The sequence below is a fragment of the Pseudopodoces humilis genome, chromosome 4, assembly GCF_049639895.1.
Source record: "Pseudopodoces humilis isolate 2021_Gansu_Grassland_sample_001 chromosome 4, ASM4963989v1, whole genome shotgun sequence".
Lineage (NCBI taxonomy): Eukaryota > Metazoa > Chordata > Aves > Passeriformes > Paridae > Pseudopodoces > Pseudopodoces humilis.
Genome location: NC_142203.1, coordinates 63,235,190 through 63,372,985, shown reverse-complemented (window position 1 = coordinate 63,372,985; position 137,796 = coordinate 63,235,190). Strand labels below are relative to the sequence as shown.

Here is a 137,796-nt window from a genome sequence, read left to right as displayed (position 1 = left end):
ACCATTGATGACACCACTGATGGCACAGCTCTGAGGACCTGAGATGCCATCATAAACCCATGTAGAAATCTGACAGAAGCAAGAAGGTTCAAAATCTGAAATGCAGAGCAGAACATGAGGAAGAAAATGGAACTGCCAGAAAGAGTAATATAATATGTTGATGCCGTATTGTAAAGTGCTTCAGCAATTTTGCATTCCTGGTGCTCTGTTGACCTGGGCCCACGGGGATTGGATTCTGTGTGATACTCATTAGCTAATTATCCATGTGGTGTCCAGGCAATGCAAATGAAGTGGTGGAAAGCATGTGCCATTTCAGCATGCATTGGCCAGGGTCACATAATCTGCATCAGCAGTGTGCCAAGCACAGCCTTGGGAGGAAGAACCTCTGTGCAGGCTCAGAGTCAGAAAGGGCAGCTCCAGCTCCTGCTCCCAGCAGCAGACTTCCTGCATGCTATTCCAGCAGGCAGAAGATGGAGCCATGCCAGTGTACATGCTGTACAAATTATTCCCTAGGATCTGGAAGAAGAATTATATCAGTTGCCTCAATCCTGTCAGAAAGCTACTACTCATAAGAGCAGTAATTGTTTCTCTTATCTCTTTTGGAGGGAGTCAGGTTTCTTTCCCCAGATTTGCATCTGTAGGAGTATGCTGTTTATCGCTAGTGACCTTGCTGCAGTTGTTCATCAGCTTTCTTATACAGGGGAACTCCCGGCAGCTGCTTCTATCCCCTATCATCAGCCTTGCTTTCTGCCATGCTTGCAGGTTGTAGTTTTACATAAAAATTTCAAAGGAAACACTAGAGGCAAGTCAAAGGAGCTCATTTAAGTGCAATGCAGTGATTGAAAAAAACAGTAATTGCTGGGAGGAGAAAGAGTGGAATTATGCTGCTATATGAAGTTTTTTGGCTCATGAGATGTTGCATTCTATGGCACTTACTCTTTTAAAGATATTTCTCTTCTTCCCTTTTAGCTGCTTACTCTATAGGTGTCTGTGAGAAGTGCTGTTGATGAAATACGTTTGTGGAAATACTAAATTAGCTTGAAGTTTTCAAGGAATGAGGGAGGGAATCAGGACTGTGCCACACAGGAGAAGGCAGTGCTGAACAGAAGAAGAGAGGCTATGGACTGGGTAGCCAAACTGTCATCCTCAGTTCTAATTATGAGAAATTCTTCAGAGAGTGTATTGAAGGATCTGAGTATTTGAATAAACAAAATTGAATGAACAAAAGCAATAGAGATGATCTTTATTGCATAGCTCTGAGTGCCACACTTTGAATCCTATGAAGAGGATCAGATATTACCACTGCAATTATATTTCATGGTATTAACAGCTGGGAGTAGAGACTGCTTAGAACAGGTAAAAGACATGGTGTTGACAAACAAGCTGGAACTATCTGAAAAAGTGTTTGTGAAACTATGTAAGATGAAGAAAAAAGATTAATGACTGGAAGAATGTAAACAAAACAGGCAACAGCAGAAAGATGATTGCTGGCAGGGAAGAATAAGGAAAAGGATAGGACTGGGTAAAAATGGAGGAATGAGAAGGAACAGTATGTTAAAATAGAAATCACAGGGGAGGTTGCCATAAAAGCAGGGAGAGAGAGAGGAAGATTTAAGTCTGCCAAAAGATCCAGGAGGTATGGCAAGTACTTGTTACAAGGCATTACCAGGAACAACTTGTCATTTGTCTGATAATCTGATCAGCATTGTTCTGAGTACAGGTGATGTTTTCTGCCTCTGCTTTCTCTAGCACAAAGAGATTTGAAAAGTCATTTTAATCCTACAATCATCCATCACTGGTGAAATCTGGTATCCTTGCCCACAGTGCTGTATGCCACAGTATCTTCATCATGGTCTTGCTTCATTTTGCTGCTGCTTCTGTTCTTTCTGTTTGGTAATTCTGGTTCTTCTCTGCTTTCTGATATGAGATTTGCTCCTATGAATCTTGTGCTTCATCTTCTTCATCCTTTTCTTGATTTTTCTGTTCCATGGATTCACACAGAACTTTTTGCCTTTCATGTGAAGACTAAAAGAAAAAAAATGGTTGTTGGTTTCAAAGAAAAAAAGTAAAAATCCCAGCTTTTAAAAATCATCATAATTGTCATTCAACTATGAAGACCACCAAGTTAGACTTGGTTAACTTTAAATTATATTTTATGCTGTGTTTATTAATTTTTTTGCTGGTTTCAAATATATTAGGATCTATGTTTACATGACTAAACTTATATTCCAAAGTCTGAAAAAATGCTTTATTACTTCAGTACAAAAAGAGCCACGGTGCAAAGCAAAACATTTCTATAAACAATAACTAAGCAGATTACTGTGTAGATATTCTGACTATGATTATCATGCAAAAGTCTAGAAAATGTACCAGTTTAATCCAAATGGTATGATATTGTACCAGGAAAAAATTAGATATAGTTTATGCACAAAAGTAAAGCTAATTTAATGAGTTTAGGCAAGGGTTTTAGGAGATAAATAATTTGAAAAAGCAGAGAAGTCTTTAAGGTGTATGAGTAATTTTTCAGTTCTGAAAATATAATATTCAGTATATTTACTGAAAAAATAAATTTTAACAATCGAGTTTAAATATCACAAGGAAGGACATTTCTTAAATTGCACACAATGTTGTTTTTTGAAATTGTGTTAGCTTTCTAAAATGCTACTTATTTAAATGCTGCCTAATAGGTTTTAACTTGCAGTATCCCTTTCACAGTGAAAGACACAAAATATCTCTTACATAACAGCCTCTAGGTGACACAGGCCATCAGCTTTCTGGATTTCAAATCTCTCCACTCTTCTGAGAAATCCTTTGGGAATTTCATCTGAAATTTTCATGCAACAGTTAAAGGCCCCAGGAAACAAAGCTAAAAAGAGGAGCAGCAATGTTAGAAACAATACAGATATAAGAGGGATAAGTCATAGTTTGACTGTACAGAATCACAGAGGGGTTGAGATTGGAAGGCACCTCTGGAAGTAATCTGGTCCAACCCCCTGCTCAGGCAGGGCCATCTGGTTCCCGGGTCCTGCTTGAGCTCTGCTCTCAGCCCCTGATAATGTGCTTAGCTTAATTAACTCCATTTTATGGGACAAGCAGCCATTCTGTGATCAAGCAAGTCATGTGTTCATGCCCCTTCCCTCATTATCAGCAAAACCATGTGATGCACCTGGAAGTCCTGGAAAACAAGAGACAAACCAATCAGATTTTTATTTCTGTTCCTACTAACCTCCAGCCTGCCATGATTCCTCTGCAGATGCAGGACTCAGCATTTCCCCTTGTTGAACTTTGTAAGTTTCCTCTCTGCCCATTTCTATATCAGCAAAACCATGTGGTACACCAGCTACTGCTTCCAGTTTGTTATTGTCTCCAAACATGTCACAGGCACATTCTGTTCCATCATCCAGGTCTTTAATGAAGGTATCAAACTCTATTGTAGCCCATGGTGACCCCTGGTTTGTGGCACCAATTAAAACCCTCTGGACCTAGTCCTTCATTCAGTTCTCTGTCTGTGTCAATCTTCACTTGTCTCTCCTACATTTTTCAGCTTGTCTATGATGATATTGCAAGAGACAGTGATCAAAGCCTTTCCTGAAGTCAAGGTACACAAACCCCATCTCTCTCCTCTAGACCAATAAGTTAGTCACGTTATTTGGAGATGGCTACCAGGTCAGTCAAGCATGATGTCTTCATAAATCCATGCTGACCACTCCTGATGGTTATCTTGTCTTTCAGATCTTGGGAAATGCTTTCTCAGATAATTTTCTTCATCACCTTCCCAGTGACTGAGATGAGGTTGGCCTGGGGAGTTTTCTGGATCTTCCTTCTTGCCCTACTTGAAGATAGGGGTAATACTTGCTCTCTTTCAGTCTTCAAGAACCTCTTCCACTTGCCATGACTATTCCAAGGTAACTGACAGTGGCCTCACCATGACATCAAACTGCTTCCTCAGCACTGGTTGTAGTCCATCCTATTTGTTCTGTGGTCTTATATACATACAGTTTTTAAAAGTGCTCTCAAGTTTAGTCTTTCTCCACTGACAATAAATCACCCTTGCTGCAAACATTCCATCTGGTCCCAGGAACCTGGGATTCTTGTTAGTCTACTTAGTTTGCATAGTAAAGAGTAAGAAAAAGAAAGTGTTTAGTATCTCAGCCTGTTCTATGTAATTTGGCACCAGTCGCTTTGATCAGCTTAGCAGTGGGTTTTCATATTCAATCCTCTTTCTTTTGTTATTTATAGACTTGTGGGACATTTTGTTACACATCACATCTCTTGACTGATTCAACTCTAGCTCGGCTTTGATTTTGTCCTTTCTAACTTCATTCCTGCATGATCAGAAAACCCTATACTCCACTTGGGTCAGTGGCCCTGCTTCCACCCCTGTGTTATACTGTTTTTAGGTTCTGGTGCAGTTAAAAGCTCTAAGCGCATCCAGCCAGGCCTCCTGACACATTCCTTGGGTTTCTATGTGTCAGAACAGACCTTTCTAATGCTTGGAAGGGGTGACCCTTGAACACTAGCCAGCTCTATTTGACCCCACTTCTATCCAGGATCACATTCCATGGGACTCTTCCAAATTTCTGAAGAGGTTATAAATCAGCTCTTATTAAATCCAGGTCCATGATCCTGCTTTTTGCCCTGCTCCCTTCTCCTAGAATCCCAAACTCCGCTACTTTATGGACACTGTAGCCAATGCTGCCTCTGATTTCATGCCCCTGACCAGGACTGCCCTGTTTGCAAGTATCTGGTCCACCTGAGTGCTTTCCTGTGCCACATCCTTGATCACTTGTTGTGGATGATGTCATCAATGTACATCAAAGCTTGTGGATTGCTTCAGCACTGTTGTATTGCCCTTCCAGCAGATATCAGCATGGGTAAAGTCCCCCATGAAGACTAAGACATGTGAATTTGAGGATTTTTCCATCTATTTGAAGAAGGCCTCAGCTTCTTCTCTCTGGTTGGGAGGTCTATGGCAGACCCCCACACTACCACATCACCCCTGTTGGTCTGCCAACTAATTCTGACCTGTAAGCTCTCAGCCAGCTCATCTTCCATCCTCAGGCAGAATCCATGCACTCCTGCTGCTCTCTTGCATAAAGACCAACTCCCTCTCCTTGCCTTCCAGCCTGCTATTCCTAAAAGCCCATTTCCCTCAGCTGCAGCACAGCACTGACATGATCCACCCCTGAGCACGTGTCCCTGAGCCCAGTGAGGTCCAAGCCCCTGCACCTGCAGCCACATTTCACACTCTTGTTTGTTCCCCATGCTGCACGCCTGAGTGCAAGGGAAATTCGGAGTGCTGTCAAGGGCTAGTTATCTTCACAGCTTGTGCAGTGAGATACTGTCCTCTCAGCTTCTCCCACTAGAGAGATTGGTGCTTTAAATAAGTTTCCTTTACCCCTCCCTGTGCATGTATATGTAAAGGCTTGTTACAGTAATATAAAAGTAATTTTAAAATATTTATTTTTACTTGTGGAAGATCACCAACATTAATGACACAGGAAGTGTCAGGAGTATAATTTAGAAGCTCTGGTTTTTAGGTCAAATCAGGCCCATTATCTTTTGTTGTCTCCTTGAAATGATTAATGTTCTTGCTGGGCTTTGTGTTTTCTTTAACCCCAAGGGCTCCCATGGTTGAATGTCTCTCCCCTATGGGATTATCTTCTGCAGATTTTTTTCCTGTTTGCTATTACCATCTCAAAAATAAAAAGTCACTGAACTTTAAAAAGAAGATCATCAATCTAGGTGGACTTTTGTTTTTTAAGACAAATACTAACATTTGGGGCTTGATTTTCTTCTGTGTTAGCAGAGAAATAGATCTTCTAAAAGGGATTTCCTCCACTTGCTCAAGGATAAGCAAAGCTGTATTGCTCAGGGATTTATCTAGGATGAAGGTCTCAGGATTAAACTCATGCTTCAAAATGAGCCCAGCAAGGACCCCTGAGTCCCCTGGGTCCCCGACTCTGAACTAATCTGGGAGAAGTGCAGAGGGAGTTTCCTTCCTATTTGTTTTTGTTTTTCTTTCTATACATGCTTTCCCTAAGTAATCATTTAACCTTGAATGCAAGAGTCATGAGCTAGAAAAAAAAAAAGAGAATCAATTTCAGCTTCTGTAAGCTGACATAAGTCTGTTTAAAATTTTTCCTGTAAGCAAGACAATTCTGTGTGCTTCTTCTTACCAAAGTGCTTGCTTAGTGCTGGAATAACAGATGCTGGCACAGCTGTAGCAGTGAGCTTGAGCAGCCAGCAATGGAGCTGGAGTCATTGGAGAGCACTCACACTGCCTGCTGCTGCTTAAAGGGGGATTTTATACCTGTAGGATTGAAGACAGGGCCCTGGGATTTCATAGTCAGAAGGGAGGTGGAAAGACAGGAGCTGGCTCAGCAGTCGCCTCCTCAGCAACCCAGAGAGGAGTGCTATAGATAATCATATGGTTCAGAAGGACCAATTAAGTGTTGATTGCTACCTGTGTTATTTCCCAGTTGTCCTTTGTTTTTCACTCTTCAGCAGCATACTTCTTGTGAGGCAAGTTAATTGATGTTCACAAATGGAAACTCAGTTCATTGAGCATCACTAATTGTAATTTTTTTTCTAGGTCCTCAAGATAGAGTTGATAAAACTAAAGTATAAACTTCTGTTGTTGCCAGTCAGCTCCTGACAGAAGGATTCTGTCAGATAAAAACTTAAGGAAGGATAACTGCATTTTAAACTGTCTGATGTTGCCTGCTGTGCTTTTTGGAGAGGTCTATTCCACTATTGCTTTGGGGTCCAGTAAACTAAAATATTTGGCAGGATCAGTACTGCCAGTTTCTGTGGAATGGCTGAATATTACAAAAGCTTCCCCTGAGCTATTCCTCAACTGGTTTTGCTGATGCTTTTGCTTGTTTATTACCTCTTGCTCACATCCTACTTTATGTACTTAAAACTATCCCTTGCTTTGATATTCAGATCTGAACTATCAGTATTGCACTTTTCAGCACACTATATAGCACCATGCTACCCATTTGTACACTTTATAACTGAAAATTATTAAATTAATATTGATGTACTTTTATAGCTTATAGAAAAAGCATACTCAGGCTCAACCAAGGAAAATAAAGTAAAGCTCCTGATGCATCCAGGTGGGCTTGTGTGTGTCTCACTGGCCACTTCTGACTGACTGCCCTTTAGCAAAAAACTTAACCAACTGGAACTGCAACCTTTAACAACTTGTTTATAACTGCACATTTAGACACCACTTACTTGGTCAGAGTTGCCATTTTAGAGCAAATTCAATCATTCACTGCTCAGTCAGTCTTTGACCTGGAGCATTGGATGCCACTGACATCCAACCCACGCAGTTGTACAAAACTGTGCCCCGCAGTGGAAGGCAGCAAGCTCCATGTGAACCTGGGGAATGCCCCAACAGAAACCAGACTGAAAATAAAATGTAAATGGGTGCTGATAAAAAGGCAAGAGCATTTCTTATGGACATTGAGAGCCTCCTAGTACATTTTTATTAGAGGTATGTGCCTGGGGACGCTTTCTTGCTTTCCTATGTATGTATTCTTTGAGGAATTCTGATATGCACTGGGTTTTTGATGAAAAAGAAGCAGTCACAATTCATTTTCTTTTTTTTTTTTCCTACATTTTTGTTAAGTGTATGAAAGTACAGATACAATATGGAAAATAGAATTTGATAATCTGTGAATCACAGATGAATGCATGGCATGAGGGTCTTTCTGTCAGAGAACATGAAAGTTTTACCAGCAATTGTCAGTTGACAGAGGCACTTCTGAGAACTGGTACCTTTTTTCATGGAAGTCAGTTTTAAAAGTGGGCTTTTTTCCTGTGTATGAAATACAAAAGCAGTGAGCCAAGGAAATCCTGTAATTCCCCAGAGCCCAGGAGAACTGAAGCTGCACTCATGGAGCACTGAGCCATTCTGCAGCTCCATTGTTACTGTAACTTCATTCTAATCTACTAAATTACTATAACTTAATTTTAATCTAAGTGGGAAGAAATTAGGAGGTAAACCTAAGCAAAGCTAATAATTTCAGCCCAACCCAGGGCCATATTTTTTATGTGGTTTCAGCAATTAGCTCAGGGTTATTAGTAATTGTTGATTTAACAGTAGTTAAAAGGAAAGAACTGTGGTTTTGTACATGGTTATTGGCATGGCCTGTTTTGTGCCATTTATCAGTCAAGAGGATTTTTGCAGTGCTGCTGATTTCATTTGTCTCAATGCTCAGTGACACAGTAAGAAATACACAGCAGCTTACCCAAAAATTATTTTGACCTGTTGTCTGACACTGAGACTCTTAAAGCTAAAGGAGCTGCTGAAAGGACTAAGCTTAGTGATGGATCTTGAGACAGAAGGGATTCCTCTGTTGTTATTTTAGCAAGTGATATTATCTATTTTGGTGTTTCTTCTCTGGGAACTCTCTCCAGGGAAGGACCTGTTGTCTTCAAAGTTATTTAGCACATTCAGAAAAAGGAAAAAAAGAAAAAAAGAAAAGAAAAGAAAAAAAGGAAAAAAGGGGAAAAAAAAGTTAAAGTTGTCAAACTTTTCCCTGCACAGGACAGAAGGGGTTGGAACTGAATTATCTTTAAGGTGCCTTCCAAATCAAGCCATGCTGTGATTGAAATGGAGTACTTGGGAATAGAGCACAGTGAAAACAAAGCTTCTCATGGAACAAGACCTCCATGAGTACTATCCATTATATCTGTCTTTACATTTTAGTTGATTAATATCAAATCTCTTTGACTTCCTAAACTTTCTTTTTCCATTTCCTCTCGCTATCTGGCCAAACTTAGTCTATAGAAACTTGTCTTACCCTTCTGCTCTACTTTTTTCATTGTCATTCTCGAACTTGAGAGCCACATGTTAATCAGCCAGAGAAGGCTGGTTGTCTAGAGTTCAGGCAAAAAATACTAAAAAGAGTTATTGGTACATACTCGATTTCTGGGGCCACAAAGAACTTTTCTGTCCTTCTTCAGTTTCAAGCTGATATCCCTAGATTCACCAAATCTCTTAGGAAAACTGTCATGCCTGATGAAGAACCTTCCAGTGGCACACAGTGGGAGCATGCCAGGCTCTTGTACTGCTTTCCTTTGCAGTTTCAGGCAGGTGGGGCTGGGCAGGGGGTAGGGTAGAGCACTGGCAAGGAGAGAAATGGCAGTCAGTGGTTCTGCTAGCCTCCTCCACACAGAATTTAACATTGCAGGGTGTTGGAGATCCAGGCACAGAAAAAGTCCCTTTATCTATGCTGCCAGGCTCAGGCACCTGAGAGAACACTGTGCTTAATTTAAGACCATGGAGAAGGCTTCTAAAACTAAGTTGAGAAACTGGAAATGTGAATGTGTGAGTTAGATAGAATTATGTTAAGTTACTGGGTGAAAAATATAGAGTTTAGAGATATAGTAGTGAATAAGAGACAAGATGGAGGTTCTTGGGCATTGGTTTGTCTTTGCCTTTCTTCCTTCTTCTTCATGGATTTTGGTAATTTTTTGTGATTTTTGGGGGTGAAAAAGTTTGCAGTGCAGAACACAGGTGTTTGGTTTTTGGGTTAAATGTAAAAATAAGTTAGTTGGCATTTGATAATTGGATAGTTTTTGCTTAAAAGGCCTTGTGGACAGAGCCCAAGGTCACCATTTGTAGCTTGCTAGGTTAGTGTTTAGAAGTACTTACTATATGTAAAAATGTAATATAGATAAGGTAAAATAAACATTCTAAGTCTGAATGTGAAAACTGTCTCTCTGCTTGTTAATCCTGATCCTGGGGAAAAGAAGTGAACACTTTTACATTTGGTGCCCTAGAGACTTCTACAGCAGGGCAGGTCTTTGCCTCATGAAGGAGGGCCAGACGGAGGAAGAAAGAGGAGATGATGCCCCGTGGAAATAGATGGTGAGTGATGGAGCCACTGTGCCCCCAACCCCTGTGCTTGCTCTTAACTATTGGTTTCATTTTGGTCTCTTTTGACTAAACATGATAAAGAAAAGTTGTGCTTTAAGTGAGAACAGTAGGGAAGGCATTTTACCTTCCTTTCTCCATTTCCCTCCACTCCAGACCCAGCCCAGCTGCCCAGAACTTGTGCAGCTCTTTTCTTCACAGGTTTTACTCCAGCAGTCAGTTTTGACCATGCCTTTGGTGGTCCCTCCTGAATCCTACTGGCAGTGCACAAGAGCCTGTCAGTACTGCTGGCAGAGCACCTGGTTCACCTTTGTGAACTGGACTGCTTGAGTGAGAGGCCACACTGTACTTGTTTTTTATGTAACCAAGAAAACCAGGACAGTTCTTGAATTTTCACAAACTAAGGGACCCCAACAAACATGGGTAACATTATTTAACAAGATGGGTTCCCTCAACACTTTGTGTGGTCTGAGGGAATGCTTCTCTTGCATGGTGAGGTCCATAAATTTGAGTCACTTTCTGCTTCTGTGCTGAAATGTGAGCAGCTGAAATGCTGCTAATTGTGCCTCAAGTTCACCCTGAATGGTTGCAGGTCTGCACACATTGCACAAGTTTGGCACACCTGTGCTATTAGCAGCAGGCATTAGTATTTCCTAATGGAATTCTTTTGTGGTTACAAAGTAGGCTTTGTACATCTGGAAAGAAAACCCAAACAACTTTGCATTGATTAATTGTATTAACATCTTGCTTAGTCAGGACATGGTATATATTGATACAAACATAGAATCCAGGCTCTTCCCTTGGATGGAAATTTACTATCACATCACCTGCACTTAATATTAACTACTGTAAGGTAGCTTATTTAGCACTCATAGTGCATATTTAGCACTTTATTTCATAAAGCCACAAATGATTTCTCCCATTTAATTTGAGGTTATTTTAAGAGTTCAACACCTCAAGGCATGTCTTTTCCTCTTAACCTATAGCAAGCAAATAACTATTTCATTATGCAGAAGGCTCTGATCCTGGCTGACAGGTGAACAAAGCAGGATGTTAGAATTCTTGGGAAATACAGCATAGACATAAACTGTAAAAACAAGGTTAATTTTAACCTTGCTTAATTGCTGGACTTGAGAGGGGAGCTCAAATACTGCAAAATGTTCCAATGCATCCTACTATTTTGACATGGCAATATGTACAGTTAAAGCACAATTCTGAGAGTTGAAAAAAAAAGATAGAAGGGATTCTAAGCTAAAACCATATAACCATAAACAATAAGACATAAATAAAAATAGCATACTATATAAAGAATAAATATAAATGAAGTTATGAAGTGATCCTTTTCCTGTTCTGTTGTTAATACGGACATGTTCAAAGCTGGAAGGCTGACTGGAGATGGATAGATGGGTATTTCCTACAGGTCAGGATTTTAGGATAGGTTTTTGTCCATCAACTCATGATCCGTTTGCAAGCTGTCTGTCTCCATACAACATCCTTGGTGCTTGGGTTACAGAGCATCAAAGAAATGCAGGCTGAAAATTGGCAAAACAGAGTGTAATATTGATGTGGTAAAAAAACCAGTAATATCTACTGCCTTACCAGAATGGGAAATTTCTGCTATTCCTAGAAAAAAACAAACATCACAATGTATTGAATATTAAGATGCAAAAAGCAGCTGTCAAGTGAACATAAATCTGGTTTTTTTCTATAAAGAAACACATTTTGAGAAGAGGGAACCCATCTCCCACACTGTACAGACCAGACTAACATTAGTGGAATACCTTCAGTAGGGTAAGTCCAGATAACTCCTTTGGGAAGTCTCAATCTTATTTAGTTGTTATTCCTATGCTGTAGCATTGAACATTTGATTTGGATGCTATTACTGTATGTGAATTACCAGTTTTCTCCCTTCATGTCTTCAAGATGAAATTCATGTAGGAGCTTCCAGAACAGAATTTTTGTCTTTTCAAACTGAAATTCAAACCAGCCATCTCTGGAATAAGATCCATTGTCCAGCCTACTTCATACTTCTTGCAGTGCTGCCTCCTTCACTGAGGAAATCCCTGTAAATCCCTGGCTGAAATGTGATCATGGAAGATGACCAGGATTTTAAAATCAAAATTGAAAAATTTATTTTGAATTATATTATGGGGAATGGGGGTAAAGGGATAGAGTTTGTGGAGGAGAAATCCCCATCACACCCTACAGAATACCTTGATTTTTTTTCTGGCCTTGCCTGGCTGGGTCATGTTTAAGCCTGTAGCTAGGTGTGATTTTGAACAACAGATGGCTTTCCTGACCTCCATCAACAGCTGCCAATTCACATCCACAAGCAAAGGAAACTACCACAAGTTTATGTTCACCAGTCCAGATCTTACTTGTATGTTTGCTGTCACCCTGAAATAAATGGGTGCATAATGGTGAGTCAAAGAAGTGTAAGCATAGGTAGGGTTAAGTACAAATCTGGTTCAGCTCAGGTAGGGTGTGCCTGAAACCCAACCAGCCATTTGAAATTCTGCTCATTTTTATTGTGGGTCTGCCATTTGAGTATTGTAGTCAAGTATGGAGCATGTCTGGATGAGGACAGTTGGGTGATAAAGGCATTCAGGAGGTTCAGTGTAAAAGAACACATTCTAAGAGAACCTTTACTTTGACCTGTGCATGTATGTGTCAGTTCTATTGTGCAAGACCTTGCTGACTGGCCAGAACAAAAGCACTTGCAGAGCCTTCCATGCCAGCCGGTGCAGTGGCCATTTTAACAGGATACAATTCTAAGGCAGATTTTGTCTATGTGTTGTGTAAATCTTCAAGGAATTCCACAATTCCTACTCCTACTGAAGCCAGTAGAGCCTGAAAAAGAATCATCCTGAAGAAACTCCAGAATTTTAGTTACCTTCTCTTTGAACACAGTCTATTTTACAGTAAAAAATTACAAAGAAAAAGTAAGAATTCAAGCACAGCCTTGCCTAGTTGGTTTTGAAAGCTTTTAAAGTTAATTTTTAAAATTTCTTTTTAAATTTTGAGTTTAAAGTTAAGTTTAATTTTTAAATGTTATTGGATCTCCTGAATCCTTGAGACATGCTGCACTGAACACAGAGCAAAGTTGCATGCAAAACTGCTTTTCTGCTGGGAGAAATCTGTTGCAGTTTTTAATAAAAAATTTTCTGAAACCTCTGTCACCCAGGGCAATTTCACTTTAAAGGAAAAAGACCAAGTGATTTTCTAAACACATTTCCTCTGGGAAGATTGTAAAGGAGGAATTTACACCTGAACTTGTGAGATCCGTTTAAACAATTACATTTTACTAGGTGTTCCCTCAGGGAATCACTGCTTTAAAGGTCTTACACCCTCAGCAGGTAAACCCTTCTTGATAATGTTTCCTATGACAAAGAGCTCATATGACTTTTCCTTGCTTAAGCCACTTCACAGAGTTATAACTTGCTCACATCTGTCGTGGAAACATCAGGTTTGCAGAGGAAATTCTCAGGTGAATCCCTGACTGCTGAAAATGCCAACTGCTATTCAGTTAAGACACCCAAGTTCGACTTTTTGAAGAAAAGCAGCGCAGACCTTTAAGCTATCACCTCTGGTCCTGTGCAGAGCTGCAAAGGCTCAAGCAGACGTGGTTCCAGGCAGGCACACTTCAGGTCTTTTTTTCTTTAAGAGATCAAAGTATAGAAAAAGATAAAATACAGCTCTACTTACTCTCAGACGTCTGACTAACCATGAGTGGTAGAACAACCAAAACAATGACAAATTTCACATCCATTCCTCCTTGGAGCTGCGGGAGCGCAGCCACAGAGCAGGTGGCGAGCTGCAGGACTAACACCTGATCCTACCTGCTGGCTGCCGGGGATGAACGTGCCTTAAAGCCACACCCTGAGCAGCAGCTTGGCGTCAGTTCTGTCCTGTGTGGCACTATGGACTTCAGCAGGATCCCTCCTCTCACCTGAAGACGTGTGTTTTGCCAGATGGGAAGACAGGCTGTATTCCACGCAGATCCCCAAGATGGTACTGCCTTACAGCCAGATCCTTGCAGCCCTCCTCACTGATGAGGCTCTTCAGAAACAGACTTGCCAAGCGTAGGAATAGCTTAGAAACAAGTACTTGCAGGACTGAGGATTAAGAAAAAACCCTCTGCTATTAAGTATTATCTGCATGGAAGCTACACATGCAATGCTGTGGGCCGAACTTGCTGTGCTGCAAACAGGTACAACCTTAAGGAGACCCCACCATTGCCCTCAGTTTATGTTTGACCTAGGCATTTTCAGTCTGTAAGGACCATGTTATTCCTGTCACAGTTGGCTTTCAGGAGGTTTCACAGCTTCCAAACCCCTAAAAGATTACTGTGTCGTTTCAGTCTGAACTGAGCACTGTGGCTGTAAGAGTAGCAGGCAGCTGCTGTACTCCACCACAGCCAGGGCAGTGCAGGCTGCCTGCTTTGACCAGGGCTGAGCTAGAAAAAGCAGTCTGGAAATTTCCTACACCAAGCTCATCTTTGCTCTGGCTCATTACACCATTCTTAGAATTCTTAATTTTCCAGACACTGGAAAGTGGAAGAAATTGCTAGCTTCAGGGACTTTAGTCTATACTTACACTGTCCCAACACTGGTTTTGCAATTTCATCTAATAATAAATTAATAAAGTGCAATCAACCTTTCTGGCTATCAGTGTTTTACTTCATAGCTGTTTGTTTCTGCTATTCACTGTTATCTACCAGGATTAGAGACCAGGGCAAATCCAGACTACCACACTTTGAAATAAAAGTCTACTGTTAAAATGAAAAAGAATAGAACATAATCTTGTGTGGTGTTTAAAGTATGATTTTGGGGAAGTAATTTATGTTGAGATCAGCAAGTTGACCCATTGTCACCATTCAGTTTTTAAAAGCTAAACCACCCTGGCCAAAGCTAAGACAGGTCACAACATCACAGCCTGAACCTAAGGACAAGAATATTAGCAACACTATTGTTCTTCAAAGTAGCATTAGGAGGAACAAACTAGATTAAAAGAAATACAGTGAGACAGATGCTACTGGAGTAACATGTTAAAGAAAGAGCTTCAGTCAGTATTAGATTTTGTATTCCAGTATCTGGTTGATGCTGCTAATCAGGATGCTTTGTTTTCTTGCAGATAATTAATTAGTTTGTTCTGGCAAATGCTTCACATGGGATGGTACAGTTTTAAAGACCTGATCCAGATTACAAGGGTCTTTCCACAGTGAGCATATGGACTACAGGGAGCTGTAGCAGTGATGGGGATGGAGGAAGAACCAAAACATTTTGTGTTTCTTAAGACTTGTTCCTGTATGACAAGTTCTAAGAAGTCCCCAGAGGTAACTGAGACACACACACCTCCTATGTTCTAAAACCAGGGAGTGAATGCTGGTATCTGAGTATTATTTTCTCTGCTGCTGGTAACAAACAACAGCACACTGAATAAAACTTCTTTCAGCTTGAGCTCAAGTTTTATATCTTATATTCCTCTATCTTATGTTCATATTGTCATTTATAGGTACAGAATAAAGTAAATGGCCATTTACTTCAACATGAAAGTGCAGCAAGGAAGCTGGGATTGTGTCAGACCCGGAACATGCTTCCCACTTTATGGAGGCTATATAATGTGTCAACAATTTAAAATGCTAAACCTATTGGAAAAGGACAAAATGTAAACTGAGGAAATAAGCTAATTTATGAGTCTGAGAAATTAAAAATAAAAACAAAGTCAGAGAACAATAGCAAATATTGTGCTATGGCTCCACCTGAATGAGCAGGCAGCCATCCAATTTTCAAAAGAAGGAGTTAGCCAGAAAATCTTTTCCAAGAAATTGGCTGACAAGAGTTGATAGTGGCATTAGTTACAAGTATAGCTGAAGGAAGGCAAAGAGTTTTATTGACATATTGACTTGGAGTGCATTCAAAACTCAAATCAAAGCACTAACCTGCAGGCAGTAATTGTTGCAAACGAGAAGCTAGTCATTCTTTTATCCTGAGAAACAAAGTAAACGGTTTTTAAAATCCTTTTTGAAGTTCTACCTTTTACTTGTGAAAGCAGAACAACTAGCAAGGCTAGAACTGACAGACCTTTTAATCTGAGCCTTCAGTTTTTAACCAGAGGTTAATGATTGCAACTTCTTCTACTGCATTGTGCACTGTAACATAATGCCCTCAGTTATATTTACTGTTCTTCAGTTTCTCAAGCTGAGGCAAGAGCAAATGCTCCTTCCTTCACCCCTTCCTTGCAGTCAAATAATGATCTTTTGCCACAGGAGTGGCATGCTGAGGAAGATTAAGCCCAGTTTGCTAACACAGGGTAATTCATGTTAAAATATTGTTACTGTTTCCAGCAAAACTTAATTTGATGAAGGCTTCTAGCACATTGATAGATGCAATAGGCTTATCACAGTACTTATTACTCTGTTAATGATGATAATAATCAACTCACAGTAATAATTTTTTTTTTCCCTAGTTTGGCTTGAAATCATGAATGGACATATTTCACAATGATTTACAAATACACTTTGGACTTCCTAGCAATGTCTCAATTGTTTATGTGGGTATCAAAACCCGAAACTGTGGCCTCCTCAAATGTCCTCTATTCTAGACTGCATTGCCTGGCCATGTGCCTGCAATAAACCTCTGACTTTAAAATGGTTTGCACAATTCTCATTCAGCCTTCTCCATACCAGAAATTTTGTCTGTGGCTACTTTATTTTGGGAAAAAAATAGAAGAGTCCCCAAGAAAACTTTGAGCTGTGAAAATTATTAGTGCTTAATATGCAAGTTCCAATATACAAGCCAGATTCAGTCCTCTGCCCAAGAGGGAGGGTATGGATACACCCACATATCAGATCAGCTCCCCAGCAGCCAGCTAGGGCCTCAGTGGGATGGATCCATCTTACACGCAGCACTACATCTTACGGGTACATAAAACAGGGAAGGAACTTGAGGAGGGACTGGAGCACCCATTCTTCTTGCACCAGATGAATGTCCCCACAGATGATGTTCACGTGCTCCCGCTGTGCTCAGCCTCCCCAGGACTCTCTGGTGCACAAAGGTGCACCGCTTTCAGGAGTTACTGAAAGGCTTGTCTGTTTCTGTGCTGTTGCCTGGCTCTCAGGGCATAGATTTCCCATTCCCTGACTACTAAATTTTGACAGAATAGGTTGAAAGCTGAGTTCTTTGGGATAAGATGAAGGTTTCTGTCCTGAAATGACATTTTGGGCTTCACAGACCAAGAAGCCAAAGGTCTGGCTGCAGCGCTAAAATTTCAGAGAAATACCTAGAATTTCCCATTGTCCATTTCAGTAAACTGTTTATTATGGGTATTTTGAATTTCATCTGGAGCAGCTGACACACAAAGTCATGGACAGACAGACAGACAATACATATACACATCCAGGCATTTTACCGGGAGGTGGCTGTACGCATTTAAGCTCTTCCTGTGGCAGCAATAATCATCACCAATGGAAACAGCCACAGAGGAAGCCCCTACCACTGGAGGAGCAGAGAATTCCATGGCACAGGTGCTAATAGAGAAGAGAGGATGACTGGCATTCAAAAGAGGAGTGAAAATCTCTCTGAAGTGAGAACTGTGAGAAAACTGATGCTGATACAAGATCTGTGATTCTGTCCCTCTCTGCAGGAATGAAACTAAAGAGAAAATGGCCATGAAAACATTGCAGACAAGAGAGGCAGACACCCAGAAAACAATTACTGAAGAAACAAGGGGTATCATGTGATAGAATGGTCTATTAGCATCATGTTGCAGATGGTGAACCATTCTGGGAAGTCAGTGCTGAGCAGAGCTCCAGGATTCACCTCAAAAACTTACTTCAAGACTGCCAAAGAATACATTATTACTGGCAAATTAAAAATCTTGGCTCCTAATAGCATGTTCCCATCATTTGAGATAGCCAAATTATAACCCTATCTAAGGCTGACACACTATCAGGCAGCATTGGAGGAAGGACCTAATTTATTGAGGCAGTAAGCAAAAGGACACACTGAAGACCCTTCCCTTCTCATTCTCTACTAAAACAAACCAAACCAAACCAAACCAAACAAACGAAAAACCTCATAATTTAGAGGACCACAAGGTAGGTGCTGAAGAGAAAGAATGGCAGATGTTTTCCACAGCTGATTGACTTAGGAGAAAACCTGATGCTGAAATGCACAAGCAGGAAATAAATACATTGAGAATTGTGGTTTTGAATAGAACAAAGACCAGTAATTCTGCATGCTTCCTTATTGTTTTAAATGTATCTTCTTGACTGCATAGCTGAGTTGTTCTTCAAACCAAATAAAAAATATGACATTTACGTCAGTCCACACAGCCTCTTTCCAATTCTACCTGCCAAGAGACTTTGCCTTTTGTCATGACAAAGCTGAGTTCCAAAGACCAGGTACTTCTAAATTTTGGATGCTTTTTTTTTTGTCCTAGGCCTTAACTGACTTTTTGAATGAGGAACTGAGTCTGTGCTTTTGATTCCAAAAGGCAAAAACCAAAACTGGGGATGGACAGAAGGTCCACGTGTTTCACAAACATGTGAGAGCTCATGCCCTACAGAGGCAGTACCTGACCAGGTCAGTGGTCTGGATCAGCAGGATGTTCTGTTTCTAACCTGCTTCTCCTGAGTCCTAGGAAACTTGAAGTTGTCTTTCTGTTCAAGATGTACCCTGAACATCTATTCTGATCTCCCTATCTTTTAAAACCCAACATTGTATGCAGAGGATGATAACAAAAAGTGACAAATGGAAATGCATAAAGTCAAGTTTTTAAAAAAGTTTGGTGCTGTTTTCTACCAACATAAACAAACACAGAAATGTTCTGGTCTTACAGTTTGTCTGAACACATTTACAGTCAGAGAGGCTTACGCAGGACGAGCGCAAACATGACCGCAGACAAGGTTATACCAACACGAGTGTGTGCGGGGCACGTGCAGTGCATTGCAGCAACGCGTGGGGAACAGCAGCCTTGCACCAGCTTTGCAGGGAACAAATGTGATCCTAACTCTTTTCCTGACCCGAATTCACTGACTGTGGCAGTACCTTGTGAAGTCATTACCAACCCTGAACTATGATCTCTTGCAGCCCTTGTTTATACCAGGAAATTAAATTTTGTCTTATAAACCATCATGTCCTCATATTACATGTTTGTTATTTAGTTAGCACTGAGGCTTTTATACAACTTCACATGACCTCAGGTCTGCCAGGTAACAGGCAGTCGTCTCCTCACAGCTCTGAGGCCTCTGAGGCTATGCTGCACTTGTCAGTCTCACACAGCCTATTTGGTTTTTTGTTTAGAGCTGAATTCACGGTTCATTTAAGACCATTGTGAGCCAAGACTTCTTTTATGCTTTCTACACCCAAGGCTAAGAAATGTGATGGTGACAATAATGAAGGATCTTTCCTTTCTGAACAGGCCTTGTGGCTCACTGTAAAAGTGTTTTCACTCTGTGTCTTTGCATAAATGTCTATCAATGCCCATTCTGTCTCTGGGGCTGTCAGGTAACTTGGGCCAAGTGGGGAAACTCACCATGCAAGGAGCAGTCATCCCAAACAGTTTCCTCCCCATGCTACTTCAATTTTTTTTTGTTCATTTTTTTTCCACAGAATGGAACAAAATAATTTCAGCGTACAATTCCATCATGTGCTATGATGAAACACAGTAGACAGGACTGCAGTTGGGTTAATCTCTACTGTCTCACTTAGAAAAAATCAGATTTGGCATGCTTTTAAAGGAGGCCAGACTCTACCAACAACAGGACACAGAAAGAGTAAATTTTTGAACAGTAAAATGATGCATAAATTGGATATAGCTCCTCCCCATCATTCTACATTAAGTCATTGTCTCAGGAAAACATACTTAAGAATTTTCTTTAAACACTCATTTAAAGAAAAAGCACAAAAAATGTGGGAGTATTCCTGGCCACTCTCTTTTTGGAATACCAGAAACATGAATTTCACAAGTGCCTGGGATGCAGGGAATGCCAACAGTTTGAGAAAAAAACTACTCATTTGCATTCATTAGTTTTAGTTTACATTTATAAAGTCTGTTACTTGAACTTAAACAAGATTACAATCACTTCTTCCATTTCTATATTTTTATTTTTATTTTTCATATTTTTATTTTTACAGTTAAGTATTACCTACATGATATAAACCAAACTATTTACATTGTAAGACTACTAGAGCACAGATTGTCTTACTGTTAAACAATGTCTAACACGAGTAACTGAAACCTCCCTGCACTAACCCAGACAAATAAATTATTAATAAGGATGTTATTAATAATATGTGATAATACACTTTACAGTTCTTGCTCATTAATACCAGAAGGCCTTTGGTTGCTGGATTTGGTCTGCTTTTCTTTTGAATTCTACTTAAAAAATGTGGTCACCAAATATTCTTCTTTTACAGTAAAGGTTACATCATGAAACTACCACAGCAAAACGAGCTCATCTCAAAGCCAGCAGATAGAGACTACACAGATATAGCAGAGTTAATTTGATTCATGAACATACACAGGTATAAATCTGCATTTTTAGGTAATGTTAGCCACTTGAAGTTGGGCAAGTAAATTTTTTGTTTAATCTCATTTACACTCTAATACCACTTACCTTTGAACACACATATTGGCTCAGCTACCCCATTTCTTCATATTAGACAATAAGCATTTTTACCCCCTGTAAACTAATTAGGGATCTAGTGAGATTGGGTAATTCTTACAAAGCACATTGGAGACAAACATGAAATACTACCACCAGGAAACTCATGGAGATGGAGCAAAGAAAGGACTAACTATGGACTGGAGGAAAGCAGACAAGTGGCAGTGAAGTTTTATTTTGATAAAGTATGAAGGAATAAAACATTCAATAGCATTGAAATGTATTTTCTGTATGCTCCGTAACACCTCTGCTCAACTGTTTTGACTTTGAAAGCCTAGTGAAAAGCCTTCATAACATTGGTAAACCAAATTTTCTTCTGTATGTAACTCTACATGTTCTGTCCTTTTATGTGAAGCAGCTAAAGGCTGGTAAATATGGTTTGGGATATATATATATATGTTTTGGGAAATATAACTTTGGGAGAGAAAGGAAGAAAAAACAGCAAACACCCTTTGTAAACATGGCAGGATGTGAGTGTTTTCAAACAACATCTCCAATGCAAAGTATTCCATTGCCTTTTTTCCCTTTTTTTTTTTTTTTTTTTTTTGCAAGTCTAGATGTAGCACAAACTTGGAAAGTTTTAGTAGAAGCTGTTCTCATTACACTGAGAACGTCAGTGTTTATTGCCTCTGTAGATGTAATTATGTGAGTACATAATCTCAGCTGAAACGTAAAGCTTCTCTCTCCTGCAGTAAAGCAACTTCTGCCAGGTTCCCTGAAATATCACCAGAGCCAGGGAAATAATGTGTTCTCTACCTTCAATCAATACCAATCCTTTTGAGTGGTGCTTCCCCCACCCACTCTTGGGGGTGGTCTAGCACCAAATGAGGAACAGAGTATTCTGCTACCATCAGGTAACTCACCTTCACCTAGGCATTTGAAACCCTTCCCCTCTCAAATAAGCTTAGTGTATGCACACAGTGTGTGACAATGAGAACAAACTCACTCAAAAGCCAGTCCTGCAAGGCAGGGAGGTAGAACAACTGGGTGAAATAAAAAGCCTGAGCAAAACAATTCTGTCTTCAACATTTTGTTTCCCAATAGACTTTTCACACTGTCATTTATTTTCTTGCAGAGGAGATTCATCTAGAGTATGTTATGTAAGCAGTTTGGACACATCCTGATTAAGTATTCAGTGTATGCCTGGTCCGAAGCATTCTCAATCTTCTGTTGAGTACCCTTCATAACTGTGACAGGTGAATGCTTGTGAATATGTGCCAAAGGGAAAAAATGTTGTCCTCAACACTTCTAAAGCCTTCTATCTGTTCACTAAAAAAAGGGGAAATGCTCACACTTGGTGACTAAGAAAACATGTCCTTCACTTGCAAAGCTAATCCAGGCAACAGAGAGCTACAGAAATGTGCCAACATTCCTCACTTTGCAACAGACAGCAGGAACATACTTGTAAATCAAGTCACTGACAAACTGGTTTTCTTATCTGAAATGAGTTTTCAAGAAATTTGATCATTCAGTGGCTGAAATTCATTGGGGAAAATCCCTCTCTTTTTGAAACTCATGATTTGCTTTGTAACAGAAGCAGGTTTCAACACTCACGGAAACCACTGAAGCATGGAGCCCCATAGAGCACATACTCAAGCCATGGTTTCCCTTAACTAACACTGCAGCACTCATTCTTTGCACCAAGTCTGCAGACAGCAGCAGCAAACACAGCTCACACCTCCCTGGTAGTGCTGCAGAGCAGCAGCAGGGGCTTCTAGCTGCAATAAACATTTATCATGACAGTATCAGGTGGTCAACTTTTCTATATTACTACAGAGACTAGCAAGCTAGACTACCTAATACAAGCTCTACTTTAGGAAACTTAAACAGAGCCTCTTCTGTGTCAAGTTTCAAGGGAGAAAGCGGTAGAAACTCTAAACAGATTTCGTGCTCTTAAGTCCCCATATACTGAATTTAGAACATATAGTAAACTGAAGCAAATATTTAGCACAGAAAACTTCTGCCATGATAAATATTCTCACTGAAATTGTGAAATCTTTCAGAGAAACTCCTGTGTTTGGACAGATTTTGACAAAATTGTCTAATTTTACAATAAATGCCTAATCTGCATTTTAAAAGTTAAAATAATTTTAAAAACCTCGTCATCCCTTTACTGAAATATGCCAATCTAGAAGCAGCTATAGCATCAGTGCCTCTTGAGAAATGCCTCTAGTTGTTTCACTTTTTTATGTTTACATTATTATGTTACACATCAAAGAACCCCTGGATAAAATAGTCCTTGAAGAGATAGTTTCCTTCTCCAGCAAGGGGAAATCATGTGAAGGGTAGGAAGACAAACCCAATCTACAATCCCAATTATAGTTGTGTACCATCTAGTTAGAACAATCTGTGATGATTGGAATGCAATTCAGTACACCAGAAGCATACATCTCTCTCAGGAAGAGATGAATCACATTTTAAACACCACTGAATGGACTGAGCAATCACACACTGAATAGAAAGGGTCTCTATGGTTGTTTACTACCAGACAGATATCTACCACTTACATTTGCTACACCCAGGTGAGAAATCTGGAACACTGAGGCAGCAGGATCATGCTTATCATCCAAACTGAGTTAAGTCAAGCACCAGGAGAGCACATGAAATACTAAGAGTATCTGCAGCCATATAAAATTGCTAGAAATACCATTTAGTCAACATTTATATAGATATTTAAATGCAAGATGCATGATGCTAAAACGTGGAATTATTTCTTACCATGGCAAAAAATTAAAATTAAATTAAATTACAAAAAAAATTAAAAATAAATTAATAAATTACAAATAAATCATGTGCACATATTTTTGTAGTATGAAGTTCTGTGTGCCTCTGCTTTGCTAATTTATGTTGCACAAGCATACAGAACACTCACACAAAAGATGCTGGCAAAGCACTCAAACTTCCACCTTAAGAAAATGTATCAAATAGAAGGGGTGATCTATCTCTATGTGGACTAATGAAACAAAAATTACTTGTGTTAAAAGGCTATGCTAGCTAGAGCATTTTGTACCAAAACTCCCCAAGTCACAAGCATGTTCCCCAAAATAAGACCAGGAAATGAGTGTGTGTATCTACATATTGCGTACAGCTAAATGAACAAGATGACACCGATGCTTTTGTTGGAAATACGTTCATAAAGCCTTACTACTCGAATCCTACAGTATTCACTTGGCCCAGAAGCACCTCAGGTTTTTAGAGCAGTCACCACTTTGCTTCTGAATTACTGACAGTAATACATAAAAAGGAGGTAGTTTTGATCATCAGCAGTTTGAATGGTAATGTGAAACTAGAAGCATTCTACCTACTAAATTCCTCATGTCAATATTATGTCCACTTGGACATAAATTGACTTAATTTCTTTTGCACAGTTACTGTACTGAGCTTCTTTGGCTCATCTGTAAAAACTGCTGTGAATAATTGGACAGCAGTTTAAGGAAATTACCCCACCTCAGGCAAGGAGCCCTTGCTCAATGTACCTTCTAAAGGGAAAAATGAGATCAAAGACTGAATTCCCTTGGCAACATGAGGAAAGCTCCAGAGATATTACTAACATTCCTAGACCAAAGGAGTTGTTTCTGTGGTGAATATAGCAACAGCAACTTGGCTGATTATCCCGGCAACAGTTTAATTACACAAATCCAATTTCATGCAGATTGTTCACTCATATTTGCTAACACAAATGTTTTCAGTTTTTATTAGTTTTGGTTAAACAAATCTGTTTTTAAAAACTGCCTAGGAACCTAATGAATGCTTCCATAAAAGGACAGTGTAATCTCTTTTGTTGTTTTCAATATGCTGAAGATTTCCTTGCACTAAAGTGTTTCTGCTAAGTTGCAGCATGCCTGTTTTTCTCCAGTCACTGAGAAAAACACTTCTCCTCACTCCAGGAAAAATCAATACAAAATTAGCTAAACAAATGCAAAATTATTATATGAACATACAAGGAAAGATCAGGGTGTGATACACACACACACACACACACATATATGTATATATAAACAATAAAAGTACCATTTAACTTCAATAGGGGGCTTAAAAAAAAGGAAACAGTTCTACAATACAGCATTCAAATATAAAATTTGAAAATATAAATTCAAAAATTCATTGTAGAGGGTGTAAAATTTGGGAAATTTTAAGAAAGAACTGAAGGCACCAACTTATAATTTTGAAGAAAAGCATTACTACTGTTTTTTTTGTGATGAATACAAACTTCAACTTGACAGCTCTTCCTTTTCTACAATGCAAGGTCTGCCTGTAGCAGGGAAACAAAGCCTAGTTTTTGGGCTCAAAATTACCAGCTGATGAAAGCTCATGGTGTATCTCACGCTGAGAATACAAAATTTCTTCTGCCCTGAATAAATTTGCATAATTGACAGAATTTAGATTAGCTCAATTACTCAAACAGACATGTACTCTTCTGATGCATTTCATCACTCAGCTTCATACTGACACTGATGGAATAAAAACGAATGTGTCCAAAATTAACTATGTACTAACATTTCCATCAGACTGAATTTTAATCTCTTCTCTCTCTTTCTGGAACTTTATTTCCATTAGCAAAGGAAATGTTCTTCTCATAATAAGTGGACTGCTGTAAAAATTATTTCAGTTTAATTCAAACTTAGCATCATTTTCCTTGAGACATGGGATCAATTATGAACAATTCACTGTCCAATTATTAAGGGCACATGGTATAATATATACTGCACTGTAGTAAAAAGTGATACCAGCATCCAGGTGAAAATACAGATTAGATTTTAAAGTAGAATACAAAGTTACAGGAAACAAATTTATGCATTCTGTTAAGGATACTAGGCAATTGGGAGAAATTTTATATGATTTCTCCAGGACTGGGGAGAAGAAACAGCCTAACATTTTTCTTTTAACTTGGGCTATTAGTACCTACTTTTTGCAGCAACAATCTGTCAAAGCAAGAAAAAAAAGCAGCACAGTTCTAACAAAGTTAGTCAGAAAAACCCTACACTTTCTTCAAGTTTTTAAGTTCAACTTGAAAATACATGGAAAATGTTTAGCATCAAAAGAATCACTGAAATACCAAATATTTTAGTGATATGTATCATACATTGTGCACATCATTAGCTTCGACTTTGCAAGCCATGTTCTGTGTAATTCAGATGACTTTTGTATTTTACACTTACCTTTTATAATGACGCATGCAGTAAAGCATAAAGTCATTATATTTTTAGTATCTTGGCTTATTTTTGTTATGGTTTTGCTACACATGGCAGGTATTGATGCATAGTTGGAAACATCAGTGAATTTGAAATGCATGTGATATACTGGTAAGGAGTTGGGCAATTCACTTGTAGCAGGCAGGTGTTAGGTGAGGACATGTAGCAGGATGCTCTGCCTGGATGGGGGTATGACACTGCCCGCTCTCCGGCCACTGGTGTTCCGGCTAGCTCTTGGCCGATGGCAGTGCCAAGAGTGGGGAACCACGTGGGGACTATGTTTCCCAGCGTGGAACCTCCAGAGCTCTACGTACACCGGGCTCTGTAGATCTCAGGGTGTCAGCGGTCGTGGCAAAAGGATCTGAGAGGACTCAGTTTCTTCAATTTCCCAGGAACAAGTTTATTTATAGGAACAGGGAGCTGGACAGGGGTGAGGGCTGGGACCACGGGAAGAAGTCTGAGCCGAGACTCCCCGAGCACCTCTGTGCGTTGGGTTATAAGGACAATGGGCGGTCAGAACATCAACCAATGGGAAGTTCGCGAGGGAGGAGTTGGGGGAATGGAATACAATATCGAGGACCAATGGTATGGACGCAGGGGAGGGGCGGCAGATGTACAAGCAATGGGGCATCGAGGAAAGGGTGATGAGCAGGGAAGAGACTAGAACAAAAGGTGGGGTTTACAGTGACTGATAGGGCTCGGGGGCAGGATAAAGGTGATGGGTGGAGAACACTCTGAAAAAAGGGAAAGGGCTTACAATGATTGAGAACCGGGGACAAACCATTCAGGGATAACAGGGGAGCAACTGGGGCAAATCAACTTAAACTTAACAACATCAAACAAACATTAAACGAACAGGCGGCAACAGGGGTAAAACAACCCAAATAATTCCCTGTTTGCAAAGCTACCAGTGATGAATGGAGGAGGTGGTCCTGGTGCTTTTGGTGCTGAATAACGCTGAAACCAGCCTGACTCATCAATCCCAGAGTTAAACTTATTTGTTAGAGAGGTGAAGCTGTGGCAGACCTGGTAAAGTACCAGAAAGAACTACTAACTTATCTAAAGATGCTGAGCTGACACAGCTGGCCTGGAAACATAGGCCCCACTCCCACTTTTTAATGAGTGGGGAGATACAGTCTTCCAGCAATCCCCTTTCTGGAGCTTGTGTGGAGATTCCTTCCTCGAGTTGGGATTTGCATCAAGGTTACCCCTTGAAGCTGGGAGAAAGAGATTTGCCCACAGTTGTTGGTATGGGTTAGTAAAATCAATCTCTGCTTCATAATTTCTTTTGCTACCTTTGATAAAATTCAGTATTACTTCAAAAATAGTGGACTGAACTAGAGTAGTAGTTACAGCTACTTATACTACATAGTAAATAATTCTGATTAAGATCTTTTAGTCTCATCATTATCATAATAAGTAATTTATATAAATATCTCTAGTTTGTCATCCTTAATCCTGTGGGACAAAGCTGTGAAAAGCTTCAATAACGACTATTTAATCCATTAACATAAACCATTAACAGAGTGAGGGGCTAAGGATGGGTCCAGCTCCACCCAGAGGCCTCTGTTAGAAGTTTACAAAGCAAGAGGGTCCTGTCTGTGCCTTGTAACCCAACGGGAGGTCTTCTCTATAATCATTGTAGCTCCTACTCTGCCCACGACAAACAGGCTGAAACAAACACCTAACTTCCCCTTTGTACCCTACTCTGGCTACCCACAAATTACAGCAGTACATGCCAAGTGTCAGTTTACCTTGAAAAGCTGCCGATGGCCTCAGCTAAAGCTGCCAAAATGTCAGGTTAAGGTGTGAGACTGTCATGTCTGTCTGGAGGGAAAGAAGTCATGGTAAAAAGTACTTGCTACTTTCCGTAATATGTATCTGAGAGGGGTTTGCCTATTGTTGTGGTAGAACTGGTGTAAGAACACGGCCAGAAAAAAAATGTTTCAAAATACAGCTCCAAGCAACTGTAAAAGCTCACACAGAAATATCTAGAAATAAAGATAATTAAAATATGTAGCTTTAAACTACTGAAGATGTACTGATCCTTAAACATAGCTAGAATGGTACAGTACTGATCTTAAGGACTGGAGGTAGACATACAGTTACCAGAAACACTACAGCTACAGTCTAAAAGTGAGAAAGTATAATTCTACACTTTGTTCCTATACACATTTCCCTTTGCAAAAGATCTGGATAAAGCACAAAATTATACAAGTATTATACCATGAAACAAGAACACAGAAAATTTTCTACACGGGTTTCAATGTTCACCCCTTGCACAAAATTTATTCATTATTGGCATTTCATAGCCTGTAGTTTAAAATACAGGATAGAAGTGAATGAATGAGCAATGCTCCTCTAGTAAACCTTTATGTCTTTGGATAAAAGACAGTTTTGATCTGAGGGCTCTAAAGCAAGACATTTCTTATGCTGTCTCTGGAAAACTCCAAAGGACAGAAATTCACAGCATGAGGATAACCCTCTAAGGAATGTTTTGTTCTTCCAATCTTCTTTCCAAGAAAGAAACCTTTTATTCATTTTATAATAAAGGATAGACAGGCCCACTGCACTATTGTACAAACTACCAAATTTGCATTGGCATACATTCCTAACATGAAGAACAGACATGACAGGGACTATTCTTCTGGTGCAAAGACATTTTAAAGAGGTGTAACGCTTTCCGTGATTAGCATAGTGCTGCAAAGAGCCTTAAGTATTCTGCAGCTACAGAAAGTTTCTGGTACTCATTAAGACAGGCATACCAGTTAATAATTTTTTTTAAACTTTATTCTATTACATTTAATAACGTAAATTTACACATTGCTTAAACCCTTACACCCATTGGTAACCTAAGTTAAGTACATACTACCTTATACATGCAGTTCCATAAAAATGATCCCCTTTGACAGCTATTCATCACAAGCTGGAGTAGTTAAGGCCCCATCTCTTCAATGGGAGGAGAATAAAAAATTTAAAAATTATTAATAGACATTCTCAGCTTGTACATCATAAACTACACAAATCCAGACAGTCTTGTCTAGTTAGACAAGACCAGACAAGTTTTAATTTGGGACTCTTTCTGAGAGATGTCTATAAATGAAAACTGAATAGTCCATAGTGCAAATTACTACCTCATAAACTGCAGCATAATAATACTTTTCCTTATGGAACTTTTTTTAATGAGGAAATTTCTATTTCTGTATGACGATAATAATATTAATAACAATAATAATGCATTTTATTTTACAATTATGAGGATGATATTGCACTTAATGGAAAATGCTTTACTGAGTAGTACTGTCTTTAAGCAAACTTGTGTTATAAGCAGTTTTTATTTTCTTTTGTCTCCCTGAATCTTCACACAATTCTTAAATATTTACTAAAATTCCCTGGTTCAAATTAAATAGTATTCATAATTAGTGTATTTTTCAAAATTAAATAATTTGGCCAGCACATCATAATACTACAACCAAACTGTCTACACCATCCTAATTTTGAAGCTAGTAATTATCTGCAAATTTAGTACTAAGCAACTACACGGGGATACAGAATTTAGTAAAACACTCTGTGATTACAAGTTCAAAGAGGTGTGGATAGACAGTGTGAAATTCAGGCAGTATTTCTTTTCAAATGGTTGAATACGAAAGTCCAGCTGGTCTCCTAACATATAAATAAATTCAAAAGGCTAACTGAGTGATTTTTTAGAAGTGCCATACACTGTTAAATCCTCAGTAATACCTAGCATTTATATAGAACTTCACAATTTTAAAGTGCTATACAGATACTATCTGGATGAAATGTATTCTCCAAAGGCAGAATACAAATCCAAAGTGAATGGTGATCAGATGACTGGCAGTAATAGAAAGTACTTTACCATGACAGTAATTTGTAATGTAATTACTACAGAGAGGAACTAAGTACTTTATAATCAGCTCGCTATGCATGAACTATCATGGAAGACCACACACTGTACAAGGGAAATGTACAGATATAAAATTATTACCCTTCCTTAAATAGGTTCTATGACCACAAGGAATTGACACAAGAGCTGTAATTGGCTCCACAACCTTAAAATTACTAACTCAGAAGGTGTAGTAAACGTAAGGAAACCCTTCAGTGACAGACAGACAGGTTATTTCAAGTGCTACCGCAAACCACTTTCAAAAGCCATTATTCCTACACATCAATGCGAATTCCATGTTTTATAGACATTAATTCTCTAGTGCCCGTTAAATACATAATAAATGAACATAGATGAGGTAAAGATGCTGTAATTGCCACATACAGCCAATACGGCAAGGGAGGAGTTTTTCCAAATGGGCAGATCCAGAGGCCATGACGAATCCCATCACGGACATGATGAGAAGTCCAGGATATGAACAACATCCAGGGAAGAAAGCACCATGAGTCCTTAAGCCTGAAAAGTTGCATGATAAACTTTAATGTCAGAGCCACCACAGGAATCACAGTAGAACAATGAAGAAGTGGTCTCCGTGGAAGAGTCAGAGCAGCCTGCAGAAGAGAAAAATATTATTGTCAATGGCTACAACAATGGTGACAAGAGAAAAAAAGTTTCATGAGTGTCTACAGGTGTACTGTCAGGTGACTAAGTGGAAGCAGAAAGAAAAACATACTGTTCCTTTCCATTACAATTAATTTAATTTTATGCATGAGAGCTGTGTGCTGCCCTGTCTCTCTATTGTATGATATGAATCATGCATCCTACTAAGTACTATCATCAGCAAAACAGGGAGGGAGAGGGATGAGGAATCCTATTTGTCACACAGTTATGTGGTACACAGGAACTTGTATAATCTGCTGCACTTATTATATATATTTAACTTCAAGATAATTAAAAGGAAAACAACCATGCAATACACTTGAAATATTTAATGTTTTACTTGAAATAAATCACATGCTTTAATGGCATTTACTTCCAAAAATACATCCTGTATTTTACTACAGTTGTCACATGGAAAGTTGGTTCAGTTGTGCCGTGTTTAAAACAGAAGGATAATTTTCCATGGGACAAAAATATGATCAAAGTTACATGTATTTTGAGCACCTTGAGACAGTATTCTTCATGGACAGGCAAAACAAAGTTCATAAGCCAAGATCTGAAGCATTTGTATCAACAATATCAACAACTTAACAGTAACTCAGTTGAAAGCCTGATATTTGGTTTTAATAAGGTGACTGTCTAGCTAGTGAGATGAGATTCAGCCATTTTAAGAAATGATAATATCAACTTAATATACATGTTTTAGAAGATACTCTGTAGGAACTCACTAGCAACAGTTACAACCACCACCACAAACTTAAACACAATAAAAAACCATAATGGTATTTTGAATTTGTATTCGACAAATAAGTAGATTCTGGTGTCTGTAAGCACAGGAGAAACAACAGCAGATTACTAAGAGGTCTACAGAAGAGCTGATGTGATTTTCATTGGCTTAATTTAGATACTGGTGAGCACTCAGAAAACCTGTAACAAGGCACCAGAGATGTATCATGACAGTATACCTTTACTATGTTGAAACACATCCCTCACCACACCTACTGCAGAAGGCAAACAAAGGCTAACCTGTTCATCCTTCAGTCCTAGTCCTTGCAGGATTCAACAGCAAGAGGACCTCATACTGAGACTCTGGCACAGGTTCATCAAGCTCATGCATAATTTAGATCACTGCATGGAACACTATCCTCTCTGCAAGGAAACTCTGATGTAGCCTTAGCCAGTTAATATATAGGAAGCTACAGACTACCTTGAAATATAACAGCTCACACTTTAAACCACAGCCAACATGAAAAGGCCTGCAGAAAGCTTTGCTCTTTTAGCTTCCCATCACATGCTTGTCTGTGACACTCCTGATCAGGTAATGGGATGAGGTAAAAGCTCACAAACTGTCGCAACAATTCTTAACTCTAATGTTGTGGACCCAATTCCTTTAAGTTGGAGCAAAAGGTGTATTTTCTTCAATTTCAGCTCTGTTTCACACAAGCAGATTTTTCAGAAATTAAAGTGGAAAAAAATCTTGTGATGGTGAAATTGTTTATCACCTGCCTTTCAAAGAGTCAGATTTTTGTTACTGTCAACAGGAGCCTCAAAAGTACATACTAACCTAATTTTGAAAAAAACCTGCATAGTGATATGTTTTGGCAGATAATCCTCTATTTCTGCACTTGGAAAAAAAACAGTAGCAAAGTCTAAATTAGTCTTCTCTCTGGCCGATTAAGGTAAGGTGCCAACAGAGACACAGTGAGTAAGGAAAATTTTAATGTTACTTATGTACACAGTTTATCAGTATTGATGCCAAGGTGATGCTTAAATTCTTTTCATATAAATTTCAGATGGCAGGGTTGTTATAGCAATATAGTTGATATAGCAAACCTGTATGTTCAATTTTAGCACGAGAAAGTCCTGTTCTCTAACTACAGGACAGCCATCGAGCTTCTGATATGTTGCTGCCCAAGGTCTGAGAGAAGAACAGTCTGCTTCCTCTTTTACATTCTGCAACTAGAAAGAACACTTACATTCTTGAGTTGCCAAGTCGTGGAGACAGGTAGTTCTTTTTGCTAATATAAGCTGCTATACTCTTTCTCCTAATAGGAGAAACAATCAAAAAATTTGTTTGCCTTTAGAAAGCACCCGATCTTAAAAAACAAAACAACAAAACCCCAATAAATCAAACAACAACAACAAACCCCTGCAAAAAAACATAAAAACAAGCCTTTTCTGTCTTAAACGTCCGAAAAATTTTGCAAACAGGATTTATTTTGCAAATGACCTTTTCCATCTGCCTACATGTTCAACCACATCATCTTGCAGTTGTTTCTCCTCCAGCCTCTCTCACTACAATGAGCAGCTGGAGACAGGAGACAGTAATTGCATGCAGGAGAACCCATGCAAATTATCTGCTTTACTGCTCATGGTGACACCATAGATATTATGTAACAACAGATGCTCCCTCCCTGGTATTCTGCACTGCTTCACAAGCCTGACGTCTTTAGTTTGTAGCAACATACTCAGTGTAACATATATTATAGTAACATATATTAATATTAATATATTAACAATAAATATATTAAAATATAGTAACATATTCCATATAGTAATTGTGCTTGCGCAAAGCTTATTCTCCAGTTCCAGAAATGCTCCTGTACAGCCCTGGTCAGTCACGGGTGACACATTTCCCAGCAGTGTTACATATGTTTGTCACCAACTGCATGTTCTACACTTCTAGAATTTGGTGAGTCTTTAGCAGCAAGACAGCAATTTCTGCATGTTTGTATGTCTATGGTCCTGGTGGAGCCTGAGAATAGTCCATTATGTCATGCCAGCACTCCTGACTGAAGACACACTGCAGAAACGACCACCTTTGGACTAGTCAGTGAGACAGGTTCTTCTATACTTGTGTGCACAGTAAAAAACACATGGAACACAAAGAACTACAAATTCCAAGTAATGAAGTAATTGTAGACTTCATACTTGTTGCAAAAATAATGTGGGCAAAAGGTCAGATCACATGGTACTTGGTACACAAGTATTTATCAGAGCAAACATATAAATACCACAGGTGACTATTTACCCTGAATACTGCAGAAAAATAATGATGACCACGAAAAACAGACCAATGGCCAAAGAATCCAAGTGCTGAGTGGCATCAGCAGGAACAGAAGCAGATGACTAGAGTAGTGTGAAGGCAGCAGTTGGAGGTAGAAGGCAGTACTGCCTTGTGCTGCATAAAAAGGTTACCCCAGAAAAAGGAACTCATCATCAGATTTAAAAGTGATGATGACGAGCTTTATATGCAATTGTGTACAGTGAAATATACTATTGGTACAAATTACTAATAGTGGTGTGGTTCGTTAATTAGACTTTTTAATTTGTTATTTAGTAATGTGTTGCAACAGCAGTAAACATGTTAGTCTCTTAAAGCAATTACTCTCAACCATGCAATTTAAAGATGAAGAATGGGACTGTAACTACCAGATATGCAGTTAAAAAGTATCTAAAAAACACATAGTAAAACAATATCCCATGAAGTAATAAATTACAAACAAAATTGTGCCAAGAAACTGAGAGGCACATCATATTAAACCCCAAGAAAGAAAAATTACACATTACAATCAGATCTAGCTGGCCAGACAGAAGCAAAGTAATGGGCATTATGTTACATCACAAACCAAAGGGACTCTGATGGCACAGCAAGAAGACAAAACCTGCAACAGATTATTATTTTTTTTAAAGGAAAGAAGCATTGTATTTTTGTGCCATTGAAAGGCATTAAATTACAGCATTTGGCTCAAATGAAGTCTCACCTAAAATGCTACTCACAGTTGTGGACAGGACCCTTTAGAGGTAATTTAAGCGAAAAAAGTGATACAGAGGAGAGGAGAAAAATTGTTTGAGGTTTAGAAAACATAAATTTATTCCTTTAAGATTTTTTTTTTTTTTAAGTTATTTAGTTGAGAAGAGAGTCTTTGAAAAGAATACTGGCTTTACAAGTTGTAATGATTTTGCTCTACGAGTCGGAAGACCTACACTGGATTATCTCCTTTATTAGCACAGTTAACATATGGAAAGGAAAGGAGCTGGTAGGCAAATCAGCCTGTAAAAGCCTTTGATTATGTTGTCTTCTCCTTACTTAGCTAAATACATTTGGCTACTAAAAGGGCTATGATTCTATCCGCGAAGTTTTGTGTTCCCGATTTGAAAAACATTTTGGGGGGGAGCAAAGAAATCAGCTGTCTTTTGCAAAAAAACCCCAAACTTAAAGAATAAGAGAACTGGATCTAACTGTCACCAACAATACTTCAGGCTGGATTAGTAAATGAACCGCAATCTGCTTGGGAACTGAAACCACATAGGAAGAAATTAAGCCACAAAATTACAAAAACTGACTTGGTTTCACACAGTAGGGATAGGCCAGGCTACACAAATGTTCCCCATCATGGAAGGTGTATTTAATCTTGCCTCACTGCCAAGTGGCAGGTCACCTCCTAATTCCATGACACAATTCAACAGTCAGCTTCTCAGACTTTGGTGAAGTGGGACATCTAGTGTTTGTAATTAAGAAAAATACTGGTAATCATCTGAAATGCATGAAAAAAGAGCAATAAAATTTTAATACTTTCTAACAGCTAGCCATTCATTTACTTGCATTCACTGATTTTAAAATAAGAAAAAACAGATGAGAATAAGTAGAGATTTAAATTCTATTCCATATTGCATGCAGTAATAATTTTATATGAATTTTATACCATTTATCAACCAAGCTAACTTTTCTTCTCTTTACATTGCATTTCCACATGCAAGAAGTACAGAGAAGGGGAGAACTGTTTAGGAAAGAATGATGCCAAGCACCAGGACATGCTGGAGTCTGACTGTCCATGTAACAAATTGGTGGTTAGTGGTATCCTGGGCTGCACTGGGAATGTGGCCAGCTGCCTGAGGAACCCAATTGTTTCCTTTTTCCTCAGCACTGGTAAAGCCAAGAGGGGAAAACTGATCAAATGCACAAATAAAAGGCATCTTTTCTCTACAAAAATAGTAGACAACTGTATGTCAACAAAGCCTATTTTTCCATTGTAAGTCTGATTTTTACATCTCGGCTATAAGCAATATTTGCCTCTTGCACTTAGCTGTAGCCTAAATATTTATTAAAAATTGGTAAACCATTTTTCTTCTTTACTTACATGAATATAAAGGATTTCCTTTCCTTTCCTTTTTCCTTTCCTTTCCTTTTTCCTTTCCTTTCCTCTTTCCTTTCCTTTTTCCTTTCCTTTCCCCTTTCCCTTCCTTCCCTTTCCTTTCCCCTTCCCTTTCCTTTCCCCTTCCCTTTCCTTTCCCCTTCCCTTTCCTTTCCCCTTCCCTTTCCTTTCCCCTTCCCTTTCCTTTCCGCACCTTTCCTTTCCTTTCCCCTTCCCCTTCCCCTTCCCCTTCCCCTTCCCTTTCCCCTTCCCACTATTACCTTATGAACAGGGTAATAGCATTATGAGCAAACTAGAGGAGGAAAACTACTGGAAGAGTGCAATAGTCTGGTAGTAACAATCCTATTGAGAAACTCAGTCCTAACAAGCAGTTTTGCAAATAAATGACGATCTATTCACTGCTTAACAGGAGCCAATTCAACTTTTTACTTTTATTAATAAGCTGATTTATTAATAAGCTTTCCTACTATTTTTTGGTTTTGTTTTTTTTTTAATTTTATTTTTGAATGAACTATATTTAAATGCAACTTAGACTGCCTTTTTAAAGGTGACAGTTCACATATAGCTTATTCGTGGGAGAAATATTCAGGGCTGGCTAAATCCAATGTATTACTCATAAGGACTGAATTAAATTACACAGAAGCTCTATCATCAAAGTTTCAGATATTTCTACCCCACATTTCAGATATTTCTAACCCTTATGGTAAAGAGAAGCAGAATAATCCACTTCACCCACAAAAGTGTGCAAGGCAGCATTTAACTCCTTAAGCTGGGTAACAAAGCAACTATGTGACACATATAGAATAGCACGTACATGTGCAAAACTCTTTTTTTCCTTCTCATAGGAAGGAAGCAGAAAGTAAGTAGGAAGTAGCAGAAACTGAACAGTCAATGTAAAATATTTTTATGCCTTTTAAAATCATAATAAATATAAAATATAATTCCTGTATATCTATTAAATGTATTTAATTAAAATATCAATTGAACTTTTTTTGTATAGGACATGATAGAAGAACAATAACATAAATAGTGATAAATTAACAAACTACTGATCTATTGACTTACCTTTAATGACAGAGATCCAGCAAGAAAGAAGTGGTCCACATCAATGATAGAGGCAAGGAAGCCAGCCAGGGTGATCTCAGTGAAGTCACTTTTCTTCCTGAGTCCAATCACTATTGCCCAGGACCACATCCCCAGTATACCATGCACTGCATTATCAGATAAGGCTCGGAGCCAGTCATTTTGCTGAATGAAGGAAAACTGCAGAAGTCTGTCTGCTATAAAGCAGAATATCCCCAAACCTAGACTGGAAATAATTGAGGCTGTGCTGAAAGTCTGAAGAAGAGCATGGGCCTTTTCAGTCTCAGATGCCATGACAAAAACCATGTTGTAGCACACAAAATGTCATCAGGATACACACTGTGCATTGTCCTTTGTATCGTCAGTTGTTCTGTAAATGTCAGAGATCAGAAAGAAAACTACTAAATAAAGAAAATCCATTTGCACAAAACAGTTGTTACCACAGCTACAACCGGGCATTAAGACCCCAAATTCAGTGTTTGCATTAAACCTTCACAGGGAATTTTTAATTTCAGTTAGTTTATTGGCTTAAACAGTACAGCTCTGAATTAAAATACCTGCCCTGTTTTAATTAGAACCAGCACAAGTAACATGGAGAGCTCTAATTCCACTTACTGAAATGTTAAATATTACGAAATAACTTGAAACATATCTATGATAATACACTGAATATGTTTCAAGACTCTTTCTGATCTTAAATACATTATTTAATCCAATGAAATACTTTACACTATAATAACAAAAGAAGATTCAGTTTGGAGGACTCTTAGGACTGATGCTCAAAATCCCAGATTTCTCTAAACAACAACTGTTAAAACTGAGTTTTCAATCTGTAATCCAAACCACTGCTTTAATTTACATTCTTTGCTAACATGTGTAGTATTCCCCTGGTACCCTTTCCTGAGCAATGCTTTGATTAGTTTGGAGACTTAAACGTAGAATAAACCTTAAGAAAACCAAACCCACTAAAATGTCTTCACTATTTATAATAAATACAAAGTCAACAACCATTTAGTCAAGCAAAGTAATCAAAACACCTCCTTACAGAGCAAAACTACCTAAGCTTTTCCTCAGCATGTGCTCCATCAGAGAAGTTGGCTGTTACTTTTAGGACTTACCTATTGTCTGCCACATTACCTACATAACTCCTCTTTTTGCAAGAGAAGTTCTAACTGTCCCAGCGGCTATGCTAGTCTTTTTGGGGAGTTGTAGGGACAGACCACAGTTTTAAAGCCTATATCCTACCAAAAAATGGATTCTTCCCATGGGTTTGCCATTTTTGTGCAACACATTAAATCCTGACAACCCTTCTTTAGGTAAATTCTTATTGTGAAGGGCCTTTTTAAGTTAATGTCTTGGTTTGAAAAGAGACATTATCAGACATATAAGACATCAGAATTCCTAAACTGAAACATAACAATTCATAATTTCAAACATATGTAAATCTCACAAAATATAAATGTTTCTTCCTGATTATTTACATGCCTGTTGTAGAATTATTCACAAGAAAGAACTACTGGCATCTCTGCAGGAAAAGAAAAAGCCCACTAAATAATTTATTTAGAAAACATTTTAAAAAGTAAAAGAGAAGAAAGCATGAATAATACATGGACTTTGCATAGAGATGAAAAAAGTGTGTCAAGTTTAGTCTGTTAACCATGACTGTGCCTCTTCTGAATGAATATGTAGACACAAGGTTATTTCCTGAAACAATGGAAGTGCTGTTTTCTGGTGAGTGACCTTATGGTACACAGGACATTGCTGAATAAATTCCATTTTAAAGAAAAAAATAGCAGTCTCCTTACAAATGTCTCTTCTATATGGCCATCATGTCAGATTGGATTTCACTTACAATTACCATAAAAGCTGTGTAAGAATCCAATCTGTGAAGAGGTGATGTAGCAAGATACCTTTAAAAAGCACACCAGTATTCAGAATCAAACTTCCCCTGGGACTAGGAGAACATTTTTTTTTCCATCACAGGTGCCTTACTCCAGTAGGAGATGTCTGTGCTCTATGCCTCAGTGTTGAGCCTCTGTGCTTTCTGAATCCAGTCTGCCCAGTCCAGTGCAGGAAATACCAATCACCATTTGTCCCATCCTAAATAAAAACAAACCAGGCGCCAGTAAGCGCTGATATTAGGCAAAACAGCATACATGAAATATGAACAGTAAAAAAATCCAGAAAGAATAAACATATATTTAATTAATTTGTAAAAAAATATAATTGAGCTAAAAGCAACTTCATCTAAGCTTTGAAGCTCTGTAAAAGAAAGCAGAAAAAAGACCATAAAACAAGAGAAGAGCAGAAATAAAAATAGAACATTATAGCAACTAAAAGATAATAAAACACAAAGTCCAAAAAGAACAGTTCCAGTCTTCTACATAATTGCATTTCAATGGATAGCGCAATCAATTTTTACAGATTTCTTCTTGTGCCTGGAAGATTCCCACCTGATGAAACATTTATGAGTCCCACTCAGGGATCTCTTTTTAAATTCCACCCCATCACTTAGTGACCTTGGAAGAGATAGAGATCTAGAAATTAATACAGCAAGAGAGGTCTGTGTCAGTTCTGTGTTAGGCTTACACTTTTGTTATGGGTAATGTTGGCAGGTGTTCTTTGCACCAGAATGAAGAACAGGATGCAAACTGGCTTCAGGTTGACCTCAGTCAAGAGCCATGTCCTACTGTTCTTTTTAAACTGTTCATTTCAGCCTCCTTTTGAGACAAAAATGAGTGCTGCCTGTGTAAAAATCAACTCACGTTCCCAGGTACAACAGAATTTCCCAGAAATATTCTGCACATCAAGAGGGAAATCAGACCAGAAAAACCAAACCTCTGGCCAACCAAAATAATCTTTGAAATTATAAATTTTAATGTAAAACTAGAACATTTTTTCTCCCTGCAAAATGATGCTTTTCAGGCTCTTTACAAAATATCATAATAAAACATCAATTTTTCCAGCCCATAAATCTCAGAAAGCAGTTGTGTAGCTTGCATTATTGTTAAAACAGAAAAGTGGGGAATAATTCACAAAAGACTGCTTCAAAACTTCTGTGTCAGCCCAGTTCACATCCTGAAGGGAAATTCTAGTTAGATTTTACATAAAACACAACAGCTGACAGACTAACCCAGCTTTGAGCTGTGGTTTCCCATGACATTTTTACATGAGATAAAGCACTAAGCATAGTCTCTGTAGTCCCAGAATTGAATTTTGCAGATATGCTTAATTTAATTTAAGGAAATAACCAAAGTAATTTTTATGAACACACAGTTAACACTTTAAATTACTGACACAAGAAGATATTTAGATCAAAAACTGTAAATACACTTATGGGAAAATAGCTGACAATAAGAGGCCATGGTGTACGAGCAAAAAAAATACAATGGCTAAAATTACCACTCAGATATATTGCTCTGTATAATTTTTGCCCCAGTTTTGCATGACGCTATCAGATATGTGAATACATATAGGAATTTAATGCATGAAGTTACAGAATCAATTAGGTTGGGCAAGACATCTGAGATCATCAAGTCCAACCTACAATGGAACACCCTGCCAAGTAATATTATTATGCAGTCTACACAAGAAGTAAAAAGACTGTGATCCCTTACAATTCTATAATCTCCTAAACCCCTCATTATTTGATATTGGATGTTAATTTATTTTGAAAACTATATGAAGCAGAATTAAGACACCAGTTCAAGCCTTTATCGTACAATCCTGTGGAAAAGGAGATACCAGCCCAAAATTATCCCAGAAAAACTGTCAGTGCCAGCATTTTTGGGTCAGATAATTGTAACACATTATTGGAGTGATCACGCAAATACTTTTGGGCCAGATAATTACAATCCATTATTGTGGTGCTCTAGCAAATACTTTTGGGCCAGATAATTATAACACATTTCTGAGGCTGGAGAGGGCAAAAGCCCAGAAGGAAGCGGTAGGATTTTACCAAGACGCTGAAGAGCACACTAAATTAAACCCAGTAGGAAATTAACCTAGAAACCCGAGATCAGCAGGAGCGTGAGGGGAGGCGCGGGGCCTCGGCGGGGTGAGGGGCGCGGGAGCCGCCGCCGCCGCCCGCCCCGCCCGCCCCGGAGCCCACCTGGAGCGCGGCCGCCGCCATCCGCCCTTCACCCCATGGGGCTCAGCCACCCCGATCCCGGCAGGAGCGGCCCGGGAAGCCCTCAGGCAGCGGGCTTGGAAGCGCCTCCGGGAGCCGGTTAGGAAGCATGCGTGGCCGCGGAGCAGGCTGGGACCCGGACCCGCCTCGTCTCCTCCCGTCCCCGCCCCGCGCGGCCAGTGGGGCTTGGTTGTGAGGGAAAGATGTTTCCAGGATTATTAAATATAGGATTTGGGAGTTCGCGTTTTGGCTCCTTTAAGTGCTGGGGGTAAATCAGTTATGATAATATAATATTTATATGTTTCTAACATAAATTATGAGGGCTTAGTGTTATTACTAAGGACATCGTGCGCTGCTGACATGCCATAGAGCAGAGAAGTGTCTTCTGCCCTGAAATTAGTACTTATTTACTCAAAGAGAGCACTATAGAAAGCGTTTGGGAAACATTTTATTCGGTATTAAGACTTCTTGGTGTAAACATCTGAATAAAAGCACGTTTTTACACTGAAAACTTCCCGTGTCTATGCTGCTCATTTCAGCAGTGATCCATTAATCAAATTGATTCAAACATATATTCATACATTAAAAGCAACACTGTCAGGTCAGGCCCGACCTATTCATACAGCAGTGCTCCATTATCTCAACTGTTCTCTTTTCCTATACCAAACATAGCACTGGTGTTATTATTGATATTGCACTAGCATCTGACAGACTTCCCCAGAAATATACTGGCAACTTGTCCCTCTGCTTCAGCCTTCATTCCTCTCTCCCCTCAGAGTCTCCCCAGACACAGCTGGGACAGCTTCTATGAGGACATGGAATACAGGGCATCATGTGCCTGGGGGCTTCACTTCCCAGAAGCAGCAAGCAGGCGTTCAATATCCTGAATGACTTTAGAAGTTTTTTCCAAAGCCTCCAAGACGCAACCTTCACTGAGTTCTTCCGTCTCAACCCTGTTTTCTTTTTTTCTGACAGCAATACCAGATGGATTGGATTTTGCAGCAGATGTCCTTTTCAGAATGTTGCTACTGTCTAATAAAACTAGTGTTACTTTGTTAAGAAAAAGTTTCAGAGTATTCCTCCTAAAAAGAAAAATTAGTCTCTGCATTTATATTCATCATTCTGCTTTGCCAAGTCTCACATTTTGTAGTATGGAAATTACATACAGCTAAAAAAAGAAAAAGACTATTACTTAAAACGTCTACAACATTTATAGAAAAATGTCCTTTAGACTTCAATTTATCCAAAAGTTACTTTGAAAAGAAAACAGGTGTTAAAGCCTGCACTTTTCATACTAATAGAATTGAACACTGGCTTAGAGACAATTATAGAGTGGCTTTAAACAGATTCAGCACAGTGCACATTTTGAGCTAGCTCAACACAACACTAAGGTAGAACAATACTAAGGTAACTGATAAACAGAAAGATACCCAAAGGGAACTGTGTTGTTCCTCTTTCAAGAACAGATCAGCAGATGACTCTTAGCAAAACTGCTGCAATACACATTAAAGGGCTTTGTTTTCTGGTGACTTTTCATTTCAGTTTTGTGCTTTGACACTGTTTTTGTGGTTTTTGTTTGTTTTTTTTCCCTTATCTTTAACACAAAATAAGTGATAAAACAAAACAGGCAAGTACGAAAATGAGGTTGTTCTAAGAAGTGAGACAGTAATAGAAGGTAAGATTAGGACAGAGAACCTCTGATGATCTAAAGTACAGATTTGAACATGCAGATAAACAGCAGAATATAAAAGTGAAAAAAATCTTTACAGTTTTTGAAAGGATACAGTTAAATCTCTGTATTTTTTCAAGCTCAGCATCAGCAGACCTGTCCAAGAAAATAAAGTTTCTTAAATGATTTAGTATCATAAAAGGTTCTCAAGGATATTTTCTACTTCAGATTTTAATTTTTAACAGTTTCTAGCAATACTGAGAATTAGATCAGCAAAATCCAAGTGGAAAAAAAAAATTTCTCTGTCTTTGATACCAGTATTTAATAGCTGACATTTGCCAATCACTTGTGTTTCTAAAACTGGGTCTCTGCTCTAAGAATAGTCTCTTTGCTGTATGTATAAATATAGATAGAATTTTCATTTCATCAGCTTATCAGCTATAAAAATGTATCAGCTGAATCTGCTATAATTTAAGTAACAAGTGCAACTGTAATTTATTTCAATTAACACATTTTTAATATCTCAATATGTGTGCAGATGATGGCAGTAGATATTTGGTCAGTAGCATGTACTAAAAAGGACAAATATGTCAGCAAGAGATACAAGTGTCATTAGGCAGTTCAAAGTAGTGTTTTGGACTGCTTAGTGTTCCATTAAAAGCCATCTTTCTTAGTCTGGTATCTTTTCTTTTCACTGCAAGACACTATTTTTGTAACATTAATTGTCCTTTGACAAAGACACCATAATTCTGATTTTTAAGTAAGACAGCCAAAGCTCAATGAAACAACCTTCACCTGAAACTCACTGAATGTTTTAAACACTGAATGAAAAATATGAAACCATATACAAAATAAATGGACTTTTAAAATAAAATTTCATTTTTGACCATTAGAAAATGCAAGATATAAGATTAAAAGCTTATAATATTTTTGAGTTTTGTTTTCAACATTATTTATAGTCAATTATTTGAGATAAAGATGAATACCAATTTTCTTCAGTTACAGAGTGTGAAGTATATTCAGCCATCTCTTTCCTTTCATTCAAACTTCTGCACCATTCTATTACTGTTCTGATGTACCTGTGTTAACATGAAAATTCAAAAAAGTAGTTATTTATATGAGAAATAAACTCATATAAATATATCTTTTCAAGCAAAAAACTAAAGGCACTAAAGAATACACCAGGATCTGAAAGAAAAAGCTATGATTCAAAATCTAGCTTTTTTCCTAGTTTGCCTTGCCATTTTTTTGTCTAGAATCTTCTTCATATTTAGATCTATACAGTTAGAGTAAATTATAACAAAATTGAATAGTGGACAAGTGTTAATTATTGTTTGTGACGATCTGCTTACTAAAATGCAACACAGAAAACTTCTGATGATTCCCATAATGAGTCTGTAATTAGAGCAAGCAGATTAGAAAAAGCAATCTGCAGGCGGAGGTCAGTATCTGTAATAAGTAAAAATTGAATAAAGTGCTGTTCAGTTCCTTATATCAGCTCTATACAGGACAAATGTGTTTGGGCTTTTTTTATCCACTGAAGTAAATGCTAAGTTGCAGCTTTAGTTATTTTTTTAAAAGACATTGCCATAACAGTTATAATGGAATCACAGCATGCAGTGGCCCTGAGTCATACAGGTCTTGAATCTTTGCTAGAAGCAAAATAGAGCTTTTATCATTACATGTTTGGTCCATCCCCACCAGTATATTGTCAGTAAATACTGTTTCTCCATATAAGAGGATTTGTAGAGAATAATTTTTATATTTAAATTGTTAAAATTAAATGATTAATTTAAATTACCTTTCATAGACCCCAGGATGACTTATTTGTATTAGCTGCTGTAGCCCATCAGGAGTGGTTAACTTACACCAGCCTACATCTTCATTTATCTTAGAAGAAAAAAAACCAAAACAACTCAAATATTAATTTTCTGCTGCAGTCCAAAGGAAAAAAAAACCCACAAGTATAGTATGCCAATTTAAGAATTAAATATCTATGAACAATCCACTTAAAAAAACTTCCAAGTATGTGTTTTGCTAGGGATAGAATCTGATATGTCATAGTCTGCTATGACAAACGCAGGGGAAAAACACCTGGCAAAGCCCCAACTCCTACTTTGTGCTATTCAAGAATAAACTATTTCTAAAACTGTGTAAAAATGTCTCCAAATCTATAGAATTTTCAATTATTTTTTGGTTTTGTATTTTATTGGCATCAGAAGTTTTGCTTGATATTATCTTTAGTTTCCTAGTAACACTTTTTCATGGAAAGTTTTAGGAATAGTCCTTCCTCTAAGTCACATGTTACCTCGATCTCACTACAGGAAGAGCTGAAATCCCAAATCATAGTCAGAGTCATCCCATCCCAAAAACCAGCATGGACTTTATGATCTGAGTACACAAGCAGTCTTCCTATGCTGGGAATAACCTTTTCATGCAGCAAAACTGGCAACATTTCTCGTCCATCAGTCTCAGATACCTAGAAACAAACAAATACATTAAAAACTTGAAGAAAGGCCGTTTATGTTGTTAAGACTGTCTGTATCTGTTCCAGATTTTTAATTCACTTGTTTTTCCAGATCACAACCAGCTCTCTTCATTATGAAATATAAATATAAATAGAAATTTAAAATGCGTGTTTTTGGTTTCCATATATCTGCCTTCCAGTCTGTGAAGATACACTCACCATTCTTCCCCCTAGATTAAGTCCTGCTCCCTATAGCCTGTATAATTATCCTTATAACACTGCAAGATTTATAAATTTTCAGCTACATACCACTTTCCAGCAGCAGAGAAAATAATTATGACTTAATGACAGTTTTGTTTTGCAGCAATACTGAAGTATTCTGAGGAGAGAAAAAAGCAAAGTATTAAGCATTTAATTCCTACTATGTCTTCTAAGCACTTGCAAATTTTGTTTTGTAAGTTTAGGTAGATCCTAGTGCTAAGATAACTTCCTTTAATTTTTATAGTTAAAATAATAATATGTGTTTTGTGTAATTTTAACTCCTGTCTTTTCTAAGTCAGTGGAATGAATGTAACATAGGTAAAGTTACTTGGTTGCCTGAGTAATAATGGAGGATATAGAGTATGGGTGTCCTGGCACATCTGGAGGTAGACTGCTCACTGAATACATCTTTTCTTCCACCTGAGTAAAGAGCAGAAAGAAGATGAGATAGTTTCAGGTACTGTAGCATGAAAACAGAATTAAGACTAAAAATTATGAAATTGCTAACCTCACAGAAGCCAACTATAATAACATTTAAATCTGCCACAGAACACAGACAAATATCTCATAGAAAAGTATATCCTTAATCCTATGTCTGTGCAAAGAAATATTGAAGTATTCAGTTTCTTTACACTCAGTAAGAACCAGGAAGTTCTCTTGTTAGACAGTAAACTGCAGGTCATTACTGAGTGGCAATGTTTGACTACAAGTTAAAGGCTGGGTTCCAAGAGTACAAATCTGATCCTTAATTCTGCTTTAAAAATACAAGGTGTTACATTAGCCCTTGAGAGGATCTCTCCTCTGGGGGAGCTTAACAGACAGACACAGAGGCAAAATCCTTTTGCCAGCACAGCACTGCTGGTCTGCAGCAAAGCCAGAACAAAACCTGCATCTTGTAGGTTCTGTCTTCCTACAGTAGGAAAGCACTTCCAAGAACAAAGAGATTAAACTCTAATCAGTACACTAGCTTCAAGACTAAACTTCTAAATTAATGAGAAATGGTTGTTGTAGAATCTTACTCTTGAGTTTGATAAAAGTTACAATGAAGAAGAATTTTCTTATTGTGTAAAATTTACAAAAATACTTTCTGAAAGAGAAAGAATAGTCTCATCTTTTTGTATGAATGATGCGGCATTATAGTAATTACCAGTATAGGGACTTCACTAAGCATTGCGTAGCCAAATGTCTTAAGGAAGCTGCTAACTTTAAGGAATTTGGAACTTTTAAATAGTTTTGTACCTTTTTTGTTCCTTTTTGGATTGCATAACGTATGAAATATTTTCCCAAAAATGATCCCTCTGACTTGAAAAATGAGTCATCACCAGGGTAAATTTCTGTGATGTTTGTCCTACCATGGATAAATCTAAGAAAAATAACAAGATTGTAAGGGAGTATTTAAAATGCTGTGTCACTGGACAAGCAAAACAGGTTATTACACCTGAAGAAAAGAATAAGCAGAAACACATTTTCAGTAACTCACATGTGAAAAACTTCTACTGTGTTGCAAACAGCAGAATAAATACAAATACAAATAAACTATTTTAACACAGAATATTAACATTACTAGACTCTTTCTTTGCACAAGTACATGGAGGTGGGATTTAAATAAGCTAAGGAAAACATTTTTTGTGTTGAGGTAAACACCTCTCAAGAGTTGCTCATTCCACTGACCACAAAACATAGTGGTCCTGAAAAGAAAAATCCAACTTTGTTAGTAGACCAGCCATACCTGGTGTACACAGAAAACTGCCAGACTGAACAATTCCTGAACAATCTGAAGGTCTTACTTGAGAACAAAAGCTCTGAAAAAACTCTGAAGTGTTGCTAAACATTTTGTTTAGATGAGATGAAAGTTTAGGAATTACAGTGAGGAAAAATCAAGAACACTCAGCAGAAAGGTTTAAACACCAGTGATGATGTCTTTTAAAAGTATTTTATCAAAGATGGTCAGGTGCTAATAGCAGTTGTAGCAATTTCAATTTGAAAGTTGTTTTTTTTCTAATTTTGTTTGTTTGTTTTGTTTTTGCTTTTGTTAGCCATATGGACAATGTGACTTGCCAGGAAATTCCACAGCTGAACATATGAATTATGTAGGTCACCAAGACAAACATTTCTAAACTATGAAATCTTCAGCAGCAAAAGGAGAAAACTAATTTGCAAAGAAACCAAGTACTATTATTGTAAGTGAAATTTGTGGGAACTCCGGCTGTCCAGTAAACCTTTAAGAAATCAGATAACCAGATCACTTAAACACGATTTCAGATTCAGACTGAAAATACACCGTGCTAGAAAATGTGAAGTCAAATTAACAAACAGCTGAAACAAAGAGACTCCGACATGAAGATTGTGTTCCATTTCTCCAAGAGTGAGAGAGGAACAAAGCAAGACATTTCATGTTAGATTTTAATTCCCATACAAATAACATCTTCAAGATAACACAAATGATCTCCTACCTGTAGAAAACACCCTGGTGCCACACAACTTGAATTAGTTGAGGGAATAAATACTTCTCTGTATCTTCATTCTGAAAGAAGTCACAGAATGTCCACCTGTGTGTGTGAAATACAATGAAAGCCTCAGTTGGCTTCTGTGAGGTTAGAAATCCATGTGTTGGTTGTTCTTTTGTGTGTGTGTGTGTGTTTGCTGGTAATAATTTCTACAGCTAGAACTGATGCACGCACACATTCAAAAGATAAAGGGACGCATATTCTCAGAGTTCTCCAATTCCTTGGTGATCCACTTTAGTTACCAAATGAAACTTCTCCATCCTGCAAATGATTTTTTCGTATTTTTAGTGATGTGCCACTGGCCCACCTCAGAAATATTATCTTTCCAAAACTGAAGAGGAAAAATCAACCCACCCCTATACAAAACCTTTTTCTTTTTTTCAATGTTCTCTTTTTCATGTACATATTCATACAGCATGTCAGGATTTTTTTTTAATCTGAACTAATTACTATAGCTTCATTACAGTAAGTTACAGAATATTGGTTTTACAATGTCATGTTTCAAGAAGTTCCTAAAAAATCCACAACTGATAGTAATTTAAAACTTTTTTTTATAGCTAGGATTCAATTTTTCACTAGAAGTTGAAGTTCCAATCTGCAGAATTTTAAAGCTTATGTTAACAACCACAAAGTAAACAGTTTAAATTACCTGTGTAGATGTGGGGCTCTGCAGCTGAGTGGCAAAGCTGTAGGTAAACAAGAAACTGTTTCATGTGTTTCAGGGTCTGCCAAAACATCACCCTCAACAGTGGTACAGCTGTTTTTCTCATATGTCTTCATTACATTTTCCACAGTATCTAAGTTACAGAATTTTAGTGCCAAGGACAAAGGATATTTCCATTCCTGTGGGCACAAGGAAACAGTCCAATGCTGTGTAACCCACGTGTATTCAGAAGAACAATTTGTGTGGAACAAAGGGACTCCATCTCCATCGCTTTGGTCCTTTGGTTTGGTTGGTTCCCTGTATTTTCCTTCAGCACAACCATGTTTATTCCTATTTTGTATTCTTTGTTTTAATGAGGCTCTTGAGTCAGAATTTTCACCTGGTGTTCCACACTGATGTCCACTTTGATAATTGCTGTTCTTTTCAGAGGAGCATGAGGATGCTGCAGATGACTGGCTGACTTTGCATAAGAACTCCACTGTAAATTCTTGCTGCAATTCTGACAAGTAAAGGTGAGCATAGCCATCTAGAGATGAGATCTTCACACTGCCATTGTCCAAACATCTTGCCAGATCAGCTGTCACAGGGTCAGGCCATTTAATTTCTAAGATATCACTGAGAAGAATCTAATACAAGAAAATGATTGGAATGTGCAGCAAGATAAAAATGACCTGCTGCCCAGAAACTGCAATGGAGCATTTATATTTAAATTAATTCAGTCCTTCTGCAAAGTGATGTATAGCAAGAAATGTTGCTCTGTATTTATCAGAGGAAGTAAACCATCTAATCTTCATATCTGCTTCCTCCTGTATTATCGGAGTTCTATCTAGCAATAATGTTTTAATTTAATCCAATCATAAATTAGTAAGGTACATGGGCAAGTGACCACATATTTGTGTTTCCAATGGCTTCTTCAGAAACAAGGGAGAGAATGTCCAAATTATCTTGTTCACTTCAATTACCAGTGAATTTGATAAAGAATTGCAAAAGGACACTAAAAAATAATCAATACCAGACAACAAGGCTCCATAAACATAATGTGATCTCAATGGGGAAAAACAATCCTAACTATATATAGTTATAAATACATGTATTTCTATATAGGAGGATGGGCTCTGAGCTGACTGCCACCAGCCAGGATTCTGGTGTTGTAATTCTCAGTCCCATGAAAACACACTCAGAGCTCACCAGGCCTGTATGTGTTTAATCACAAAAAAAAAACCTGATTATCACCAGTTTAATCAGTATGAAATGTTTGAAAGTTTTAGGAATGGAACAAGAGCAAACTGAACATATAGTAATAACACTGAATATATATTCACAGTTAACCTGCATTTTGTATACTAGCTGCAGTTCTGAACAGGCCAGACCACTGACAAGATTCCCCTCATGGAGCTGTCTAGACATGTGGGTGGCTGGACTGGCCAAAAGAAAGCCTAAGCACAGCACAGGATTGTTTTGAACTGAAGCATAAGGCAAGTAATGCAGTCTAAGTGTTTTTGTGCCCATTAAAGTATTGTCACTGGTAGTAACAGGCCTCGAGCCTCAGGTTAACTCTGCAAGGCCCTGGGCAGGCCTGTCAGGCTCATTAAAAATTCATTATGAGAGCTGAAAGATTATTATTATTATTATTATTATTATTATTATTATTATTATTATTATTATTATTATCTTACTTTATTATGGTGGACTGCTGAAGTGTGGGAAGCAGCCAGGACTTTGAAAACATGGGCACTGTTTGGTAACAGGCCACAGAACAATAAAGTGACAGTAAACTGCTGGAGAAGGACAATCTCAGGAGTTCTAAGAAGACTATTTTGGCTTTAAGAAAAGCAGGAGTTTTTCTCAAACTGAGGGGGAAGAAACCAAAGCAACAAAAAAGGGGAGGGAGAAGCCAACCAACATAGTAAGCTTGCTGTGGCCTAAGAAGTTATGTCCTTCAGCATCCTGAAGCAGGTAGTCACAAGGAATGCTGTAAGTAAAACAGTCTAGAAACTCAGCCAACCTCCAGATGAGCAAGATCTTTCAGGGCTTGAAAGAAGGTGGAACTTACTGCTGCTAAGAACAGATAATCAGCTCTTTGCTGCTGTACTTTGCAGTGAATGCAAGACTGGTAAGGACTGATGTCTTTTAATTAAGTATAGGATGACACTGAATGACAGTGCTTTAGGCAGCTAAACATCAGCATGAAGGGTGTTACTAATAAATGGTCAGTCTAAAAGCTGTAAAACTCACTTATTAATCAGTTATCTTAAGACTCTGACCATGCTGTGCAGACACTGAACACCCAGAGAGATGCTGATCTGGAGTAGAGCTTCCAGAAATGCTAATTTTGTCCCTGCATGGATGTTCAGTCTGACCTGGAGCAGCCATTCCCACAGAGGGACACGTTGTCCCATTCCTCTCACAGACCCCAGTGGCATTTACACAGGTACCTCAGTGGGGAGATCTGACTGCCTCGGAAAACACCATCCTGTTGCACTGTGACCTCTCCGAAAAGTTTCTACCGCTAAAATGTATCAATGTACAAAATCCTAGGTTTTACCCTTGCTAGGAGTAAACAAACTTTTGTGTTTCTTTCTCCAAAGACAATGCATTAACAGAGGTCTAAGTAACAGTTAAAGTGTAATTTAAAATGGCAGAAATTTAAGAAAGATGACAGCTCCATTAGCCAAATCGCAGCTTGTACTCACACACACGCATGTGAAATTACATTAAATCCGTTAGAGAAGTTTGTTTTACGAAAGCATTACACACATAATGTGTAATCCCACCTTTATTCGTTCTGGAGGTAAAAGACGTGAAGGCAAGTACGGGCGAGAAGAAAATGTGTTCCGGAAATCTAGCGCTCGTAGAAGCTGTTCCTGTTGAAGTGCAGAGAAAAACAAACCCTATTACGAGTTTTTACATGCAGTGATAACATTTTATGCTGATTTAATAATTTTTGTGGCGCTGAGGCTATGAAACCCTCTCCTTGTTCGGGAGGATCCTCGGGCCGCCCCGTTCCCGAGCAAGGAGGCAACCCTGGCACGTCCCAAGGGATGCTCCCAGGGACGGCGCAGGGACGAGGGACAGCTCTCCCGTCCCCAAAGGCACTGCCCACCGCATACCCGGTAGGCACTGACGACGAAGGCGACCCGCTGGCGGGTGGTCTCCGGCGGCTGGAGCGGGTGGGCGGCCGCGGGGAGCGCCGCTTCGTAAAGATACTCGGAGCCGCAAGGAGAAAGCAGCAAGCGGGACCCCCCCGCGTAGTGCACCTCCACCGAGTCGTCCCCGAACAGCACCATCAGCCTTTCCGCCTCCATTGCACCGGAGGCAGAGCCCGCACGGCGGACGCTGCTTGGGCCGAAGCGGCTGAGGCGGCCGCGCCACCGCACGGCGGGAACCTCGGGGCGGGGCGAGCGCCCCAACTCCTGCCTGAGCTCCGCCCGGAGCTCCCGCCGAGCTCCGCCTGAATTCCAGCCAGAGCTCCGCCCAAACTTCTGCCGAATCACCGCCGAACTCCGCCCGAGCTTCTCCTGAGCTGCTCCCGTCCCGCTCTCGAGCTCCTCCCCAACTCAATATGTCCGTGAGGTTACCGCGCCTTCATGCTCTCTCATGATGGGTGAGCGCATTCGATACACACCTTTGTAAAATAAGCTTGAAAGAACTGCACACCGTGTCTTTGTAATTTTCTTTTTAAAATAAGTTTTAAATTTTGCTGAAAACGGGGAGGGGGGTGAGGAGGTGGGACATTTTTTGCTACTCCGGAAATAAAAGCAGTACAACTGTGCCTCTCCAAAAGACACTCGTTCAGCAGGTGCCCCGCTGCAGAGCAGGGCTCCCCACAGAACTGCTTCTCCTGCATCCCTATGCAGCCAGCACACAGCTCAGCAACTGGGCATTCGCTCCTCCCTCCCCACAGCAGCACCTCTGGAAAATCAGGAGATAGTCTGCCCATCTACAACATAGCCCGGAGACAGACTACAGATAGATAATTCTCTGGTGACAGCTCCTTTTCGTTCACTCATTCACTCAGGGCAGGATGAGCCAACACACAGGTCTGTACCTAGAACTGGGCAGTAGAAGCCCTATCTGAACAGAGAGAAAGACCAAGATGCCAAAGGACAATTTTAATATGATGCCGAGTTGCCTTTTTCTGACTATTGTATACACCATCCATCCCCCACCAATAGTTACAGTTTAACCCGAGCTGTTTCAAGTGGATTCATAGTTCATAGCTAAGTGACAATTATTATCAACCCCCACTCCCAGCACTTAGAAAATGCAGTTGAACATCCACACTAGTCCATATGGTCTCTCTTAACTGTAACGATTGTCCCTTACCTGCTTAGGGAAGTACAGGTTTCTTAGATTAGTGCTATCACGGATTGAGTGCATTCAGTACAATTTTCCATTCTCAACAGCTGTTATCTCAGCATAGATCAACACCCAGTCAAGTGGCTGCTGACACAGCCATACATCAAAATAACCAGGCTCTATTCACAATATCCCTTTTTAATGAGTATTATTCTATTCAGTACTTGCCCGAAGCAAGTTTCCAAGTATATATTGGGATTATGAATGAGCTATGAATATTGTTATTTATGGATGATGCATTATATTTTGCTGGCAATTTCACTGCTCTGGTTGGAGCCCTCAGCATAGGAACTGTGAAAGTAGGTCACCCAGGCTGAAGTAGAGGTGGCAAATCAGTAGTTCAGGGTACAGTGTAGCATCTTCCCTGAGTTTTGGCTGGAATGTAATTTTCTGTTCCTGTATCAACTAATGATCCACAGACATCAGCTGGATGACTGGAACTATAATTCAGACAGAGAGAAGTTGCAAACTTGAGCTGTCAGTAATTCAATGAGTTGTGTGTAGTAGGAAGGAAAGGCAGAATATGATAAGGAAGTAATGTCCCAGTGAGAAATAAAGATTACCAGTACAAACCTGACCAAGTGTCACTGACATTCAGCACCACAACTAAGTATTGTACTGAAAAAAAAATCCTGCCTATGTGCAGTTTCTGATACCTGTGATAACTGATGTGGTTGGGCCAATCTTGCTTCTCTTTAGTGGTACAATTATTCTAAAACTCAACAGTTGAAATGCAGTGACCTCATCTGTTAAAAAAAAAAAAAAAGCCAAAGTAGCAAGAACTTTGCAGATTTAAAATAAAAATACTGAGAACAAGCTGACTTCATTTCTGGATATGAAAATCACTGAACAGCAAAGCACATGCAAAGCAACAACTCTTGCAGCCCATTTTGAAATACTTTAAACAAAGTGTGATTTTCAAGAACTAAACATTTTTGCTTAATCATAATTAATTTATCAAGAGTGGGAAATAGCATGCATATTTTTATTGATCTGCAAAGCTTGGGTCTCATGCTCAAATTCAAATGTGAAGCCTGTTTCTTTTCAGAACCAGTGCTAAAGAACCTCGCTTCACATCTCCCCCAAATTTTGCTTTCCATGCTTCTATGCCTTCACACTGATTTACCCTTATGCCATTAAGAAAATACATCTTTTAAAAAGGTTGTACATTTGCAAGGCATTGTTCAGAAAACTGTAGATGAGAAACACTTTTACACTTTTATAGTGCATTTGAAATTTGTAAATGCTAAAATTCAGGTGAAATAACCTTTAAACCTCTCATGACTCTACTTTATCATAGGCAGAACAATGGGTGATTAAGAGTGGGCTGACAAGCAGCAGACAGGGCAATCTTGGCAGTGAGAAACCTGCTGCTTTCTTTTGCTTTCTCATATTCGCTAGCTTATATTGAAGTTCTGTGAGTTTTAAGACAAGTGGGAAAGACTTCAGTGTATCACAAAAAGATTATCCTGTTTTCCTTATGCAGCAGGACAAAGTTAAAAACATTTTTCCCTGCTGCAGTGAAGACTGAAAGCACTTACAAAGTTCATATTTAAAGACCATAAACTTCTACATTAGTTTGAACAAAAGTCTCACATTACGATTTTTAGTATTTCCAGTGGAGGAAAAAATTTGTATTACAAACTTGACCTGAGCTGTTCTCTATATATACAATTCCTAGTATCCTAGTTCCTGGATTTTTTTTTTATCCAGTGATTTGGAATGGTTCTTATCTACTCATAAAATTACTGTTTCCACAAGCTGACAGTACATCTGGAGCTGACAGCTACCTTACAGAAAAAGAAGACTCATCAAAAATCATGCAAACTAAAACATATAAAGTGCAGTCCCTTCTAGGAATGCTTGTTCCTTGGGACTTTAAATTCTGAATAAATGTAATTTCCACAAGACATCTGCTTGTAAAGCCAGCAGAAAGTCTGACCTGTATTTAAAGTTTTGTATGAAAATTATGCTCAGCTTAAGAGAATATGCATTTGAAAGTCATCTAGTTTTCGTATTTCTAGTTTCTGAATTTTAGTCTAAAGACTTTGGAATGCTAATACAGTCTTTATGAACATACTGCATTTTGATACATTTCATTTTTCCAGCAAGAATCAAAAGATAATTGTCTCTGGAACTGTGTACTTTGGAGAAAGGAGTGCTCAGTGAAGGAGAGATAGAAGAAAATAAAAAATTGTTTTTGTTTTAAAGCAAGAAGACAAGGTAGTGATATTATACCAAAGGAAATAAAGCTAGTTAAATTTTATTTTCCAAAACTCCAACCTAAATAAGTATGTTAAATAAACATCCATAAAACAGTCACTGCTTACTCTACTAGCAGATGCACAACTTATTTAACCAAACAAATAACAGTGAAATATTATCAGAATTATTTACATGCATATTTACAATGCGTGTTCTTTAGAGTAGCTAACTGTTGGGAAATACTTGTGTTTGTTTGTGGTAAGGATTTCTACTCAAGTCTAACCAGCAACAGGTAACAGGAAACAGTTCAACTGAGTTTGGCAACAACAACAATGGAGTATCCTAGGAAAACTAACATGATTATATGGAGTCAAAAAAAAGAGCAGTTGGCTTCAGAATGCTAACATTTATGAAATATATGAATTTACTCCAACTACAAAATTAAATCAAACTACATAAAATTGGAAGATTAAAAGAAAGTTACAAAGTTGCAAAAGGTTAGACAAGTTAGATACATTACTAGAAAAAAAAGCAAAAAAAAGCACTGCACATACTCTTGGTTTAGATGCATGGTTTAGAACATAACTGTATTACTACTGCCTTGAAGAACACAACAAATTACAGAATAGCTTTTTCTTGTAGATCTGAAAATAAGCTTATCTGAACCAAAGATCTTGAAAGTACCTCACTTCCAAAATACTGCTTGCTTTTTCACATATCAACATGTAACATATTTATTCCAGGAAAAAAGAAAAGTCCAGACCTCACCCATGTGTTTTGAAAGAAGAAAAAGGAAATGAACAAAACAAAAACTCATACACAAAACTTTCACAAGCCACTTTTCATGATTGTGATATATAGAAAAAAAATTTCTTTCTTTTTTGGATTGTACTCTTCTTGTGGGGGGAAGTGGAGGAAGTAAATGCAAGATATATTGTATATGGTAAATAGGATGAGTAAATCCCAATATATACTAAAGCAAACAAGCAAGCAAATTCAGATCATTATTCTTTCCCTTTCTTCCTCAAGGGAAGTTTTAAGGGACAGTTCCCCATTAAATTTTAATTTCAATTATAACTTTTAAATAATTTTTATTGCAGCCAAAACATTGTTCAAAAAACATTTTTCACAAAATAAACTATGATATATACACAACATTTTAAGTTACAGGGCATAAGTTTACAATTTTTGGCAGATTCTGTTAAACAAAATGGAAATTGTGTAACTTTAGTACTTGGAGAAACTCAAGTTTCTCATTTTGGTACAAATGTTTTGTGTCCCCCTTCACTCTAAGCATACCTAAAGTGGTTAAATAAACTAACATTAATACATAACATCTCACTGTTTTCTCTTATGTTCTGATTCTAGACAGAATTTTTCATATGCTTCTTCAATTTCTGGATCCATCTCATCATCAATCTCATCAAAATACCTGAGGGGGAAAAAAAAAAAAATCACCAAAGGTGTTAAGTTTACAGATTTTCAGAGCCAACAGATTTTTAGAATCTGTGTAGATGTCAGGAATAAAACAAAGCTTTATAAATGACTTATTTATGACGTTTTCTTAAAGGGAATGAAAAGGAAAAAATAATGGGTACTAGGAAAACAAATAAACAGAAACCTCAAAGCAGCATAGATATGTATAAATATGTATAGATATATATTGTAGTATATGTATAGATACAGATAGATATGTATAAATACCTACAGTGTTTGCCACCTTTTTAGATCATCTTACTCTGCCCAATTTAAAAGACGAAAATAGTTTCCAAGATGACAGAAAATGCAATCATGCAATCTAAGCTTCCCAAAGTTAAATAATACATCTGTACTGATCAATTTACAAAAAACCATAATTACTAACATATTAGTGTAATTTTGATTGGTCAACATCCTAATTCAAAGACAGAATACATTAATGCAGAAACCCTGCATTCCTATTTGTTGATATGTAAAAGAAGGCCACAGAAAATGTGTAAGCAAAAGTTTTTTTCCTTCAAAATGTTGTGCATTGAGGAAGCAGTCTACATATTTCTCATTGGGTAGTTCATTCTTGTTGAAGTGTAGCCTTCAGAAGAAAGAACCCTCCTCCCTGATGTCAGTCATGAGAAACAGCTGACAAAGAATCAGCAGACTGGCTGTCTAAGCTTTTCTTAAGCCTTCAACAAAGAAGGTTACAGTCACCTTGCTTGGAGGTTGACTCAGAGTGTTCTATACGTCACTCTTAGGATTTGCTATGTTTTTTAACTGCTGTCTGTCTCCAGTTTGTACTTTTCTTCTAAGCAGAGGTTCACCTGCATCTTTTATTTTCCCTTCAGTATGAGCTTGTTGATTTCTGATGACATTTCTAATGTGTCTTCCAAGGTTCTTGACATTCCCCTCAGCTAGGTACAAACTGAAAGTTTTCTAATTTACTTAAAAAATACTGGTCCAGGCCTGCACTATTATCACACATAGAAACAACACTGAGAATGTTCTTCTGTGTCAAATCAAGGTCTGGAAGTCTTACTTCTGAGCATAAAGTTTAGAGCAATTTATTTTAGACCATATTTCTTCTATTTATTTTACATATTTCTTTCTTATAAACTGGTGCCAAAAAGCCAGACTATATTCTCACCTATTGCTTCCCCTTTTGCCATTAGGCTGCTTTCCTTGCTTTACAGGAAGTCTGAGTAGACCTCTAAGTGAAGGGAATAGTACTTAGGCTGAGGAGAGAAAGTTAACACTTCCTCCCTTTGAAAGATACTAGAAATTTGGTAATCATCTCTTGCTGGGATGTTCATGCACATTAGTCAACCAAATTAAGGTTGCCTCACTACAAACACTTGAAGGCTTGGTGCTTCATTTCGCTTGCAATTTTTTTTTTTTGAATGCAGAAATATGTTTGTACATGTGCACAACATCTGAAATGTAATTACCATACTCAGTAAAAAAAACATGAAATAGGTTTCAAACTTGTGTGATTAAAAACCTATTTAAACCCAAACAAATATATCCACTGTAGAACTAAGTAACAATTACATTATTTAGTTTCATTTTTGTCAGCATTTGGATCCTAAGTCTGCACTATCACAATATCACAGTAAAAATTACTATTATTAAAAAAGTCACTAAAAAAGAAAACATACAGTTCTCCAGGTCCTGACAGATCTGCTCCATTTTCTTCATAATATGGAAACAAATCCTCTCTTTCAAGCAGCTCTTGGTATTTTTCTTGATAATCTGGCAAAGTAAAAATGACACTGAGTAATATATAAGACTAGTCCTCTAAATTAACAGAAATATATAAAGTTTGGAAATTGTCTGGTTAACAGAACCATAAAAGGCAGGAAACATATTAACAGGAAAAGCTCCTTCTGCAGTGTTTTCTCAGGACATGAATGGATGTCTCGGAATGATGCCTAACTTCCCACAGAACTGTAAAGGTAGTGACAGATGTCTTTACCTCAAATGACATTATGCTGCATGGTGCTGATTACAGCTAAAGAAACCAAAGATTTTGATTTGATTTTGATACTAACAATGGACAAACAAAAGAAGACTTGAATATTTCTGACTTTCTGGAAAGACCAAATGCTGCGGACTACTGAACAAGTTCTTCTGACCTATATGAACTCAAATGCACATTCTCCATTTCAAACATCTACATTCTTTAGCACAGAATAAATCATGTGCTCCACCAAACCAGGAATTCAGGCAGAATTTTGTCTTTTAAGTTGTATAGGGTTTAGATTCTTGAAGAATAACATATTATGTTCTTCAACAGGCCATAAACTTAATTACAATCTTTTAAAGAAGATTGAGAAAATGGGTAAGATAAACTTGTGCCATACCTGGGTCTGCTGCAGTGAAAGGAACACCATCAGAAGTGTAAAATGTTGGTTCATTCTAAAAATAAAGTCATACAGAAAGTTACATGTATTCAGAGAGAAAGAGGTTTGTAGTTTTGAGTAATACAATTCTCTATGAATCAAACCAAATTTGCATGAAATTAAGGAACTGAAATGCCCATATATTCTTACCATAAAGTAGTTTGGGTCATTTTCAGGGGTAGCTTCTGCATGTGGAGTTGTCCCATGAACTCTACCCCAGTTACTAGATCGCAGTTCTACTAGTTTCAGGAGCATGTGTTTCACATCTCTGAAATAGAGAAGCATTATAGAAGTTAGAATGTTTTGTGCAAAGCAGGAAATTTGGCTTCTCTTATTGTGCAAATACAAGATAGTTAAATCCATCCAAAAGAAACAAGTTCAAGAAGGACAACATTTGGTCCAGTGTGTAGATAAATTTGAACTCAATTTTACAACTGCAAGTCTTGATGCTTTATGTGTCAGTTATGAGATATTCACCCTCTTCACTTCCTCTGCTGTTAAGTAAGGAGCTCATATGAAAAAGGAAACTGCTGTAGTTTTTATTGAGATACCACACCTTCCAGTACAAGTTGAAGAAAAATTCCTTTCTTGTAAAAGGATAATACTGGGAACAAAAAGGGAGAATGTATTCAAATTTTATTTTAATTATGTATTCTTAGCTCCTAACTTTAGTCCTCTTCATCAAACTGAAATGTTTTAGTCAAAGGGAAGAAGTAATGCCCCAGTACATCAGATATGAACACCCATTTTATTCCTAAAATAAGAGAAAATGCCTTCTTTTAAGCTAGTCTGTGGAAAAGAGTATCATTAAGGAATACATAAACAAATAAAATTTTCCCAGCTGAAACTGACTTTTGCCTTTTTTTCTTTCATATATTCTCTATATTCTTTACATATATACTTGCAGCTCTGTAACCTACTACAGTATTTGCCCTGAAACCTACTACAGTATTTGCAGCTAGTATTTTATCTACTCTGCTAGACAGAAAGACAAAACAAATTCCTCAGTGGCTCCAAGCTGGTGGTCCAAGGTTAGATTCTCAGGGAAGCCAAGGCTGAAACCAGCTCTCCCAGACACATTTTCATAAACAAAGTTTAGTTCCTATCTTAAGTGGGGGAGGAATTCAGGAAGGGTTGCCATGGGGGGGAATTACCTCACCACTTATGTCTTTACCTGGGGATCCCTGTCAGTTAGGCTAATTTGCTAAACGTACAGAAATTGTATACACGTTAGGCTGGGTGCGCATCATTGGTACTTTTCCACCTAGTGAGTTGTGCACCTAAGGATCCTTATAAGGATAACCCCTTTTTGTCACCTAACTGTCTGGCTTGTGGTTATACGATGAGTGAAAAGTCATCAGAATTAGTCTGTTGTTCTGTATCTTTGAAGCCTCAGCCCCAGCCACCTATTTTGGTTTCTGAAGCAAAAATTTCCTCATCCTCATCCTCCTTGGGGGCAGCTCAATTTCAAGACGTTATGAGCTACTCTTGGCCTCCCTCCATATGGCTAGATATTAGTGTCTGAGCCCTCTACAGGTTTTTAGTAAATTTGCAAGAAGCTGAGGATGAAGCACAGCAGAATCAGATAACCTCACGTACACAAATGGTTTTATGACAATTTTATGATTAGTCAGCCACTAATATGTTACTAATATGTTACATTAGTCAACCAGTCATTTTTTTTTCAGATTAAAGCTAAGACTGTGCCAAAAAGGTGTGCTCTCCAGAAAACAAACAAACATCAAACCACAAAGTGTATTTCATTTTGCCTTTACATTTATAGTAATTTTTATGTATTTAATACTGCTACATATTTAGTACTGTTTGTATGTATTTAATCCTGTTCAATTAAAAATAAAAAGTATATAAACTATGAGAGATTGCCCCTATTTTCTCTTTGTATATACTTGTTTTAAGTGCCTAAAGCACTTACCACAGATATCAAGATGTAATAGGTTAAAAAAACTCAACCAACCAGTGGAACTTGAATCTCTATTAAAAACTAAAATACAACCCCCCCCCCCCCCAAAAAATCAACACAACTGCCAAAAAAGCCACATTATCCTTTAACTGAAAAACACATTTTCATTTTTTTTTACATGGAAAATAACCTACATATCACATTAATTTTCATAAATATGAGTTTTAAAGATAATCTTTTGGACCTGTTCATTATAGTTGAAGATTTCTCAAGGTGTTCTTTTTCATATAAACAAAACCCTGCACATAAGCTTATCTTCTCACCTGCTACAGTTTGCATCCAACACAACATTTTCAATTCTCTGAATCATTTCCTCCATATCATTCTTTCCTTTTTCTTTCCAGGCATCTTCTAAAACAGAACCTGTCAACTAAGGACAAGGGATTAGTATTTTTTTTAAAGAAAATTAGAAATCCTTAATAAACAATCAACTTAAGAGATTCTATAACAATTCATGACTCTTGGACTACCTAATGGCTGATGTTCCCAGCTCCCTGTATCTCTTTGCTAAACAGATTAACAGATCTCAGGAATAGTATATTTTAAACTTCAAACAGTATAGGAGTTCTATGTCCAATATTTATGTTACCTAGAAGTTCATAGCCACTTGTTTTAGTCTTGAAATACTATTTCAAAACATCTCTTCAGTGACATTGGTCAGATCTTACTTGATTTAAGAACATACTACCATCCTTTATTTCTTTTAAATCTTATTTTTGCAGCTGATTCTACCAGTTTTCATGAAAACAGCAAATACTTTATAGAACTTTAAAAACACTTCAGTCAACTTGGCCAGCATCACACATGCCAGAGAATTTCATCAGGTTATATATAAAGGAGACCAGAATTATCTGAAGAAGCCAACCTGAACGTTAGTACATAAAATTCTGTGAGGCTAAAGCTGCTGCCAAGAGAACTTTAGCAGTAGTCAGTCTAGAACACTTATAGATGAAAGACTTTTACTACAAGAGTAGGTACTTGGTTGCCCAAATATTGCAAGAGGAGTTAAATCAGAAAAAAATCAGAAAAAAAAAATAGTTTGCCACTAATAGCAATCTCCTCAGCATAAATATTACACAATCAAAACTGCTTGGAATGGCACCTGATGATGCAAAAGGATAAAATCCCAAGAGAAAAGCAAGCATATTGGTCAGCATTTGCTTGGCTTTCATAGTATTCCAGTGGTCTTACCTTAATCCTGGATAATTAGTTAAAAGCATCAAGATTAATTAAATAAAAACATATTGCACAGCAAACAGAGAAAAACCTGTATCTATCACTGTATTAAACAGAAAAGATAAAATGAGACATTTATTGCTTCAGTAGTGAAACCAAGGTTTCATGAGGTAGCTCAGTCTAGCTACATATATATTCAACATTTGTAGATAGTGTAAAACATCAGGAAACACTTGTAAGAAAAAAGAGCCTCTTTATTCTGTAACACCTTTTAGATAGAGCAGCGTGTCAGAAAACAATTTAGATTACTGATTTTCTTCTTCTTTTCTTCTTTACTTCACTGTAAAGCTTCTTGATTTGTGTATTGCTGCTTAGAAAGGTTCTTCAGTAAGCCTTGCCTCAGGGAAGTGCTGCCAACATAAGGGCTGACCACAGGAGTCAATGTGCTCATTGAGCACAGTCTCACACTTGCTGTAAAGCAACCTCCTTAAACACCCAAGCTTCAAATGAAGGTTTTAAATTACAAAAATCTCTCTTCCCTACTCTCTGTTCATGATATCAAAAGAAGCTGTCAGAAATTAAATTCAAGACAGAACAGTCGAGAAGCAGCGGAGCATGAAGAAGGGTAAAAAATGAGGAAAAACAAACAAGCCAACCAAAAATCTTCAGAAAAATACTGTTTAGCACTTGACCTTCATTCTTAATTTAAACTGTTTTCCCAACTACAAGTATAATGATACCTAGTGAAGATAAGAGCTTCTCCTACTTAGAGGATAACCGTTTTACAAGAAAAGATATAGGTTATGAGCAAAGAGATTTATTTTCAACATGAAAAGGAAATCTATGTATTTCTACAATATAATGATGCAGACAACACAGAATGAAGTAATGGGTATTAAGAACCTTTTGCCACAAAAAGTGGTGCACCCCAATGGCCAAGCATCCTTCAGAGCACAGAGCATACCTAAGGTCTCACAAATCATTCAGACTGGTTAGTTTTCTCCCACACCAGAAGCAGCAAAAATCTAGAGGAAGCATTTACTCCTTTGCATCTTAACTTCAGTTCTATTGCTCATTTGTACACAAATGGCCTTGAATTTATTTTTAGAGCATATTGTTACTTTTTTTTACTGTCTCAATTTCCTAGTGGTACTAAGGAAAACAAAAGTAGTTTTCTCTGTCAATGCTGTAATGTATAAACCCCATATAAATACTTCCTCATTTGCATTTTATCCTACTCTTCCCTATATTAAAGCTAGACAGTTCAAAGAACTTGATCTTATTTTCTTTTAAAACTACTGTCTCACCTTCAGCAGTTTCACTGCACATATCAAATTACTGTCCACAGGATTAGAGAAGAGTGCATTCAGTAATTCCCGAAGGCCTTCTTGAAGAATTTCTGCCCGTGTAACTTGTCCCTTTGTTCCTTTAATCTGCAAAACATATACAAAACCCCCCAACTTTTAAAAGACTTAAGTTTTAGGAATTAATTCAGGCACATTTTCTCTCTTGAATGCTGTATGATTTGGTTTGTAATCAACATAGCTGACCTCTATATGCCAAACACTGTAACCATTTTAGAACATAGACTTCCATGGAATCATAAAAGGGTTTGGGCTGGAAGGGACCTTACACACCATCTAGGTCATCACCTACCTCAATCTGCTGACCATACATCTTCTGATGCATGTTATGTTGAGGTCCTCATTCACCAACACCCAAAACCCTTCTCAGAAGAGATGCTCCTGACTGATTCTCCATCCAGCCTGTATTTGTGCCTAGCCCAGACGAGTACTTTGCACTTGACCTTGTTTGCATGGTCCCACCTCCCAAGCCTGTCTTGGTCCCTCAGGGTGGCATTCCTTCCCTCCAGCACGTTGACTGCACAACACAGCTCGGTGTCAGCAGAAAACTTATGTACTCAGAATGTATGTAATGTACTCAGAATTCTGACATAGCAATGCGTGTCATGTTTTGCTTCTCTGCTAACAAATTGCTAAGAAAAGCTATCAAATGCCTGCCTAATGATCCAAAAAATACCAAATTCACAGAACCTCATGCTCTTTTCCACACTGCATTACCTGTTCTCTACAGAAGTGGTAGCTTAGTTCTAGAAGTCAGTCTTCATATAATTAAAAAAATTACAGGAACTGGTTTGAAACCAAAAGGTAAAATCCAAGGTATATGGTATACTCCACAAATGGACAATTTCCCCTGTTCCAAAGTATTTGAAAGTCTTCCTTTTTTCTTCTAGAAAGTTAGAAGTAGAGTTCAAGGACCACTTACAGTCCAGAAATCAAAGTCAGAGAAGGATTTTCCTCATGCCAGCAGAACATTTTTATAGTGCTTGCTTAAATCAAACCACTGAAATTGACAAGTCAAATGTATATTTTTAACTACACTACAGCAGGAAGTGAACTTGGTGAATGCACAGGTATAAAAATACAAAAAATTTGTACATATTTTTGTACATATCACAGATACAAGAAAACAAATCAAAATACAAGATTGCATACTTCATGCATGAGCCAATGACTCCAGGAGAAATAACTTTAAAAGTCTGCATTTTTAATACCTCATTTTGCAGGTTTTCACATCTGCCTCAAGGGTTTGTTAACACCTCTTATTTGTACCCGCATACTGAATTACATGTGTTATTGATCCTGATCTGCTTCTGCTAGGCATTTAACAACATTTAATATGTTGGTTAAGTATAACCATCTGAGAGTTTTGCTAGTAAAAGAAAATACTCAAAACATCTTCATTCACAACCAACAGTGGTTGGTTCTTTCCAAAAATTCTTACACTTTGATTTTTATACATTTCTTTTCTAATGATCTTGTCCTTTTTTGTTTATATATTTCTTGGACATACAATCCAATTTTAAATACAATCCTACTTTAAAGTTCTTTTACTTTACTGCCCTCTGCCTTTAGAGAAACACCTCAAAATATGGTCCATTTCAGTGTTTACCTACACACAACAAAAAATTTATGAAAAGCTGTGTGACACCCAACTTTCTTCTTACCTCTAGGTTAAGATAAAGTTCAGCTAAGAACAGCACAAAGGCATGAAATTGTTTTCTAGTAGTCTCATCCCCTTTGGTAGCTTCATCTCTGTTTTCATACTCTGTTCGACACCTGTAAAAATTAAAACACAATTATAACATCTGTAGCCATTCCAACATATGTAACATACTACTCATTTAAAGGAATGCTGAGAACTTATGAACTGCATGAAGACTGTTACATGCTGAATGCTGGCATGTATGATCTGTGAAGGGAATGAGAGGCCTTCAGAAAGGAATAGTGGATTTGCATCCTTTCAGAGGAACACGTATGATCACATGATTGTCTTTAAGCACTGAGATATCTGATGCAGAAAAACTAAATAGAACAACTTACAACATACAGAAATTAATACAGTAACACAATTTATACAATTGAATACGTGTCCAGGATGTGCAACAGTAACACAGACAGCCAGTGCCTAAAGAAATGAAGTAGACATGTTCCCCTCTTCAGAGTGGAAGAATTTGTTTCTCTCTGTTTCCACATTGTCTTAGATGCTGTTACACTCATTTGATAAACTCTTTATCTTTCCATGTTAAGTGACAGTGATACATAATTCATGACACCCAGCTGAGTGGTGTTAAGTGACACTGTAGAGGGACCCTGTCAGACTTGAGAGGTGGCCCTGTGCAACACATGAAGTTCAACGAGGCAAAGTGTAAAGTTCTGCATATATGTCAGGGCAATCCCAAGCATTAAGAACAGCTTAGGCAGGGAAGTGCTTGGCAACAGTCCTGACAAGAAGGACTTGGGGGTGTTGTGTGATGAGAAGACCAATGTGACAGTGCATGCTTGAAGCCCAGAAAGCCAATTGTGTCCTGTATCCAGAGCAGTTTGGGCAGCAGGTGAGTGACGGTATTCTGTTCCTCTGCTCTGCTCTGGTGAGACCCACCTGGAGCACTGCATCCAGAGCTGGGGTCCTCTGAACAGGGAGGACACAGACATATTGAGTGAGACCAGAGGAGGCCACTAAGTTCACCAGAGGACCTGAGCATCTCTCCTAGGGGCACAGGCTGAGAGAGCTGGGACTGCTCAGCTGGGAGAAGAGAAGGCATTGGTGACACCTTGTAGCACCTTCCAGTACCTAAAAGGGGCCCACAAGAGGGTGGGAGAAGAGCTTTTCACAGGGGCGTATAGTGACAGGACAAAGGGAATGGCTTCAAACTAACAGAGGACAGCTTTATATTAGATACTAGGAAGAAATTTTACACTGTGAGGGTGGTGAGGCACAGAGACAGGCTGCCCGCAGAAGCTGCGGATACCCCATCCCTGTTTTTAAAGCCAGGCTGGATGGGGCTCTGAACAAACTGGTCTAGCAGAAGGTTCCCTGCCCATGGCAAAGGGGTTTTGAAGTAGATGAATCTTAAGGTCCCTTCCAATCCAAATAGTTCTGTGATTCTGTAACTTTAATATAAATACAAAACACAAGATTAACATACTATGGCAGTGAAGTTATTTTTTCTAGTATTTAGCAACTGCCAAAATACACAAGTTTACATAACAGTACAAAAGCAAAATTAAAAAATATTTGAGATAAAAGGAAACCTAGACAAATTTTAATGTATTCTGAATGATTATGTAATGGATTGAGAAACAGTGGAGAAACTGAAATATCTAAAGAGCTGAAATACAAAATTTCATGTTTGAAACTTCATTGAGAAATAGAAGACGACCTCTCTGTGGTCATCTTTTAGGTCAATTATTAGGTTGTTTATCTGCACACACCCTCCCTGCTCCCAATTTCATCCATATTAGCATGCAAAACATAAGCAACTTTAAATTTGTGGCTTCAGAGTGCTAACATTAATGTTATCCATTGGGTTTGCTTCAAAACCAAGAGCCAGAAAATGCAATATTCACAGGGATTGCCTTTCATATTCAAGTAACACAGTTAAAAAAAATCATAAGCAATAAATTTGAAAGAAAAAACAACCACCAAAACAACAACAACAAAACACTGAGAGAAAAATTGTATTTTCAGCTTCTGCATGCCCTGGTTTTAGCTGGTGCTTCACAGTATTTACAATACATCAAGGACTTCTGCTTTTCACTCCACCCGTGAGGGGCCTGGTTTGAAGATGAGGGGAGACACAACTGACCCCATGCTGACCACACAGGTATTCCATCCCATGTGGCCTCACGCTCAGGAAATAAACCAGAGAGAAAGCTGCCTGGGGGCCACTGATCAGGAACAGTCTGGTCATCGTGGGCAGTGAGCAATTGCATGGTGTGCCTCTTGTTTAGTATATCCTAATTATTTTATCACTGTTATTATATTCTCATCCTTTTCTGTCCTAATAATACATCTTTTTCTCCACTCATGACTTTTACTTTTTCTGCTCCAAATTTTCTTGCCTATTTCATTGGGAGGGTGGGGAAAGTGAGTGAGGGGCTGCAAGCTGTTTAGCTACCTGTCAGGTTAAACCACAACATTCCACTTATGACAAAAGACTATTGGAATGCCCTACAGTAAAAGTTTATCACACTTTTACTAGACTAAGTAAAAACTTTTCAAATAAGACGCAAACCTGAAACTTATAAAGCCAGAGGTCTTTAAACAAACAATAAAACACAAATTTCTAAAGAATTCTGGAGTGTCAAAGAGTATTCCTCCAAATGTCATGCAGTAATATTTGAAAGGATATATAACAATTTAATAATGTTGCACTTTTGTCATGTACAAAGTCTAATCATTATTAAGCTAAGGTCCCCAGGAATCTGCAGTGACTGAAACTGAAGAAATTTATCCTTTATATATCTATTTCATAGATACAAAGTCAGTTAGCCAATCAGTGAATAAACCTTACATTCCAGGCAAAAAACAAAAGCACTAAAGAAAAAAAAAAAAACACAATGAAGTAAGTACTGTCAAGAGTCAAAGGGCATGGACAGTACCTATATGTGCATTTAGTATATTTATAAAGTAGATTAACTTTCCAATTTGCACTATTTTGGGGATCAGACTAATATACTCAGTTCAAAAGATCTTCAAATCTTTTTTGAACTTCAAATGGAGTACTATTTTTATATTTAAAAATATTAAAATATTTTAAAATGCATGTGTTCAATACTCAGCATGTACCTGTGTTTCGAAACTCCTAAACCTATACTATTTTAAGTATCTTTGTATGCAACAAGAAGAGTTAACACAGAAACCAGAAAGATGTAACTGAAGAGACTAACAGGCTTAAAGTGACTGATACTGACCTTTGAAGCAGTAACTGTCGGAAGTTCCCACTTTGTGGACTAATGGTTAGATGGTGAGATAGATAGTTACACAACCGTGCTCCCATGTATGAAAAATTTGGGACAGATGTGGCCTTCCAAAATAAAAATGGAAAAATGAATTAATTATAAAACTAATGATTAGGCTATCAGGAACTATTTTAAAAGCTGTTTTGAAATCTATGCTTAATGTTTAGAAGACAACTCAAGAGCAGAAAATCAATGATTATTTATTACTATTTGTCATGTTCACTTTTGTATTGCTTCAACATTTTACTATATTCATTTCAGCAAAACTTAAAAGTTCATTATATTGTGATTCTGTGGCTCTAAAAAAACAACCACCATTATACCATGTGTCTTCATGTAACTCTACTTCCACACTGTGACCTACAATTAAAGGGTATCTCAAAGTCCAACAGTGGACATTAAAACACTTTTTCAAGGACACATACTCTCTCAAGGAACAATGAGTACATTTAAACATCATAAAAAGTTGTCTTCTTTCAGTCTGTAAGTTATTTATTCCATAATCTCTTTTTGCCATGGTTAATACACAGGGAAAGAGTGTAAGAACATGGCAAGTAAAGAGAAACAATTTCTCCCATACATGCTCTATAGCAATCTGCAGAATAGTAAACTTCTAAATTGGAGTGTAAGACATTACAATTAACAGCTCTTGATGGATCTTTTTTTTTCTAAAACAAGTCCTGTTACTGCTGAACATCTATACCTTTGTAATCTAAAAAAAGCTTATAGGAATTGTGTAAAAAATCTTTTGATTTAATCTGATAATTCAAAATTTAAAGAGGTGACAATTTATTACTGTTCACAAATTTTCAAGCCTACTGTAAAAACACCTGAATTTCAGATTATTTCTGAGACGCAGTTTCAGTGAAAATAGGTTCTGCTGCAAATAACTTCACCAGCTCTGCTCAAAAGAAAATGAGGATACTAAGAACTCAGTAAATTTCTACCTTTTGCTTTATAATCTTTGAATATTACTTTTACATCTTGATCATCTATCAGTGCTATAGATATGTTTGCATATTTGAACTGTTCCAACATGTTTGAAAAAAAAGTCTTGCTAATGCAATTATACCTAGCTACCTCTTACAGGTATAGAAAAATATGCAGTTAATATAATTCTACCATGTGCATACAATTGCTGGAAACAAACTAAGTGTCTTTGGAAGATACAACAAGTTTAAATGATTAAGATAGACAAACTTTCCAGTAAGAGGCTTGTGAACTTCCTGAAAAGACTTTGGTGCTTTGGTTCAATCAGTTGCTCTGACTAGAAGAGGCACCCCTTTTTTTATAAGGCGACCCTTTTTACTACTTTTTTGTAACAAAAAAACCAACAAACAACAAAACAAAACCCAATGCAACAAACCCCCAGCGAACAAAAACTTTTAATACCAAACACCTACACTTATTCTTCAAACCTCATTTGTATTTTTTAAACATTGTCTTTCTTATTAGTTGCTCTGTACTTGTGGTTGCACCAAACATTGAAATAATGAAATTTAGGTATTATGATCTGGTGTAGCACACCCAGATTTAAAAAACACAAAAAAACCCCAACACGCTATATCTTCCTAATAATCAATCATCACATTCCAAAATCATATTCTTGGAACAATTATTGCTGGTAATGCCCCTTTACCTCCAATTCAATAAAGTTACAACCTCGGCATGAAGGCTAATCTACCAACATATCTTGAGAAACTGTAGTTGCTCTAACAGGAACAATCCACTGCATTAACTAGACAACAGTCAAGGTTCTTAAACTATTAAGTCGGTGTCCAACTTTTGGAAGACAAAAGAACTGGCACTTCACTGTGGTGTTCAGACATAAATAGGAACATAACTATATAATTAATATTTACAGACAGGCTAAGACACCTTAGTGGTATTATTCCCTTATATATTCCCTTGGAGGTGCAGGGAAGACCCTACAGGACTTGGGTTTACTTAATTTCAGTGTATTTCCTTTACAAACCCACCATCAGTAAATCTACTTAGTTGGGTCAAATTTGTATCACTGAAGCAGATGCATATAATTTCAGGAATTTCAATTGTTTTGTGAAAAGCCAGGAGACAAGTACTTGAGCCTCTGCTCAAGACTGAAGAATAGTAAGCATAGTTGGCTTTGCTTAAACACTATGCTAGCCTGACACATAACATATCTAAAATTAGATGCTTTTGGATACTAGCATAGCTTTTTGGCATTAAGCTTTATTTTTAATGTAATTTCAGACTAACATTGAGCTTCTCAGTTGAGGAAGTCACAGTAAACCCTAACACTGAACTTGTTTTTAAAGGGGGCAGAGAGGAAGAGGCAACATTAAAGACTTAAATGAGAATCAATATATTTAAAATTCAGGAGGTTAAAAACAGCATAAAATATATTTTTTTTCCTTCCAATAAAGTTACATGGGATATTTTAATCTCTTTCTAAACTATCCTGCATGGGTTCAGATAAAGAATGGGAAAATTATGCTGCCAAATGCAGCACAGGTGATAATCATGTGTAACTAAACTGGTCTCAATTAAATTTGCATTAATTCTGTATAATAATGAGAAACCTGAGACTCTACACTTCTGTACAATGACCAACCAGTCATTCCACTTCTACATATACCAGATGAAAATATTCTGCAGATATCTGCACTTGAGTAAAAGTCTGCAAGGTAGAATTTGAAAGTAACAAACCTGTGAGAGAGTGAGACACCCAACACAACAAAGAGCAAGACAGATTTTCATTTTCTGCAGCGAGCCCAAAAGACAGTAACAGCTCATTTGCTAAGCAACACGTATCAAGCTATTCTTTCCAATGGCTCCCCCAATTAGTACAGAGTTCAGCTCAAGGTCTCTGTCCTCATTTTCATGACCATCAATGGGACTGGACCTCGTTTCCCTTAGAGGAGCTTTCCTTTTCTCCATTTATACTGTTCTGAAATAGGTATATTTCAATTAAAGAAAAAAGTCTGGCAATAAAGAAGCATTTCCCAAAAGTGTGTGAACTTTAGGTATGAATTAATTTTTTTTAAAGTATCTAGGAACTAAAAAGTATCTTTGGACTATGAAGACTTTTTTTCTTTTTGCACAAGAGAATAAAAGTATTCAACATTGTATAAGTTTCTTCAATCTTTACTATACAAATACAGAAATTAAAATATAACTTCCTTTAAGTAAGTGCTATAATTTCAACTGCAGTATGTTACCCAGGAGATAAAAACATACAACAAAGGAAACAGAGCAAACTGGAAAATATGTACAATTCAGGCATCCCAAATCTCGCTACCATTTCAATTTACTGAGCAAAATCCTTCCCTATATATTTCAGTCTAAAAGGGAAAAATATCAAATCATTAAAATACTACATTCTTACAATTATGTAACAAATACTGGAATGCCTGTCTTGGACACTGGATAACAGAGACATAATGTACATCTTGTAAGACAGAATACATTACCTGCTGATAGATGAGCTCAACAAGTTCTTGTAAAGCTTCATCTGCAATGACCCAGCCATTCAGAGTTTCAGCAAACTGCTCTATTTCTGTTTCAAAACAACCTGGTTGCTCCATAAGGTGATTTAGGAAGTCTTGTACATATTCTGCCAGAGTCAGATAGCCATCACATCTATCTTCGAAGGAAGAATCCTATAGAAGTGAAAGAATAAACCAAGAACTTAAAAACAACCTTGAATAATTGTTATACCTTTTATCTCCGGAAATAACCATACAGCCCTTAGTTTTGAATATCTGCATACTTGATAGAGATCTTTATTGCACAGTTCACTTTAACACTTCTACAGAGCACAGATCTCAACACCTCCTGGAGAGTAGACCTCAGAAACCTCCTGTAGTCCAATCACCTTAAGAACCAGGCAAAGTATTTTTACAGACACTAGGGTCTCCCAGTAAAATACATAAAAAGATGGATTAAAGAGAAATAAGTTTCATAAGCTGGTTGCAAGATTAACTAATAAACAAATTAAGTTTATCTGTTAAGGGTGGAACTACCAAACTGAGGCTCAACACCCATTCCTGGTGTGGAGACTAACTGTATTGTGGATTTATGAACTGTAGAAGGAAAAAGAATGGAAAATTTGAAACTAAGTATTTTTAACTTGGATAGTGTGTATAGTGCTCAAAAAATATGCAGAAAATAGAGTAATTAGAGAAATACAATAAATACATAGTATTGTTCCCATGTAAGGAGTATAATCAGAAAAAATGATATTTTAAAATCAGTGTATTTGTATTTCTTGGCAAAAGATGAAAGATTACGAGGCATGAAATTCAAATGGAATTGCATTAATTTACAGCTACTGAGGTTTAAAACCAGACAATACAGTAAACACACTTGCTTCTAAAGAGACGAGGAGGTACCCAGTATCACTTTATTGATATTTATGCTCCCACTGATGGAACTGAAGAACACTGATTTTGTCCATTCAGAAATGAATCTATGTGGGAGTATCTAAAGTCAATACTGTTCCACATAATTATAATGCTGGTATATGAGGGGAATAGCAAAGAAAGCAGCATACTTTGTGATGTCACTAGTAGAAACACAGTACAAATAAATCACTTTGTCACAGTACACAAAAGATTTTGTAAAAGACCTCATAGATTTCAGATGTGCAAGGAGCCTGAAGAGGCACTTTTAAAAAAATGTCTTACAATTAGCAATTCAAAATATAAGTGTAACATAAAAAAAATCAGAACTCTCAACTGTTCTACCATTTAAAAATGTTTAAAGGACATCTATAGTAAAGCTGAGCTAAAATAATAAAGCACTTTCTCTTTACTTAGTGTACATAAATATATCAACAAGGATTATAACTAAATTCTCCCACTCCCTCTTCTACCCCTTAATAGGGGATTTTTTTCATTACTTCGTCTTCAAAATGTCTGTCTCTCCTCCACTGAGAAGCAACATGGATCTGTGAAAATTTTCTGGCTGGGTATGAACTATGAGAAAGACAGATACATGTTGAAAATCACATCCTGGTATTAATTTCATGACTTGTGAAGAACGTGTGGGTAAAAAAAGCAGACTTTCCAAAATCATTCAGACATGTCATAAGTTAGTGAGGTGGGGCACACATCAGTGTAACAGAAGTAAAATTAGAAAGATTTTCCTATGATATTTAATTAAGTAGAATATATGCCAGCTAATAACACTAAAGACTAAATAACTTAATGTTGCCCCACCAGAAATAGGAAAAAACATGGGTTTACGGAAATAAAAGCAAATTGTTATTACATAAATCCTATGACATCCTGAGGATTGGAGCATGGCCACGTCAGAGGTCCTTTTTAACCCAATGATTTCTATGATTCTAATGGCTTGAAGCTTACAAGTCCAAAAACTAAAGGCTAACAGGCCTGTATATGACTTGCTACATAACCTGCTTCACTAAAGGAAATCAACATTTATAAGGCACTTTCAAACAGCCCAGTAGGAGCTCCACACAATACATTTAAAACTAGTTTGTTTTACAGAACTATTACATTACTGGGCAAATACTGCAGCTTAATCACATACAGCTGAACTAGCATCTCTCCAAACAAACCTGCCTGACTCCAGCCAGGCTGCAAAGCATGAGATTGCTGTAGCTGGTAAAAGAAGCTGCTCCTTCTGACAGCCATCAGATTGTTACAAGATCCACAGCAGAGAAGAAGGTATCTTCCTCTCACACTCACTTGGCAAGAATCCAGTCTTAGAGAACATCCTTGTTTGTAAGGGATCCCAGTACCATTTGGTATACTGGTGTCCCTGTTGTATACACTTATTTCCAGTTCATAATTAAGAGGCTACACACAGAGAACTGAATTCTGTACCATATTCATCTACTTGTATTAAATATGCAACTTCAAAAGTCTCAGTTTCAGTAACTATGCCAGGGAACTGAACAGGAGAATAAAATGAGTAATTTAGAAATTCAGAAGTATACAACTTTATTATTTATATTTGATACTTTAAAAACTAACTAAATTTAGCCCATGTCATTGATCTGATTTTTCTTCAGACTTTTTAGGAACAAGCTTTTTTCCCCTTCAGTTATATGAACTCAGCAAATTTTCAACCAAGGTATTGGTTGAAATAACCCAAGTACCAAAAGACTGTTGCATATACAAAACCACCTATGCATGCTGCATGAGGTTAAGTGGTACTCTCATACTCAGTCTTCTGATGGAAATGACTGAAGTTAAAAAAGAAAAAAAACAGGAGGGAAGGATTGTGGAACCCTAAAATAAGAAAAATCTCACTCCTAAAGCTATGAAGTAAGAATGTCATTATGCCTATCTGATGGAGTGGCAGCCATATTATTACCATACAGACATGCCAAGGAACAAATCCGATGTTTCCTACTGGCAATCCAAACCTCCCTAGTCACTAGTTCTGCTGCAGACATCTAAAATTTCCAATGGGTTGGACCCTGTATGCAAACAGAGAATTCCTTTCTCTGGCCTCTCTCAGGCCTTTGTTCAAAGTCCTGGAAAGTTTTTCTGAAAATTCTAGTAAACCTTGTAAACTGTACTCCTTAAACCATCTTCCTGGGTAATTGATTGTTTTGAGCATCAAAAAATGGAAAGATTGGAAATTAACTGTCCCAGTATCAAATGTTACATGGACAGACACAGTACTTATAATGGTACACAATCGAACAAGGAATCAACACTATTTTTAAAATAATAATTTTTTTTTGCTATAGCAAAACACCTGTATTTTATGAGAGAAATACAATATTTCAGATCAATAAATTCAGGGATCTTTATAAACGAAAGCTGAAAATTACTAATTTTAAGTAAAAAAAGAAGTTTCTCAAAACTTTGATTCAAATTTTAAAACTCATGGTCTAAATCAGTGTAACTGTAAAGTGTGTTAAATTTCTTATTTTTATTACAAGTGAGCCCAATTTATAAAATTCCTTCAGTTACTAAACTAAAAAAACAACAGATTTTGTAATAGTGAAGGATGAAAGAAAAATACCACTGTTTTATGTGTATCATATTCTCATTAAAGTCCCTGCAACATGTTTTGCTAACGTTTTTAGAGGTATTTTTATTAATAGATGAGTCACATTCATAGCCTATTCCAACAACATAGCAACCAGGAACTCCCACATGCTTGTGTGTTTTTGCAAAACAGCTGAAAAACAACATTGTTGGCACTGAAACTTTGCAGTTTTAAGAGTGCACTATGTATGCTGTTCTAAAGGTTGTTTGGGTTTTTTTCTTTGTCTTGAAACTGAAACATTTTATTTATAGAAAACATGTAACCAGTGCTTGGGCAAAGTAGGTTTTTTTTTCCCTCTAGATGATCAATTCACCAAAGCAGGTTCACATTAGCATTGTCAACAGTTTTATATTGGCTGTGGGCTTTATTATTCATGAAAATAATTACAATCAGTTAACAGGCAAAGCTGGTAACACTGAGGTAACATCAATTTTACTGGTGAGGAAAAGACTTCAAAATACCACACCACCATATTTAGCATTCAAATGAAGTATTTTCCTACCAGTTATTAAAAATCTATTTAATTCAGCATCCTTTTTTTTTTTTTTTTTAATCACTTGACTGTATTTGTAAAAGTTCCCACCTGTTTAGATATAGTACCAGAGTTTGACTGCTTGCATAACAAAGGGATATTCCAAGAATTCACAGAGATCATCCCCGGACTAGCATTACTGAAGCAGTAACATGGAAGACAATGGAGTAGAAAATAGAAGTACCAGCTTTTATTACATGATGCATCTACAAACTGATCTGAGTCTGGCTGGAAATACATTTCTTATTAGGTGTGTGGGTAGGTAACTGCTAGGAATGAGTCTAATACTTTTTTTTTGCCCTTTGGTGATACAACACCACTGAAGGAATTAGGACACAAGATGGTACACTAGCTTAGGCAGTCATGATGAGTGGTACCTGTGTCACAGGAAATTCAGGAAAGGCAAAGCCTGTGGTCAGAAAAGCTAAAGTTCAAGCTTTCTCCCGTGCTTTCTTGAAAAACCTGTGAATTCTGTAACACTTAAGGTATGCTTTCAATTAAGATGCAGTATAAATGTAACTACAACAGAAAAGCCAGGTTTCTCTCATGTTGGGTTTAACCAGTCGTGGTGTAGTCAAAAAGGAATGTGGTTATCTGCAGCAAGCTTTGGCAAAATATCCAACAGCAGAGACTCTCATGTACATCCTGGCTGCAACTCTGGAGGTTATCATCAGAATTTTTGCAATCTCATCATCAAATACAAAATTCAAAGTATCTGACATAAAAGATCTCAAGAAAACATTATTAATTTGAATACAAGTAAATTGGCACATACTAAGGAAGGAAGTTAAAACACTCACTGTGAAATTCTGGTTGAAGTTCTGGTTGTAGCCTGGTGGATAAAATTCAGGTGCTTTAACAGACAAGTTTGATGTAGCTACAGGATCCACAGCTAACTGAGGTTCAGCCATTCCTGGTCCGGAATCAAGAACTGAAACTTTATCTTGTGATCCAGATGGAATTCCTGTCTTTTGCAGGTGCTCTGAAAAATTTTTGTTAACACTTATCTTAGAAATCAACAAATTAATATGCGTTCACACAGAGTAAACACAGAATACATTTTTCTTTTATTTAAAGTATGATTTTACTATAAATATATTTCCTTTAAATGCATAGACTTACTTTAGGTTTTATTGTTTATTCTTAAGTAAGGATACTCATTCAAGCACACTCTAGACGTCTTTCTACATGATAGAAAGTAGAGTGTTCATGTGCAGGTGCCCCCCCCAAAAAAAAGAAGGTAAAAACCCCCCTTTTTTCCATGTAAACACATTTTTTAAGAGTTAACCTAAGTAACTAGTAAATCTGTTTATAGTACATTTGATTATCCTGTGATTTTTCATAGATTTTAGATACAAATACAAGATACATTTGGAAGGTCAGTAAATGACAGACATCACTAATTTTTACCAACGTTTATTTTCAACAAAATGCTCAAGGATGCTCCGTTACTATTGTTCTTATACACCATTTGCTAAAACATCCAACTGAAGTGTTTTTAAAACACTATTTTCCAAACCACTCTTTACAGAGTAGCTCATAAGTTTATTGGAAAGAGAATCTGATACCTACCTGAAAAAAGCTGACCAACAAACATTGCTTTGTGTTACTGTTGGGTTGGGTTAGTTTTTTTTGCAAATAGGCTAGAATTCCTCAGAAGGGGGAAGGCTGAGACCATCTGCAGTCAGATTAACAGATGGATAAAAAGCACACTCAGATGTGGGGGCACAAAAGGGGGAAAAAACCAGAAAGTATTGCAAGCAGATGCAATACAACATCACACCTTTACCTGGTCCAGGTCTGTAACCCCGTATGCTGATTTCAGCTGGGACAGAGTAAATTTTCTTGCTAGCTGGTATAGCACTATGTTTTGGATCCAGTATGAGGCAAGTGTCAATAACACACGTTTCCCATGCTCTGATGGCGAGCAGATGGACAAGAAGCAAGAAGGCAGCAAAGACCAGACAGCTGACCCGAACTGGCCAAAGGGATAATCCATACAAGAGAATGTGACGTTCAGTATATAAACTGGAGGGGAGTTGGCCAGGAGTTGTCAATTGTTGCTGGGGGACAGGCTGGGCATCGGTCAGCAGGTGGTGAGCGACTACACCGTGCATCACATGATTCTCTCTGGTTTTCTCCCTCTCACCCCTCTTGTCACCCTGGTGTCCGCCAGCCCCCAGAGCTCACCACGCTGACCCGGCCTCAGCGCGGTGCACGCATCGCACTCCCGGGAACAGGACCACGCTCCCGAGGGCAGATGCCGGTGACCCTGCGGCGCCGCGGGGAGCCGCGCAGGTGCCCCGCGTAAAGAAAGAGCGGGGAGAGCAGCCCGTACCTGCCATCCCGGTGCCCAGGGGCGCCGTCTTCGGAGGCCGCAATGGTTCCTGCTGCGGGAAGAGGCCGCCCGGCTGGTGGTGCTCCTCCTCGGCCGAGCCCGAACTGCGGGACGCACAGCCCGCGGGGCGGGCCCCGCCGCCGCTCTCCGGCGCGCCGCACCCGCGGCCCCGGCCGGCACCCGGCGTTCGGTTGAAACTCTCCGACATGCTGAGGCCGGGAGGCTCGGGCGCTCATGGGAGGGAGGAGCGGAGCGGAGCCGGGGCGGGGGGAGCGCGGGCCCGCCCCGGCCCCGCACTTTCGGTTTCACCCCCGCGCAGCGTCGCGATGGCCGCGCCCGCCCCGAGCCCGCCGCAGCCTGGAGACGGCGTTTCCAAAGCCACCGTATTCCCTGCGACTGCATCTCCACGGTAACGAGCGGGGCGAGGTGACCGTGGCAGAGCCAAGGTTTCAGCTACAATGGGAGACCTGCAGCCACAGGTGCATCACACCACGCTGTGCATACACAGCTGTTTCCACCAGAAAAGGATGGAAAAGCTGCAGGCGAAATTCTAAATTTAACCCCATAAAGTTAAGCCTCAAACTAGACCATATTATTGTACGGTTATGGCTACTTAATAAAAATATGTTCGCTCAGTACAATATATTTTCATGTATAACTTACACATGATGAGGTCACAAATGTTCTTCTGATTTAATGTTTAACAAGGACTTTCCATGCCAGTGGGAACCAACTGAAGAATATGGTTCATGTAATGCATTTTTCCTAATATTATCACATAAACAGTGAGTGGTTCAACTCACATGTTCATTTACAATTTAATTCATCTATTCTTCTTCAATTTCAGCCCAAAGTCTTGCTCTACTTGTTTTGAAAACCTGGTACCACAATCAGCTTTCAAGATAAGGCGAAGAAGTGTGATCTGGTACACCACAAATATACCCCAGCTGATCCTGCTGAGGGAGTTTATATTTTGTCTCCCTGAACAGTCTAATCTGTGCTGCCCTGCCACAGACGAAATCAAAACATTGTGTGGCATTGGGTCAAACTCTGTTCACCATTCATGAAGGGGGTGAAAAAAATAGGCAACTGGATGAAACATTACTAAAAAAATCAGAATAGCTCTGTCTTGTATTAAAAAAAAGTCCAATTGGATTTTTTTAAAATGGTGCCTTTAGAAGTCAAGTTCCTATTGGGTTTATTATAACATGTTACCATTTTCAATTATTAACAGGGGAGAGGCAGGGTATAAAATATTTGTTATTTCCTCAAGGCTTGAATTGGGACTGATTTTTGGTGAGATAAAAAGGTGGCCAGACATTAAAGGTGTCACAAGTTAAAATTAATGAGGTTCATGGGGAAACTGTTCCTAGGCAACCCCTCTGGAAATACAGAATGGTAAACTAATAAATCTATAGTCTGCAACTGGAATGAGAGCCGATGCAGGATGTTTTGAATGAGTCTTAAAAAAATTGTAATACCTTATTTGTGTAAACCACTGTTAAAACTAATTTAAGCAGTATTATCAATTCTTTAAAGATCACAAATTAGCTACTAAATTTCTACATTAAAAATATTCAGTGTTCTTGTATTATTTCAGCTCCAGTTTTAATGCGTATATTGTCACCTCTGTCCACATCTGTAGACTTTGCCTTACCAGGAGGAGAATGAAAAGCTTACATTAATGTGAAGATGAAAAATTAAATTCTCCATCATTATATACTGGGATCACTTTTGAATATACCAATCTTTCAAGTTAGCAAATCTCATTCTTTAAAGTATACACCTTATGTATATAACTTAATGTCTTAAGTTCTTGAGCAAGAAGTTTTCACCTTTGGACATAAATGTGAACTCTTTTCACATAGCAGACATTTTGTATTTAATTTAATGACTGTTCGGTAGCTACTTACCATTTAAAGTGGAATGTGGTCCCAAGTCCATATTTTTCTTACAGATGCACTACTTAAGTTTGCATGAACCCAGTCGTGTTTGCTTGGGAACCCAATTTCCTCTCCCTAGTACAGACAGCTAAAACCAGAAAAATAATTGGGTAGTTAATTCCAAAATGACCCCTGAATATTACCTACAACAGTACACCCCTTTAGACTGCTTAACATTATGCGTAGAATGTTTTGGCCTGACTAGCTGTGAATTACTTCAAGCCTCTGAGACCACACAGCAGAAGTCCTGAGATCGCTAAACTAGGCAAACCTATCCTAAGTACCTAATGACTGGATTAAAACTTTCACCGAATACAACTTTGAACACTTCTAGGCAGCCACAAGGAAATACCTGCTTTGCCCTAAATGTCTTAACTAATAATCCAAATCTTAGTTCAGAACCAAATCTATACACATCTTCAGCGCCTGGCACCGAGAAATCACACATTGTAACCTTATCACTACTCAGAACACAGGCATTTTTACATGCTCTATTTTTTGTTTTTTATGCTGATAACATATTTCTAATTAGGGAAAAGGAGAGGGCTGATTCTAGCTTTTCAAGTGTAATTTATTGTTAATAGCTGGAATTATTCCAATCGCTACCATACTGATGAGGCATGCTGTTGTAGGAGTCAATGGTTATTGAGCCCAAAACACAAAGCACAGGTATAATCTGTAGCTCTAAAGCTCTGCAGACCTCACACATGCTTATTTAAAAGCACAGTAATGAACACTTAGTCGTAGAGTATCCTATTACTTACTCTCAGGGTAACTTTCATGTTCTCAGTGCGTAACTTTGCTTGCTAAGTCACCATTTAGAAGTCTGGAAGCTGTATGACACCTCCAGCAATATGCAGTTTGCATGAGCAGCTACACAGACTTAAGGAAATTAAAAAAGCTAAATCAAAATACGCCTAACTCATACATGGAACCCACAGATCGTTTGAAGTAAGACAACATATGCAGGATCATGCAAAGACAATATACTGGGGCAATGGGCAGCGTGGCTGGCGGTCCCCTGGAACTGCTTCTCCAACCCCATGTGCTCTTCATCCAGCTATGTAATATTTCAACAGCTATAGAATCGCAGAAGCACAGAATCGATTAAGTTGGAAAAGACCGCTGAGATCGAGTCCAGCCTATGACCGAACATTACCACGACAACCAGACCATGGCACTGAGTGCCATGTCCAGCTTTTCCTTAAACACCACCAGGGACGGTGACTCCACCACCTCCCCGGGCAGCCCCTTCCAAGATCTAATCGCCCTTTCTGTGAAGAAATTCCTCCTAATATCCAAAGTTGACACAGCTCCCCATTTTCTGTTCTCGTACTGCACCTACCACTCCGACACCCCGCTGCTTTTTCAGGCATTTTAAGAAGTAAAAATAATGAAGAGGACACCACCTACGTGCTATGGCGTTAGCCCCAAGTCCAACACGCGCGTTTCAGCACGTCTCCTGGCCAGCCCCGATCTTCGCCTCTCCGCCGCGACCAGTCACGGGCGGTTCGGCGCGGTTATCCCGCTCTGCCGCTGCCGGCGCCGCGGACTCGCCAGAACCACGGCCACCCCGCGCCGCCGCCCCTCAGACGCCGCGTGACGCGGCCGCCCGACCCCCGCGTGCCCCTCAGTCCTTCCGGGTTGGCGGGCGCGGACCCGCCCCCGCCCCGCCCAGAGGTCGGTCGGAGCCGCGGCGGCGGCACCGCGGGCGGGAGCGCGGCGTCGTGTGGGGCTGCGGCGGTGCGTGTGCGGAGCTCCCTCTGGGGCGCGTGCGGAGTGGTGTGCGGGGCTCCCTGTGGGGCGTGTGCGGGGCCCCCTGTGGGGCGTGTGCGGGGCCCCCTGTGGGGCGTGTGCGGGATTGTGCGGACTCGGTGCGGGGCTGCGGGAGGAGCGTGTGCGGGGCTCTGTGCGGGGCGCGTGCGCCGCGTCCTGTGGGGCTGCGCCGGCACCGCCTCGTTCTCCCGGTGCGTGCGGGAGCCAGCCGCTGGTGGGGAGAAGGCAGCGGTGTCCCGCTGTTGGGGGGAGGGAGGGAGCGTGGCAGGATGGACGCGCGGGAGGAGGCAGGTAGCCCGGGAAGGGGCCCGCGGGAGCCGGGAGCGCGGAGGTGGCGGCTGCGGAGCGTCCCCCGAGCGGGGACAGTGCGTGGCAGGGGACGAGCCGCCCGCCCAAGGTCATTCGGTGGCCGCGGGCTATAAATAGCGACGGGAAAGAGAAGGGGCCGCGGGGGCCCGGCGGGATTCCGGGCGAAGAGCGCATTCTCGGCTCCCCTGCCCGCTGTGTTCCTCCACGAGTGCCTGTTCTGCTGAGCCTCCCGGGCGCCTGCAAGCTGTGTCCCACCCAGGGCGACTCCTCAGGCAGCTATGGCAGGGATTGGAGTAGTTTGTTTGGTGCCTTGGGGCCCCGCGGTTTCCCGTACCACAGTTCCTGTTTTAAAGCAATGGTGTAAAGAGAAAATGGCCTTGAGTCGCAGAAGTGCGATCCCTACATCATCTGGTCATGCCAGTTGCTTTTGATTAAGAGCTATTTTATTTAATTTGGAAAAAAAAAAAATGATACTGTTTTCTAGCCAGAAAGGTAAAGGTGGTGAGGAATGATTGTCTCGTGGCTACTGGCAGTTGACTTGTCCTAAACCTGCTGCGTTTACATGCCTTCTGTCCAGTGTCATTAATAACTCTTGATTTGTTTTCACGTTTGCTGTAGGGATTCCATACGTGGCAAGGAATTTGTTCTGAAGTTGCGATGGCGAGCCTTTTGCGTGTTGCTGTCAGTGGGTGCTCAGCTCCTGTTTTTGGCAATGTGCTCCCACCGAAGGTGTGTTCCGCAAAGATGCCGTGCTTGCGAATGTTTAGAACCCACCAGGTGCTTGGGTCTCAGGCAGCTCCAAAGCCAGGTAAATTGATGAAAGTACTGTAAATAATATGTTATTTTAAAACATGAATATAAATTGTTTCTTTTTTTCTTTCTTTCAGATCTGCCTTAGTACAGAAATGACTTAAAATAGAAAGAACACTTTTAAATCATATCAGCAGAATACTTGAGTCAGTTGCAGCACAATTTTAGACTGGCTTTATAGGGCTTATGCAGAAGGTGTTTGTGTTAATTATGAACACTTTGGACCCACACAGTTTTTGTGGTTACATGGTCTGAGCTCCTGCTAATACTTTCCTTACTTGAAGGTATTTAAGTAAATGCTTTGCTTAGTTAAAAGCCTGAGTTCCCATTAATTTTGGTAGTTTTGGTAGTGCAGCTCTTTGTGTGTATGTGAGAGAAAGTACAGACCTCACAAAGACAGCATCTGCTAGCATGAGGATATGTAGGCATTATCATCTCATCTAAAAAAAATCTCATGACTTTGTTTAGGAAACACTTCATCGTATCACTTTGAAAAACTATTGATCTGTATCTTCGTGTGTTTGTTAGTGCATTTGCACAAATCGCATTTCAGCAGATAATGGACAAGTTCAGGTATTTCCAGGAGAAAAAAACTGGGAAAGGGGCCACCCTTATTTCCAGTTTCTAACATGAACCTGGTATATGAAGAATGGAACTGATAATTTTTTTCTCTATTCCATGCTGTACATAACGTGACAGTTGGAAGACTGAAGAATACTTAATGCAGGTTTAACAATATTTTTGCCCATTATTACTGCATAGGTCATGTCTCCCTTGGAATTTAGAGACCCTGCTTCTCTGCAGATGTAGGATCTTAGCCTGCAAAAGATTAATGTGGAGAGATGGGCTGATTGCACACATGGTGTCTGGTTCTTCCAAATGTAGACAGTAGGTAACTGCATTAGATACTTGAGAGTATTAGGAAACTAGTGCTGTTGGAAACAGAAGTGTCTGGTTGTGAAAACATGGGACACAAAAGTAGCATGTAGTATCTCTGAGAAGCCTGTGTTGCATAGAATTTGTTGCAGTACTAACAAGGAATGGTGCATTTTGTGGTCCTTTCAACTTGGTGACTGAAGATTTTGGAACTTCTGAAGAAATGTCATGAGAGGAAGTTTCTTTACTTTGAGGGCTCCTGATAAATCTCTGTCATAGTTGTATGGTGAAACCAGAATTTCTTTCATAGATTTGAGATAGTCTCAATTTTTTTTCCATGTTAAATATCTGAATGAATGAGATATCTGTCAGTCTTCATATGGCAGATTGTCCCTTGGTTGGGAGCGTAAACTGCAACATAGGAAACTAGGTTCAAAGTTCTTTCTGAAATATCCCAGGTAAGTGTCCTCATTTGAGTTTGGAATCAGTTTTGTATTTGACTTTGACCACAAATTTCATCATGAAACTGTAGAATCTCTTCTATTTTACTGAAACTGGTATACTACTCTGTGTCTGAATTTTCTCATTTTTAAGAATAACTTGGAAAATTTTCCTACAAAGATGGAGGATTCTGATTAGTGTCTTCTGTTTAAATGTTCATTGTTGCCCCTTCCTGTTGTGTGAATGTATTTAAGGATTAGTAGTGTTCATGAAATGCATTTATTTAATATGGAGCATTACAAGTTTGGTAGTCTTGGTTGATAATTAAGCTTTCCTTGTAGTACACTTTGGTAACGTGATTTGTCATTCAGTAGAGGACAAATCAAGGAAAAAACAGTAATTTAATGACAAATTAGAAACAGGGCTATTGCTTGTATTTACTTTCTAAGTGCTCTTGAATCAAAATGTAACAGATACAGAATAACTGTGTTTTTTTCTTTCAGAAATTAGCTTTGATTATAGTAATACTTGGTAAAATCACTGTAGCACTAAGAAGAGTAAGTTTTCTGAGAAGGCTAGTGTCACAGTGATTCTTCTTAAAGCTGTAGTCATTACTTTCCTTGTCTCAGATTAGCTTGCATTCAATCTAGGCTATGTTATATACAAAAGCAATAGCAGCTTAAGGAGAAGAAATACGGAGATACAGAGTCAGCTGAAAAGTAAGTCTGGAGCATGGATAATTTTCTTACTGCCAGGTATTATTCTGCTGCTTGCTTACTGGAAACATAGCAACTTTCATACAGAAGTAAAATAATTTGTGCCAGATAGTCACTAGGACCTGTGCTTCAGAAACAGAATCAAAACTTTCTGAAGCCCTGGGAAAAGTGCATATGGAGTGACTGACTCTGACCTTCCCAGTATACTTCCAGACTAGTTTGTCCTACAACTCTGTTACTTTAACCCCTCTCTGTTTCGGGATTTTAAAAATCCTTTTTATTTTGGTGCTTATTTCTTAAAATTTCCTGGTTTTTTTCTAAACCTGGAACAGTTAATTTTCAATTAGTTCTCTAGGTAAGCTTTATTTTATTTATAAACAAAAAATATGCTCCTTTAATTTCCTTTTTTTTTTTAATTCCTTATTTATGTAATAGGAGGGATCAGGTGTTCATTTAATCTTCTGTACCATTTTTTTTTTTTTTTTCTTTTTGCCAACATCATATTGCTGTTCTTCGGAATATGTCCTCATCTTCAGAACAGGTGAGATGGTTTGTTTAAAGGTTATTAGTGTAACATAAAAAATAGGCATCCTGTTTTCAATCCCAGAACATGTGGCACATAGTCAAAACTCCTTTTCCTTAAGTCAGTCTCTATTGGTTGATACTATTTTGTTGCAGACTACTTTCCAAAGTCAGGTTAAGGAGATCAAAAACCTGTATTTTCTGCTATAGTTTTCAATTAGATTGTCTCTAAGATTCTTGTAGATAGAAATTACATGGAGAAAGTCACTGTCGTAGTTTTGTTTACCTGAAATTTGAATATGTCTTCATTGCACAGTTAGGATTATGGTAAGGAAATGAGAGTGTGGCTTCTTACTAGTTTTTCAAAGTTCTAAGTTAGGTATATGCTACTGCATTTCACAGGAATGTACACTCCATTTTAAGACCTGTGAAATTTAATGATTTTACTTCTGATAGTGGCAGAATCCAAGTACTGTGTTTCTTCTACTCAGTATATTAAGAAACTTCATGACTGGAAAAAGTGCTTTGGGTATGTGTATATCAGTCAGTATTTGGAAGATGTCCATGATGTTGTAAAGCAGTTAGTCACTAAAACATACTCAAGGCAGTTCTTAAAGAGATTATCTGACATGAAGGATTAGAGAGACAACTTGTAGGCTTCACACTCTCATGTAACTTTAAACTCCTAGCAAGAATAGCAGACGAGCTTCCTCAAAATAAAACTTAAATCAAGGTCCTAAATATAATCCTAGGTTTCAGCCTTTTGAAACTATTGACTTTGATGAAATTGCTGAATTCAACAAACCAAATCTGTGTTAATTGCAAAGTTCCTCCAGCCAGAGTACCAATTGTGTGTATCAGTGCAAACAGGCAGCTGGGAAGACACAAACTCATGTCTAGAATCCAAAGGGTAAATTTATTTCCATTACTTCACTAATGGGGTATTGCTGAAGCAGGACCCGGGCAGAGGAAAACAAGTGGAGAAACAGGCACCAGTAAATCATCACAGACCTGCTGTTCACTTAGGCTTATCAAGAGTTATTTCCAGCTGAAAGGGAGCTTTGCAATCCTCCTTGCTAGTGTTCTGCTTTTTAACCCTTTCTTCCCAAGATCTGTGCTGCACTCCAAGATAGATCTTTGTTTTTAAGCTGTAGATACCTGCTCCATTTTGGTGCTGAATCATGTGGAAGCTCAGGGCAGTCTACTTGAAAAATGTCCTATATCTTCTCTAGGTAAAAGCTGGCAAACTGACAGTTTGCATATGTATTAATTTGCTTTTGTATTTATGGGTTACTAGAGTTCTGGTACAGTGGGAAACTGAAGAAAAGTAGGTAAGGCAAATGAGGCTTGTTGAGTATTTATCTTGGATTTGATCTCCCAAAGCTCTGGAGAAGAGCATGTTCCTCAGTGCTGATCTGTGCTCATTCTGTTTACTAAATAAGGTGCAGATATTTTACATCTGAAAAAGTTGTACTAATTTTTATTGTGTGTAAGATGTACCAATAAACAAAGAAGTGAGGAATGAGGAAACACGTTTGGCATGTAGTGAGTGTATATTTGTGTCCTGTTACTGCTAGCCATTTATTTTTCTATTCTGATACTCCACACAGCAGCAAATGAGCAAATGGAAATGAGAATCATCTGTTGTCATTAGAGGCTTAGGAGCTAAAAGAAGATTTGCTTGAGAAAAAGAAAGGCTTTAGTCAAATGTATTTGTGCCTTTAAATTTGCAGTTATCTATTTCCTTTATGCTATAATTTATTCCTTCCCCCATTTGCTCCTCCTTTCCCTTCCCTTTCTTCCCCTTTTTCCCCTTATTTTTCCCTTCCCCTATTTCACCCATGTTTTCCCCCTCCTTTCCTCCCTTTCATCATTCTTGTGCCACAGAAATTTCCAAAAGGAGAAAGGGAAGGTTGTTTACTCAGTGCTTTTTGAAACTTTTTGCATACTATCCTACCCTAGAGCTTTTTCCTCTCTGAAATTCTGATTGGTTTTTGTTATCCTAACAAATTTCAATCTTCTAGGTTTCATTCCTGCTTCTGAAAGACAAGAGAGCTCATTTCCACCGAGTTGATTTAGTGAAAATCAGAAGCAGAACTTTATTGTGTAGTAATTAGAAGAGATGAGGAGAAAAGTCTCTTCAAATGACAAGGGTAATTTGAGTGACAGCAACAGTTACCACAGCTGGTAACAAGTGGTTAGTGCTGCTGTGGTAGGTATGGCCTGAGCTGCACGGTGATGTTTAGATTTGGTGTATGCTGGTGGAGCAAATCATTGCAAAGCTCTGTTACCTTTGTGGATCTGTTATTTCAGATGTGCATTTTTGCTTCTGTTGTGACTTTGTTCTATGAATGTATGTCTTTCTGAATTTGAGTGTTGTCTTGTGATTAAAAGATTTCAAATGTTCTCCACCATATAAAACATCAAAACACTTCTATCTTCAAATTATTTGACGCTATTTTATTAGTCAAATTTCAAAGACAAAGCTAAAATTAAAAAAAAAGAAAAAGTAAAAGTAATTAGAATCATAGACTCATTAAGTTTGGAGAAGACCTCTAAGATCACATCCAACCTTTGAGTGGACTCCACTTTGTCAACTAATCATAGCACTACGTGCCACATCCAGTTATTTCTTGAGCACTTCCAGGGATGGTGACTTGACCACTTCCCTTTAGCAACCTATTCCAGTGCTTAACCATCCTTTCAGTGAAGAACTTCTTCCTGGTGTCTAATGGCTCAGTACAACCTCTCCTACTGCAGCAACTAGAAATAATGAACTTCTTTTTTCTGGTGGGCTTTCAATTTGTGTTTTTGGATGTATTGATTTTTTTTTAAAGAGTTAGTAGGCTGAGAGGTATAAGTAGGTATTTAAGTACCAGTTCTTAGCAACTCTGCACTGTTTTTTCAGAACATAGTATGTTGACAGTTTCTAACCAAAACATTTTCAGATTGTCAACTTTAAGCACATTGTAGTCCAGCTTCAATTTCATAGATAATTTATTTTTATATTTTAAATCTGAATCTATTTCCTCAAAGCTGTTATACTGTAGTTTGTTTTTAGCTTTTTTTGCATGTTTTCATCTCAAAGTCACAAGGAGGCCTTCTTAAAATTTGCATTCTTTGCCTATTACAATATTTTGTATCATAATACATAGTATTGTTGGACAATCTAAAAAGAGATTTGTGATTTTAAACAAGCCTGTCGTCCTCTTCCTCTCCTTTTTTAGGTTTAGGGTTTCTTTGGTGGGTTTTGTTGTTGTTGTTTGATCATTAATATGAGTGACCGCTTAGACTGCTCAAATTATAGTTTATTAATATTCATGTGGTGTAAATGTCTTGCATAGTAATGCCACAATCCAGGCTTAAATTCTGGATAGATGTCAGTGAAAGCTGGTACAGGATTCAGCCTATGCCTAGCCTGGACTGCATGCTGTCAGTGTAATTGAAGCAGTGTAATAGTTTCATGTATGATTATTCTGCTTGAGCCTGTGTATTCATAAATAATGTATTTAAACACTTGTTTGGATCAGAGAAGTTTATCTCACAGATATGAGACTGAAAGCCCCCAAATTGTACTCAAGTGAAATTTGATGTTTGTAATTTGAAAACTTTAAGTAAACCCCAAATTTCTGCTTCAGCAGTTTCCCAGTGTTACTCAGTGGAGCTTTGAACAAGTTAGGACAAGGAAATAACTTTGAAGAGAAATATTTTCAAAGAAACTAGTAGCTGGATATTCCATTATTCTTCAACTACTTTTGAATTCACATTTTTCATTTCTGTGGCAACTTTAAGGGTAGCTCATTGATGTAGTTATGCCTTTCAGTGTGCTTTCTGGTGCATATGTTGCATTCAGTAATAGTGATTTGGTATAATTTGATATATATTACACATTGTAATGTATATTACAGTAGTAATTTGATATACATTACAAATGTATTCAGTTAAAATGCAGTTCCACTGTTCAAGCTCATTTATTTCTTTCTTCACAATAACCTGGAAGCAACTAGGAAGCGATTTAAATTCTGGCCTGAGGCAGAATCTGTTATCACCGGTACACCAGGTATTGTGTAAATCAGAATGCCAGTTATACAGTTGGAACTCTGTAAATGCCAATGGGTATGAACTGCACCAAACACTTGTTATTGCTTGTGTGGCTGATTGTGCTCACCTGCTGATTGCTGAGAGAACAAGGTTCTCTAGGAAGATGGTGTAATTTAAGGAAATGTAAATGAGGTTCCTAGAAAATAGCATTCTGCTTCCTCTTCCCTTAGGAGGGAGAATTTCTAACTGTGACATGTGTCTGCATGTGTCTGTACAACATTGAAGAGTATCCCTTATATCAATGAATTAGTGTTTAGTAAAATTAATGCTGTCTTTTCTGCCACTCTTACAGGAATTCCTTATAAGCAGCTGACTGTAGGTGTCCCCAAGGAGATATTTGAGAATGAGAAGAGAGTGGCTCTGTCACCAGCTGGAGTTCAAGCCTTGGTTAAGCAAGGCTTCAATGTTGTGGTGGAATCTGGTGCTGGAGAAGCTTCCAGATTTTCTGATGATCATTACAGAGAAGTTGGAGCAAAGATCCAGGGGACCAAGGAAGTCCTGGCTTCTGATTTGATTGTGAAAGTAATTGCTTTATTAGTATATTTCCTATTACATAGTTCTTGGAGAAATGTATAGGTATTTTTTTTTTTCTAATAATCTGTGGAAAATTCAGTAAATAAGGTCCTTTAAATTAGTGTTTTCCGTTTTGAGTTCTAATTCAAGTTTTGTAATTTTTTTGGTAGCTCTGTGTGCACCTACACTAAAAAAAATCATAAATGACAGTGTTGAAAAAAAAATGTGGGTAATTTCTTAGAGAGTTTTTAACTACCTAAGAGTTGTTTTTCCTGGAGTGAGGTAGACTAGTTCTGGAATCTAATCAGATGAGATTCCTGCTCTAAGAAATCTTTTATCCAAAATTGGTAACATATAACTCTAGTTATTCTTTTAAATAGAGTGGTTTGGGATTTTGAAAATATGATTCTGTAACTTTTCTGAATTCAAACACAGCAAAAGTGTGTTTAAAAATTGGAGAAAACAGCAATCTTACTTGAGAGGTCTTAGGCTGTGCAGAGTCCTGAAGGGGAAAAAAAAAAGAAAAAGACCTTTACCTTATTGTGGCTTCCTTCAGTTGTTCTGTTTAAAATTATCCCATTGAGCATAGAATTTCTGTGAGCTGCTTTTTGAACAACCCTTTTAAGTAGGTTTCTCTTTGGAGAAAAGTGAGAAACTCAGAAGTGAATGTAGATGAATGTAGATCAGTGTCTGCTGGACATCTGCCATGAAATACCCTGTATGTAGTCATGCACTACGACCTGATTGGTGGTTCTTAGTTTGTAGAGCTTAATTGTCATATCTGTTGAGTAATCATTTTGCTTAAAAATGGTGGGTTTGAGGGTAGCTGTCTGTTGTAAAAGCAGGAGATGCTAATTAGAAGTCATCAGATTTTTCTGAAGGTGTGTGCTGACAATTTTTGCCTTGTCACCAATCCACGTAGTGCCAATTCCATGATGTTGGCTGCAGCTGAGAAGTGCAGTTACTCAGTTCATTTGTGTAAATATCTTTTGATATACTTTCTCCCTTCTGTACTTTCTGGATGGGAATGGACAGACTGCAGCCTGGGAGAAAGGAAGTGAAATGTGTTCTGATTTCTTCCCTCTGATTAACTTGGAAATTTCTGTCTTTTTTCAGGTGAGAGCTCCTATGTATAACTCATCTCTAGGTGTACATGAGGCAGATCTTTTCAAGACAGCAGCAACCCTGATTAGTTTTATCTACCCAGCACAAAATCCAGACCTCCTGAAAAAACTTGCAGAAAAAAAAGCTACTGTCTTGGCTATGGATCAGGTTCCACGGGTCACCATTGCTCAGGGATATGATGCACTTAGCTCCATGGCCAACATTGCTGGGTATGGGTTTATTTTGTTTTTTATTGCTTCACTAAGTATAGCTGGTTTAAAATCATGTGCTTTGATATTAGGTACATCTAAAATGATTCTACATCTCTGTTTTCATGCAGAGCTGTTTCAAGCAGGGTGGTGTTAAAGTTTCTTATGGTTAGCTTTACAGCAGATCAGAGCAATGCTTTTAAATAAACAAAACTGAACACAATTTTTCCAATTCCTTGACTGTTTTGTCTACTACCTTTTTGTGCTGAACTAGGTTATCTTGAGCACAGATTGTCTGTCATGGGGATCTGGTGTTGCTAGGACCTAACTAACCCAAACAACACTCAGTGTGATTGCAATTGCAGTGGCAGTTACAAACAAAAGATCAAATATTGTCAGACCATCTCCATGTTTTGCAACTAGAATTTTAGGTATTGCAGTGAATTAAAATGTTGTTATACCACATTTCTTTAATTGGTTTATTTTTTTTCTTTAAAGTTATTATTTTTTTTACTTTTTACTTAGATGATGTCTGAGGCATAAACCATTGCAAAGGCTGCCAGATTTTGTGCACACAAACAGTGTACATCCATTCACATGTTAACTTATTCCCCATGTTTTCATTTGGTGTGATTCTATACAACACAGAAATTATAATATATTTGAAGATAAAAAATATACAAAGTATATTCCAAATTTGAGCTACTTTTATGGCATACAGACCTCTATATCTCTCTGCTAGAGATAGGAAAAAGAGTGGAATGGGACCGTTGAACCACAACACTGTTAATAAAAATGCAAGAAAATGTGCCCTGTTGTTAAGAAAATATGAAATTACACATTAATCTTTATTTTCAGGTAGCTCTACTGGTGTTAACTTGGTGTCCAGCTACCAGTTCTTGGCTGGGGCAAATGAAGTAGCAAGGTTAAGCTATTTGTCCTAAGCCATATAGCTCTGTGAAGTTTGGGTCAGAGTACCTTTCTTGAATGTGCCCTTGCTGGCCTAAGTGGGCCAACTGCAGAGTTGCTCTGGGTTTTGTAATTACTTGTTCATGCTCCCGTCCATAATGACCCTCAGGTTATAGCCTTGGAAGGTAGTTTTAAGGACCACAGAGTTAACTTTTGTCAAGTTATACATTTGTTTTTCAGGTAAAATTTTATTTGTGAGAATGATTAGTTTTAGACATCCAGTATACTGCAGTCCAAAAATTATGTGTTAAAATGCATTCCATGGTTTAAAAAAAATCAAAAAACATATGGCAAGAAGTATGAACAAAGATTATTAAGCTTGTTTTCAGTGGTGAAATACTAAGCTTGCTTTATCTTATGCGTGCTCTGGTTAAATGTTCATCTTTTAGATTGATGTAATTAATGGAATTTTACTGAATCTGAGAAAACACTGATATGTTTTCATCCTTGATTGACAGTTACAAGGCTGTGGTCCTGGCAGCAAATCACTTTGGTCGATTTTTCACGGGTCAAATCACAGCTGCTGGTAAAGTTCCTCCAGCAAAGGTATGTGCAATTAAACACATGCTGTGGCAAAAGAATATGTTAATTTTTGAGCAGAGGTAGTTGTTGCTGAAACTATGTTGAAAGACTTTTTCCTGCCTTTTGACTTTTTCTAGAGACCTTAGAAATCACTATAACTATTCTCATACAACTTTTTGTCCACATCTGTTCTGGTTTTGTTTTGGGAATAATAGAATAACTTCAGTTTTATTTAAGTTTACTTAGTTTTAAACATCAGATTAGCTATATGGGGTTGGGTTTATTTATTTTTTTTCAAAATAGGAGAAGGTAAGGAAGCAGTTAAGAAAATTCAGATATTGGTATTTCTGGTGCATTGAGGAATGCAGCAGAAGGGCTTACTTAATTGGAATTACAGGTGGATTGGGTTGAAGAGAAATTAAAGTAGAATTAGAGCAGGAAAAAAGGAAAATAAATCAAGGAGAACACCTGTGTTTTCTTAGATAAATTATTAGCTACAGAAGAACTGGCTCTTAGATATATGTAATTAGGAGTTACAGCTTTTAAGCTGTTTGATGTAAGGGGGTATCTGCTAAAGCAAATTTGGTTTTATCCTAAGGTATCTTATTTAAATGGCTGGTTAATGAGACTTATCATTCTAGGTACTGATCATTGGAGGAGGGGTTGCTGGCCTGGCTTCTGCAGGAGCAGCAAAATCAATGGGTGCAGTGGTTCGTGGATTTGATACTAGGTAAGGGTGTGAAAATTGTAATATCAATCTGAAATTACTTTAAGTTGTTTGTGGCTGTATTACAGTGAAATAATTTGTGCTGCACTGAGTCATAATTCAATTCCTGCCATTTTTATGCCATCATCAGTTCTTCATTTTTTATTAATTTTAAAAGGTCCCAGGTTCTGTGCTTATCTCCCATTTTCAGCACCTTAGATTGGGCTGTAGATTTACCAAGTCATGACAGCAGAAATGCATGAGGAGAGTTAATCACCAAAGCCTCAGCTTTGAGGCTTTTCTTAGAGCAACTCTGCTGACAATACTGGAAACCATAGGCTACCTTCATTCCTTATTCAAGTATGTCTGGAACCTAAATTTATCAATTAAATTATTTTTTGCACTGAATACAGAAAGCTGAGGGCTTTGATTATGGTCTCTTTAATATTAGAGTAAGTTTTACATCTCTTGTCTGAAGATAGCTACTAAAACCACTGGTAAAGTCATGATGTATTTTTAAAGTAGTGTTTTTTCTCTCAACTATAATTTTCTTTTTCTAGAGCTGCAGCTTTGGAACAGTTCAAGTCTCTTGGTGCTGAGCCTTTGGAAGTAGACTTAAAGGAATCTGGGGAGGGACAAGGTGGTTATGCTAAAGAAATGTCCAAAGAATTTATTGAAGCTGAAATGAAACTCTTTGCCAAACAATGCCAAGATGTTGACATTATCATCACTACAGCACTTATTCCAGGTATGTTTTATGTGAAAAATGCTACTTTTCATTTTTCTAGTTAAGTTGTCATATTTTGAAGTTGTATCTGCATAAAAACTGAGGGGTTAGTGAATTATGATGTGGGAGCATGTACCTTTACACTTCTGTGATAAAGGTCTGGTTTTAAAGTGTGTCCTTTTGTTTTTTTAAACAACTTTTGTTTTCGAAGACTATCAATATAACTCAAATACCATCATGTTTTTCTTACTAAAAAAAGGAGTAGGTAGTAATAAAGTAAGAATTTATAATTCTCTTGCTTATCTATTGCATCACTGCTACTTCTGCTATACATCTTGTGCACTGGAACAAGTCTAATTGAACTGGTACTCTCCTTTGCAATTGAAACCTAGTAAGAAAGAGCTTAGATTTTAGTGCTTTGTGTTGCACAATATGTTGTATTTTAATAACTCACAATGTGGTGGGGTATTTTTTTTTGGTTTTGGTTTTTGTTTCTTTTTTGTTTGGTTTTTTGTGGGTTTTTTTGGGTTTTTTTTTTTTTGTTTTTTGTTTTGACTGGAATTGTAAGATTGGATGTTAAAACTGTCAATTTACTGGCAGAATTTGACTTATCTTTGGCAGACTACCGTGCATAGCTTTCTTGTATCCTTTTGGAGCAGGATGTTCCAGCACCTCTTTTGTCTTTGTAAAAAAAAACTTTTGTGATTTTTTTTTTTTGTCCCTGGTAAAAATTTTGCTTACAAAATTAAAGCTTATATGTAGAGCAAAGAGGAGTAGTCATCTCCTAAGCTCAACAGATAGAAAGCTGTATTTTGTGTTTAACTTCCTATGCCTTGTTTTGTCAGGCAAAAAAGCTCCAATCTTGTTTAAGAGAGATATGATTGAATCAATGAAGGAAGGTTCCGTTGTTGTGGATTTAGCTGCAGAAGCAGGGGGAAATATTGAGACTACAAAGCCTGGAGAAATGTATGTTCATAAGGTGAGCATTTTAATCTGCAGTTCATTCTCAGTTTACCTGTACTTCCATGTTGTTTTGTAAACTGTATGCTGAAAATGAGCAGCTGAATTTTTCAACAGTCTTTCAGCTGCTTTGGGTGAAGTAATCCTTTAGATTTGCATTTGGTCACTATTTATATACATCAATTTGAATATTTTTAAAAAAATAACACTTTTGTAGAGTGTTAATTTGGTTGTTAATGGGTATTACAGAATTCTTGCTACTTAAACTTCCAAGTCCAGTGTTTGTCTCTTCTGAGTTGAAAGTCAGATTTGATATCTGTTTCTCAGTCTGTCTAAAAAATATAGCAGTAGCAATAGGTTCTTTGACTTGCTTACCACCTCCCATGACTGGAGGTTAACATTCCCTGTCATAGGTAAAGCTAAGCAGGTTCAGACTCTCTGTGTCTTACTTCAGTACAAAGTCTCTGGCCTACTCAGTACTATTTCAGCTTCAGGAGGGTGCTGGTTTGCTTGTCTTAATCTTCAACAATATGAGTATATCTCCCATTGATTAGCCAAAGCACTTGAAACCCAAAGTAGATGTAGCATGAATTGGTTCATTAAAGTAAGTAGTTTTGGTCTTGGCTGAACAACTTTGGTTTTGCTCCAGTGTTCATTTGCTCAATTGAGAACTTGTCTTTCTGTTTTTTGGTTTTTGTTTTTGGTACTTATAAGAAGTCTGTTAACAATTACAGAAATCTGGGTGATGAGATTTATAGTAGCAGATTTCCTAGGCTGTAATTTGGTAATACAACAATATAATACCTTTATTTGGGAAGTCTGTAGGACACTGCTGCCGTGGTTGTCATTGACACAAGCAGAATTCTGTTTGTATGTATCAAAGAATCACATGTTGCATTTGTCTTTGTGGCTTTCTAGGGCTTTTGATGTCATTGCTTAAAACCTGAAACTAGAGAATGTAAAAGAGAGGTGAGCAGATACTTGTATGAAGTGTTTATATGGAACACTTTTAGTCAGAGGCATATTACCCCTGGATTTAGTGTACTGGCTCTGTGCTATGGAAAATAGCAGTGGTGCAGCATTATTAGGATTGTGCCAGAGCATTGCATTAGGAAGCCAAAGTTCTGGAAGCATGCAAGGATTTTAGGTGTAAGTTGTGGGAGCTGTATTTCAACAGAAGCCTGCTTTTGAACACCTAAGAGTGTATGCCAGCCTTAACTTCCCACTCCTTGCTAAAGCTTGATATCCTCTAGTTCTCATTAGTTCTTTAAGCAGTGAGATTATATTAGGTTACATTCTTACATACATATGAACTCAGACTTGTTACTTGCACAGCTCTGAGTGAGCTGCCTTCACTCCACTGGCATACAGAAATTGTCTCTAGTGCTTGCCTTTCAGAAAAACAGAAGATGCCAAGTATAAAGCAGATTAATCTGTTACCTGGTTGCTTAAAGAAATTAGGTTCTGAGAGAAAGTAGGATTTGAGAAGACATGCTCTAGCACCAATATATCTTCCTCTCTGTGAAGTCTTGTTGCTAACAGAATTTAATCATGTTGGATTCTGTAGCCATTGTGAGTGATCTGTCCCTGACACAGTAGTGTCAGAGCTGCAGGTAGCAAATTAAGTTTGGGTTATAAACAGGTAAGTGAAACAGTTTGGATATTTATTTCCAGAAGGATGTACTAGAAGGGATGATGCTTTTTCAGAGAATGTAAAAAATCCTTATTATTTTACTTGAATTTTTTTTTCAGGGTGTTACACACATTGGGTACACAGATCTGCCTAGCAGAATGTCTACTCAGGCTAGTACCCTGTATTCTAATAATATTATCAAACTTCTAAAGGCCATTAGTCCTGACAAAGAGAATTTCTACTTTGATCCAAAAGATGACTTTGACTATGGGACTCTGGATCATGTTATTAGAGGAACCGTAGTAATGAGGGTAAGCCAGTAAAGACTATCTTCTTAATTTGTGAGTACATGTATCACTTCTGTCCCTTCAAAATGCATTCAGAGATACTGCATGTCAACAGACTTCAGAGGTGGCTTGGTAGAGTGTGTGGGAAACTGTGTGTTTATTCAGCTGAAAATTCCTGTCTCTTTGTTTTGGTTTTTTTTTTTTTTTTGTCTTCTTGTCAAGGTTAAACCTAATGTGTTTACTAATGAAAAATTAGAAAAAGATAGAATTTGCATGTTCCATGTGATTAAAAACATAGCTATTGAAAACATATTTGAGGCTTTACCAGACCAAAACATTCTTCCAGAAAAACATCCTTCTTTTAAAAAAGAAATTTTCCTTTTATAGGAAGAAAAAAAAAATGGTGAAACTAGAATATGAAAAATACTTTAAGCTTTATCAGAAAATAATAAAATAAAAACTCAGGGCGTAGACTTCAGCTTTCCCAGACCACTGAAGTGGTGTGCACTCAGTGCTGATAGCTCCACAGAGGCCTGGAGAATAACAAGAAATGTGGGATTATCATCCTTGGTTCCTATCTGAGGTCTGAAAAAACTGTGATTACAGTTCACATCTGTAGCAGATTTTGTTATTTCCAAGACTGTTTTATTTTGTATAGATGTTTTCCAGTTAAGGAACTTTTATCTCTTTGCTTTTCTCTTATTTCTGCTCTGGAGCCTTGTGCTGTGTCTTCACCAGGTGCCCTGGACACCAATACCAAATCTTGTCTGAGGGATGTGTAAACCAGTATGATTAACTAGGGCATGCCTTGCAAACTAGTGCTGATGCAGAAAAAGAGCCTGTTCCTGGGCATGGCTGTAGGATATTAGCACTTTTCTGAATTGCAGGATTAAGAAGAAAAGGCATTTCTAAGTACTAAGCATCTGCCATGCTAGGCATAACTATAAATATCTGTTGTCAGGATGGCAAAGTGATTTTCCCAGCACCTCCACCAAATAACATTCCTCAAGGAGCACCAGTGAAGCAGAAGACTGTAGCAGAGCTGGAAGCAGAAAAAGCAGCTACTATTACACCTTTTAGAAAAACCATGACTACTGCATCTGTATACACAGCAGGTGGGCAACTTCCATTGCTGGAGAATCCGTGTAGAGTACTTCTCATTTGGCTAATACCTTTGAATGACCCATCATCTAACTCATTCAATTGAACACTGGGAGAGCCTTTGATTTGCTGGTGTATCCTGGTGCAAAATCAGTGCAGTGTAAGAATTACTTGAGAGGGAAAATGAAACTTCTGAAATTTTACCAAAAGTATTGACTTTTCAACAAGTGCTGATTCATTCTCTGTGCATATATGTGTGTTTGGCTCTACTTAAATATTAGTAAAATGCTTAAAATTCTGAAGAACTCCTGCCAGGGACTATGCCTATACTTTGCAGCAGAATCAGCTCAGTGTCTTTGCTTTCTTCAGATTTTACTGTATTGTGTGAGACTTAAATGGCCACAATCTACTTATGTATTGGAAATAGGACATTTGCTTTGACAAATAAGTATTGGCTCTCCATTTCATTTATTACTGTCATTGCAGCACAACTTCTGCATTAAGTAATTAATGAATTCAGTAGTCTTAATCTTAATCCCTTCTCTTCATACATATGCTTTGATACTTCCAAGTAATATCTCAACATAGTTGTGACTTCTACATTTTTTTCTATAGAACAGGAGAGTGACAGGATTCAGTGTTTGTGTAGAAACCTATCTCTGCTGCATTGTGTTAATGCATAACAAATATATCTGTATGATATTTATGGCTTTACTTTCTGTTACAAAAGAAACACTGGTGCTGAAAGAACTTTGTGTATATGACAAAATGATCTCACTGGTTTTGAAACTAGTCCGTGCAGAGAACTCCATTTTGCTTTTGTGTCAGTACTAGGCTCCTGTTGTATACAGTTTAAATCTAAGAAGTCATTGAAAAGTTACAGAGTTTTCCTGTCTTTTCCTTCTAGGTTTAGCTGGTATGTTAGGGCTGGGCATTGTAGCACCTAACGCTGCTTTCACACAAATGGTGACGACGTTTGGCCTCTCTGGAATAGTGGGGTACCACACAGTGTGGGGTGTGACTCCTGCTCTGCACTCCCCACTAATGTCTGTCACTAATGCTATCTCAGGTAAGTGGCTGTCACACAGCTGCTTGTTTTCTACTTGAAGGAGGCACAACTCCTTTTACCTGAATTAGTGTTGCTGTGCATATTTGAGTTTACTTTCATAAATAGCAAAGACACCTGAAATGTTGTATTTCTGGGAGTATGATTTTTTCAAAAGAAAGGCAAATATGATCCTTTTAATTTTCATAATGTTTTATGCTTGACCTAATTGCTTAAAAGTTTGTTTTACTGGCAGGGCTGCAGTCTCCTTTCATAGACCACATCTTTCTTCCCATGTCTTCAAAATATTGCCCTGAAAATAACTTACCTTTCCTATTTTTTACATTCTTTTATTCATCTCCTCAAACTATGTGCCTTGAGAGAGGGGGAAAATGAAAAGAGATCTTTAAATACTCATATGATGCATAATTCTTAAAAATAAGATTTTATTTATCTGTGTTTGGCTATATGTGGCAGGTGGCAAGTGTTCTACTTTGGTTATTAAAAGCAAAGTTTGTGTTATTGAACAAGTACTTGGCTAACTCTGTGCTTGAGGCACTGTTCTCCAGAATTACATTCATATACCCTTTTTTTCCTTTTGAAACATGTTTGTATTCTTGAAAAAGACCGTGGTAGTCTTCTTCAAGCATTAATGTGTGAAGTAGGAGTCAAAATTTGAGTTGACTGGTATTTGTCCAGCAGTTGAAAGGAAACTTCCTATACTTATAGAGGCTTTTAAGGTTACATGGTAACCTTTTCCAGTAACACTTTTTTCTCTTTCAAACAGGTCTGACTGCAGTTGGTGGACTGGTGCTGATGGGAGGACACTATCTCCCTGAAAACATTTCCCAAAGCCTAGCAGTGCTTTCAGCCTTTATATCTTCAGTCAATATTGCAGGTATGAATGTTAGGTTTTCTCCTGAGGATAACTTCAAGTACTAGTGTAATTAACTCTTTAATTATATAATTCCAGAAGTACTAGTCTGAGAATAGAATCTGAGAGCATTTATCAGTAAAAACCTATCACCACTCCCAATTTTCACAGTAGGTATTGTAGGTATTTTGCATACCCTGTGAAGTAACCTTTTTTAGGAAATTCTTAAATGTGCATTTTCCTTTCATAGTATCCTTTGGGTGATGATTATATTTTCCTGTATAACCCAAGAAGGTAGTTGTAGAGGATTTGTACTTGTTTTAATTTTCCTAATTGAAATAGTGGCATAGAACAAAATTTTGTTTCCTTGAGCTTCTGAAGTCCCAGCTTCAATAATAAAAAAGACAAGAAAGTGAGCAATGTGACTTAGAAATACTGCTTTTGCTAGACTAGGTGGGTAAAAGAACACAGTCATAAATGAAGCTGTATCCTGCAGTCAATGTAGAGTATGGAGCCAGAGCAGGTTCTCCTTTTCTTCTGAATTTCTTCCAAAGGCTAAAAGAGACAGCAAGATCTAACCCTGAATATACCTTTGTTTCCTGGTGGTTTTCTAGGTTACTAGCTTTATTGGTTGCTGAATTGTGTGGTAATATGGTATTACTAAATATTTCTCTTATAACTTGGCATGTGCTTGATTTCAGATTTTATTTTTTTAAGATTGGTCCTTTACTTTGTCCAGGTGGCTTTTTAGTTACACAGAGAATGCTGGATATGTTCAAACGTCCCACAGACCCTCCTGAGTACAACTATTTGTACCTGCTCCCTGGTGGTGTATTTGTAGGAGGATATGCAGCTGCTCTCAGCGGTGGCTATAACATTGAACAAGTAAGAAGATAACTTTATGGCTCTTAGCCCAGTGCTCAGTGTTATGTTTCTTCATGCCTGTTCTGTTGAGGAGTAAATAACAAATAATCCAAGGTCTTTCCATCATGTTCCCACAAGGCCAATCTGAAGCTGATTAACTGTAAGCTTGCAGTCACATAGCTAACATACTTTAAAAGCTCTGTTGTTGTTTGGTTTTGTGTTATCATAGCAGGTGCTTTTATGTGTTGGACTGTTTTCCTAAATTACAGTCTAAATAATACAGTAATCAAAGAAATCAGTCTTTGTTTTAAATGTTTCTGAAAGTTCAGCTTGGCATGACAGTTAAAAAAGGTTGGGATCAGTTTTCAGCACAGAGGGATGTACAGAGATTTTACCTAAAGCATCTTTTTTAGTAAACTTTTGTTTGCATTTGTTTTAATAGCAAGAAAAAGTTTGGAAAAAGCAAATCCAAACATACTGTTATGGCAGAGGCTTCTAATGCATTTGGGTTTTTTTCAATTATCTGGACATATATAACTCAGTTCATGTAAGTTTGATTATACTTTTTGCAAGCAACAGTTACAGAGTGCCACAGAATCATCAATGTAGGACAAGACCTACATTAAAGATCATCAAGTCCAGCTATCAGCCTTGCACCACTAGTGACTACCATGGTCACTATCAGACCATGTCCTCAAGTCCCACACCCACAAGTTTTTTTGAACACTTCCAGGAATGGTGACTCCAGCACTTTCCAGGGCATCTGGTTCCAATATTCTGCCACGCTTTCCATGAAAAAGAATGTCCTAGTTAACCTTCCTATTGAGCAAGTAGAGGCCATTTCCTGTTGTCCTCTCACTTTTTACCTAGGAGATGAGACCAATTCTCACCTGGCTACAACCTCATTTTGAGGAGTTGTAGAGAGTGATAAAGTCTCCACTGAGTTTCCTTTTCTCTAGACTGAACACCCCCAGCTCCTTCCTCATCAGTCTTGTGGTTCAGATGCTTCACCAGCCCTGTTGCCCTTCTCTGCACTTGCTCCAGTGTCTTTGTTGGAATGAGGGGTCCAAAATTGGACACAGATTTCAAGGTGTGGCCTCTCCACTGCTGACTACTGGGGAATGATCACAGTTTTACTCCTTCTGACCACGTTATTGCTGGTAGTTCAGAACTATCTAAACTATTTCTTAGTTCAAATTTGCCATAAACAAATTCTAAAACTATTCCTATAATGAACAGGACCATTTAGCTTTGGGTTTGTGCTAAAGGAAAGGTTGCTTCTGAACTGATAAGGAAAATTAGTTCGGCTCTAGTTAATATTCATTCTGCAGATAAAATAAGATCATCAAGTGAGGGAAAAGCTTTATAGATAGCACATTTTAATTGGCTAAAAACACATCCTGTATGGCAGTTTCTTAACTTCAGTTAAGAATTGTGACTTAAACACATTCTGGAGAAGTCAGCCCTTTAGTGTAATAATTGGAGATGTTTTTACAGCAATGCGATTTGTCACTACTTCATACTGATGGTTTTCCTGTTTTAAAGGTGATGTATCTGGGCTCAGGACTGTGCTGTGTTGGTGCCCTGGCTGGTTTGTCTACCCAAGGAACAGCTCGTCTTGGAAATGCTTTGGGTATGATCGGTGTTGCAGGAGGTTTAGCCGCAACCCTTGGAGGCCTTAATCCCTCGCCTGAATTGTTGGCACAGATGTCAGGTGCAATGGCACTTGGTGGGACCATAGGTACGTGTATGATGAGGGAAACCACATGTCCAGAGGTAAATGATCTTGCCCAACTTCATACTTCTGTTCAGTTTCTGACCAAATACTGCCAAATTCCGTCTTTCACTCTGTGCCTCTGCACAGAAAACAATGAATTTCTCAATATTTATTGAAGCTTCTTAGCACATGATATGCTTTAATCTTTCTATTTTTCATGATGTTCTCCTTGCACAAAATACACATGTGCAGCCTTCAGTTCAATGCCATAGCAATTTCTAGTTGGAGCAGGCTTGTGTGTGTGTGTAATCATTGCACACTGAACCATCCTATACAAATTTCTAGCTGAACAAGTGGGTTGTGTTTTTAAGATTTCCCTTCTGTCTTCAACTCTCAATAGGTCTGACAATCGCTAAACGCATCCAGATTACAGATCTGCCTCAGCTAGTGGCTGCTTTCCACAGTTTGGTTGGTTTGGCTGCTGTGCTCACCTGTGTAGCAGAGTACATGGTTGAATATCCTCACTTTGCCACTGATCCTGCTGCAAACCTCACCAAGATTGTGGCCTATCTTGGGACATACATTGGTGGAGTGACTTTCAGTGGCTCTCTTGTTGCATATGGAAAACTGCAAGGTGAGAGGTTCTATGCAGAATTAAATATTTGTTAAAGGGCTTTTCTTTCCCCTGGAGCTGGCTCTACTTTTAGACTGCTGTGTAATTGAGAAGAAACACTGCATTTTGCACCAGGTAAAAGTTTTTATGTTTAATTTTAACGAGTGTACTTTTGTGTTTCTAATTCTGTTTAGTTTGTGTGCAGCTTTAGTTATGAAAGGTTGTCTTCAGTGCTTGGGCATATTACTACTATTCATCTCTTGTCTAGAAATAAGTGTTGCTTTTCTGTTAATACATTGATGCTTTTCCTTGAATTTATTTTATTGAACTTTTATGATCATAACTTTGTATTTCTGAGCAGACATTTTAATTGAAACTCTCATGTTGCTGGATTCAGTGAGAACTAGTAATAATTCTAGGATTTTGTTCTTAACACTGCAATCTTCACTAAGGTAGGCAGCTTGCAGTATTGAGGCTGTCTGACTTTAAACCATTCAGTTCACTGTCTGTTTACCTACTGCACAAACTCCATGCTTCTTGCTGTTTTAGCAAGTATGCTTTCTAAGTTAAATACTCACTAATTCCTGATTCTTATGCTTGCAAAGGTTTCTTTATTGCATTTGTTTTTGTTTTTGTAAGCACACAGCTTTTGAGAAGCTGAGGTAATACTTGTACTAAGAATTTCAGGCTAACAGCTTCCTATTACTAATCCTGTTGTTAACTTTGCAATAGTTCCTTTGGGAAACATCTGTTTGCTTTCTTCAGTGTTTGTGAGACCAACCATTGAAGGAGGAAATATGACAAGGATGGAAAGCTGTCTTCTCTAATAATCTTTTGAAGGATTTGTCCGTAGTATGTATTTCTGATGTATCTCTGCTAAGCACTTACTCATTTATTTCTTCTTGGTTATTTTTACTCTCTCCATTGTACCCATCAGTGATTTGTGCGCATGTCCCTGGTGAGCTTCACTGCCTGTTTGAGCCTGTGCTCCTATTTCTGTTTACTTCTTTTTCCCTTGCATTTTCATGTCATCATGATACAAAATATGAAGCTTGTCTATCTAATGAATTACTGATCCTGTGGTATGGAAAAGGGTAGTAAGTGACACACTTTGACTCCCCTGCCTGAGACCATCAGTTCATTCTTTCTCTTGAATTCAGCTAAATTTAAATGAGACACTGTTATTGCTGATGTAAGTTATTCCTGGGAAACTTGCATTTTGCAACTCTTTTTCATGTGGTTTGAAAAAAAACCAGTAATACAAAATAAATGTGACTGTTTTAAACTGAATCGTACAAATACTGAACACCCTTTTCCCATCAAATTTCTGCAGATGTGGGAAGCTGTGGGAGTTCTGTGTGACTGAAAGTAGTTGTGAATTTAATGCATTTGAAAGCAGGAGTGTTTTGTACTTGGCGTTATCTGTGTAGTCATATTTTTCTAAGCACAAAATTTTTGCGAGACTGAGATAATCCTTGTGTAGAAGTTCCAGCTAAAAGCCTCCTTGAACTGTGTGTCGTAGTCAACATACAAAGACCAGGAGTCAAAGTGAAAGCACTTTGTTGAAGGAAAAATAAAAAAATCTCTTTTCCTTTTTCAAAAGGAAAAGAGATTTTCCTGACTATTCTGGAGCACTTCAGTAAAATTAGGAAGTAAACAGAGTTCAAACAAGAGTATTTGAGAATCTTGAGGAAGTTTGAATGTGTTGCAATTCTGAGTCAGCAGAAGAGCTCAGCTTCAATTAACTTGTTTTATCTCCTGCCCCTCCCTTTTTCTCATTTTTAATTTTTCTTTTGCTGAGTTATTCAGTCTTCTCTGAAGGTAAGAAACAGGCTCCCCTGAATGTACACGTTCATGTCGGAAAATGTGTTTGGTTGCAGGCATCTTGAATTCTGCGCCTCTGCTCTTGCCTGGTCGACATGCATTGAACGCAGGCTTGCTGGCTGCCAGCATTGGTGGGATGGTTCCCTACATGATTGATCCTTCTTACACCACGGGAATTACTTGCCTGGGTTCTGTGTCAGCACTCTCAGCCATAATGGTAAATTGAGGGATTGTAGAAAATGAAACAAGGAGTTTATTCTCCAGTTTTGCAAGTTTCCTCTTTATGGATTATATTTTACCATCCTGAGTCACAGTGGGAATGGTGCCTGTGTGGTAAATTGCAGTAGCAAGTAGCAACTGACTTTTCCAGATCTAGCTGTAAACCAGAACTGTTCCAGAGAACTGGAATGCACTTTTATAATTACAGCTTTTGCAGCTATTAATTAGTGAAGCTTTTTAAAAGATACAGTGATATTTGATAAGACTTTTTGGAAAGTAAATCACTAAAATACTTAAAATAGCTCTGGATCTACTTCCCGCATTCACTTACACCACCAGTGTACAATAATGTTGCAAAATTTACCTTGAATATTGCCATTCTGTAAACTGAGTCTTGCAAAGACTGCACAATATGAATGCCTTATGGTATGAACTGGTCCATGGAGCTGGTAGGATAATTTTTCAAGAAAAAAAATATGTGACTGAACGGAACATGTATATGGCGTGGTACCTTCCTGTCCTCTGAAAAGGCAGATTTGGTAAGTCCAATCCTCAGGCCACAGCCTCAATACCTACACTGGAAATACTTGAATAGGTTCTAGGTAACTTCATAGCTGCCTAGAAAGGTTGTGGATGTCCCATTCCTGTAAGTGTCCAAGACCAAGTTGGATGGGGCCCTGAGCAATATGATTTAGTGTGTAACATCCCTGCCTAAGGCAGGGCAATTGGAACTGCTGGAAACTGTTGGAAAGGCTGACCTTTAAGGTTCCTTCCAACACAAACCATTCTATGATTCTATGTTTATTCTTCAGTGCTGCGGGCTAGGTATCTTCTCTGGATGTTCTCCTTAGTCACTGCTGATACTGAAGTATTTTCTTTCCTTCTCCAGGGGGTCACTTTAACAGCAGCTATTGGAGGTGCTGACATGCCTGTAGTTATTACTGTCCTGAACAGTTACTCTGGATGGGCCTTGTGTGCTGAGGGCTTTCTCCTGAACAACAACTTGCTGACCATTGTTGGTGCACTCATTGGCTCCTCTGGTGCCATCCTCTCTTACATTATGTGTGTGGTAAGAAGTCAACAGAAACTCTGCTTCTTTGCTAAGTAATGAAAAAACTTCTTTAACCATGTTTTTTAGGAAGATAAGCCATTGGATCTCAAACTGTTACATGTTTATAGACTAGAAAATTCTTGATTGAAACAGCTGGACTAGATATCAGTGATTTTTCTTTGGTTTGGTGAGAGACATATCTCAAAAGTGAGGAAAGTCCTTGCATTGACTTAAGCATTAATGGTTTGAATCTGAGCTTGAAGAAGTATGACTACTTGTGGTCAGCTATTTATTTTTCAGTCATACAGCTTTTGCAACCTGGTTAAATTTAAGCTAGATTTAATATGTAGCAGGAGATACTTTAAGTAGTGTGTTTGTTTAAAAAGCTATTGGTTAGCCAGTGATTTATAGTTTGGTTTTTGGAGTGCAGAAAGGTGTGATCTTGTCTTCAGAGCAGCTACTTTGGAATACCACGGGGTGGCAGCAGGCTTGCACGAGTTCAGTGGTGATGTGCCTGTGTGTAATTCTGCTTAATTTCTGCCCTTGTGCTCTTTGATCAGTGCCACTGTTCTCCTGTCCAATGTTTTCCTCTGGTCAGCTCTGGCGATCATCTTTTACTTCATCTCCCACTGATAAATAGTATTGTTCCCATGTTAAGAATGTTCAGTATCATTCTTTTTCATCATTCTTGAGGAAGAATTTCAGAAAAGCTTTAGAAGGTATTCTTGTGCAACTACATGGAAGTGAGTTCAAATGAACAACTCAGGTATGAATTTAAAAGAATCTTGTTCTTTCTTGATCATTTTCTCTCTCCTTATCAAAAGAAAATCAAATTATGTAGGTCATATATTTAGTTGTATACATTCAGAAATTTAGTCCATGTCAGTGAAAAAATAGTGCTTATGGGTAACACAGGTATGAAAATTCTGTTCTTTAAGGATCAAATGCTTGTAAACCTTAGGGAAAAAGTGAACTGTTTAGTATGTATTTACCAGTAATCTATCTATACCTTCATTTTTCTGATACTGTCTCCTTCCTTTCTTAATATTGCTTACCCCTAAGCACTCACAAAAGAATTTTGAAATACTTACAGAGTTGGTTAGAGGAACCCAGGTAAATAGCAAGCCTGGGGGTATAGTTTGCAAAGAGTTAGGCAGTGACAGAGTGGCTTTCTTCTATGTTTCTCAGATTACAGGAAGTTTAGTTTTTGAGGTAGTGTCTAGAAATCTTGTGCTGCTTTATATAAAAGCATATAGAACTTAGACAACTGAAGGTCATCAACCAGTAAAATGAAAATTATTTTGTATGATTTCTGGACAATAAATAGAATAACATGCTCTCAGCCCAGAATTTTTCTTTTCTGCTTTACTTCCTTTAATGGAAATAATAATTACTTTTAAAAGTATTGTTATAATCAGGGGATTCAGTATCATTGTCTTGAACCTGCATTTCAGGAGAAGGAAATGCTCAAGAGTTTCAATAAATTCTGCTTTTGGTGTTTCAACCAGTGCTAATGAAGGAACAGTTTTCCCTTCCACTTTTGTTTTTTTCTTTTGTTTTGTCCCCCCTACTCTTTAGTATGATTTCTGTCAAAACCATTATGGATACTTATCTACTACAGATGAAAAGGTATTTGTGGAAACACCTTAATAGTTGATTGTGGATCTGATTTTCTGAGTCTGTAAAGGTTTTCAGCCTGTCAGTAGCTGATTTCTTTCCCAAGGGAAAGTATCTTGAGAAAGTTTTTCTCTCAAGGACAATTTCTGTAAATAACTTACACTCCTCCAAACAATTCTGCACACTCAGCTGTTCTGAGTGTGTTTCTCTTGTTCCATCAATGGGACTAGAGAGGTGTTGTTCCCTTTACCAATCATGTTAAGCCTGCATCTGAACACCTTATGAAAGGTGCTGAAAAAGTTATGAATAAAGCCTTCTGATCATCTTCCTCTAGCTGCTGAACTGAACTCATGCTTCATTATTTTGTGTCCAACAGTGGTAATTGATATCTTATTTTTACTGCATTTTTCAATTATTTTTTGTGGTAAAACTGTAGGTTAATCATCCAAAGGCAGTCCAGCTAATCTCTTAAAGCTTCAGTTGGTAACTGAGTTAAAGACAGAATTTAACTTCAAAAAGCAAAGACCTGTACTGTTTGCTTGTTCTGTGAATTGTGACTCTTCTAAGACACCAACACAACATATCTTCAGAACATTTGATTGTTAGCATGTCCTTGTCCTTCCTTTTTCCCCTAGAGGGAATACTTGATGGTTGCAGTTCTGGTATTAGAATCACTATGGGATGCAGAAGAAACTTGAGGTTGAAAAGGAACCATTAACTGGGTTGGTGAAACAGAGGAAGAGAGGGGACAAACTGTGTTAGTCTTACAAATTGTATGCTGGCCATTCTTGTGTGCTAGCTGTGTAGTTTCTGTGGGCACAATAGAATCATTTGCAGTTCTCAGCATTCAAGTATTTGATTCAGGGCTGTAAGCTCCTGACCATTCTTACACACGTATCTATGCACAACACAGGGGGCTTTTTGCCAGTTGTTGGATTATCAGTGAGTGACATCTGCACTTTATACCTCCATACTTGTAGTCTGTAGTGGTAAAGAAGATGGACTAGGCTACAGAAGAGTCTTCACACTGTCCCAGCTATGTTGGTTAACCATTGCTTGATAAGGTCTTGGCTCTTTTGTGCTTTCCACATTTTCTCTTGGAAGGGAAGTTCTTCTTGGCTCTTTGCGGTACAGCCAGGCAAGGGTGCTTCAATCTCATGCTTGCTTTTAGGTGGTTCTCAGATTTCTAATAATATCATCTCTTATTTTTTTTTTCCCTTTGACTTAGTCTGACTGCTGTCTTTTGGTTTAGATATGTGTAGAAAGTACTCTTCTTCCTGCACAAGCTTGGCATGTGCAACATCTGAAGAGGGTATTCTTGTCCAGGCTGTCTTACCTGGCACAGCTGCTGTAATGTTGAGATAGATGCCAAAGGCAGTGTGTTCTTAGGGCATGTGAACTACTGTGTGCTGCAGACAGTAAAATAGTTGATTTTGCTGTGTTTGTGTGTGTCCCTTACAGTATCTGAAACAGTGATGACTTACTTGATGAAAACCAAAAGTTCCGACATCATCGTTCTGCTTATTTGCTAGATGATAAGTTTCCAAGAATAGCACGTCTTTTGAGGCTATAGCAAAAAAACTGTGGAACTGCATGATTTGAAATGTCAGTGGAGAATGGATGTCTGGAAGCACAATTTTGTGGGGGTGATTCCTCCCACTTATATGTGTGTCTCTTCAGATCCATTCCTAAATTTTGTTGTGGTTTCTCAGCTAGTACAGAAGATGTATGACTCACATGTGTAATTAAGAAACATTTTATCCTCTTCCTTTCTTGCTTTTAAAGTTTTTTTCCCCCTGCAGTTACAAGTTTTGCCTAATTCCAGTTATTGACATATACTGCTTTGGGACCACAGTCACAAGTAGATGTGTCAAAGAAAGCATTTAGCTAATGGCTTTTCCTGGCTATGTGACAAATGGAGCCAGATTTTCAGGGTGTGTTCTTCTCTTAAACCTTCCAGTTAAAATCCCTTGTTTTCCTTTGGTGGTCAGCCAGTATCAGCTCTTTACAACGTGGCTGGTTTTGCGTGGCTGATTAGTTGCTTTTGTGTTTTCCTGTTTTGTTGCTGTAGGAGTTTTGCTCCTTTAAGAGCTTTGTGGATTCCATGCTGTCATGGAGCAGTGCTGTGCTTATATGTTGAACTGGTTAAAAGATATGGAAAGTATCTTGTAAAAATGTGTGTGGGTATATACCAACGTAAAAAAAAAATTAGCAACTCTTATCATTGAACATGCATTCTTTCATATTCCTTCCTTTTAAGAACAAAAAGAGACTAATATTTTCTATTTGCATAGTTTTGTTCTTTGTTTCGGAGAAATATTGGTGGTCTCCCACTATGTGTGTAATGTAATGTGTTCAAAGCTGGTGTTTGGTGATTGCTGTGGTAAACTATTTTAAAGAGCCTGTTTTAAGAGTGTTTGGGTTATAAGAAGGGAAAACCAGCTTATAAAGACTATTGTCAGGGAGCCTTTAATATTTTCAGAAAACTTTATCAGAAGTTTTCTTTGTGGACTCTCATCTTTATTTTTGTATTTCTTCTTTCTGTGATCAAAATCATCCTCTCTTTCAGGCTATGAACCGTTCCCTTGCAAATGTGATTCTTGGAGGCTATGGCACTGCATCAACAGCTGGTGGGAAACCCATGGAAATTACTGGAACTCACACAGAAATCAATGTGGACAATGCAGTTGAAATGATAAAAGAAGCCAATAGTATTATTATTACTCCAGGTAAGACTTTCTTGACTTACAAAGCAAGATATTCAGAGGATGTAATTAAAAAAAAAAAAAGACTCCAACCAAATAAAAGCAAACAAACAGAAGTGTGGCCTGATGTTGCAGCACGGCAGCAGCATGTTAAATGTTGACTGGATCCATGTGATTTGTTTTTGTTTCCTGGTCAGTTATCATTCCCTGGTGCAGAGATGTGTGCCAATTCATATTTCTTTGTGTATGTGTCTTCAAAGTTTGTCCTTTTTATTTGAATTTTAAATTCTCCAGAACAAAGCCTATCTTTTATAAATTAAGCTTACACCACAACAGCTGTACACAAAACTGAATTTCCAAGCACAATTACAGTACCACTGGTACCTATATATCTGTCACTTAAATCCTGAAAGACAGGATTTTGTTTACACTTCTCATGTACTTGCTCAATTCTTTGTTGGTTTACGAGAAAAAAGGTCAAGAACCCCCATCCAAAATGTAGTTAATATAAATACTGTAATTAAAGTAAAAAAAATCCAACCCGAAAATAAAACCCTGAATTGTCTGACACGATTATGTAGGCTGTTCATGTCATTCAGTGGCACATTACCTGAAAGGAAAACTCAGGCAGGGGACAGTTCAAGACTTCTTCAACTGAATGGCATAGCCATTATATTAAACTTGTTTTAGCATTGGAATGTGAAGAATGCTAAAATGCAAAGTAATCTTTCATTTTGCTTCAACTTTAATGAGACCTTCAGTGAGGCAAGGCTCTAATTTGAGAAGCTACCTTTTCTTCTAATGAAACTTGCAGTCATCTTCAAGAAGTTTACATTTTTCTCCTGTGGTCAAACCTTGAGGACACCATTAATAATATATGCTTTTTCTTTTTCTTCTGGGTATAGTTGCTCTGATGAATTAGCTCAGACAGACTGGAAAGATTATTTGCTGCTAAAAGCCATATCCAGCTGCTAGATTTGCATTATGCAGATTGGAATTCTGTTGAGGATAATGGATGTGAAGTAACCTGGCAATTGCCCTTTTATCAATTTTTCAAAATACCTGTCTGAAACATCCTTTTCTGATAGAGAAAGGAACATGTCTTTTTGTGAAGGAGAAATAAATGCTTTTGTAGTTGATTTGACTGGTCAAATCACTGCACTATAAGTGCTCAGTAAATAAAAAAGAGATTAATTACAGTGGTCACACTGGGAATAGATGAGAATCTGATGTATGGTTTTTTTTTTTATTTCTTTAATTTATTTTTAATTATGAGAGCATGTATTTTTCCAGAAGGTACACTTATTGTCTGCAACTAGTCTTTCTGCACTAAAATAGGAAAATAGGTTAAAATTTTGAAATTCTTTCAGGTTATGGTTTGTGTGCAGCAAAAGCTCAGTACCCAATAGCTGATCTGGTGAAGATGTTACGAGAACAAGGGAAAAATGTGAGGTAAGTGTTTTCCTTGATGAAAGGTATTACAGGTGGTTTGGTTTGGTTTGGCTTTTTCATTCCATAAAAACCCCTAAAAAAATCTTAGTTTTGGTTTAACACTTTTTTCAGCATTGACAGAGGCACAGAATAGCAAAATTAAAGATATTCCTGGAGATTGTCTAGTTCATCCAGCGTCCTTGCTCAGACCAGAATCAACTGGAGAAGTTGTCTCCAAAATTGGGTTTTGAATATCTTGTCTCCAGAGATGGAGACTTGACAGCCTCTTTGGACAGTTTCTTATGATGTTCACTCATCCTTACAGTAAAATTGTATTTTTTCTGTGTTGTAATTTTCTGCTGTTGCCTCTTGCCCATTCCTTGGATACCCTGAGAATAATCTGGCTGTATCCATCTTTTTTACTGCCCTCCATATGTATTTATACACAGCGATAAGATTCCCTTGATCCTTTTCTTCTGCAGGCAGAAGAATCTCAGTTTTCAGCCTCTGCTTTTATGGTAGATACTCCAAACCATTAAGCAGCTTAGACCCACACTTAAGGGGTTCCTGTAAGATTTTGCTATTGCAGGCAAGACTGCTATTAGATGTCTTTGAGTACCTCATGAAAGGATTATGGGAGTGCATGTCTCCAGTCTCATGAATTAATTCTGCCAGAGTGCTGCTCCAAAAAGCAGAGATAATTCTTAGATTGCTAGTACTGGCTTCAAGTCCTTTCCTTCTTCAGTTTTTCTGTAGACCTTATAGATTCTGAAAGTACTGAAAGCAAACATATCTTTCTTGCTGGTTGTTTGACATTTTGCTTGTTTTCTAATTATGATAACTTAATATTTTAAAATCATTTGAGGCTTGGTTTTCATTTTAAACAAGGTATTTTGGCAGATGCTGGTTAGCCAGACTCATTTCTGATTTCCATATATTTATTTCAATTAGATGGTGACTTCCCTTTGGAAGTGTTTTTTGGTTTTGTTTTTCTTCTTCCACTACTTTTTCAACCTTATTAAAAAGTTGTAAGCTTTTGTAGGGTATTACAGCATTGTGTTGGATAACAGCAGAGTTCTAGGGTTTAGCAGCAATGACTTATTAGTGTTTAACCAGGATTTTGCAATTTTGCATATAAAAATGCTTTATGGATGTATTTGTACATACATGAGAAATGAGGGTGTGTGGTGGTGTATTTGCTTCCTGGAGCAGTCTTCACACCTTGTTTCCCCATGTTTAGCAACAGCTCTGTGTGTGTCCAGATCCCATTAAAACTTTTGAAGATGCCTTAGTAGTTGTGCAACAAAAAAACCCCTTCATGGCTAATGTGATGACAATCTTGTGTACTTCTAGCTTTTCTTTCAGTGCTTCTGTGGGGGGTTAGCTTTTTTTTGACCAACCTTGGTGAAATAAAAACAAATATTGTTTTTATCTTTTATGTTGGCTTTGCAGGAGAGAAAAGTGAATGAGTCCTTGAAATAAATGGCTTATACTTGAAATGAGTCAATTTCAGGAAGGGATCACTGCAGTGGTTACCTAGTATTTTAATGAAATAAATCTGTATTTACAGTTTGTGGTAATTCAGGCCTTTCATCACTTTGCTGAGCTCCCATGGTGTTCATTGAGTGCAGCTGTTGTCCTCTGGTTTCAGTAGGCCTGGAGTGCCTCGGGACCCTAATGCACTCACCATCCAGATGTAGTGACACTCTCACACACACGCTGTGGAGGGCTGCCAGCATGGACATAGGATTGCATCAGTCTGTAATGCCCATCATGTGCCAAGAAAAATTGTGACTGTCATACGGTCTGGTTTTTTGCTTCATGGCTCACCACTGATCCGGAGAAGCTGTTGTTTTAATTTGCTTTGCCTATAGCCATAACATTCTCAGTGAAGACCGCAGATTATATAACATGATGCGTAACCTTTGACTAGGATTTAAATTTAGAAATACAGGAGAGATTTTGGAAACTTTAGACTGTTTTAGTTACTCAGTTGCATAGCTAACATCATCACTCACTTGAGATGGTCTTGCAGCAGATCACATCTTTAACACATTAGTAATGTCACAGAGAAAGCTGGATATTACTGAGCCTTGAGTATAGCTTTCCCTTTTCATGGATGAATAAACAACGAAACTTTTTATAGGCTAAATCCCATAGCCCCCAGAATCTATTGGCCTTGGAGAGGAAATGGCTGTTCTACAACTGGTGTTGTATTTCTGCAAAGTTAGAAGTAAGTAAATTGTTGAAAGTTCTTGCCTTACTAAAGTTCATCAGCCACATGTTACGTTGTTTGTAGAACCCTGGTTGTGAAATTCTGATTTTTTCTGTATAATAAATTATATTCTGTAGTAATTTTATATATAGAAATATAATCACAGTCTAAAACTGTATGTTCTCATATATGCAAGGGTTGTTGATGCGCATATCCACATGCAGTTAACTGTCCTAGTTTTACCACAGATGTCTTTCCTGAGACATTTTCTATCAATGTGTTTTGTTCTCATGAATAGTAATAATAGTTCTTGATAAGCAAAATGCATTTTGGTATGCAAGGACTCTTAAAATTGTGCTTTATGTAGACTTTCTAAATAATTACATAGTTAATAAGCTGATTCCTGGGAATTCATAGTTGAGAGACATGTACACTGCCTCTTTAACAATGACCTATTTTGAAGCCTTTCAAAATAGTTGCTAGTAAGTTAGTGTTCTGGTTTGGGTTTTTTTTAACCTTTTTATAAGTAGATATCTTGAAGAACTTGGATTTATGTCTTTTGATGCTGGAGAATGTAAGTACTTTTGAACACATGAAGAGTCTTCCACATTTTTGAAAATATGGTAGTATTTATTTAGCGTTGTACCTGTGGTTTAAAGGTTTTTTTATTGATACTTCAATGGCTGACCTCTAATCCAGTGTGTTTAGTGTTCTGATTTATTTTTCCACTCTTTACTTTCTTGAAAGTAATAGAACATGTGCATGAGTATCAGTTACACATTTGTCTACAAATAAATAAACAAGACTGATTACCTACAACTGTTTATGGTATGAGCCATAAACATCATCTAAAACATCATTAAAGCCATCATCTGTTGTGGCTCTACAAGAAAATCTAGAAGAATTTTAAAGCTAATGAGCTCTTAAGATGCTGTCCCAAGAATCTTCAACACACTGCGCAGGTCACACGTGCAAGATGGAAAGTACTGTCATTGATGAGCAGCAGCATAAGACCCATGTGTGCAGGTGCAGGATTCTGGAAAGCTGGGTTATACACAGCATGAAATCACAAAGTGCGTACCTGTGAGTCAGTTCTTGGTTTGTTGTAATCAACTTTAGTGTGTGGGTTGTGAATTATTAATGCTGCAGATGAAGGGACAGCTGGAGTCGCACAGGTCTGTTTAGACTCGGTGCTTTATTGCTGTAGTTAGAACTTGTAAACCATGCAGTGCCTGATGGCTTCTGCAAGGATGCAGCTGTAGCTGAGTGCTCCTGGGGGAGTATTGTAGGCGTGCTGTTGGTTCCATATGGGTCAGCTCACCTCTGGATGACCTTACTAGGTGAGTATATGATGCTTTGTGGATGCAGACTCTTGTTTTTTTGCCTGTAGTTGGGTTCTTGGGAAGGCTATTGCACAGACCGAAGATCCATCTGGATCTTGCCCCTGCTTTCATAAACCATAATGGCTGGAAATAGGGAGCCACTATCAGCCCTCATTTAAGTACGTGTAATTTAGCTGTCTAACTCCATTTAAATTTAACTGACTTGACATGTGAGCCACTGAGCTTGGTCCATGCTTGTTCCAAGCTCTAGGACTGGTTTTGGTGGCATATGTTGCCTTCAGCATGACAGCAGGTCTAAGCTAGCTAGCAGGGGTAGTGCTGGGTTAGGGTTAGGGTTTAGGGTTAGGGTTAGGTTAGCTTGCAACCTACAGTGATCCATATGTGTGATAAATATCCAAATGTGTGATTATACTCTTGAGTCAAGCTGCACTGCAACTGTTACATGGCAGGATTCAAGCTATGGAATACCTGTATGATACACTTGTCTGTTCATCTAGTTTTTAGGTGTTTTTTTCCCCTTTCTGTTACCTAGAATAATGGATTGCTGTTTGTACTGAAAACAAAGCTGCAGAGAGGTGTCTAAATAAAATGAATGAGATGTGAGGAGCTGTAAGTGAGGCAAAACCCTTGGGCAAATACAACATTTAAAGCGTTGAGTGAGCTGAATTAGGCACCAGCTAGATGTCACTTTGCTCTGCCCAACTTTGGTATAATGACAGGAACCCTATCTTCACATTGATGAAATGATCCTGAAACACTTCTGCACTGGGTTAGGTGCTGCTCTTGTGAGCCATCTCTTTCAGTATTGATTAATGAATATTATTTAGCCAGCTGTAATAAAGATAGATACTGACTTTATGAGCTGTATGAAAAGTAATTTCTATTCTGAGATTTTTCAGTCATTTTTCATGCTGCAGTTGTCTTTTTGACTAACTTCATACTACTTCACCACCTTCAGTCCTTTGTGTCTCCCCAACTCCAGATGAAGATTTCTGTATGTCAGGAGTTTTAGATATTTAGTCTAAATTTAAAATAAAATGCTGCACTTTTTGTTTTGAAAAAATTCAAAATGTAAACTTGTGTGCTCTGTTGTCTTTATAAAACTAAAAGGTATACAGTAGAGGCTGGTTAAAAAAAGTTGAATATCCTTGTCTCAAGCTGTGTATCTATGAAGTGTGAGTAGCGAGGTGATGCACACTTACTTCAGTATTTGACAACTATTAGTGGTAAGCAAGCCCTACATTATGTTGTCAGGGTCAAAAGAAAAAAGTTCTTGTTGAATTCCGTGTTTTAGTGACATATCAGAACAGCGTTTCAAGTCATACACAACATGATTATGACTATGTGTTGTGGTTTAAGATTTCTTCTTGATTTATAAACAAGCAAACCAACTTAAGGGAGTTCCTGCATTACTGATGGCAAAAAATTTGCAATTTTTCCCTTGAAAACATTTTTGCCATAAAACATGTTTTACTTTTAAAATAATTTCTGTGTTAAATTTTTGAATATAAATGAGGTTCATGCTATGAACATCTGAGACAGCATATGTAACAAAATGTTCCTGCTGAAGTGCACATAGCTTTGAAGAACTGCTGCTGTTGGGAGTTGGAGGCAAAATTCCTGCTTTTGTTAGACACATTTTGAGCCATCAGGGATTTTAGGTATCTATTTTCCATGATTACCTGAATTCTGAATCCTGCTTTCTATTGGACAGTATGATTTCACTCAAGAGGTGTGTAAATGTTACCTTGTGACACAATGAGAGCCCTAGAGTATCTATACATTTTAATTATTCTTTTTGTCTTTTTTGTGCATCCAATTTTGAGTAGTACTGGCAAGCTACTATCATATTTGGTTAACAGACTCTTACAAGCAGACTTTTGGGAGTCATTTCAATATTTGTCCAAAAAAGCTTTTGTATGAGCAGCTTTCTCAAACTTTGTGAGTACACAGTATGTGGTTTCAAGCAGTCTGTCAGAAGTCTCTAACTATTGATGGTTCATGCCATAGCTCTTCCTGCATGAAGATAATTTGTTTTCTTTCTTTTCTTCTTTCCTTGCCTCTTGCCAGGAATGGCAAAGTCAAAGGTGAAATTCAGTCTCTTGGCAGCTTAAATTTTGGCTTTCCAGCCCTTGAAATAAGGTTGTATGTGTATATAGTACTTAATAGAAACCTCACGGGTATTTTGTTTTGTGTATTGCCAAAGCAGCTTTGGTCACAAAGGCACTCAAATAATTTTATTAGACACAAAAGAGAATTTTGTTGGAAAATCTATTTTCACTGCCAGAGGAGTGATGAGTTTTCTCAAGGGTACTTCAGAATAAGAGTTCTCCTACTGTACTGTTAGTGATCAAATTTAGTTTACTTAAAATCTATCTGCAGTACTACACATGGCTTGTGTTACTGAGTGGTGTGAAGCATAAGCTGTTAGTAATTTGTGCTGTATATTTGCTCTCCTTCTGATGCTACACATTAGCCTTCGCAACAGGGTCCCAAATGTTTACTAGCTGAACACAATCTATTCCTGTTCTTCTTTAAAAGTATTCCTTTTAAAACTAGCTTTTATCCTACTGTTTGACCTAGAGCTTAAAGTTGTAGTATATCTAGTATTATGTGGATTAATCACATGTCCTTAGTTTTGTCGCTGGAGTTTCAATTGTTTCATTTTTTATTGTATTAATGTTGCCTTGATGATGGAGTGCTCAGTTTCCCATTTAAGGATGCATTTGTACAGTCTTCAATTCATAACTGATCTATGTTGATTGGACTGTGACTTGTGGTCCATCAGTGTTGTGTTCTCCATTCCCATCGCAGTGGAGTTGAAAATAGAAGTATATGACATTCCATCTGTCATGGCAAGTTGATTTATTAGTAAATCTCTCCTTTCTGAAGAATTCTGAATTACTTTCATTTAGTTCCCAACTTACTTGGATTTCTGTTCAGAAATTTCTCTTCCAAAATCCAAGAATTCAAAAATCCAAGTTTTTTCTTGACTATTTTCCTTCTCTTCCAAAGTATTTGTAAGCTGCTGAATTAAGCATTCATCTTCAGCCCCATATTATGTTAATCTCAGACAGTTCTGGTGTGCATGAGTCAGCATTCCATCTGGTGTAGCTCCAGAGATGGAAAGACAGAAAAGTGCACAGGACAGTAGACATGGATATGCCTTGCTTGTAAGGGCCAGTAGGTGATCAGAAGAGTACCAGGAAACAGATTTGCTTCTAACCAAGTACATCTTTGGTGGTTGCAGCTAATCAGTTTAACATCTTCATTCTGTCTTTTTCAGGTTTTTTCTTTTAGGGAACTGCATGCATGCCTGAGTACTCCAGGTGCCACCCTGTTAGTATGTCTGAAATTTTAGTAATTCATGAGCAGTGTATTTTCTCTAAGTTGTTTTTGAGCTGTTCTGAAAACATTTTTTTAAAAAATTATGGTTAAACTGTTACAGTTTCTTAGCTCTCCACCTTTTCAGTCCCCATCCTTTTTTTTATCTCTATTTCCTCCTAAGGTCAGTCCTGAGAAGAAAGTGGCATGTTAACCTAATTCAGCAAGGCATTGTCTTGTGCTTGAAGTAGATCCCCTGTTAATTTTTCTGTTGGATTGAAAGTGTGCATACATTTCATACACAAGTGTTTCTTGTACATAATCTAGACATACCTGAGTCAATAAAGTCATTTCCCAAGGCCATCTATCTCTAGGTCTAGGAATGGTTTTGCTTCAGAAAGGTGGCATGGTGATTTTATTTAGTCTGTGATGTTTTCAGTAATGTAAGGGACCTGAAAAACATATTAATGTGAATGGTAGTTTTGGAGTTAAAAGATTAATTTGTAAAACTCCAAAAGAATCTGTCATAAGGTTTGAAATATGATACTGCTTGGAAGGTGAACTGTTCAAGTTTAACAGTTTCATTTTATTAATTGCCATTTGGACTTACACTTAAGAACTTCTCAGCCTTGTATGTGTTACAGATAACAATTTTAATGTATAAAACACAGTGGTCCAAACTTATTAATGGGATTTCTTCCCTTTTAGGTTTGGTATTCACCCTGTGGCTGGCCGTATGCCGGGTCAGCTGAATGTACTGCTAGCAGAGGCTGGCGTTCCCTATGATATTGTACTGGAAATGGATGAAATCAATGAAGACTTCCCAGGTTAGCATGTGAGCCATAAGTTTCCAGTAGTTTGGAGGATTTATTTGATTCTGTTTGTGCACTGCACAGAGATTTTCAACAGTAGAAGGCCAAGAAGTTAAGCCATTCAGTTTATCTTTGTAGAGGATTAGACTTTTTTTGGGGGGGGATGGGAGGGGTAGTGGGGGGAGTTGTTTTTTTTTAATTGCTTGTAGCTGTGAAGGAAATGGCAAATGCTGCATCTTTATTCAGCATTATATTATATTATGTTATGTTATATTATATTATGTTATATTATATTATGTTATATTATATTATGTTATATTATTACATTACATTAGATTATATATTACTTTATATTATATATTACATTATATTATAATTAAGATATATAAGATGCATTATATATAATCTATAATAATGGAATATAACATATAATATACAATGTGTTATATAAAATTAATTAATAGTATGATAATTAATAATATTAATTATATTATATTATTTATTACATTGTATTATAGTTTATCTCTGTTACTGCCCCATTGCCACAGATGAAAATTATTGTTACTTCTTTAGGTCAGGTATTGTGGTGACTTGACCCTGTAATATACTGCAAACCTGTACAGCATTGTACTGGCAACTTCTTGCTTTCTTTCCTCTTCATTTAAAGGGCCAAAGGTCACTGGCAAAAGGTTTTTCAGAAGAATATTCAAAAGAAAAGCCAGGCACAAAAAAATTTGAAAGTGACGATACTATATGGGTATTCAACCACATTTAAATATTAAAAAGATTTAAACTTTGTGTGGCAGGGTGGTCTAATGAGTTCCTTGGAACTGGGTTGTGGATGTGTTTGTTAGAGGTAGCTGGCAGCACATTTGAACTCTCATATAATGTGCATACAACTTGCCTGAGAAGTTTGTAAAATACTTGTGTGTATGCTTAACCATTAGGGGTTCTTCTGCCTAGAATATGCATCAGCCTCAGTGTTCCAATTCCAGATAATTTTTCATCAGTGTTATTTTCTTTGTCTGGCTGCAGAAACTGACTTGGTCCTTGTAATTGGTGCAAATGATACAGTTAATTCAGCAGCTCAGGAAGATCCGAACTCTATCATAGCTGGAATGCCAGTTCTTGAGGTCTGGAAGTCGAAACAGGTGAGATTAACAGAGTTAATCACCTACCTATAGCAAGCTTTTAAAAACATGGTTTATAGGATAAGCTAACAAGATTCTTCCACTATTATGGTTTTCAAAAGAAGATTTTCTCCAGGTTGTCCAACAAAATGGTCAGTGCTTTACAAGTGCGACACACTGTTCATGGTTTTATAATCATCATCAAGTGCTTTAGTGAGACTAATGATGACTGCAATAGAAAAGATCAATTGGAATGCTTCTATTAGATAGAATGTGATTAGAATAAATGGTGGTCTGCTTACATCTGCAGCCCTGAAACATTTCTGTACAAATACCTGTTAAGTTTATATTTAACAACTTTAATACTGTGGTAGAATACAAGAATGAATAATATGCTTAAATAAAGTAAAAAAACCAAACTAAACCCCAACAAACATAGCCCCCAAAAAACCAAACAAAACCCCAAAACAATGCATGGCTGAGTCAAGTAGAACGCTTAGACTGTCCAAGTTGAACCAACAGTTTAGTTACCTTAACAGTTTTGCTCTGATCTAAAGTACATATACTTGTGTTTCCCTGGTGTAAAATCTTTGATACCTTCTTCTGAATGCAGTCGTGGTCTCAGTTGTTCTGCGGGTTATCCATTAAATACTCAGTCACAGGCATACACATTTATCAGCGGTGTGTGTAGCTATATATTGCAACAGACACAGTTAAGATAAAGCTTCTCAGTTTCTCTGCTGAAGGTGCCATGGTTAACTAATTTGACACAATAGCTGGAACTGGCTGATTTTTTTTTTTTTAATGTCCCATGTATGAAGTAATACAGATCAATAGTAAAGACACTGTTGCACCAAGTATTTATGTGAATACTTATATGAATTTTGTTGCTATCAGGGAATTGAACACTTCAAAACTAAAGTCTCAAACCTTTTCAATGTTATAGTCATCAATTGACAATTTGCTTTGACTTCATTACATGGAATAAAGTAAATGTATGTGTAACATCCACCATGTCTTAAGCTGAAATATAACATTGTTTTTAACCACAGAATGTTTCTGAAATTGGTCTGGATATCAGTTTATCTCCTATATTAAAATTTGAAATACAGTTTCACAGCAGTGAGTACCCTGTTTTGATCAGAGGTTTCTCTTCCCTTATTTGTGGAGTTTAGTTTTGTGTTGCCTTTATTTGAGGAAGGGTGCTGGTTGCACTTTGCTGTTTCAAACATGAACTCTTTATGTGCAGGTCATTGTAATGAAGAGATCTCTGGGAGTTGGTTATGCAGCAGTGGACAATCCCATCTTCTACAAGCCCAATACTGCCATGTTGTTGGGAGATGCTAAGAAGACCTGTGATGCCCTGCAGGCCAAAGTCAGGGAATCATACCAAAGCTAAATAGTGATTTATATTCTGCTCATATTTACAACTACAGTTTTGTCACAGAGGTCACAGAAAATGAGAGGTGGAAGAATATCTCACTGTCATAAGGCAGCTGACTTTTGGAGAAGACTGCATTGACTCCTAGGAGATGTAGTTCAGTCAGGGGATATAGACTTGTATAAAAAGATGGGCAGATTAGCCCTTCAAACTAAATCTCCAATGAGACAATGCATAAAAGAATGAAAATGTTCTTTTTAAGGTCAACATTGAGCCGTTACAAGAAGGAACTAATAACTCATGGCCATCTTTAAGTAGTTACTGACTTCCTCCTCCTATCTGTCTGTACTTCTGTCATGGAAATTCACTAAAAAATACTGTGCCAAAACTGTATTCAGTCTTATCATCAAAGCTGTTTTTTGGCTGGCATGGACAATGCAACTGTTGATTTCATCAAAACTTAAAAATAAATTTCAAACAGATGCAAGCAGAAGCGAATCCTTGCATGTCCCTTCAAACTCAGGACGTTCTCTGAAATAGATGCTAACATGATTTGAGATCTAAGCATAACGTTATTTTTCTTTTGGGGATTGTATAGATGCTGTGAATCAGGAACATTTTAGGAAAGTTACTTTTCTTTAAAATACGGTTCCACTGTTTTTATGGTGCACACTTATGTTAAATGAAACACAGGATATCAGGCACTTGCCAAGTAATCTTCAAGTCTGACAAGGAAATGTACATTTACTTGAACTGTTTACCTATTTTAAGCAGCTTGTAAATGTTCCATCTTTTGCCTTAGTGTCTGAGAAAAAAATATGGTCCAGTTCTGCACAGGCAAAACATATTGCATACTTGATCTGTTCACAGAATTTGGACCCCAGTGTTTCAATTTGTTCACTTAGACTTTCAGTTGTACTTACTACTTTAGGAGTAGTGATGCTTAGTGATGCTTTCTTAATTAATATTCTTGTGATCCTGAAAAAAGCACATTTGAACTCTTCCTCTCTGTTCTGCCCCTGTGAGATCCCACCTGGATTGCTGTCTTCAGCTCTCGGGCCCCCAATGCAAGAATGATGTTGACCTGTTGGAACAAGTCCAGAAGAGGCCACTAAGCTGATCACTGGCCCTGTGCATCTCTCCTATGGGCACAGGCTGAGAGAGCTGGGACTGCTCAGCTGGGAGAAGAGAAGGCATTGGTGACACCTTGTAGCACCTTCCAGTACCTAAAAGGGGCCCACAAGAGGGTGGGAGAAGAGCTTTTCACAGGGGCGTATAGTGACAGGACAAAGGGAATGGCTTCAAACTAACAGAGGACAGGTTTAGATAAGATGATGAGAAACTCTTTGCTGTGAGGCTGGTGAGGCACTGGAACAGGTTACCCAGAGAAGTGGATTCCCCATCTCTGGAATTGCTCGTGACCAGGCTGTATGGGGCTCTGATCAGCCTTGTCAGAAGGTTCCCTGGTGAGGAAAGTTCCCTGCCTATGGGATTCCAGTTGGTCCTGGCTGATCTTTAAGGTCTCTTACAACCCAAAACATTCTATGCTTCTGTATTTAAGGTGCTGAAAATTCATTAGAATTCTATATTTAAGATGCTAAAATTATTTAGAATTTTTCTAAATAAATAAGCTATTGTTTGGACAGCACAGTAACATTTTAAACTTAAAATCCAGTGTTTTGATTATTTGGCTTTTCACTGATCTAATTAAAAGCATGTTTAATTTTCCTAATAAGTCCAGCAAAGTTAAATTATGACATAGATTGCTGTTTCATTTTTATTCTATTAAATATACTTCAATGAAATTCAAGTATTTGCCTAATAACATGGATTTTTCATATTTCCATAATAATGTAGCAATTGTCCATGGTGACAAAGGCAAAATAGAAATCACTGTCCTTGTGTTAGAAAGCATTCATATCTAGAGAAGACAAACTATTATGAAGAAAGTCATAGAAGATTGAAATGAATCCATCTTGGTCAAGAGAACAAACATTTTTTTATTACACCATGAATAGAGACCTCATATCAAATACAGCATTTCTTCTTGGCTACCTCTGTTTTTATGTAAAGAGCACTTAAAACACAGATTTTGAAGAGGTAATACACTAAAAAATGTAACCATACAGCAGATCTATCATTTTTGCAGATCTCTTTTCTATGATCTGACATAAAAATTATAATGCAAGCACTAACATGTTGTATACTGCAGGAAAAGGCTTGTAATTAAATTTTAATTTAAAACACTGTGACAGCTGTATTGGAACGTATCATATATGGCCTCTCAATTTCATTGTATTCAACTTTTCCTTCCGGGCTGTAAAAAATAGGAGGAAAATGGGAGAAGAGGGAAGAAAAAAATTAATTCTCCTTCTTTCTCCTTCTCAACTAAGCAAAGGGGGATTTGAAGGGACCTAGCGTGCTAAAGCACTTATTTTTGTCTTGTCAAACTTGAAGTATCTGGCTGCAGTATGCATCATGTCTCTGCTCATAGACAGCTAATAAAAAATCTAGCTTTTCTTTAAAAGATAGCAAGCAGGGGAGGGGGAACACTTTTTCATTTTTACTTGGAGAAAGACCCCATTCTGTTCCTTTGGATCAGTAGTACCAGGGTTCTCTTTAACATGTGCTTTAACGTGGAACACTAGATAATTGTTGAAGTGCTAATAAAAAGTCAGTTATTTTTCTCTGTTGATCACTTTGTTTTCTCCTGTTGTTTTTCCTGAGTAGTTAATAGTCCAAGATTACTTTTGAAAGTTAAGGGAATCAAGCTGCCACCAAAGGATGTTGAGATTGAAGGCTGTAGTGAATGGGAATCATAATAAAATATTCTTTTTCTTCTTTCTTTAATTACATTTGTTCTTTACATTTTTTCATTCTAGGTGTGACTGTCACCTGACTGTAGCGACTTCACTTAGCTTTTTTAGTAAATGAACAGGGTTAGATAATTGAGAGTGATTGATTGAACAAAATATGTGTTGTTTTTTTGAGATTAAAGAACAGAAAAGCTATAATAACTGACTGGTCTGAGTAGTTAATTTTCCAGTGGCTAAGGTGTGAGATGAATCCTGTCCTTTTGAGCCAGGTATCATACAGATTTGTTTCAGTATTTTTTAGTTCTACAAGAGTGTTGAGTAGGTTGCTGTGATGATTTTAGTTTCTACCTTCAAAGTGAGTGATAAGTGAATAGTTTTAGCCATCTGACAGTCTGTTCAGTAGTATCACAAGTCTGGCATGGAGCTTTCATGTTTTCCTCAAGCTTCAGAGAAGCCCAGACTGAAGGTCTCTTCCAGAGGCTGCAGCCTGGCATTGGCTCATGAAGTAACTTGTCTGCCCTCTTGATGGTAAGAGGGAAACATATACACAGAGCCAGTGGGTTTGTAGTGTGACAGAAGGTAAAGTTCTAGCCTAGTCTTGTGGATCTGACTGCTGCTATGAAGGTTTTCCTCTCTATCTCCAGCTTCTTATTATCACCCAAGAGGTGTTTGCTCTAGCCTGACTCAAGCAGGCTATGAAAACCTGATCAGGTCACGGCAAAAAAGTGCAGCAAGAAAGAGAGTATGCAGGACACTTGTCTCTGTTCATCTGTGAAGCTTTTGTAGTTTGCAGTGTGTGTCCATGACTCACTGAGACAATTTTAATATTTGCTGTGGTTTTTTTTTTGGTTTTTTTTTTGGGTTTTTTTTTGGGTTTTTTTGGTTTTTTTTGTTGTTGGGGTTTGTTTTGTTTTATTTTGGGTTTGTTTTGTTTTTGGTTTTTAAATTCAAATTGTTACATTACTAAAGTTGCAAAGAAATTTAGTTTGGAAAGATCTGTTAAGTTGGCCCAGTTTCCTGCTGAAAACAGATCCAATTTGATTAGATTGGTACAGGTTTTTATTTTAACGTGGTGGAGATGTCAGACTCCCTGTTGTTACAGTGTTCAATTTTTCACTTGGGAACAAGTGTTTTTTTTTTTTAAATTGTAATTAAAATTTCCTTTTCAACTGTAATTAGAATTTCCTTTATTGGAATTTCTTGCAGCCCTGTACTCCAGCAGCATTTCATACCCTTTTGCAGGCTGATGTACTCTCCCTCTGGATTGCATTCTCTGGAATTCATTAATTGTGCAAGCATTCAGTCCCTTCTACAATACCCACCTGGTGTTCTTATCTTAGACAAACCACACTGAACATCAGAGGCAGCTGAAAGGGAGGGGATGTGTGGGGGGAAGATGGACTGAAAACAGAACTATCTTCCATCATTTTTCCACTCTTCTTGAGCCAGAGACTTATTTAGATCAGAAATTAAACTTATAAAATATGGTATTTCTAAGAAACACATTTCTTATTTTCTGTACTGAAGTACAAAATTTTTTGTGCTGTTAAATTGGCTTTGAAATTTTTTGCAAGTAGGGGAATTTTACTGTTTACAAAATGACAAGGTTTCTGTTATGTGATCTATCAATCTGTCTCTCAGATTTTTGCTTTAGTCTATGATGTGGATTCTGAAATAACAATCTAATGAGTCGTGTATCCCACTATATTGATTTCATGCAACACACACTTAATTCTGGTCTATTCAAATAGAGAAGTTGGGGACTGAACCTGCTTCTGTATTTAAGTTTGAATAAAAACCCCAGCATTTGGAGTTTTTTCCACTTGCTAAGTTTTGGGTTCTTTTGCAGAGCACTCTTGGAGTACACAAACCTGGATGTTTTTGAAACTGAGCTAGAAGATATATTTGCACCATCAAGGAACATTTAGTCTGTAGGACTTAGAATAGAGGTCACCCATAGTAAACACCCTCAAACAAATACGAATGGATTTCATATCCTCAGCACAGAAGGCCTTGTTTGCTAGGTTTGTTTCTAGAATGCCAAAATAGCTGCTGAGGTAGTCTTCTGGATCTGCAGTGCATGAGAGACAACAAGGGGATATATTTCAAGTTTCTTCCATTCTAAGGCTCAGTTAGTAAGTAAACTTAATATTTAAATTCAAAGAAACACACCATATCAAGAGTGTTTTGCACCACCAGCACATGTGAGCTTTTGTGTAAGCTTTCAAATTCTGCAGGAAAACTTTACAGAAGGGGATTGGAGGAGGAGTAGTAGATCTGAGTTCTAAGTACCTAAGAAGTACAGTTCAAACACTCATTTCATAAGACTTGCAATGAGTATTGTTCCATCAATGTGATTAGTGTGGGGTGGTTTATGAATAAACAAATTACAAATGGTAATAGCTTGCATAATCCAACTGCTCTGCAGCTGTCCAGAGGATATATTGCATTGCTGTCTTAGGCTGTTGTGATACATGCCTCTTCCTGAAAGGAAGATACATACTTAGATGTTTCCATAAATGGACTTAATAATATTTCAAGCTCCGAGTTATCAAAAAGGTGATGTTTTTGGAGCAGCAGAAACAATTCTAAAACACTAATTCAAGGTATTACTTGAGAAATTAAGGGACTAATTTATAGCCCTTATTCCAGGGTGATCATTCTAATGACTTCTAAGGAAAGAGCATTTTCTCCAGCTGCAAAGATAGCGAGGAATGTTAGCTAATGGGAAGACTGTAATCAGGATAGAGTGTTAGGGGAAACAACTGTTCTGCTTTCTCTTTTTCCCTTTTGTCTGGAGACACATTTTCCTTGAGAGTGAGTGGGATCATATTCTTCAACTGAACATATGCAGAAGTAGTTTTGTCTTCTTCCTTTCATGATAGTTCATCAGTTTTACCCCATACACACCAAGGCTGGATATAGCCTCTACATCACTTTGAAACCTGGCACTTCAGAGTCCAATTTTATGCACATCTTATATAAATTACATGTTAATATGCATTTTTATTCACTTATTAGGGAAATGGCTGTGTAAATTCTACATTACTAATTTTTAAATTCACACACCTTTGAACTCTGTAGACTGTACTTCTGCAAAGCAGTTGTAACTGGAAAAGGATGTGGAAAACAGCTATTAAACCTTATTTACCAACTACAGTTGGTTTTAGAATATTATGTAAACAAGGTACAAAATATGTCTGCTACTCATTTTGATAACAGGGTCAATATGGGCCAGAAAAGGGGGAGAGGAACTGTATGTCAGAGAATTAAAGGAGTCATACTGTAAAGATCAGCCCTTTACCTCACATGTAAGTATGGCTTTAAAATAAGGTTATACATGATTCTGTTAGATGTGCTAAGGATGACATTTACTAAGTGTGATGTTTTGCAATTAGACATGGTACTGCGAAAAGGCCCTGTCAATCTCCTTACCATTTTTTCTTGTCCCTTGTTGACAAAACCCCATAAAACTGGTTATTACCCAACAATTTCCCTATTAAAGGAAGCAACAAAGGAACTAGAGGACAGAAGGACTGAAGGGGCTTCACACTCAGTAAGAAGTGTCTTCTGAAAGAAGTTTGAGGCTGAACTGTAGCACAGCATGAAATTAAGTTATTCTATTACATGGTCAGTCTAACCCGTAATTTAAAAAAATTCCTAACAGAATGGAAACTAACAGCTAATGAACATAAAAAGCTCAAGCAGATGTTAAAGCTGTCTCATGCAGTAATAACTAGCAGTTGCCTATTCCTCCTATTAAAATATTACAGATGTGGGTAAGAAAAGCCATTTAATTTTCTGATTTTACATTCTCAGAAGCTCATTTTTGCTACGGATTATGGAAGAGTGAATTTCAGTTTTCAAGAGTTTTTTGGTGGATTTGCTGATGTATGGACACAACACAGGAAGTCTTTAATCAACATCCACAATCCTTATTTTTTATTAGCATTTTGTCCCCCAAAATAGCCACTGAATGTTAGTTTAGTGAACCATGTAATTTGATGTAATTGAATTATAACTGAGCTTTTAAAACTGAGAAAAAGTAAAATATGCCAACAAACACAGTGTGCTATGTGTTGCTATAATTTTCATGTCATATTGCTGATGCTACACTGACTTATTTTTTAAATTTTCAGAGATATCCTAAACCACACTTTATACCTGGTTAATTTATCTGTGAAGTGTTAAGCTCATCCATGGAGCCGCTGAAGTTTGGCTGTAGACCTTGGAACCACTTTTTTTTTTTTTTTTTTTCCTGCAGGATGATATAGCAAGTAGCATCTGTTACCTTTTTACCTACTCATTTCATTTAGTGTTTTGTGAGAAATTACCATGACATTTGGTACTTAAATGCTAACTCTTTCTGAGGCACTTAGTTTCTCTTGTCCACCTTGGGAACTAGTTGTCTTTGCAAGTTTTTTATGAAATTGATCTTACAAGAAACCCAACAGTAGCCCACTTTACTGTCCTGTATCTCTAACTCTGCTGCCAGGTTTAGAAATGAGAGGGAGCTCCCCATTTCTGCTCAACCAGCTGTTGTGGTTCCTAAAATGTTACTTGCATGCATGGTGCTTGTTTGTTTTTACAGTGAGGGCGGTGAAGCACTGGCACAGGTAAGCCCTTTACATTCATTACAAATTTGAATAGAATAAATACAGCCTGGATGGGAGATGATATGAGTGAGAGGCTTCAGTTTTAATGTGGAAACATGCCCTAGTGTATTGTGTTGCTTTGGGACTACATAGTCTTCATGCAATTCCTCAGGTTTGTTAAAATTAATTTTATTAAAAGATTAAGTAAAACAATGTTGGGATGAAGTTGAGGTGTCTGAAGACCAAAATACAGTTTGAAAACCTTAGTGTAATAAATAGTGTAACACTGCACATAAAATGCCTTGCTTTGGTTATCCTGCAGATGTGTTCGGTTGATCTCCCTAATGAATTGCAGTGCATCCCTCTGAATAAAGAGACATCTGAAATTTTATGTCTTTTGTTGATGACATGAGAAATTAGAAAAGTTTCAAGAGGGGGTGATTTTGACTTTTGTAACAGTCAATTCTCTTTCACTCTATTCAGGGCCCAGTCCTGTGGCTTTGGGCTGAAAAGTTAAATCTCAGTGTTTGGAGGGGTGTGATATCCTTCCATCTCAGAAAATGTACAATGGCTTACAAACAGCAACCATTTTTTAAATGAAGTAAGTAGTAGCCTTAGCAACACATTGTTTCTGTGCATGCATTCTTCCCAAAATAATTGCTTTCAAAATCGTCAGCTCTTAAAAAGAGAAAGAGGAAAGCTGGATCTTTTCCCAGCCAGAACCTGGAACACATATAGTATACAGACTGGTCCCATGCTGCTCTTGTGTTTGTAAGGTGGTATTCTACCCTTAGATCTTAATAAACCTGCAGCACAGGCTTCTGTGGATAAGGTAACTTCTCACTCCAAACAGCTGTAAAAGGAGCAAGTCCTGGTATATGAAAGATGTGTATTTGAGAGGATGTTTTGTTAGAATTGTTTCTGCAGACAATGCTTTTCTTTCTTCAAAAAATCCCATGCCAATGAGGTGCAAAAGTTAGTATTTGAGTCTTAGTTTCCAGCCAGTATCTTTTAAAATTGATTTTCAAAATATACTGATTTGACTCTCATCCAGACTTACCTAATACATTACAAAGTTAGGACAGGGAAGTAGCTCAGGTTTTGATCAGTTTGACATTAGGTTTACCATACCTAAAGACTTATGTTCTTTGCAGGAAATACCAAAGCATTCTGCCAGAGTTTAAATTCATTAATATTTTTCCATTTCCAAGCAGAGTTAGTATCAATTTGCTTTTGTCTACCTACCTTCAAAGATTGCTTCCCCCATGGCTTTTACTTTTAAAACTAGTTGTAGTTGCCTTGGGATGATAATCAGGAGTGCTCTGATGATCTTGTAGTATAGATTTTAATGCATGGACTTTGTGGGTGAAAATAAGTTTTGGTTATTTTCTTAATTGTCTGCATTTTATGTTGGAGGAGGTGGCCATAGTTTGTAGGAATAAAAACATGGGAAAGTGTTACCATACTTTGTAAGCAATTAAATTGAGCTGAATACAAATGTAATAGGAAGGGAACAGAGACAAATAGGAGTTGGGTATCTAAAGCATTTTTTCCCCCAAAATTTTTGTTGTTTTTATAATAAAGCTTCCATAAAATAAAGAAGATACTTATCAGCTTGAATTTGATGCTGTATCCAAAAATTTCTGTGTTCCTTATAGGAATTACTTGTGATTTATTACAATATTCACAAACTTTCAAAAAAAAAAAAAAAAAAAGACATTTAAGAAATGCATATGTTGATAAGTTTATATATGACATTCATGTTTTCTGATTAATGAGTAGATAAACCATTATCCCCTTACTGGATTGTATTTTCAAGGTAGCATGTATTTTCAGGATCCCAAAACAATGTATGGAGGAAAAGAAAGACCCTTAATAACAGGTTTTTCTGCCCCAGGGCAGGTTTGATACTCTGAGCAGTATCAAAGTCCTAGTTTGTCTCATGTCTGTCCTGTGATGGTAGCAGTACTTTACAAGAGAACTTATGATCTCTGTCACCCTAACCACTACTCCAGTGTTCAGGGTGTGGAACACGAGTTCCCACAAATTAAGAAGGCCTTTAAAGGCTAATGTTTTGCCATCATTAAAAAATCCTGTGGAAATTAACACTGCTGAGGTCTAAATAGTGTGGGTAGAGCACTCTGCATATGTGCTGCAGTATGTTGTCAAAACCTGCTTCAGCAGAAATATATACACATATATACAAACACATTTTGCTCAAGTATCCAAGACTTTTATATATGTTGCTGCCTAGTTGCATATTTAGGGAGTTTTTCTGAAAGCTTTTTAAATAAATGCCAGTTAGGTCTCTTTGGCTTAGGTTAAATTTGCATTACTACTGAGAATTAACTTAGTGCAGAATGTGTAATGGAGCAGCTATGGTATTGTCTTCTGAAAAAGATCTTTCCCTCTCGGTGAGTTGGTTGTTGCTATTGTTTGGTGGTCTGCTGTTGTCATAACAGACTAAAAATTAAAGGGAGAGTTGACATCTTTTATTAGGCAACTGCTGTAGTTAGGAAAAGAACAGACACTTTTTTTCAGCCCTCATTTTCTTTCTCAGGTCAGAAATGGCCTTGTACATAGCTTTGAACTTTGCTTAGCATGAAATATTCTGCTCCTTTTACAAGCTATATTGTTGGGTCTTACATTATTTCTTCTTACAAAACTTGCTTTCCATGCCATGTCAGGTAAACCTTTATAAAATTTCTTATTGCTGTGAGATCTAAAATTATTAAACATTAATATGGTACTAAATATATCTCATGTGGTTTTTTTTCCTGGCATTTATTCTTAAACAAATGCCTATTTTCTCTAGCAGAAACAATTGTTAATCTTATTGTAAATACTAATGCCTTGAAAATTCTTAAATAAGAATTTAAAATGGAATACACATGTTTCTATTGACACAGCAAAAATGAATCATGTTCCTGTAAATAAGCAACAGCAAATAAAAGTGTGTGCATGCATGGTAAATAGCTATAGATGACATTTCAAGGTAGGAAAAATGGGAAAATTTTTAAAAATACTGTATGGTGTCTTTTGGCCTTTGGTGTCTCTCACACTAGAGTACTTGATTTGAACATTTTATTAAATATGTCTTAAAAGTTAACTGAAACACTTCAGCCTCTTATGGAATTACGTATCTTGTAGCACTCTGTCATTACTTAACTGGATCGCTGTGTCCAACCATGAACCTGACATGTTCATGTCATACCCTAAATGACATGTAGTAGTTTCCATGGCAAAAATGGTCAGTAGATAGGACCTGACCTGCTTTTCTGTGCTATGTCCTTTTTCACTGAGTTCTGCTGGTAAGAACAGCAGCAAGGTCTAAGTCTCTGATGTTGTGACTGGGCCTTGTGCTTGTGACTGTCACAGAAATCACTCCAGAGTGTTCAGGTGGAAGATATGCCCATCCCCATCCTCTCTGGTGTACAGAGTCAGACAATGTGATACTATTGAGTGTAGTGTTCAGGAAAACAGATTAATGAAATTATTTCCTAGGCCTTTATGTAACTATATCTTCTGAGAAAGTCAGTATGGAAATGCTTGGTTTTTGAGCTCATAAAGATGAGGTTGAATGTAGATTATATGTATGAAAATACAACATAACAGAATATGCAGGAAAAATGCCCAATGTGGCTTCTGTGTTCCATTTCCTAGTCCTAGAATAGTCTTTCTGGGATTTTTTTAGACACTTAGACAATCCCTAATATGCCTTCTCAATTCAGCTGCTCAGCTGTGTTTTTTGAGAGTATTCTAATGCAGCACTTTGAGAACTGATGAGTATCACAGACAGGTGGCAAATTTCATTAGAGTGCCTTTGGGAAATCAGTTTTCATTCTGCCTTTTTGAGATCAAAACAAGCTGCAAAATAAACAGCCTTGCAATTAAATTCAACTGCAAATCTGAAATTCAAAATCCTCATTTAAATGTGATCTGGGCTATCTCTGTGCCTCCCTTATCCTTGTGTCAGTCTCCCATGTGCTTTTTCTAGTGAGGGCCTTGAAGAAGTTCTTTTCAGTCAGAAAAACTGACCGGGCATCAAGTTTGGGCACTTGGAGTAAAGAGGGAGCAGAGCAAGGGAAGAAGAAAGATGTGGATGCTGGAGCACCTGGCTTGAGAGCTGAATGGTAATTGACTGTACCGGCCACTGGATGTCACTTGTTCCACATAAATATATCTATGAAGCTAATTGTCTGGCAGCAGTGACAGAAGATTGTGAGTCTGTTGGGAACATGCAAATGGTATCTAAGTGAGGACGGGCAGCAGGATTTTTCTTTCCCTGCCTTATGCTTTTTCACCTGAAAATCAAGAGAGCTTAATTTGAAGTGACATCTTTGATGTTACTTTGGAGCACAAGATGCTTGTGGCTGGCTTTTGCCTATTCCACCCTTCCTAAGTTTGGATGCTGGCTTTTCCTGGAATGTGGAGCCAAAAGGCAGCCATCAGGAGGGTCCCATTTCCGCAGGGTAATAAAAAATTCACCTTTAGCTTATAGTTGTACATCTTAACATATTTTTTTCCTCTAGCAGCTACACCAAGATATTTCAAATGTTCCCAATGTAATTCAGATAGGGAAGGAGACAGCTAGCTATTTGCGTGATAGCTGTTCATGGAGGAAAGCTTTCATGTGCTAGGTCTCCCTGCTTTCAGAAGGAGCTGTATTCACAGTTTGTCACTTCCTGTGATGGCTCCATTGATTCACGTCTCATTTCACATTTGGGAAGGCCAGGGAACTGCAGGTAGTTAATGACATGTATTATGGCTTCATGTCCTCTTTCCCCACTTGTCTTTTGTCCTCTGAGCAGTGTGGATTGCACCCCAGGCAAGGTATTCCAAGTAATTTTATTTCGGTTGGGGCTTTTCTGTACAGCCTTCTACTTCACATGGTAAGGAATTTCAGGAACAAAACCAAAAAGGTGCTAGGGTTAGTGTGTAGTGAAGTTTCCACTTCTCCCTTGCTTTGCTGGATAACAGAGGGACACCTTGCTGGATTTTTATTAATTTACTTGTCTAGTAGTCCTATAGGTCTTTCGGTTTTGGTGAGATAACCAGTTTTAAATTACAGATGAGTAGACATAAGCAACTTGCTTGTCTTGATTTGTATCAGCTGCTTCCAAGGAGCTCTTCCACAAGTTTCATGGAATATCTCCTATGTCTGATCCATAATATTGAAAACATAATGTAAGGAAACATTCCCTACATTTAAATTCACATTATGTGAAGTCACAAATTGGTATCCAAACAGAAACACATGCATATAATGGTACCAAAATTGCAGATCCTTAGGGTATCCGTAGTAGTATTTTAGTCATACAAGAGAACAGAGCTATAAATTTTACTACAGTCAGGTTACAGACACTGTAAGTGATGAAATGAAACAGTACCTACTTGAGTTCCTCTTCATGCAAACATTTCAAACAAGCTGAGGCAAAATGAGTAATGCATACATTAGTGTTCTGCTGGGTGATATAGTCATTAATTCTTTTAAAGTGTGTGGTGGATCTCCATGTGAAGCATGAGAAAATTCCAAGTACTTCCAACCTTCTGAGCGTCAAAAAATGGTAAGAAAAACTTATTTTTCTTTTGTTCAAACTTTTTAAAGAGTGTGTGTCCGTGTACTTTAAGCTCCTGATAGGCTATTCATTAAAACAGGCTTTTTTTCCTTTTAAAATTCTTTTTCTTTTGTACAGCAAATAATGACGCAGTTGTGCCACTGGCAACTCAGAAAAGTAGAGAGAAGAAAACTTCAGGCAAAATATTGTAACTAAACTTTTTTCTTAAAAAAAAACAGGCAAGGAGATGAGACCATTTTGTTGAGTTCTGGCAAGTATCAAAATGACTCATGTTGTAACAGTGGGTACATTTATGTTCCATGCTAACACCCAGGAAAGCTTTATGTTCTGAGAGACTCACCATTAAATTAGGAAAACAAAATCTTTGCATGGACTGTGAACATCCTCCGTCAGAGGATCCAGGCTGGTGAGGTGAACATAGCTTAGAGGAAAAAGGTATCTTCTTGTCTCAGCTGAGCAGAACTCACATCTCCCACCCTTCTCCCTCTAGTGAGGCAAATTTTGGCATCAGCTCTGTTATGCTGGTGTGAAGGATCCCTTTGCAGCAGAAAACCTTTTTGACTGTGGACTCAGGAGGGCAGGCCCAGCTGAGAGCTCCAGCCTGGTGTTACCCAGCTGATGCACCTCAGCCTTCACAGGGTCTGAGTGGGTGACCAGCAGGTAATGCTGTATTTCACACTGCACCTCTGTGGGCACAGACCTCTCAGGGCTTGAGCCCATGAGGAGTCTCTGTCTATAGAGCTGCAAGGGTTTGGAGAGGTTTCATTCTGCCCAGGTCAGGCAGGGGGGAAGGACCCGCTTGCACAGTTTGTGAAAGGCCGGCATTCCTTCCAGTGAAACTGCGCAAGTGAAACTGCGCAAATGGACACTCGAATGCATTTCAATAGGCAAAGTCACATGTAGTGCTTTCTCTAATTAAGAAAGGTTTATGTGAATAATCTCTTAGGCAAATGGGGAACAACTATCATTTTTCCCACATTTTGAACTCTAGAATGTGACCCCAATAGGAGAATTACTTTTGCCAGCGGATTTTTTTTCATGAGCAATACTCTTTGGTCTGACATTTGAAACTTGTGCCAAAACCACTGGGGTCAAAAGGTAGAATTAAAAAATTCCAAAACTCCTTTTTCCTTTCTTTCCTTTCCTTTTATTTATTTATTTATTAAAAGAACAGGTATGTCTCTTTATACAGAAATTAAAGAGATGGGATGTTTTTGCCTTTCAAAAAGTTACTTATTCACTAGAAGTTTTACAGAAGAAAAAGTTACACACTGGGCAAATATGTTCTGTTTATCTGCCAAGACAATTCTTGCACCATAGTAATTACTTCTGAAGAAACAAATGTCCCCTTTCACATTACAGCTATGCACAGTTTACATGAATTTTTCCAGGACTCCACTTTAGAAAACTGCAGCAACACTTACATGTTTTTCTTTTCCTTCATGTGTAAGCTGTGACCTTTTTATCATGGCCCCATGCTTATACAAGCCATAGCACTGGTAGGTGATAACCTGTAAGTGTTATGAGAAGTACTTTGCTAAACAGGAGCACTGCAAATTTTGTCAGAGCAAATGGTTTTACCACATCCGTGTTAGAAGGGCAGACCAGAACAGGATTTAGGAGCTCAGACTCGGCAAGTGTCTGTGTGACTATGTGACTATGTGATCCATGAAAGACACCCTTGATCTTTTCCTTTCTTTAGATCCTCTCCTATCAATGTTAAGAGCGCCATTATATGTACAGTAAGTCTCCTAAGATTTGTTGTGCCATCAATTCTGGTATTGCTTACTAGAGAATTCTTTAAATAAAATCTTGAACCTGGGCTGAGTGATGCCCTTGGGAAGCTAGTCCACTGGAAATTCTCCCAGGACACTTAACTCCTGTGGCTGAGTGAAACTGTATTCTTTTCAAAATAGGGTTATACAGATGCTTTATCTTAAAAGAGGATTGACACTCAAAATGTCAGCAAATAATTATAAAATAACCTCCTGCTCAGAGCAGGCTCTGGAAGTAGTGTAAGCCATGAGGAGACATCTGCCTCCTCAGAAAACTAAGACATGTCTCCAAGAAAGTCATTAAAGAATGGACTTCAAAAACATATCATACTTTTATTATATTTCAAACTAACCTTGTGTTTTGGTTTGAAAGACAAAGGTGTGTGCCAAGGAAGGCTGGAACCTCCCTTGGTACGGAGACTATGACCCCCTTACCTCTGAATTATTATAACTTTGAAATCAAGGGGCTTTCAGGCAAAGATATGGGAAAAGGAATAACAGTTTAATAACCAGTGTAGTTATGGATAACAAGCCAAACAAAAAGTTACAATGGTAACCACAACAAGCAGAAGCAGAAAACCCAATGAA

General features: G+C 37.9%; 5 protein-coding genes across 10 annotated transcripts; 1 reads left to right on the top strand and 4 right to left on the bottom strand.

The window, feature by feature from the left end:
- Nucleotides 1–1,228: 1,228 nt before the first annotated feature.
- Nucleotides 1,229–13,715, bottom strand: CCL28 (C-C motif chemokine ligand 28). The gene is made up of 3 exons (XM_014261780.2): nt 13,598–13,715; nt 2,740–2,866; nt 1,229–2,025 (listed from the first exon to the last, which is right to left on the bottom strand). Exons 1-3 carry the CDS (start codon nt 13,659–13,661, stop codon nt 1,848–1,850), a joined length of 369 nt encoding a protein of 122 aa, XP_014117255.1. The 5' UTR covers nt 13,662–13,715; the 3' UTR covers nt 1,229–1,847.
- Nucleotides 13,716–26,229: 12,514 nt separating this feature from the next.
- On the bottom strand, nt 26,230–40,793 carry TMEM267 (transmembrane protein 267). 3 transcript variants are annotated; one of them, XM_014261784.2, is made up of 4 exons: nt 40,668–40,793; nt 38,409–38,656; nt 36,539–36,926; nt 26,230–30,268 (listed from the first exon to the last, which is right to left on the bottom strand). In XM_014261784.2, exons 3-4 carry the CDS (start codon nt 36,860–36,862, stop codon nt 29,933–29,935), a joined length of 660 nt encoding a protein of 219 aa, XP_014117259.1. In that variant the 5' UTR covers nt 36,863–36,926; nt 38,409–38,656; nt 40,668–40,793; the 3' UTR covers nt 26,230–29,932. The 3 variants fall into 3 exon arrangements, with proteins under 3 accessions (XP_014117259.1, XP_014117258.1, XP_014117260.1); XM_014261783.2 differs by having other exon boundaries at nt 38,467–38,656; XM_014261785.2 differs by having other exon boundaries at nt 38,549–38,656.
- A 320-nt stretch (nt 40,794–41,113) lies between these two features.
- On the bottom strand, nt 41,114–51,665 carry C4H5orf34 (chromosome 4 C5orf34 homolog). The gene is made up of 12 exons (XM_014261779.2): nt 51,364–51,665; nt 51,028–51,117; nt 48,239–48,879; nt 47,536–47,631; nt 46,322–46,445; nt 45,411–45,502; nt 45,131–45,200; nt 44,663–44,833; nt 44,156–44,244; nt 43,341–43,433; nt 42,470–42,510; nt 41,114–41,726 (listed from the first exon to the last, which is right to left on the bottom strand). Exons 1-12 carry the CDS (start codon nt 51,556–51,558, stop codon nt 41,533–41,535), a joined length of 1,896 nt encoding a protein of 631 aa, XP_014117254.1. The 5' UTR covers nt 51,559–51,665; the 3' UTR covers nt 41,114–41,532.
- Nucleotides 51,666–54,839: 3,174 nt separating this feature from the next.
- Nucleotides 54,840–81,594, bottom strand: PAIP1 (poly(A) binding protein interacting protein 1). 3 transcript variants are annotated; one of them, XM_088054428.1, is made up of 12 exons: nt 81,406–81,594; nt 79,967–80,084; nt 76,516–76,697; nt 71,625–71,813; nt 68,125–68,237; nt 64,875–64,986; nt 63,154–63,279; nt 60,934–61,040; nt 58,840–58,957; nt 58,651–58,705; nt 57,946–58,039; nt 54,840–56,249 (listed from the first exon to the last, which is right to left on the bottom strand). In XM_088054428.1, the coding sequence occupies exons 2-12, from the start codon at nt 79,995–79,997 to the stop codon at nt 56,156–56,158; spliced, it is 1,221 nt and encodes a 406-aa protein (XP_087910554.1). In that variant the 5' UTR covers nt 79,998–80,084; nt 81,406–81,594; the 3' UTR covers nt 54,840–56,155. The 3 variants fall into 3 exon arrangements, with proteins under 3 accessions (XP_087910554.1, XP_005533301.1, XP_005533300.1); XM_005533244.3 differs by having other exon boundaries at nt 81,410–81,594; XM_005533243.3 differs by lacking the exons at nt 79,967–80,084; nt 81,406–81,594 and adding an exon at nt 78,054–78,261.
- A 58-nt stretch (nt 81,595–81,652) lies between these two features.
- On the top strand, nt 81,653–127,071 carry NNT (nicotinamide nucleotide transhydrogenase). 2 transcript variants are annotated; one of them, XM_005533242.3, is made up of 22 exons: nt 81,653–81,739; nt 82,700–82,889; nt 89,840–90,069; nt 91,177–91,394; nt 92,801–92,888; nt 93,506–93,594; nt 94,131–94,318; nt 95,143–95,276; nt 97,010–97,201; nt 98,139–98,292; nt 99,186–99,347; nt 100,111–100,221; nt 100,937–101,082; nt 102,607–102,802; nt 103,179–103,412; nt 105,272–105,432; nt 106,324–106,503; nt 110,672–110,831; nt 112,178–112,259; nt 119,829–119,947; nt 120,968–121,083; nt 122,312–127,071. In XM_005533242.3, exons 2-22 carry the CDS (start codon nt 82,739–82,741, stop codon nt 122,459–122,461), a joined length of 3,261 nt encoding a protein of 1,086 aa, XP_005533299.1. In that variant the 5' UTR covers nt 81,653–81,739; nt 82,700–82,738; the 3' UTR covers nt 122,462–127,071. The 2 variants fall into 2 exon arrangements, with proteins under 2 accessions (XP_005533299.1, XP_014117256.1); XM_014261781.2 differs by lacking the exons at nt 81,653–81,739; nt 82,700–82,889 and adding an exon at nt 87,452–87,599.
- Nucleotides 127,072–137,796: the final 10,725 nt, after the last annotated feature.

Excerpts from the sequence above, each read along its gene's own strand:
- CCL28 (XM_014261780.2), bottom strand. The coding sequence starts at position 13,661 with ATGGATGTGAAATTTGTCATTGTTTTGGTTGTTCTACCACTCATGGTT. Across the intron at positions 2,867-13,597 it reads GGTTAGTCAGACGTCTGAGA|CTTTGTTTCCTGGGGCCTTT; the intron begins GTAAGTAGAGCT and ends TCCTCTTTTTAG. Across the intron at positions 2,026-2,739 it reads TGTCACCTAGAGGCTGTTAT|TCTTCACATGAAAGGCAAAA; the intron begins GTAAGAGATATT and ends TTTTTCTTTTAG.
- TMEM267 (XM_014261784.2), bottom strand. The coding sequence starts at position 36,862 with ATGGTTTTTGTCATGGCATCTGAGACTGAAAAGGCCCATGCTCTTCTT. Across the intron at positions 30,269-36,538 it reads CTGGATCTCTGTCATTAAAG|GCTGCTCTGACTCTTCCACG; the intron begins GTAAGTCAATAG and ends TCTCTTCTGCAG.
- C4H5orf34 (XM_014261779.2), bottom strand. The coding sequence starts at position 51,558 with ATGGAGGCGGAAAGGCTGATGGTGCTGTTCGGGGACGACTCGGTGGAG. Across the intron at positions 44,245-44,662 it reads CTTCCTGTAGTGAGATCGAG|ATAAATGAAGATGTAGGCTG; the intron begins GTAACATGTGAC and ends TTTTCTTCTAAG. Across the intron at positions 43,434-44,155 it reads CATCCTGGGGTCTATGAAAG|GTACATCAGAACAGTAATAG; the intron begins GTAATTTAAATT and ends ATGTTAACACAG.
- PAIP1 (XM_005533243.3), bottom strand. The coding sequence starts at position 78,261 with ATGTCGGAGAGTTTCAACCGAACGCCGGGTGCCGGCCGGGGCCGCGGG. Across the intron at positions 71,814-76,515 it reads ACTTCAACCAGAATTTCACA|GATTCTTCCTTCGAAGATAG; the intron begins GTGAGTGTTTTA and ends TCACTTCTATAG. Across the intron at positions 64,987-68,124 it reads CGACAGTTACTGCTTCAAAG|GTGTCGAACAGAGTATGAAA; the intron begins GTCAGTATCAGT and ends TAATTTTTACAG.
- NNT (XM_005533242.3), top strand. The coding sequence starts at position 82,739 with ATGGCGAGCCTTTTGCGTGTTGCTGTCAGTGGGTGCTCAGCTCCTGTT. Across the intron at positions 90,070-91,176 it reads CTTCTGATTTGATTGTGAAA|GTGAGAGCTCCTATGTATAA; the intron begins GTAATTGCTTTA and ends GTCTTTTTTCAG. Across the intron at positions 91,395-92,800 it reads TCCATGGCCAACATTGCTGG|TTACAAGGCTGTGGTCCTGG; the intron begins GTATGGGTTTAT and ends CTTGATTGACAG.